This window comes from Esox lucius, chromosome 9 (assembly GCF_011004845.1).
Source record: "Esox lucius isolate fEsoLuc1 chromosome 9, fEsoLuc1.pri, whole genome shotgun sequence".
NCBI classification, from domain to species: domain Eukaryota; kingdom Metazoa; phylum Chordata; class Actinopteri; order Esociformes; family Esocidae; genus Esox; species Esox lucius.
The window spans coordinates 13,076,418-13,217,049 of NC_047577.1; the positions used below are offsets into that span (position 1 = coordinate 13,076,418).

The window sequence follows — 140,632 nt, forward strand, 5'->3', positions numbered from 1 at the left end:
TCCTCTTCTGGTAACAGCTGGGCTGGGTGGTACTGCCTTGTTGGGAGTGGGACTGGAGACTTGAATAAATACTATGTTACGGCTCATCAAAAGGACCGGCATAGAGGGAGGGCAACGTATGTCCTGAGTTAAGATCCAACTGATTATGTCTACAGGTCCAGATCATCCCAGCTATGCCAGCTAGGAACAGTGGGGTTTAGGTGTTATCCTATTGAGCTAAAGCCTGATCCTGAGTTCGAGACACTCTCAGACAGCTTGGGTGCCTACCAAGTTGAAACATGTGTTTGGATAAAAGGAGAATGGCTTTGTTCAAAGGCCCATGAGGAAGACTTGCTGTGGTCTTCATTTCTCCTGAATTCATTGGGATTTGTTGAGATTTGTGCAACAGAACCATTTAAATAAGATAGGTGGAAGGGATAAAAATGGGTTACAAAATGACTTTGTACAAATCATCCTGTCATTTGTAAATGGTTCATCCTACATGCATGAAAATGCCATGAAACTAAAGCTGACGGTCCGCACACACTTTCTCGCTGTGTGATTTCAACATGCTGGCATAAAAACATACCACTGTCCAAATAGTTTTTGAACTCACTGTATGCAGTTTCTCATAAAAGTGAGTGTACAGCTTGCATAACAGTGTACATTTGCTGTCCCCTCAAAATAACTCAACACACAGCCATTAATGTCTAAAAGTGAAAATGTCCAAATTGGGCCCAGTTAGCCATTTTCCATCCCTGGGGTCATGTGACTTGTTAGTGTTACAAGGTCTCAGGTGTGTATGGGGAGTAGGTGTGTTTAATTTGTTGTTATCGCTCTCTCATACTCCCTCATACTGGTCACCGGAAGTTCAACATGGCACCTCATGGCAAAGAACTCTCTGAGGATCTGAAAAAAATTATTGTTGATCTACATAAAGATGGCCTAGGCTATAAGAAGATTGCCAAGCCCCTGAAACTGAGCTTCAGCACGGTGGCCAAGACCATACAGGGGTTTAACAGGACAGGTTCCACTCACAACAGGCCTCACCATGCTGATCACCATTTGATCGACCAAAGAAGTTGAGTGCACATGTCCAGAGGTTGTCTTTGGGAAGTAGATGTATGAGTGCTGCCAGCATTGCTGCAGAAGTTGAAGGGGTGGGGGGTCAGCCTGTCAGTGCTCAGACCATACGCCGCACACTGCATCAAATTGGTCTGCATGGCTGTCATCCCAGAAGGAAGCCTCTTCTAAAGATGATTCACAAGAAAGCCCGCAAAAAGTTTGCTGAGGATAAGCAGACTAAGGATATGGATTACTGGAACCATGTCCTGTGGTCTGATGAGACCAAGATAAACTTATTTGGTTCAGATGGTGTCTTGCCTATAGTCAAGTATGGTGGTGGGAGTGTCATGGTCTGGGGTTGCATGAGTGCTGCCAGCACTGGGGAGCTACAGTTCATTGAGGGAACCATGAATGCCAACATGTACTATGACATACTAAAGCAGAGCATGATCCCTTCCCTTCGGAGACTGGGCCGCAGGGCAGTATTCCAACATGAAAACGACCCCAAACACACCTCCAAGACGACCACTGCCTTGCTAAAGAAGCTGAGGGTAAAGGTGATGGACTGGCCAAGCATGTCTCCAGACCTAAACCGTATTGAGCATCTGTGGGGCATCCTCAAACGGAAGGTGGCGAAGCACAAGGTCTCTAACATCCACCAGCTCCATGCCTAAGAGTGTTAAGGCAGTGCTGGAAAATAATGGTGGCCACACAAAATATTGACACTTTGGACATTTTCAACCAGGTGTGTACTCATTTTTGTTGCCAGTGGTTTAGACAAATGTTCTGGACGTTGATGGCAATAAGCCCTTCTAAAGGATAGTCCTTGGAACACATCACCAATGCATTCAGCAATTTCTATGAAGATATTCTATAGGTCAGTCTCCAACCCGCTTGTGATGACAATGCAAAATTAGCTCAGGTTTAACTATTTTCTTTCACAATTAAATTGCCCTCCACATGTGATAAATTACAGTGATTCACATGATTTCGGATGAAAATCAGCTGGTTTTGTAGGTTGGGTAGTGAATTGCAAAGAAAATGCTTAACTATGTGCACCAAGAAGCTTTGAAAATAACTTTAAACAAAATAAAGTTGTATAAAGACAAATCTACATATTTCAAAGGACTTGAATATCCTTTGCCTTCTCCATCCGAACTGAATTAAAAGAGAGCAAGAGTCTGATCAGAGAGGCTACCAAGACACCAATGGCAACTGACAGAGCTACAGGATTTTATGGCCAGGACTGGTTAAAGCGCATGTGACAACAATATCCCAAGCAAGTATTTTGCCTGTATGCCAATAATCAACAAAACCCACCTTGAAATATGAATTATGCCATAAAACATGTGGTATGACAAAACAAAAATATAACTATGTAGCATAAATGGGAAAGTCTCAGCCCCAAGGTCTTACACTGCTATATTATTGTGCTGGGAGAGTAGAGAAAGTTCTCCTTCTCCACTCTAAATCCTTGTAGATATAAGGAATGCATTTTCTACATTTTCCTTGTCTCCTGCCATTTTAAACTTAGGAGGACATGAAGTCCTGGTCCACACCCGAGGAGTACCTGTCTTGGGGGACCCGTTGCTGTCCCTGTCCAAAGTCCTCCTGGTTGTGTTGCAGATCCAGAGTTTATTTGGACTAAGTTTAAATAAACTCTGGAATCAGCCCACACGCATTTATTAATTATAACAATTTGTACTCCTAATATGTTCACCTGGCACAGCCAGAAGAGGACTGGTCACCCCTCTGAGCCTGGGTCCTCTCTAGGTTTCTTCCTATATTTCGGCCTTCTTAAGGAGTTTTTCCTAGCCATTGAAATTCAACACTACTGTTGTTTGCTCCTTGGGGTTTAAGGCCAGGTGTTTTGTAAAAGCACTTTTTGACAACTTCTGATGTAAAAAGGGCTTTATAAATACATTTGATTGATTGATTGAATGTGTTACACACAACCCAGCCCATCCCTGCAGTGAAGAATGTTGGTGGCAGGATCATGTTATCGGGATGTTTCTCATTGTCAGGAACTGCATTTGCATTTGTTTGTAAGCAAAAATGAAGTTATGTATAGAAAGGTCCCCGAGCAGCTGTCTGACCATCTGAAAAATGGTGAAAATGGAATTTGACATGTCTCGAACATTTCTGTCAAATTATCACAAATTCTGTCTGCATATGTAAGCGACAGCTTAGAGCACATCCACGTTTAAAAAAAATATGAATTCGATTCTAATCATAAACCTGATTTTGTGCATTGAGCCAAAATGCAGATAGTTATATAAAACACTTTCGTTCCCCGCGGAAGACTGAAAGTAGATGCTGTGCGCTGTCAGATGTACATGAGAGAGGAGGGTCTGCGCGTGCGGCTCCACCCACCGGATTTAAATGGTTAAGTGAGCTGTGATACCGGGGTAATTTGGACTGTTCGTCTTTGGAGTACCCCGTCAAACGCAGGACGCTCCAAACCCTAACTTTCCAAATCCAACTCCCCCGCGTATACGAAATCATCAATTCTGTAAGTATTTTATGTTTTCGAGCTACTGCCTGCTTTGACAAGTTGGAAGAAGTTCACTTTGCTGCCATGCCCTTTGGGGCACTTCATTACGCGCGTGAAACGACATTATCATGACTTTTTAATATGGCTCTGGCAACATTATTACTGAAAATTTACACACGTGCAGTTATGTGTATAATTGTTATTGGTTAATGTGTATTTGTGTATATATATGGCATACAAAAGGAAATCGCTTGGCATGTGGGAATGTGGCACAGTTTAAGCTAAAAAAACCTGTTATGAACTGATTATATTGGGAGGGGGGCTTCCTTAGTTTAAGGCACTATACAAACAAGCGATCTGATAAGCTGTGACAGTTCCCATGCTACTCTGACCCAGCTTTCACAATAGATTTCTGAGCAAAACTGATAATTTTCCATTATAATTGTCACAATTAATTTCTGTGACAATTAACAGCTGTATGCTGATGGAAGATATGTTTGTCTGAAGAGCAGTTACACAGGACACTGTCCTGTGAAGTCTTACTGATATAAACCGTCAGCCATCACCACATAATAGGCTACATCTACATCTGATGCAGTCATGACAGTGTGGTTAGAGTCTGTTATGTCTGACCTTTGCTATTGACCATCTTTATCAGAGATGATAATCCTTTTGCACATCATTGTCTAACTAATCAAGCATCTCTTAAACATGTGTTCTATTCAGTAAGCAGTTATGTTATCTATTGTCTTCTTTTGGTGGAATAACAGTTTGATTGAGTCATGCGCGTCACCAGAGCCATGCTATAGGAAGCTAAGGGGAAGTTGACTGTATCTGAAAGAAATAGCTGGCTGAACGCTAACCATGGAGTATCCTGTTCTCCTAATATGGTATTTGTTGCTGTCTGTCTGCGGCTGCTGAACGTTGTGGTGTGAAGTCTCTGTGTGATTGGTTATGGACTTGTGAGAGTTCTGTTCTCTTTAGTTTGCACTTTGCAGCGTCACACACCAGCATCAAACTGGAACGCGCCACTGAAAGACTAAAGTAGCATCGTCATAGTTACTGAAATCGGCCCGATGACCCTTGAATTGTGATGATTGACGTTATGATGTGTTTTCCCACATAAAGTGTATGTAATATTTGGAGAATAACATGGGAGCTTCAGCAACGGAAGCATGTGGTTTGTCTGACTGCTGTCTTTCAGGACTTGTCTCTGGCGGAGATCTGTTTCTAACATTTTCTGTTGAGCCACCACAGAGATTCTTGTAGCAACAACTGAATTTTTTATCTGTGTTACATACGATTGTTGGTGTTGCATTTGAGCGGAGGTTGAAAATAACACTGCCATCACGAGAATGTGTGCTTCAGTTAGAGAGGTGGGTAACTGGCTAGAAAAGGAGAGATGTTCGCAGTAAGAGTGGTGTTTGCCTCGAGCCACACAGGAGACAACGTAGTTGTAGGAACCAGGACTGAAATACATTGTGATAAGACTTTCTTTAGACCGGTAATAACATTAACCTTCATTCTGTTTAAATGGCCAAACACAGGAATACATAGAGTGAAGTCTGCCCGTACAGAAACATTTAGAATACCAGATTTTGCCATGAAACCAGGAATAAGTGAAGGGATGGGATGAGGAAGGAGAGGGGTAAAACCTTTCACAGGCCCAAGGGGTCACCATTCATCCTGTACTAATAGTATGGTCACATGGTCTCCTGGGCAACCAGCCCATTCATACGCATCCCAAATGGATCATCTTATGTTCTCATCCTTCTCTCATCCACCATTTATGTATTTGATGAAAACCAGGCATAGTAGCTGTTCTACATGGCCCCTTTCTCCCTGAATAGTGCACTACCTTTAAATACAGCACTTGTCTAAACTAGTGCACTACCTTTAAATACAGCCCTTGTCTAAACTAGTGCACTACCTTTAAATACAGCCCTTGTCTAAACTAGTGCACTACCTTTAAATACAGCCCTTGTCTAAACTAGTGCACTACCTTTAAATACAGCCCTTGTCTAAACTAGTGCACTACCTTTAAATACAGCCCTTGTCTAAACTAGTGCACTACAGTCTACAAGAAATAGGGTGCCATGTGCAACTAAGCCAAGATCCCCTATATTTAATACAGCTTCACAAACATGAATTCAGTATCCCCAACATTATATAGGGATTGAATTACACTGATTCAAAGTTTATTTCCACATTATTCTTAGGAAGATTTAAGGGACTGTATGGGATGTCTACTGACCGTTTGGAGACTTGTTATGAAAACAAAAATGGTAACTTAAACCTTGGGTGTTGTGGAACTTAGTAAGTCAGTGGATGTGCGTGCAAAGCTACAGGAAGTCCTGCTCCTTAATTGAAGTTGTTCCCACTCCCACTCAATGTTTAGAATTTAGTTAAGGGATCAGTTTAGTCATTGGATTTGTTGTTGTACAGTGGGGAGAACAAGTATTTGATACACTGCCAATTTTGCAGGTTTTCCCAAAACAAAGCATGTAGAAGTCTGTAATTTTTATCATAGGTACTCTTCAACGGTGAGTGACGGAATCTAAAACAAAAATCCTGAAAATCCGATTGTATGCATTACTTTGCATTTTATTGCATGACATAAGTATTTGATCACCTACCAACCAGTAAGAATTCCGGCTCTGACAGACCTATTTGTTTTTCTTTAAGAAGCCCTCCTGTAAGTAATTAATTTGCATTTTATTGCATGACATAAGTATTTGATACATCAGAAAAGCAGAACTTAATATTTGGTACAGCAACCTTTGTTTGCAATTACAGAGATCATACGTTTCCTGTAGTTATTGACCAGGTTTGCACTCCTCCATACAGACCTTCTCCAGATTTATCAGGTTTCGGGGCTGTCGCTGGGCAATACAGACTTTCTCCAAAGATTTTCTATTGGGTTCAGGTCTGGAGACTGGCTAGACCACTCCAGGACCTTGAGATGCTTCTTACGGAGCCACTCCTTAGTTGCCCTGGCTGTGTGTTTCGGGTCGCTGGAAGTCCCAGCCATGACCCATCTTCAATGCTCTTACTGAGGGAAGGAGGTTGTTGGCCAAGATCTCGCGATACATTGCCCCATCCATCCTCCCCTCAATACAGTGCAGTCATCCTTTCCCCTTTGCAGAAAAGCAACCCCAAAGAATGATGTTTCCACCTCCATGCTTCACGGTTGGGATGGTGTTCTTGGGGTTGTACTCATCTTTCTTCTTCCTCCAAACACGGCGAGTGGAGTTTAGACCAAAAAGCTCTATTTTTGTCTCATCAGACCACAGGATCTTCTCCCATTCCTCCTCTGGATCATCCAGATGGTCATTGGCAAACTTCAGACGGGCCTGGACATGCGCTGGCTTGAGCAGGGGGCCCTTGCGTGTGCTGCAGGATTTTAATCCATGACAGCGTAGTGTGTTACTAATGGTTTTCTTTGAGACTGTGGTCCCAGCTCTCTTCAGGTCATTGACCAGGTCCTGCCGTGTAGTTCTGGGCTGATCCCTCACCTTCCTCATGATCATTGATGCCCCACGAGGTGAGATCTTGCATGGAGCCCCAGACCAAGGGAGACTCACCGTCACCTTGAACTTCTTCCATTTTTCTAATAATTGCGCCAACAGTTGTTGCCTTCTCACCAAGCTGCTTGCCTATTTTCCTGTAGCCCATCCCAGCCTTGTGCAGGTCTACAATTTTATCCCTGATGTCCTTACACAGCTCTCTGGTCTTGGCCATTGTGGAGAGGTTGGAGTCTGTTTGATTGAGTGTGTGGACAGGTGTCTTTTATACAGGTAACAAGTTCAAACAGGTGCAGTTAATACAGGTAAAGAGTGGAGAACAGGACGGCTTCTTAAAGAAAAACTAACAGGTCTGTGAGAGCCGGAATTCTTACTGGTTGGTAGGTTATGAAATACTTATGTCATGCAATAAAAAGCAAATTAATTAAAAAAAAAATCATACAATGTGATTTTATGGATTTTTAAGTAGGAAAACCTGCAAAATTGGCAGTGTATCAAATAGTTGTTCTCCCCACTGTATATGAAGATAACCGTGGGACGTACCTTGTTTCAGACAATAGGTTAGATATGACAGTCAATACATTCTGACGTAATAATATGTTAAGGCTTTCCCTTTGATGTCCTGGTTTTACTTCTTATTGAGAATGTCACCAGAATGTCATGTCCTCCTCTTTCCCCTCACAGTGTTGACGGTCCTCTGAGGCACCTTTCCTCCTCCACTTTCTCTTCTTTTCCTCATTTTTATACTCTAAGCATGTCTCTAATCAGACTGAATTCCCGCCTTTCAGCAAACTGCCACCCTGTCAACCTCTTACTCAGACAGCTGTCCTTTGCACACTAAACGAGAGCTGAGGTGGACAAAGGTTAACACGCGTTGACACTTTAAGATGAAGAATGAGGGGGGGTTGAGAAACCACTGACCATGCGATGACAGAACAAGAAACAAGGGATGGTGTAGAAATGATAGTGAGAAAGATAAGTTATGAGAGATGAGGGACAGAAACTGGAGGGGGGGGGGGGTCAGGAGAAGTTCACTTTTCCTCAGAACAGGAATGATTGTAGGTAATCATTCTGTATCAGCTGTAGTGTACTGTGTTAGAACTGTACTGTTTTAGAGCACTTCTGGGTTAGAGCTCCTCTGTTTTAGATGTCTTTTGTGTTGGAACTGTACTGTTAGAACTGTTCTGAGCTGTATTGTTCTATATTCCATTAGGGGTCTAGTTTATTCTGTCACCTCAGTGCCTTGCAGACATTGCAAATAAGGAAAATGATATAGGATAATATACTGTATTACTTTCATTATTTAAAGGAACTCAATCTGGTTAAGTGGATGTTTATGCATGTTTTGTGGAATTGTATGGGTACTTGGCTCTCCTGGGTCCCAGGGGACCATGACAATGTTTCCCAGGAAGACAAGGGGTATGTTTACATAGTTCCCACTCTGAGTCCTAGAAAGAGCAGGCCAGTGTTCCAGGGCTGGGATTTGACAGGGACCGCACAAAACGATATCATCACTTGGGGCTGACACCATGTATTGTACTTCTCGTGGTTCTGCATGTTTTATACGTATGATGCTTCTCACAGTTCTGTATGTTCTATACGTATTGTCCTCGCGGTTCTGTATGTTCTATACGTATTGTGCTTCTCATGGTTCTGTGTGTATTGCAGTTGACTGTTCCATGTTGGGGCCATACTTGCTAACATTTGCTTAAAAAAAGTCTTAAACTATTGGTCTGAATTTGCTAGCTTTTCTCACATGCCAAACTATCACATGACAAAATGAGCCACAATGCTAGTGACCAACCTGCTGAGCAGATCATTATATCCTGTAATTAAATCCCAATAAAATCATTAACATCGTTGGACACAATTCAACACTCTCACTAAAGCATCCTTACCACTAGTCCATCTGTATTTTATGATAGTATTTATGAAAGTTTGAATCCCACATATTGCCATTCTTTTTCTTTTGAGATGTGGCCTCCTACAGAATTCATTGGGGTATTGTGCTAAGAAAAGAACAGTAGTCATCACCTCAAGATTAAGAATGAAGATTAAGAATGCATCTCGTAAGGATCTTGTGTCTTTTATTAGCCTAATTTACAAACACACTTTTGGAGACAATGATAACCATAACATTTGTAAAACTAACCCTTGAGTAACCAAAGATCTGACTGTGATTTTGTAGCAACAATAAATTACTTTCCAGAGGTCAATTATTATAGGTCGTAGAAAAGATATACCTTGTGCTTCAGTGTCATAGGAAACAAAGTTACATAGTATATAATTCTTCCGTTATCATTTTGTGATGATGGGTGTTAAGGGGCTTTGTGATGTACTGTCTGGGTCACAACTAAGAGCAGTCTGATTTTCTAGCCCAAAGGTCACCATCTGTCCTTACTTTGCTTTTGTGATGTCCACATAGTCTTAGTGGAATTGATTCATTTTCAAAGGGTTTAACTTAAATATATTAGTTACCCTGTAGGTCGAAATCATTTTCATTGATAAGATACAGGAGTTCCCAACAAAGAAAAAAACATGCACCTGCAATAGTTTTACCTCCACCTCCTTCATGTATGACTCAGTGTAGTAGAATAGCTGGTGAGCGTCCCTCATGTATTGTTCAACACGCTACAGCCACAGAGAGTACACGGCAGCGAGACCATACGGAGCACGAACCATTAACATAAAAAAACGCACCCAACCTTCGGCCCGTCTGTTGCTCAAAGTGAGCGTTCCCTCTCTTTCGGTGTTATCATTTTGAAGTAAACTCTTAGCTGCGAGGGCCAGCTGTAGACATACTCTTCCCTATAAGGGCTTTGTTTGGGAGTTGAACTTGCCTGGGTGTTTAGGTCTGTAAAAACAGGCCTCCTTCAGAGAAGCAGGCCAAATATGGGCATCACAGCACGGGACTGCAAGGTAGCGGACAGTGCTGCAAGGGAAATAGGCCGGGAGAAAGAAAAAAAACGTTGGAGCAATTATTTTCTGAATTTGGAATAGGTTCTTTTGTTACTCGTAACCACCTAGGGTTATGATTGTTGTACAGTGCAATTAAAATAGTTTTTATCAGACATGGTAACCGCTATATAAAAGTAATTTTCCGGAGTCATATCTAAACTGGGCACTGCAATGGCTGTAATCTCCCTTGTGGGGTATGTGAGAATGTAGGAAGTGAAACTTGGAAGAGGGGGTTCTGTGAGAATGACTGTAGTCTGGGAGTTTCTGGAAGGATAAAGAAGTTTATATTAACCCTTTGGTTTGCCGTGTCTTCTGTGAATGTATAGCCGGCAGGAAAGTGCATTTAGTGTGATTAACTGCTTGCTGACTGGCATTAGTTGGTTGTCGTGTGTGTTTTTCAAGTGCTGGACAGACATTTAGAGAGACTGCAAGGCGTTTAATTTATTCTATGCTTAATGAAGCTCCACCCTCCCCTTTTTAATATTTCTTTGATGTATTACACCACCACCCGTGTCCTGTATATGCTATGCAAAACCCCACAATCACAAACCCCTTTACTATAGATTCCTTGACTGCTACTAAACATGAATGATCCCAATGCTTTCAGATAACATTTTGAAATAGTTTTCTTTCTACCTCTGTCTGTCTCTCCATTCCCAGCTGCCCCTTCCCCCCCAAAACAACCTAACAGCTTAGGAGATCCAAGATCCTCCACCCACCACCAAGATGGCTAAAAAACAGTTGTCCGAGGACGAGAAGTTCCTCTTCCTGGACAAGGACTTCATCAACAGTCCCATGGCACAGGCTGACTGGTCGGCCAAGAAGCTGGTGTGGATCCCCTCGGAGAAGAATGGCTTTGAAGCGGCCAGCATCAAGGAGGAGCATGGGGAAGAGGTCTTAGTGGAGTTGGCTGACAACGGCAAGAAGGTGACGGTGAACAAGGACGACATCCAGAAGATGAACCCTCCCAAGTTCAGCAAGGTGGAGGACATGGCCGAGCTCACCTGCCTGAACGAGGCGTCCGTGTTGCATAACATTCGGGAGAGGTACTTCTCTGGGCTCATCTACGTAAGTTAAGGTTTAAACACCAGTAGATTCATTCACACACAGATACAGAGAATGTAATAACAGTCAGATTCAGGTAGGACTAATTCTCGTAGTCCCCAATGAACACATAGACAGAATGTTACATTTGACACTCTAGTGTCATTTCAATGACATCAATTAAAAACATTTGGAATCAATTGAATAACCATGTTGGCTAATTCTCAGTAGGAAAGTATTTGGGACTATAACCCTGATACCCTGGTTCCTCCTCTGCAGACGTACTCTGGACTGTTCTGTGTTGTGGTAAACCCATACAAGATGCTACCCATCTACTCCGAGAAGATCATTGAGATGTACAAAGGGAAGAAACGCCATGAAGTGCCTCCCCACATCTATGCCATCACTGACAATGCCTACAGAAACATGATGCAAGGTAGGGTCATAGTTCTTTGATTTATTTGCTGTAAAAAGAATTCTGGGGCTTCCTCTAAAATGCTTTCTTGAAGGTCGGGTAGGTTGGTTTCACCTAAAGGGAAATTTCATTACTGCTCTATTTACTTATGTTTGTCTGTTGATATGTTGTTAACACATTTGTTCTATCAAAATTGTAAATTTCCTCAAGCGGTGCATATTTCATTGTTTAGATAGATAAGGGCAATCTATATTTCCTGGTTGAAAGCAAACCACAATATCCAGAATTCATAGTGATGTCCATCTCTTCAGGTAATGAAGAATCATCAGAAGCAGCAATTTTGTCCGCAATCCACCATAGACTAACTAGCTAGAGAGCTCCCAATAATCTATAAAAATTACAACAAAAACAAGTGTTTTCCTGTTCTGGACACTTCAGAAGCTACAGTGTTTTATCGACTTCACACCCGCAAGTAGTTTGAAAATCAAGCTGTGTTAGGCCCAGCACTAGGCCATTTAAAGTGATTGTATTTTGATGAATAGCCTCTAACAGTTTTAACAGGATGTTTCTGCAAAGTCTATAAGTACTTTGCCCTGTCCTAGATATGAATTCTGTGTGGTAACCAATCACAGGTCTGACCTCAACAAGCTGATGATAGAGTCAAGCTGATGATAGTGTCAAGCCAGAATATGTGCAAAAGCTGTCAAAGAGGCTTGCTGCTGGTTGCATGCAGATGATCTGCACAATGCATTATATAGCCCTTTATACATCAGCATCAGCTATCACAAAGTGCTTGAACAGATACTCAGCGACTCCTTGTGGGGGTCTGCAACAAACCTTTTGGTTGTTGGTCATGGAATGCATTCCCCCAGCATGTGCCAGAAAATACTTCCTGGTTGAGCGGGCAGTGTGAAGAAGCTGAAAGGATTGGTGAGATGTGTATTGGTGACAGAATTAAAGGGAGTTTACTTAAAGGTGCACTATGCATGTTTTACACCACCTGTCAGCAGTGAGTTGAATGTTGGTTCTATAACTCCATTAGGATCTGACACTATCATTTCTAACTATGAGCATACTGACCGGTCGTAAGTAGTGTCACATGCAACCGTTGATGCTGGAGCAATGAACACAGACTTTCATTTTAAATGGGGTCGAAGTTGATGGTCCCTTTCCATAACCACGGAACAAGGAATAAACAAGGTAAACAGCTAAACCAATCAAAACATAATCTGGGCTATCTATTGGGTAAGATGCATTGCCATATTTCAGAGACTCGTTGATGGCTACCTAGTGAACATGAAATCATAATTGTGCTAGCTAGCGCGAGCTGGAACAATAATATGCAAGTTTTGACCAATTGGCACAATGCTAAGTCTAGCTAAAAGGCAATGTAATTTCTTCTTCCAAGCAATATTCGTTTATGTATTAGGTTTGGTCAAACAATGCATGTTCATTTTTCTTAATCTTTTGCAGAGACCACCAGGTTGTAACATTTTCCAACAGCAAATGAAATCAGTGAGTGTCTACACATAACATAGCTAGCTAACATCAGCTTATTGTCTTGACCAAAGACTTTGGAGAAACCTTCCAATAACGTATCTGCACTCATACAAATAAAATAAACAAGAACATTGAATGACTTTCTACGTCAATTCTTTCTCCATCATCATCAATTTAGTAACTTACACATAGCTTGTCCTTACCAACTAGCTAAATAGGGTATCTAATGTTACCTTACTTGTCAAGTAGAAAAGTAGCCAAATCTGCATCACTGTAGCACTCGGTGTAGGCCTACATGAACCCAAACAAAGTTTGTCATTGGCCTCAACTCTCTCTCCTTCAAGGAAGTGCACGCCTACGAACGTCACGGCCTTCTACGTTTTACTTCTAACTGTAGCAGTGGGGATAGTGTCAGTCCTGACACACTGCCAGACACCGTTTTTGAACGTTAACTGATGATATGTAAGGGTAGTTATCAGGTGTTTTTTACCTGATAACTACCGGACAGCAAATGAATCGGAAGAAATAACCCCAGACGGAAAAGACTGATCTAGACCTCTAGCACACTGACTATTGCAGCATAGAAATTGGGGTCTGAGACAAATGGTGTTGCGGGACACTTTGGCTCTAAATGTAGTATCATACAGTCTTAAGTCCAACAGTGTTGTACATGCAGCATCGTCTACACAAGTCACCTGGACAAGACAACTTGACATGTCGCTATTTGACTTGAAAACATTAAGCAAAACCTATATGGTACTACTTTCAGTGACCTCAACAAAATCTCCTTACTTCTTTGGGAAGGAGCCAAAGTACATTGAGCAGATATCTTCAATGACTCTACCACGTTGACTGTAGCAGATTCCTGACAACATTAAGGTGGCATGTTTGTTGTGATTGGAGCTTACATTGAAGTAGGTATGGAAAACCAATTCATAGAGAGATGGAGCTAATCCAGGTAATGCTTTTGGAAAAAAACTTGACATCAGCTCTACCCTCAACAGAAAGCTAGAAGCAAGCACTGAAGTAATATTGTACTTCTAGCATTTGTATTGTATACTTTTTTTTAATGCCTTATCTGGCTAGCCAGAAAGAGAGAGCGTTGCAGTAGTCTAATTAGTAGTCTGATATAACAAAACTGTTATTTGCTTGAAAGAAAAACCAGATTTTTCAAATGTTCCATATATGAGAGAAATGCTGTCCTGTAAATACTTTTGATATGTTTATCAAGAGTGCAAGATCATAGTCCAGGAAAAAGCTGAAGTCCTTCACAGTTGTATAAATATTAATTGTTGGATCCAACAGCAGATATTTGTTTCTTGCTACCTAGATGTAGCATGTCTGTATTGTGAATGTGTTTAAAAGTTCAAGAAACATGTGGACAGAGGAAACCGGTCTGACCCCATTTTAATTTGAATGGGGTGTAGGGTGTACTCAGAGGAGTAACTGATACATTTATATGAAGGACAGGAAGTTGGCAAACACCCCCCCCCCCCCCCCTTAATGTTTCACTCTTTCTGAACTCCTCCGTCGGAACCTTTAGGACCATAGAGAGAATCCCAAACATCCCAGCCCAAAAGTTGCACTGGTTATGGCATAGGGCAAACCTGAGTAGTGTGCCCTTGAAAGCATGACGATTAAGCAGGTATAAATGTATTCCAAGCTATTTTCCCAGGCTGACAGTCTGCTATTTCAGACCCAAGTTCTCCCTCACATTTTGCATTGACAGCCTCGGTACAGGGTAGGTTTGTCTGATTTGAAATGCATTACATAAATAGATATTTGTTTGAATAATAATGGGCACAATTTGAAGCGCATATCAAACAAATAGGGTTTGATAAGTTTTCTTTTGAAGACTGCACAAATCAACAGTTTGTAGATACAAGAACAAAAAAACTTTCCCCAAGGGGTTTGGAGATTCACCACAGAATGGCATCACGTTAGCGGCCATTTACCATGCTGTTTATCGTGTCAACAAATCCTGGATCTAAGTTAGTCATGCAGGCCAGTTTGCACCCCCTCCTGGGTGGAGTGTTTGACCCCCCCCCCCCCCCATGTCTCAGTCCCAAGGTCTTACGCTGCTATACTATTGTGCTGGGGGATTGGGTCAGTTCTCCTTCCCCACTAAATTCTCCTTCTCCACTATAAATCGTTGTTGATATGAGGAATGCATTTTCTGAATTTTCACTGTCTCCTCCCGTTTTAAACTTTAGGAGGACATGAGGTCCTGGTCCACACCTGCGGAGTACCTGGTTTGGGGGGCCCGTTGCTGTCCTTGTCCATCTGGTCATACTTCTGACCTAGTCTAAATTTAAATAGAGTCTGGATTTAGCCCACATGCATTTATTAATTATTCCAATTGGACACTTAATATCTCACCCGGCACAGCCAGAAGAGGACTGATCACCCCTCTGAGCCTGGGTCCTCTCTAGGTTTCTTCCTAAATTTCGGCCTTCTTAGGGAGTTTTTCCTAGCCACTGAAATTCAACACTACTGTTGTTTGCTCCTTGGGGTTTAAGGCCGGGTGTTTCTGTAAAAGCATTTTGTGACAACTGCTTTATAAATAAATGTGATTGATTGAACCTGTTCAAAAGGGCCTCAAAGTGATTAGAGAAGTTAGAATAAGTCCTGCCGTGCTTGATTACCTCAGTTCTGCTCAAGCTCTAGTTCCCTTCGATGTGTTACACTTCGTGAGCGCTATATGCGTTCATGTTCATACCTTACAAAATGGACTCCCAAACAATGTGATTTCCTTATCCTCCTCTGGTTTCAGTGGTCACTCAACTTCAAATTGAAACCTCAGTGTTTATAAATATTTGGATTTAGTTTCTGGCTTTCTATCTATTAGACTGTGTGTGTGTGTGTGTGTGTGTGTGTGTGTGTGTGTGTGTGTGTGTGTGTGTGTGTGTGTGTGTGTGTGTGTGTGTGTGTGTGTGTGTGTGTGTGTGTGTGTGTGTGTGTGTGTGTGTGTGTGTGTGTGTGTGTGTGTGTGTGTGTGTGTGTGTGTGTGTGTGTGTGTGTGTGTGTGTGTGTGTGTGTGTGTGTGTGTGTGTGTGTGTGTGTGTGTGTGTGTGTGTGTGTGTGTGTGTGTGTGTGTGTGTGTGTGTGTGTGTGTCAATGTTAACTGACGTGGCAGCAGGCAGCTCTTAAGGGGATCTGTGGTGTCTGTGTGTTTTTATGGGTTTGTGTGTGCGTGCGTGCGTGCGTGCATCTCCTGGGGGGATCCATCATGTGAACAGGAAACAAGTTGAGGTTAACTAAAACTACCAGAAGAATGTTAAAGCTGTTATCAGATACACTGACTGGAGAATTTAATGCCTCAAATAGAAAACGCATAGAATGTCAGTTCTTTTTGCGGGGTGTTTTGGTCAGGCATTGATATGCTTTATTTGAGAGGGAAGTAGGAGAAGATAGAGGAGAAAGTGTCTGCTGAAAGAGCAGTGGTCCAGAACCCATAGGCTACAGCAGCACAGACCACTTGGCCACCCTAGGGAACCCTGAACTACTGTTTCTACCAGCAGTTTGGTCTGTGTCTTGAAATCTGGTCCAACTTTGGCATTAGAAAATTCAGATGCCCCTCATCATTGATCAGCATCGATCAGCAACCAGATCTTTACATATTATATTTGAGCCAATGTATTTCAAAATACATTCCAATATTTATTTACTTACTGAACATTTTTGTGAATGTAATTTAGACATGTGAATGTATTCAAACTCCGATCTGCTGAGTTTGAATACATTGGCAAATTTCTAAAGAATTCCATGTATTTACATGTGAAGCAACGGTGTGTCTGGTGATTAAACATTATTTCCAGCCGATGGCTAGGGGTCTGTGGCTATGTTTAATGTTAGAGTTGCCATTGTTGACAGACTTTGGAAGTTTCCCACAACAGAGTAGACATGTATACTAATGGACTCATGGTACAGACCAATCCCTTTGGGGAAAGACTAATTGTACGGTCCAAACAAACCCTTCGGGGGGTTTTCCCTGTCACTGTGGTGATTTCTACATGGGTCAATATGAACTTTGAAGCTCTACATGTATTTAAGAAGTTGTACGTTGATATATGGTAAAAAATTGTATCCTGTATAGGAAGGGTGGCTTAAGTCTTAAGTCCACATATTATTAGACAGGAGCCTTAGATAATAGTTGTAAGTCACTTAAGATGCTGAATCTCCACTCTTTAGCACTCGTTATCTGCCATCAGTCCCAGGCAATTCTCCGAAATCTTGGCTCTCTTCTCTCCTGGGAAGATTCACATTCCTGACTAAGGCTTAAAAATTAGCCTTGCCATGCCCTTTGAAGTTTAAGGGAGTAGAAAGTAAAGACACTGAGTTCTCATGCGATTGGGAATGGTTTCAAAGTTTCAGCTGGTGCAGACGGAGATGATTGAAATGTTTTTCTCGGTACCATTACCATAAAGGGGAATTTTTACTCTGTAGATAGAGCATGTTTTTTTTTGTTGAAAAATTATGTTCAGTTTGGCATTGATTTGATGACCGCTGCATGCAGCGACAGGTGTGATGGCACCAGTAGGTAGCCTATAATGACTGATCTCTTTTGATATGACCTCACTCACAGAGGGTCGCTCAAGGATTGTGGGCCATGTCAAAATCTGAGCTCAACTTGGACTTTCATGTCAAAAGGTCTGAGTGACTTTCATGTCAAAAATCCGTCAGTCTCTCTCTCTGTCTCTCTCTCTCTCTCTCTCTCTCTCTCTCTCTCTCTCTCTCTGTCTGTCTGTCTCTGTCTCTCTCTCTGTCTCTCTCCTACTCTCCACTTCTTCCGATGCCCTGTCATTGAATTGCTGTAGTCTCCGCCTCAGAGTTGTGTTCAGTGTCAGGGCTTGGAGTGTCTGGATCGGTTTTGAAAGAGAAGAGTTTAGAAAGGCTCCACAACACTGGATGCCTCTCCTCCTCTGTGCCTTAATTAGGAAGAAAAAGGAACCGGCAGCATTTTGATGTCTGCAGAATGCAACCTACAACAGAGGCTACTGCCAAGTTTCGTCCAAAATGAGAAATGGCGTCCTTGCTGTTTACAGCTTGTGGAAAGCTATATAGGCTAGCAGAGGCTGTCTAGCATTGCAGCACCAAGGGCTGCCAGTGAGGAGCACTGGCAGCCCAGCAACACTGGAGACTGATTTTCCCATATGGACAACGCAGTGGGTTTATTAAGCAGCTTTATGTCCCTCTGTTTGGTCTTCAACTCTCATCCTCTGTCTTTCTCTTCTTTTCTCGCTATTTCTCTTTTTTTGTTCTCTCTTTGTTGTGTCTTTTTTTCTCCTACGGTCTTCCTCCTCTCTCCCTCCCTGTCCCTTTCTTTCTCCGTTCCATTGTTCCTCAGTGGTCATGTTTAGATTGGGCTGTGCTCCAAATTCTGTGTCTTGATAATTTAACTAATCAAATCCAAATGTCTTTCTCTTCTCAACAGCCGAGTATACCGGACTCAGTCACTTGCTATTATTCTCTCTCTCTCACACACACACACACACACTTATTTCTCACACACGTGCGCGCGCACACAGTCACACAGTCTAGCATTGATAGGGGGATGTAGTGTCATTTTAGCCTTACATGGTCTTCTTTTGTGGATTTTTTACGTTGTCTGTTTTCGGTGAGAACTTATCAAGAATTTATGGTTATCTCACTGCTTAACACATTAGGCGGACATATTCTTTTTTGGAAGGCCTTTGGAAAAATGGGTATACATAATAGTTAGACAAGGGAAGGCCCAACCATTTTATCACTCGAACCGATGTGTGAACTCATGTCCTGTTTTTCCAAAGGTTCACCGTTCGGTGGATTTCTCTTGGGAATGAAGTCTGTGTTTTCACAGGCTATGTGTGGGCTGGGTACCAAATGGTAGATCAAGACAGAAACCATTTGAGGTCGTCATGGCTACTAGGTTATTGCCCTGGCAGGGAGCACTTCTAGCTATGGTTTACTCAGATTTAGAGACATGTCCTGTAGGTAGCTATATCATGTCAAATGTCACTTGCAGCACAGTGTGTTCATTTTAGGCTATGGGATGCCCCCAGCTTGCATTTAACCAGGCACAGCCAGTTCCATGCTCTCACTGAGTGCACCACAAAACACCATGAAACCACATCCTCCCGATGAACAATGCCAATTAAGTGAATGTGTGAAACGCAGATACACATCTCGCTACTGTATATATATACACATGTGTGAGTAACTGTATATTTTAGCACCCATTGATGCACGCAGGCATTTTGAAATGGCTGAATTCCACGCGTACATGTGTGACGCCTGTCCACTCCGTGTGCCTGGTTTAGTCGGGTTGTAACGTTATTGTCATTTCTTTTGTTCCGCAGATCGTGAGGACCAGTCCATTCTTTGCACGTGAGTTTGAAAATTTAAATTTGAAGCTGTGTTTGTTTGATCCAAAAATGCACCTTGTTGGGTGTTTTGCACATTTGTTGTAGATGTCAGTTGGATGAGGTATGAGAGAGGGGGGGGGGGGGGCTAGGTTTCGAATCGGGCAATGTTGAACTGGGAAAAGTACCACTTATGTAACCCTTTATTGAAACATCCTGTGTCCAAAATAATTTATATTGCTATTCGTCAAACGTGTGCACTATGAATAGAGCTCTGGTTAAAAGGAGTGGACTACGTGCTTTTTTTTTTTACACGCTAACCGTCAAACAGACCAGATCCCTTTAACGTCAACATTACCTTGTTCCACCCTATCAGCATTTACTGCAATACACAGACAGAGGTGAGGTGAAACGGAAGGTTTAAAACCTGAGAATAAAGCAGAACATACCTATTGGGTATTTTACTGAAGCTTAGCTCACATGTCATATTCTGTGGGAATCACTCTCCAGGTAGTTTATGGAATTAGGGGGTTAGGAGTTGTTAGCCCTCTTCTTTCCTCTCTTCAACTCTTCTCTTCTCTCCCAGCATCTCTTCTCCTCTCCTTCTCTCTCTTCTCTCCTTCTCTTCTATTCTCCTTTCCCTACCCTCTCTTCTGCTTCTCCGCTCTTCTCCTTTGTTCTTGTCTGTCCTCTCTGAGAGACAGGAAATGTGCCAGGAGACCTAATTTGAAAGCCAGATTAGTTATTGTTTGGGCTCCATTTTGTTTGTTTACTTGATACAGAGCGATAATTAAAAATCTCTCAGTGCCTTCCTGAGAGGGAAATGGAATCTCATTTTATTGTAACCACCACCCGATCCCCTGACAAAAGACCGAGCTAGACCGTTAATCTGTCCACACAAAATGGCCATTTGACACTCTTCCTTCCTGTTTCACAGTCGGTCAAGACCGTCAAAACAGTACCCAAAACGATTGCATCATTTGTGACAGGAGATATAAAGGACAGTATAACCTGACCAAGAAAGACTGTTGGGCCTGGTTTACCTTGTTTTAATCGTTGCCCACGTCTCAATTTCGTGAAAATGTTTCTCTTGACCCAACCAAGGTGCTTAATCCTCTGTGCACGGCTATGGGCAGACCCAGTAGTCAGAGAACCTTTCCTGTCCAGCCTCCAGTGTACCCAGTAGGGAGGGTCCCTGTCTAATGTAGACTTTCCTCGAATGACCAAGCCCCTTCTATTCTCAACTGGTTGAAGCCAGGATGCAGCATTCTTTGATCACATCTGAGTCACTTCCTGAAGTTTTTGCTGAACGATTGTCCCTAAGATGGCCCGTTTGGTGTGAGTGGGCTTTAATTTTCCTGTTTGTTTGTTTAAGGCTGGGGAATAAGAGAATGTGATGCAGCTGGGTTATGGATGGAAACGGGCAAAGACATTTGAAAATGTTTTAGATTTTTGTAAAAGTATTTGATGGAATGTGAATTGGGGGTGGGCGAGCCATGGCCCACGGGGCGAGGCCATTCCATCCGCCACACGGTTTTGAGTTTTGAGGGGAAGTAAAAAAAAAATAAAAAAAACACTCACCAGCCCACTCTTATACATCAGGATCTGGATTGAAATTATTTGTATGAATGTTTTGATTACTGCCCTTTCCTGGCCCCAAATCATTCATGATTAACAAATAACAAAACAAATGTGTGGCCCTACATTTAATTTCAAGTTGGCCCTCCCCTAGTCAGACTGAATGCAATAGCTGTGATCCCAAATCTCTCAAACTAATCTGACCATTCGAGGGGAACCTAATTATGGGCTAGAACAATTCTTGGATAGATTCCATACTCAATGGCTCCTACTTCCAATTCCAGTGAGTTTCTTAATCATTAAAACCACAAAGGGATTATCAACTTCCTGGTCAATGCCAAATCACTGCTGAATACAACGGTTATTTTTATATCTGACTTTGGCCTTTTCTTCTTTGTAAGATTGGGTAACATCACACTGACCAGTGCCAGTTCTAGCCTTTTGGGGGCCCTAAGCAAATTTTTATTTAGGGCCCCCTCCCCCCTATTGGTTGGGGGCTCCCAAGTAGTTGGAGGCCCGCTAGTGTTCAGGGCCCTAAGCGACCACATATGTCGCTTATGCCTAGAACCAGCCCTGACACAGACTGAGAGGGTATGGATGTTTCAGTCTCCGCTCCAAACGGAACCTGCCTTCTGTTAATGTCTGAAAGCCCATATCCAATAAGAATTTAGAAACTTCCTTTCTAAAGGGTTGTATAATCACATTAAAAGCATCCTGGATGAAACGAAACGGGGAGGAATGACGGGAACGGCCGATTGAAAATGCTGAATAGTGAGAATGCTCATGTTACTACAGAGAAATGTTACAAAATGTCTGTACTGATTTTAATACAATTGAATTATCTTGGCAAACTGTGTAAATTGTTTCCCTACACAATAAATAAAGAGTTTCCTGACGCACCACTTCTATCTGGAATGAAATGACCCCAGTCTTTCCTGCTCCTGATAACGAGGAACCCCTGTTTGGCCCCTTCCATCTTAGATAATGCTTTTGATCCCTGGGGGGGAATGCCATAGCATAGCAATTCTATATCTAAAGGGGGGCTTTAACCCTTTTGAACAATGGACATAAAAAGGACAACGCACCCCTAGTTGGGACTGTGAGTTAGGTCAGCTAGGTAAAGTCTCTATCCCTATATGGGAGAAACTACACACAAATGGCATGTTTCATTACTGTATAAAATGAAATGACAACATATGAACCAGGGAGTATAGGGTTACAGTAGGTCTCCATTAAGAGGAGAGAGACCTGCTGACAACATTGTTTCTCTCGATTGATAAAGACCACATGACACATCTAGATGTAATGTACACTACGGTCATGGTTTAATGTCTGTCTAGTCTTGGATCCTTTAATAGTGGCTCTTCATTCCGATTAGTTTTTTATAGTCTAATACATTTGTAGGATAACACGTTTTTATTGGGGTTTTTTAGGCTATGCGACTGATTCATCTCATCACATTGGTTTTTTATTAGGTTTATTTCACAGTGTGAACTAATGGACTGCTTTCAGGGAGTGGTAGGTTGACAATAACGTGGTCTATACAGACACTGCAGTGTCCCATTCCATTGCTGAATATCTCCTCTAAATCCTCCGTTACAAAAACCAGTAGGGCATGGGAAGCTCATTAAATCCTTGCTTTGGGTCTTGACATCTAATTTTTACGGGGTCAACTTTTTCCCCGTGAAATAATTGAGATTTTGTAATAAGAGATCTACCAGCATTTCTAGAAATGAACCTGACTTGGGTTTAAATACTATCAGAACTCTATCCTGGCTAAAATACCTAGCCTGGCTAAAATACCAAATGGGGAGGTTCTCTTTACTATTTGAATGGTCCAACAAGGCAGACAAACTAAATCAAACAAAGACATAAAAGTGTTTTCCCGGTAGTAGCTGAACCCAGGTCCATAATAAAGTTGGCCGCTCCTTCAGATCCATGAGCTGGGATATTGACTGGGATCCCTGGTCTGGAGGATCACAAATGGCGACAGCCCAGGCTTTGAGCTTGGTGAAGGTTTAAATACGTCAACTGTATAAGGACAAATCCCCTCACTTATATGTACAGAACGTGAGGTCTCTCGGACCCTGGATGCAGGGATTACAAAGTGCTGTTATACTGCAGTCTGGTGAGGTCTTGCCTGTCTGTACCTGGTGTGAGGTGTGGTGTCATGGGAGGTGTGTTCATGCATAGAGTTGGTGTAATTAATAATTTTTTTTTTTATCAGGGTTAGTGTAGTGTATTTGTTTGTGGACGGGGGGGGGGGGTGGTACTTCCTATGTTTCTTAGTCATTTTACAGCTTGTATGAATTTTACTGCTGTCAGGCCAGGAGTGCCCCTCACACTGTGGTTTGAGAGTTTCTATGAATTCAGTCACGCCATAGTGACAGTGGAGATCCTGTGGGTGACCACGGGTGGGGGACTGGATAGATCCCTCACTGTGTCATCCAAGCCAGGCCCAAGCGGTCGTGTTAGCCCCTGGTGGATCCAACACACGTGTCCTTTTATGGAGTTGTTGCAGGGAGTCTGTCTGTAGAATGGGATGGGGCCGGGAGTCTGTCTGTAGAATGGGATGGGGCCGGGAGTCTGTCTGTAGAATGGGATGGGGTCGGGAGTCTGTCTGTAGAATGGGATGGGGTCGGGAGTCTGTCTGTAGAATGGGATGGGGTCTGGAGTCTGTCTGTAGAATGGGATGGGGCCAGGAGTCTGTCTGTAGAATGGGATGGGGCCAGGAGTCTGTCTGTAGAATGGGATGGGGCCAGGAGTCTGTCTGTAGAATGGGATGGGGTCGGGATTCTTCAGACAACATTGCGGTAGGCGTCTCTCTGCTATGTCAAAGAGGCTGTGACAAGTACAGACACCCCCCCCCCCCCCCCCCCCCCCACACACACACACACACACACACACTAATTTGTCTTTCAGCCAATCACAACAGGTCTTTTCACATCAGAGCTTTTTCAGAGCCAGGTTGGTTTTAGTTTCCCTTTGTCTGGAAAATAAGCCTATAAGGTAGGACTCATGCACACACAAACACACACAGGAATTAAACATGCGAGAAGGATTAAATGCATTGACTCCATGATAGAGACATCCTCAGCACAACATGTCTGCCCATGGCCACTGACACAGTCATATCTCACCAGCCTTTGAGGGTTTGTCTTGTGAGCCCGGAATGCAGAAGCCTATGTAGCTACAGGCTGCGTGGGCTAAACCACCTAACATCAGTTCTGCAACCGATGATGTTCAGGCGTCACACACTCGTCCACAGGAAGTGGTCGGATGTCGTTAGGTTCACACTGGACGCTAACAAAAAATATTTTCTCTTGGGCGTCGATGTTGTTGTTTTCGTCACATGCTTCGGTTTAATTAGAGTGAATTATTGGACTGTGAACGAGCTGTCAGAGCAGTTTTAACTCTCTCTCTCGCTCCCCCCCCCCCCCCGATACGCTTTATCTCTGTTAATTAAGGGCGATCCACTTTAACCCGGGTAACTGGTGTGATTGACTGGGTGCACGTGGTGTAGGGTAAAGGCAATGGGGTGGGTTGATAAAGGGAGAGTCATGTGTTCGTTTAAATTTTGTCAACGTGTTTTCAACGCGTTGAGAGCCTAAGTAGCGCAGTCCAGAGTATAATTACACTAATTGTTTCTAATGAACGTATCTATGCATGCGTTGCCTTATTAATGTCATGAAACATGTTCAGTATATTCACCTCTTATTTTAGTTTGTTCTTCACACTTGGCCTTCTCTGTTAGGTCATGTTTTAGGTTTTTTTCTGGACCCCAGGAAAAGGAGCTGCTCTTTGGCAGTAGTTAGTGTGAATCCTAATCCAATTCTACCTCCCATCTCTCCAGAGGGGAATCAGGTGCTGGTAAAACAGAAAACACCAAGAAGGTCATCCAGTACCTGGCTTTGGTGGCCTCCTCCCACAAAGGCAAGAAGGACACCAGTGCTGTAAGTATGCTGCAAGTCACAGCAGTTTTTGTACAGTGTGTTTATTTTTATATTTTTTTGCCATTGTGTGTCAATGCCGAGTGGCCATTGTGTGTCAAAAGTGGAGAGCTCCCAAGCTGGTTTCCTTGCTCAAGGGGAGACTCGACCAGTGTGTAAGGGAACTTCCCGGTTTAATGATAATCCTGTACCGCAATTTCCTCCAAATAGACCCAACCGGGAGCATTTGTCCACGTGAGTAACAAAGGGAATGCTCCAAGTGTGTTTTGCGTGTGGTGCTGTGTGTTTATTTCCTCCTAGAAATAAGGATTGCATGCGAGAGTGGATCACTGAGTTTCTTTGAATACGTTTCGGATAAGATCCCCTCCTGCCATGTTCCCATCTCATTTGTAATTCCACTCAAAACCGCGCTGTGAATTTTGAAGTGTCCCGGTACATGGTCCGTACCCTCCCAAATCTTCAGCGTCTACCAGAGTGCTCATATATATGTCCCTGATATGTTGTGGGCCTGACCACTGAAAACTGCATGACCGTGATGTTTACATGCAGCCACCCCTCTCATGGTAGATCATAAGTCCGATATTTCCCTTTGTGTCCCCCCCGAGACTGGTTGTTACTGTGACGCCGTGGATGGTTTTCCAGAAACACCCTTTCACTGCTGGGGGGCTGGAGCCTGACAGTGAAACGGTCACATACACTACAAATAGCACAGTGTGAGCATGCCCATCTGTCTTTTTTTTTTTCTTGTCACGGACTAGTGACGACATATCCTGTCATGGACTAGCTCATCCTACCGACACTCATCCTAACTCATCCACATCTTAACAACTGCTCTGATGAAGTAGCGGCGGTGTCTCGCTGCCTCGCACTCCGTAGCCTTACACAGTAGTTGTTACGCCACTTTTGATGATTTGCACCCGTGTGGAGTTTTTGAGACACCCATGTGACGTACTTCTGACCTTTGACCTCCCACCTTTTCACCACAACAACTAAAGGGCTTACATCTGAGAGTTCCTTGCTCTCTCTTTTAAGGCCACGATTTAGAAATGGGCCGTGTGTTTAGATGGCTCTCTCCTATCCTTAGTCACGCCTAAGATCAACAGTTAGGTTGGGGGCAGATCGGGTGGGTTCATAATAGGGGGTGGATGGGACAGGGAAGGTCATATTCAAAGTTCTACAACAATGGATGGATTAACTGCCAGGTCAATGGTCAGCGGCTGTGTTTTTCTATGCCATTACCCCACAAGACCTTCAGGAGTTGTTTCAGACGTCCAAACGTAAACGTGCAGATTAGTCTACTGCTTAGTCTGAAGCAATGCATCGGGCCTGATTTAATACATGTGTGGAGATTAAAATGTAATTCCAGCCACCAGTGGTTGACTTAGTAAGCCTGATTTAGTACTAGAACGTGTCTCTACTCTCCTTTCTCCTGTCTTTATCACTCCTTCTCCTTGAGTATTTCAACAGCCTATTAAAGACTGATCCTTCCTGTCATCTGTCATTTCTATGTGTGGTTTCTTTCTCTTTTCTTCTTTTTTTTCTGTCTGTTTCTCTCAGTGACTGAAGCGAGCAGGATCCTTCTTTTCTCTTCCAACGCTGAAATGTAAGGTATCCTCTGGATAATTACTTTTTACTCAAGCACCGGTAAATCTAACTGTTTAAAATAATATAATAATATTGGAATTGTTTGTGCTATCATCAGACAGCTTCCTCATAGACCTGAAAATCACTTGACTGACAAAGAGTTTCATAAACATCTTTGAATTCCAGTTAAATCAGTACCCTAAGGTGAAGACACATACGACAGTACACAGCTCAGCTAGTAGACATGGGAGAGGTTGATTAAATCACCCCCTATGTTATGTCACGCTAAAGCGGAGCTTTAAAACAACTGTGTGTGTGTGTGTGTTTTTGTGTGTTTGAGAGTTATGTCTGCCTCTGACTCCGCCTGTAAACGAACTCAGTACCTTGGATCAAACGGAATTACTGCAGTATAACAGTGGGAGGCCTGAATACACCACAGTGTTTATTTCATCTTGAGCGATGTACATCCAGGGCATTTGTCTGAAACCTGCACAGACTGAAAGGATCGTGGGCACCTTCTCACAGGCAGACACTTGCGAACATTGCCGTGGAGGGGCGGCAGAATCCTACACCGTTCCCGCACGGACGACCAGATCTTTACAAAGCCTGCAGTATGCCGTAGGCTTTGTAAATCCTGTAACCTTGTATTCGCACGCTGCCAACCTACCGGCCCGTGTCACTGTACTGCTTCCCAAAACCCTGGCCGCGCTCCAGATCCCCTGGGCGGCCCAAGCCCAGGCCGCCCACCTCTTCCCACTGGCCCCGACCAGGAACACTGTCCTCAGACCCATTTTAACGACCCGACCTCGGCTGTCTCGTTGTGAGGCAGATTAGTTGTGAAATAAGTCACGCTGTTAGGACATGTCTAAAACATGGAGACTAATGGGGGATTAGATGTTCTGAGGCAGCACATACTGTCCTCTCGGCTGTAGAGCTTTGAGCCTGAGTCACGGTGTTGTCTGTGTGTACATATAAACTGTGGGTTTTCAGTTTTAAGGAAGACACTGTACCCACGTTTCTACACAGAATGTTGCCCTGTGAGACCTATTGCTTTCATTACATATTTAGTTATGGGGCCCTTTTTGTAGATGGACTCTGACCTGGCTTTATGCTGTTGTTCTATGCTTTCTGGTGTTCATCTTCTCACTGAATATTAACATTATTTTAACATTCTTCATGACAATGTTACTGTCACCAGGGAGAACTGGAAAAGCAGCTTCTGCAGGCTAACCCCATCCTTGAGGCCTTTGGAAATGCCAAGACCATCAAGAACGACAACTCGTCACGATTTGTGAGTTTACCTTTCACGGATAAAGGATACTTTTACAGTGTCCAGCTGGGTTACAGAATCATATGGGAATTGTGTCCAAATTTGAACTGATCCTAAGAAATCCTATAATAGTGACCTTCCTGTGCATAATTGCATTGTAATTTAATGTAGACTGCATGCCTCATTGTTCTGTAATATCACATATCTCAAACCTGTCGTACTTGTTTGTTTTAGGGTAAATTCATCCGCATCAACTTCGACGTGACTGGCTACATCGTTGGCGCGAACATAGAAACCTGTATCCTGACTGTGTGTGACATACCGCTCAACTGTGTTCTGTGAGCTGTTTCCAGTACCCTGGGAAGAGTGTTCCACTACCCTACAATACATCTGTTTTTAACAGTAAAAATCTAAGACCCAAACCTTCAGTAGTGGACTGCTAACACACTCATGTGGGAAAGGTTATGGGCTCTCTTGTGACCAGTGGTAAACACAGTTACATGGTTAGCACTTGTATAGTGAAACTGTCCAACAAGAGTTCTCACTCCAGCAGCTCCAAGAATCCGTGGAATAAGAAATTTTCAGGGTGGAATTATTGATTTGGTTCAGAATTAAGATTGCTAAACCGTACAGGTTATAACATACCGAAAGGAACTGATTCCCTTTGCGAAACAGGAAGTCCACTAACTCAATGCAAAAAGGCATTGAGTTAATGGAATCTGCAAATATTTTGTAACTCTAGGAAATCTAGAGTTTACACGTTGTCATGTATGGTATATAGCAGGGGTACTTAAGTACAGTATATTAGAATGTCGATTTCCTAGGTGGCTAAGAATTAATGTTGTTTATTGGCATAGTAACAAACCCCAACCTCTCTACTCACGCAAAACGTTTCAAACTGTCAGAACAGCTCTCTTTCCCTGCAAATCTACTAAATTAAATCATGTCTGATGTGTGGAAATAGTCAAGGGGTCATATCCTGAATGTAGTTTTTTTTGTTTGCCACCAATGAAGTATAAGGGTATATAGTTGTCATGCATTTTCTGTAGTATTTTGTATAAAAACTGTCAGGGTGGTTGTATAAGTTGGGGAGAATAAGTCAGGGGTGAGGGTTAGAGTAAGAATGAAATGGGTGGAAAAAATCGGTGAATGTTTCCTAAACGTCAGGTCTCAGACCTGCTGGAGAAGTCTCGATGTATCAGACAGGCCAAGACAGAGAGAGCCTTTCACATCTTCTACTACATGGTGGCAGGTGTCAAGGACAAGCTACGCGGTAAGATCTTGTCCCATGTTCAGAGTAATCAAATGTATTTCTTAAAGCCCTTTTTACATAAGCATTTGTCACAAAGCGATAATACAGATACATAGCCTAAAGCTGCAAAGAGCATGCAACAATAAGAAATGTAAGCACAGGGGCTTGGAAAAATTCCCTAGTAGCGCTGAATCTATGAAGAAACCTAAAGAGGAGCTGGACTCTGGCTGTACTAAACTCGATTTAAAACTCTTATTCAAAATCTTTGTCTTCCAGAGAAGCTCCTGCACGTGATTGGAAAAATGTGTTAACCCTTCTAGAACTGAAAAAGGGTTAACCCTTCTAGAACTGAAAGAGTTAACACTCCTAGAACACCTGGTAATTTCCAGGGAAGCTCTTGTATATACTTGATCTCAAAGACAGAATACTGAAGCATTTTCATTCCAGAGGAGCTTCTGCTGGAGAACTTCAGCGCCTACCGTTTCCTGGTGGCGGGCCACGTGCAGATCCAGGGCCAGCAGGATGACGAGATGTATGAGGAGACCATGGAGGCCATGAATATCATGGGTCTATCTGATGACGAGAGGACAGGTGAGGTTACGGCACAAGGCTGTTTTAATCCATGAAGGCCATGTAACCTCTTCAAGGAGCAACTCAATAGGCTTGGGTTTGTTCCTGAACGTGGCCCTGCATCACCACATTAAATGCATAAAAAAAATAATTTTCTGGGGAATCTTAAGTACTGTAGATTACCATGACTGGCTTTTGGCTTGACTGACCATTCATTGAAAGTATGTTGTGTTATGTAACTAAAGTACATTTGAGAAATGTCTGTCTTTCTATTGCCTGGTATCTTAACTTTGATTGTGAAGCCTAAGTATTGACCGAACAAAGAGAATGTGTTTTATTGACATTGGACAGCATCTTACCACACCCCTTTTAACTGTAATAAATACGGACTGTTCATGCATCTACTTCAGACTCCTTGGATGATTATTCAGTAAGCGCGTCTCTCAATATGCAAATAAACTATTAAATTGTGCAAGATAATTTTGTCTCTGTACTTACTCCTTTAAATGTTCTGATTGATGAAATTGCCATCACAGTTGTTATGACGATGGCCATTTTGATTTGTACTTGCATTCTCTTGTTGTGTTTTAGGGATCCTGAAGGTGTGCTCCACAGTGCTTCAGCTGGGAAACATTGAGTTCAAGAAGGAGAGGAACCAGGAACAGGCCACCATGCCTGACAACACAGGTTAGAGAAGACAGAGTGGCAGACATGACTGCCTTTTGAAGAACCCTGTTTATTTCTGATTTGTTTGTTTTTTGCTTTTTAAGCCCTGTAGCTTCGCTGGGACCCAAAAAAGGATCATTCTGAACTCCTGACATGGTGTCAAGGTGTTGTGGTAGGTTCATTAAAATATATTTTAATGAACAAGATGTTTTTTCCAACCTTTCTAGCGGCACAGAAGGTGTGCCACCTCCAGGGCATCAATGTTGTAGACTTCACCCGAGCAATTCTCACACCTCGCATCAAAGTGGGCAGAGAGGTGGTGCAGAAGGCCCAAACCAAAGAGCAGGTACATGTTTAGTAGGCTGATGTTTAGGTGGCCTTTGTGGACTCAGCTTAAGACCCTTGAATTAAAAACATGTCAAAATATTATTTTAAGCTATGTGTGGTTATCCTTTTCATACACAATGTTACTGTCTTTCTGTTTGTGTCAGGCCGATTTTGCCATTGAAGCCTTGGCCAAGGCTATGTACGAGCGTCTGTTCCGCTGGCTGTTGGCTCGCGTCAATAAGGCCCTGGACAAGACCAAACGCCAGGGAGCATCGTTCCTGGGCATCCTGGACATTGCCGGCTTTGAGATATTTGAGGTAAGAAAGGATTTCGGTTATGTTTGTTTCTGGCCAAGCTGTTCTGGCAGCTGTTCCTCTGTTTCTTGGAGATGGGCAAAAGTGAAACTGATCTGACTCAGACACTTCTCCATTCTCACGCCCCCGTTCAGTTATCCCTTGTGGACCTAGCCTGCTACTCCAACTCGTTCTGTTCAAGTTATTTTCCATTCATGCACAAAGTTGGTTACATCGCTTATCTCCTACTCATGAATGTAGAGTGTGTGCCCAGTACTGTAGACATCCCATCTGTCTTATCTTGCATCCTTGCTTCTTTAACAATTGACCCTGCTCTAACCTCAACTCTGCGAAACTTTACAAAACTTTTCTCAGTTTCTCTTTTCTCACAACAGCACGTCTTATTATTTGAGGCTGCATTGGATACATCTATACACTAATAGTAATACATGAACACAATTTTTCTTCAACAATTTGTATAATATATATTTTTGAAGGTATATTTTTAGCATTTTTATGCTTCATTAAGACCCTGGGAAAAATAGAGAAGAGTGCGTGTTCCAATTGAGGTAGCATCTTAGACCATAAGACAGCCTCCATTGTGCATCAAATTGTAGAATTCAGAGAGACACCTATATATACCTGGAAATGACTACTAACAGAAGTGTTATTTTCTTGGCTTGCAGGATAACTCCTTTGAGCAGCTGTGCATCAACTACACCAACGAGAAGCTGCAGCAGCTGTTCAACCACACCATGTTCGTCCTGGAGCAGGAAGAGTACCAGAGGGAGGGCATCGAGTGGAGCTTCATCGACTTTGGCCTGGACTTGCAGCCCTGCATCGAGCTCATCGAGAGGCCGGTTAGTGGGGGAGAAAGACAGGATTGATACAGATTCAACTTGACAAAAAAGCATTCTCAGTTTTGATTCCGCATTTAAAGAGCTTTGTGTTTCTGGATTAGGCTTCATTTGTATCATTGAAACCTTCCCTGGATATATTAAGAAAGCAAGAAAATACAGTATTTCATACAGTATTTTCTCCACAGAACAATCCTCCTGGTATTCTGGCCCTGCTGGATGAGGAGTGCTGGTTCCCCAAAGCCACAGACGTCTCCTTTGTGGAAAAGCTCCTGAACACCCAGGCCACCCATGTCAAATTCAGCAAACCCAAACAGCTGAAAAGCAAGACTGAGTTCTCCGTTCTCCACTATGCTGGAAAGGTGTGTGTTTATCTTCTTTATGGTGATCGGAGGTTCAGTAAGAGGGACAAGATTCTGGGTTAAGTTCCCCACGAGGGCACATACAAATGCTGCAAATGTGTGTTGCTTTGCATTCAGGTGGACTATAACGCCGATAACTGGTTGACGAAGAACATGGACCCTCTGAATGACAATGTCACAGCACTGCTTAACAACTCGGCCAACCCGTTTATCCAGGACCTCTGGAAGGATGGTGAGTCTTCCTAGACATAGGGATGGATAGAGTGTTTATTTTCTGAAAATGAACACTTTGTTGCCTAAAGCACAGTAACCATATATATTCTAGAATCAGCCCAACTTTTTCATGTTTGTCATACAGGCTACTGGACTATGTGACTGCAAGTGTCCTAACCAAATCCTAAAATGCCCCTCCCCCCATCTCTATCTTAATGATCCTCAGCGGACCGCGTGGTGGGCCTGGAGACCATGGCCAAGATGTCAGACAGTTCGATGCCCAGTGGCTCCAAGACCAAAAAGGGCATGTTCCGGACTGTGGGTCAGCTGTACAAGGAGTCCTTGGCGAAGCTCATGACCACTCTGCACAACACCCAGCCCAACTTCGTCAGATGTATCATCCCTAACCACGAGAAGAGGGTAGGCACCAGGCATGGATCGTAGTTACGCTGTGGTACTTGTCCGTTAGTCGTCTATGGCACACAGTCAGGCTAGCAATAAGGTCTATTAAGCTGCCTTAAGGAAGGCTTCCCTTTTGATTACATTTCCATTAGATTTTAGTTCAGTTCGAGCCTGGTTCAGTTCATGTTTGTTGTTCCCCTTTGTAGGGACATTTCCCTTTGTAATGGATGTTTGATGATGTGGAGGAAGTGCAACATGGTAAATGTGAAGAACTGAAGTTATGTCCCATGATTCTATGTCCTCAGTCAGGGAAACTGGATGCTCATCTTGTCCTTGAGCAGTTGAGGTGCAATGGAGTGTTGGAGGGCATCCGTATCTGCCGGCAAGGATTCCCCAATCGAATCCTCTTCCAGGAGTTCCGTCAGCGGTAAGTAAATTTCAGTGCCTTAGTCTGGTTGAAATCGTCTTGTTGCTTACCTTGTTTTCAGCATTCAGTCTGGTTAACCAGGCTAATGTGTTGCCTTCTTTCTAGTGGATTCAAAATACTGTATATTAAATATAGCTTGTGGTAAACATACAGTATATCCCTGAATCAGACATTCTCTGTGTCTTAATTCTTCAACTCTACAGTTATGAGATCCTGGCGGCTAGCGCTATCCCCAAAGGATTTATGGATGGCAAACAGGCTTGCGGTCTTATGGTAAGAAAGTGCAGCCACTTCCTGAGCGCAGCATCATGACTTTTATCATTTATCAATTCCAACTCCAAACAGCATGACATATTATGGAATTCTACCAAGACTCCAAGTACTGAGTTTGAAACCAATATGGTAGAACAGCACTAACTCTGCCACAGACCAAGACAAGCTATAATCTCTTTACTCACACTCACATCCTGTCTTATTTCCTCGTTCTGTAGATCAAGCACCTGGATCTGGACCCTAACCTTTACCGAATTGGTCAGAGTAAGATCTTCTTCCGTACTGGTGTGTTGGCCCAACTGGAAGAGGAAAGAGACCTGAAGATCACTGTGGTCATCATCGCCTTCCAATCCCGTGCAAGAGGCTTCCTGGCCAGAAAGTGAGCATTGAAAAACACTTCAAACTAAATTCACCCTACTTTTGACCATACATTGAATACTCATTGACCACATCTTGAATGATTGTTCAGGCACTGCTGACAGACACAACAGTACTAAACGCTATCATTTTCAGACAGTCCAGGTCGTTGAAGTCGTCACTTTGTACACTGTAATTTGCCACAAACCACATTTAAAATGGAATCGGCGCAAACGGTCAAAGTTGGTTAAGTTACTGTGTTCCTCTAGGGCGTTTGCTAAGAGACAGCAGCAGCTGATGGCCATGAAGGTGATCCAGAGGAACTGTGCTGCGTACCTTAAGCTTAGGAACTGGCAGTGGTGGAGACTCTTCACCAAGGTAATGTTATACCTTACTCACCTCATGTGATCTCCTGGACTGTAGTTGCCGAAGGCACCTGGGATGGAGTGTTGATCAAGTCATCCCTTGTGACTTGCAGGTCAAGCCTCTGCTCCAAGTGACGCGCCAGGAGGAGGAGATGAGCATTAAGGAGGAGGAGCTACAGAAGGCTAAGGAGTCTGCTGTAAAGTATGAGTCAGAGCTGAAGGATATCACCCTGAAACACACGACGGTATGTATGAGAGACAGGAACACTCCCAGTAAAAAAAAGCATTTCTTTTAATCAAATGCATTCCTATGATAAACCTTAAACATAAGCCGTGATATTAAGATACGAGAAGTTATCAGTTCGCTATCATTTAGTACTTGAGAAAGTAAGGTGTAACACAGGGTTGTTGGCTGGGCCCCCTGTCTATTTCCCTTTATGAAGCTGAGTGGAGTCCAGATCAACAAACAGGAGTGTTTCAGCACTACAGACCGGAGTTGTCGACACCTGAGTGTTGATGAAGCATCTCCCTCTGCTTGATGTTCACAGATTTTGGAGGAGAGGAATGCGCTTCAGGAGCAGCTGCAGGCTGAGACAGAGTTGTATGCGGAGGCGGAGGAGATGAGGGTACGTCTGGCTGCCAAGAAGCAGGAGCTGGAGGAGATCCTCCATGAGATGGAGGCCAGACTGGAAGAGGAGGAGGACCGAGCTCAGGCCCTGCAGGTGGACAAGAAGAAGATGCAACAACAGATGCAGGTATGTTTGACTTTTCCTTCCACCTGTTTAACCTTGACATATCTTTGTTTCTTTTGGGGGGTTTGGTGATTTTAAAATAAATGTTTTTCTTTTATTTTTTTATTTACTTTTTCTCAAATAATTATAAAACACCAAAACAATGTATTATTACATGCATACCAATAGATGAACAATAAAAACTAAGTATAATAAAAATACAAATACTATAAACAAATACAACTATTAGAAATGTCATTTTATTGTGCCTTATGGGATGTTAATAATGTTATCATGTTAAATCATGGGAGTAACATAATGGTAAGAAGCAGGTCACTGACCGAAGGGTTGCTGGTTCAAATCCTACATCTAATGTTTTTTTTTGGTCCGTTTTAAGGATCTGGAGGAACACCTGGAGGAAGAGGAGGATGCCCGTCAGAAGCTGCAGCTAGAGAAGGTGGCCTGTGAAGGCAAGATTAAGAAGTTAGAGGATGACGTCCTGGTGATGGAGGACCAGAACAACAAACTATTGAAGGTTAATTACAGAACCATGTCTCAATCACATAAAGTGGTCAAGCATAGTTGTGGATGGTGAAGGTGACTGTTCTAATGGAGGGTGACAGTTTATCCTGTCTTCCCATTTACCCAACCTATCCCAGCGTTGGATGAAAGAAGCAATGTTGGGGCTTCACACTGTTTGTTTACCTCTTTATGTCCACCCTGTTTTAGGAGAGGAAATTGATGGAGGAGAGGCTAGCAGACTTCAGCTCCAACCTGGCTGAGGAAGAAGAGAAGTCCAAAAATCTGACCAAGCTCAAGAACAAACACGAGTCAATGATCTCTGAACTTGAGGGTTTGTATCCATCTTTTATTCGATCCAGACAAATGCAGACATATCTATAGGGTATTGTCCTTTATCATAGACCTTTATCTTTCTTCCATTAGTTCGTCTGAAGAAAGAAGAAAAGACTCGTCAGGAGCTGGACAAGGCCAAGCGTAAGCTGGAAGCGGAGTCCAACGACCTCCAGGAGCAGATAGCTGACCTGCAGGCCCAGATTGCTGAGCTCAAAGCCCAACTTGCTAAAAAGGAGGAGGAGCTACAGGCTGCTCTGACAAGGTGGGAAACTGACAATTAAATTCACTATTGACTTGTAATATTGGCATCAATTGATATCAGTATGTCCTTCAGTATCTCAATATGTCCTTCAGTGTCCTAATATCCTCTTCAATATACTCATATCATTTAGTATCTCAGTTTGTCCTTCCGTAACCCAATATTTCTTTTTGAATGTTTCTTCTTTTACTATATTATAATATAATAATGTATAATTATTTTATAATGATCCATTTATTAAATATCATACAAACAAAACATGACCAATGTTGAAAATGTATAAATAAGATACACTGCACCATATTCTGAAGGCTGGAGGATGAGATTGCCCAGAAGAACAACGCCCTGAAGAAGATCCGCGAGCTGGAGGGCCACATCTCAGACCTTCAAGAGGACCTGGACTCTGAGCGTCAGGCCAGGAACAAGACTGAGAAGGCCAGGAGAGACCTGGGAGAGGAGCTGGAGGCTCTGAAGTCTGAGCTGGAGGACACACTGGACAGCACTGCCACACAGCAAGAGCTCCGGTGGGCACATAGGCAGCAGTCCTGTTCAAATACATACTAGCAAGTAGTTTGAGGCCATTGTTGAAATGGAACATAGCCATGTGTACGTTTGTCTGTACATCTATACCGTCCATGGTAGTACTTGGTCTATTCAATTACCCTCTCTCCATCTCACTTTTGTGCAGGGCGAAGAGGGAGCAAGAGGTGACCCTTTTGAAGAAGGCCATGGAAGAGGAGGCGCGGACCCACGAGGCCCAGGTGCAGGAGATGAGACAGAAAAACACCCAGGCTATGGAGGAGCTCACTGAGCAACTGGAGCAGTCCAAACGGGTGGGTCACCTGTCAATCATCTAATAGCATATCACAAGTCACTACATGCAGCTGGAGGAGGCCAGTTTGGTGGGTCACCTGTCAGTCATCTAATAGCATATCATATGTCACTACATGCATCTGGAGGAGGCCAATCGGGTAAGGACATCTAGCTATACCACTCCTCAATGGCTCAATGCTCTGGGTTAGCACACTCAGTTCAAGTGCGTGAAAACGCTATGTAGTGGATGCAGAGTAGGCTTACATCATCTAGTACTGCAGTACATTATACAGGTGCTGGTCATAAAATTAGAATATCATCAAAAGGTTTATTTATTTCAGTAATTCCATTCAAAAAGTGAAACTTGTATAATTCATTCCACACAGACTGATATATTTCAAGTGTTTATTTCTTTTAATTTTAATGATTATAACTGACAACTAATGAAAAACCCAAATTCAGTATCTCAGAAAATTTGAATATTGTGAAAAGGTTCAATATTGAAGACACCTGGTGCCACACTCTAATCACCTAATTAACCCAAAACACCTGCAACGGCCTTTAAATGGTCTCTCAGTCTAGTTCTGTAGGCTACACAATCATGGGGAAGACTGCTGACTTGACAGCTGTCCAAAAGACGACCATTGACACCTTGCACAAGGAGGGCAAGACACAAAAGGTCATAGCTAAAGAGGCTGGCTGTTCACAGAGCTCTGTGTCCAAGCACATTAATAGAGAGGCAAAGGGAAGGAAAAGATGTGGTAGAAAAAAGTGTACAAGCAATAGGGATAACCGCACCCTGGAGAAGATTGTGAAACAAAACCCATTCAAAAATGTGGGGGAGATTCACAAAGAGTGGACTGCAGTTGGAGTCAGTGCTTCAAGAACCACCACGCACAGACGTATGCAAGACATGGGTTTCAGCTGTCGCATTCCTTGTGTCAAGCCACTCTTGAACAAGACACAGCATCAGAAGCGTCTCGCCTGGGCTAAAGACAAAAAGGACTGGAATGCTGCTGAGTTATTTTCTCTGATGAAAGTACATTTTGCATTTCCTTTGGAAATCAAGGTCCCAGAATCTGGAGGAAGAGAGGAGAGGCACAGAATCCACATTGCTTGAAGTCCAGTGTAAAGTTTCCACAGTCAGTGATGGTTTGGGTTGCCATGTCATCTGCTGGTGTTGGTCCACTGTGTTTTCTGAGGTCCAAGGTCAACGCAGCCATCTACCAGGAAGTTTTAGAGCACTTCATGCTTCATGCTGCTGACGAACTTTATTGAGATGCAGATTTCATTTTCCAACAGGACTTGGCACCTGCACACAGTGCCAAAGCTACCAGTACCTGGTTTAAGGGCCATGGTATCCCTCTTCTTAATTAGCCAGCAAACTCGCCTGACCTTAACCCTATAGAAAATCTATGGGGTATTGTGAAGAGGAAGATGCGATACGCCAGACCCAACAATGCAGAAGAGCTGAAGGCCACTATCTGAGCAACCTGGGCTCTCATAAGACCTGAGCAGTGCCACAGACTGATCGACTCCATGCCACGCCGCATTGCTGCAGTAATTCAGGCAAAAGGAGCCCCAACTAAGTATTGAGTGCTGTACATGCTCATACTTTTCATGCTCATACTTTTCAGTTGGCCAACATTTCTAAAAATATTTTTTTTGTATTCGTCTTTAAGTAATATTCTAATTTTCTGAGATACTGAATTTAGGATTTATTAGTTGTCAGTTATAATCATCACAATTAAAAGAAATAAACATTTGAAATATATCAGTCTGTGTGTAATGAATGAATATAAGATACAAGTTTCACTTTTTGAATGGAATTACTGAAATCAACTTTTTGATGATATTCTAATTATATGACAAGCACCTGTACTATTATCCTACATAAAGTATCATTCCAATGGCGCGTTGAACCTGTATCTTCTCGCTGTGTCCCTCAGGTGAAGTCCAACTTGGAAAAGGCCAAGCAGGCCCTGGAGAAGGAAACGTCTGAGCTCTCGGTGGAGGTGCGCACCCTTAACACGGCCAAGCAGGACATTGAGAACAAGAAGAGGAAGGTTGAAGGTCAGCTGAACGACCTGCAGGCTCGCTTCACTGACAGCGAGAAGCAGAAGACCGAGCTGGGAGAACGCTGCTCCAAGATCACTGTGAGTGGAAACTCATTCAGGAGGGTATCCCTGTGTGGCAATGAAACAGACCAGTTGATGTTGCATCTGTCGATGACCAGAGATCGAGAACCCATTTGATGCAATAGATTTTGTGGTGGGAACTTTCATCAGACAATTGTAAATGAAGTTATAGAAGATTGGCATTGTCCCATTGTCTCTAGTCAGTGCCTTATATCCCATCTCTTTCTCTAAAAAGATTGAACTCGAGAGTGTCACCAACCTTCTGAACGAAGCCGAGGGGAAGAACATTAAGCTAAGCAAAGACGTTTCCACCCTCAGTGCCCAAGCCCAAGACACACAGGTAAAGTATTGATCAAATGAAGTTACTCACCTGCCAGCACCGCACATTCAATGATAAATTATAACAGAAACCTATCTTCATCCTAAATGTATGCGTGCCTTGTAACTCATTGCTCATTGTTTGATGATAACTTCGCTTTTAACAACGAGCGTTGACCCTGACCCCTTTAGGAGCTGCTGGCTGAGGAGACCCGGCAAAAGCTGCAGTTATCCACAAAGCTTCGTCAGATGGAGGATGACCGTAATAGTCTGCAGGAGCAGCTGGAGGAGGAGGTGGAGGCCAAAAGGAATGTGGAGAGACACGTGTCCACCCTCACTATACAGGTGAGAGGTCACGCGCAGTGTCTGACCGAGGGTTCAAAGAGTGCGAACTCAGCGAGATGCATGCTGCCTGTCAAGGGATCCTCTTTGCCATCACAACATGACTGTAAATGTCAAGTTAGCGTCCACTTTGGATGAAGAGTCACTGTTAATGGGCAGGCGTTCTCATTCAGAATTTGAGTGGTCATGTGTCATAGGATGGTCTAGCGGTCTGCCTCCGGTACACGTGTACAGACGCAGCGTGGGTTTAAATCCCACCTACTGCGCTCCCAGCAAATAAACAAATCTATCTTCCTCCAGTTTCCTGTCCAATAAATAAGAAATATCTAACGTTTAGTCATTTTCCTATGTTACCAGCTGTCAGACTCTAAGAAAAAGCTGGAGGAGATGGCTGGTAACGTGGAGCTCCTAGAGGAGAGCAAGAAGCGTCTGCAAAGAGACCTGGAGGCATCAAACACCCAGTTTGAGGAGAAGGCCTCTGCCTATGACAAGCTGGAGAAGACCAAGAACCGCCTGCAGCAGGAGCTGGAGGACATTCTTATGGACCTGGACAACCAGAGGACCATTGTCTCCAACCTGGAGAAGAAGCAGAAGAAGTTTGACCAGGTTAGTGGTAGAATTAGGTAAAAGTAAATACGGAGAATAACAGGACTTTTTTCAAGTCATTCTGGTCAAGATTGCTGGAATAGGAAAAAAAAGAAAGAAATGACAACTAAATGTCATGTAAATTAAATATATTAGGCTTTGTCCCTTGTAGCTCAGTTGGTAGAGCATGGCACTTGTAACACTAGAGGTTGTGGGTTTGATTCCCACTGGGGACCAGTTAAAAAATGTATGTCTCTCTGGATAAGGGTGTCAGCTAAATGATTAAAATGTCAAAGTAAACTCATCAGAGCTTATTTTTTCCCCATTACTCTCTCTTCCAGATGTTGGCAGAAGAGAAGACCATCTCGATGAAGTACGCTGAGGAGAGGGACCGTGCTGAGGCTGAGGCCAGGGAGAAGGAGACCAAGGCCCTGTCTCTGGCCAGAGCTTTGGAGGAGGCCCAGGATGGCAGAGAAGAGCTAGAAAGAGCCAACAAAGCACTGAGGACCGAGATGGAAGACCTGGTCAGCTCTAAGGATGACGTGGGCAAGAGTGTGAGTTCGGACTCTAACGTACATAATGTCTAACTCTAACAGACTCTAACATATATAACGGACTCTAATGTACATAATGTCAAACTCTACCGTTATGAATACTGTTCATGAAGTCACATTTGATGGAGATCATTTCAATGGACTTTTTAATCCAGGTCTTGGGATAAACCTACAAACCTTTTGTAGCCAAGCATGTTTACAACCGTTTCTCATCCAGCCATCCACCATCCAACCCACTTGTAGGTCCATGAGCTGGAGAAGGGAAAGCGTGGTCTGGAGGCCCAGGTGGAGGAGATGAAGACCCAGCTGGAGGAGCTGGAAGATGAGCTGCAGGCCGCTGAGGATGCCAAGCTGCGTCTGGAGGTCAACATGCAGGCACTGAAGGCCCAGTTCGAAAGGGACCTGGCCGGACGCGATGAGATGGGCGAGGAAAAGAAAAGGCAGCTCATCAAGCAGGTAGGCAAAGCTGTAAATGGAGGAGGCAGTGGCCACGTTTAAGTTCAAAACATCCAGGATTTCAAAGGTGCTCCTTAACAAAAGAACACCTACTCATTACTGAAGTAATCTAGTCCAGCGTAGCTAATCGAAATCACCCACACTCGGCCTTGGATTTTATTCCAGTATGGAGTGTAGCGTTCCTAGCATTCTTCATTTGCTGTCGACAGGTGCGCGAGTTGGAGACCGAGTTGGAGGATGAGAGGAAGCAGAGGACCATAGCAGCAGCAGCCAAGAAGAAGCTGGAGGGAGACCTGAAGGACCTGGAGGGACAGATCGAGATGTCCAACAAGGGACGTGACGAGGCCATCAAACAGCTGCGCAAGATCCAGGTGAGGTGGCTGGGACAACGTCAAGTACTGTAGAACGTGAACTCGCCTCAATGACGCTACGGTCATTCCACCCCCTGGTTTCACGACAGCCTCTTTTGAACACCGTAATCGTTTTAGGTGCTTCTGCCGCCATTAACCCTCTATCGTCTGTCTCCAGGCCCAGATGAAGGACTTCCAGAGGGAGCTGGAGGATGCCCGTGCGGCCAGAGAGGAGGTGCTGGGTACGGCCAAGGAGAGCGAGAGGAAGGCCAAGAGTCTCGAGGCTGAGCTCATGCAGCTACAGGAGGTGCTGTTGGAGTTTCACCTAGTCATCCGGTCTAATTTATTAAGAATACGTGTTGACATTCTATTTGTATGGGAGGTACTAACCTGACCCACTGTGAGTACTGTGTGACAACAGGGCTGCTGAACTATGGCAGAAATTGCTTTGTTTTCTGTGCGTGTAGGAACTCGCTGCCGCTGAGAGGGCCAGGAAGCAGGCAGAAGCAGAAAGGGACGAACTGTCCGACGAACTGGCCAGCAACACCTCTGGAAAGTGAGCAGAACTCTCCCGACATCGGTGTCGCAATGGTGTTGTTCCTCAAAGTCCGCTGGGTGGAATAAATTAGGAAGCAGAGTGAACATTTGACAGTGGTGGTGTGATCGAAGCAGTGTGTGGTGGTGGGGCGCAGGGGGCAGTAAGTGATGAATTCCTGCTGTGTGTCCATTGAAGGTCAGCCCTGTCCGATGAGAAGCGTCGCCTGGAGGCTAAGATCTCACAGCTGGAAGAGGAGCTGGAGGAGGAGAGCAGCAACATGGAGATCTTGAATGACAGGCTGAGGAAGAGCACTCAACAGGTACAACAGACGGCCATTTTGTCTGTCAGCCTCTTACAGTGTAAAACAATGTATATTGTTATTACCCAGTCTGGTTCCATAAACAGGCAGTTTCCACACTTTGAACACTGCTTATCTGCCTCTCTCTGTCAGGTTTACCAGTAAACAAGTGTTAATTTACTACGTAGCTTAACCACTCATAGACCACAATGAGTGGTCAAGCTACGTCACTTGCAAAAGTGACTGTGTCGAAATGCTTTTTTGACTCGATTTTCACCTGGATTAACATTTGTCCTCTCCCGCCTCCTCAGGTGGATCAGCTGAACACAGAGCTGCAGTCAGAACGCACCACCTCCCAGAAGAATGAGAGTGCCAGGCAGCAGATGGAGAGGCAGAACAAGGACCTGAAGGCCAAGCTCCAGGAGATGGAGAACCAGGTCAGAGACAGAACACCACACTGGGAAAAGACTGACACTTTCCCCGCCATTGAGAAAAGCCTCCCTGGGTTGATACAGTGAAAAGACTGACACTTTCCCCTGTTGAGGAAAGCGTCCCTGGGTTGATGCGGTGAGTTGATGCTCTTATTCTGTTGGTCCCGACCAGGTCAAGTCCAAGTTCAAGTCGTCCATCACGGCTCTGGAGGCCAAGGTGGCTCAGATGGAGGAGCAACTGGAGCAGGAGAACAGGGAGAAGCAGGCCATGGCAAAGGGAGTGCGTCAGAAGGACAAGAAGCTGAAGGATTTGATGATCCAGGTGGAGGACGAGAGGAAGCAGGCAGAGCAGTACAAGGACCAGGTACACACACACCCTTTGTGTGATGTGAAGTTTGGTAAGGTGTCTATATTTGTAAGTCTTAATGTGGGTTGATTTGGGATCCTCTTCTTCTCCCCAGGCGGAAAAGGGCAATACGCGGATGAAGCAGTTGAAACGGCAGCTAGAGGAATCGGAGGAGGAGTCCCAGCGAATCACGGCTGCCCGAAGGAAGCTCCAGAGGGAGCTGGATGAGGCCACCGAGGCTAACGACGCCATGAGCCGCGAGGTCAACTCCCTCAAGAGCAAGCTCAGGTAGGGTTTGACCTAGGATTTATTAAACCAACTTCAGGGTAGTTGTGTTCCATGCCCGTCTCCTCGCATGTGTCCTGTAGTTTAGAGGTGTTCACATGAAATTACTCAAAATTCTCAACCACCAAATAAAAGCACTATGAAAATGTATTCACACTGATTAGCTTTCAGACTAATCACAGAAGTTTCACACAATGATCATTCCTCTGTCGAGTCCAGTCAAATCTTCCAGCCAAGGCTGGAGCATACCTTTAATTTGTTTATATTACCCTTTTTTGTTAGAATTGGGGTTGAGTCCAAAGTCCTTCATCAGAGTTTATTTCAGTCCAGCACCACTGGTTTTTCTCCCGGACATCAAAGCCTTTGTTGAATCTTTATTTCAGAGGCAACCCAAACCCAGAACCCAAGGAGTAACAGCAGGTATCTCTGCGTTCAGAAGTTACCCTATTTATCGCTGTTTCATTTTAACTTTCCATAACTTACCCCCATGCACTCTTGTACAACTGACTGTGCCAATTTCTTCGCCTCAGAGAGTGAAATATGGTTCACTGTTCAACAGAACTCCATTTGAGCTCATTTGAAAGAGCTCCTAGTCTGAAAAAGTGCAAGTCAAGTGTATTGCACTTCCTATTCCTTGCAGGTGACCATATTTTTCTCCATGCTTGGTTTAGTTGCCCTAAACCTAAACTCATTTTCCTGTGTCCATCCAACCTAGTTCCAGTTCTGTTTTTGCCAGCTTGACAAATGATATGGTCTCCGATGATAATACCGCACAAACAGGTCTGGGACCAGGCTAATGTCTTTTGAGACAGGAGTCAAATGAGTTAAAGATATAACCAGCCAGCGTGCTGCTGTACTGTTACCATAACATCTCACAACATATCCTGCCTTTCAGCGATCCCATCTCATCTTCCTCGTGTTCAACACAAGTGGTTTACTCTAACAAAACATAATAGACAAGTTACAGGAAACTGCTGCTATATCTTTGATCTTAATCTAATCCCGAGAACAATTTGACATGATCAAATAACATACTATGAACATTGATCTCAACTTGTCTGTGCGTGATGTTAGACCCCCATATGGCTATAAAGGAAAAGTGTGACCTAGGTAGAGGTTCGTCCTGGTATCAGTCTTCACTCCGACATGGTTGCCTGCCAAGCCCAGTTTTTCCCTCACCCGAGTGTGTGTTTTTGTGTTTGTGTATTTGTGTATGTTTCTGTGTGTCCTTTGTCTGGTTGGTTGGTTCAGGCGCGGGGCGGAGCCGTCCTTCGGCAGCGCGACACGCCGTGTTGGAGGCGGAGCCCGGAGAGGGGTCATCGATGACGCGTCAGAGGAGGAGGGGGACTCGCAGGGGGACTATAACGGAACCAAGTCTGTCGAGTAGAAGAGCCCCGAGCCAATCCGAATCAGATTTTCAATTATGAGCAGCCCACCATTCAGATTCAGTGTCACTGTATGCACCTATGCCAGACAGACCCGCTTTACCAAAGAACACACCCAAGTGACCTTTAACCTTACTGTTTAGTGTTGTATTAGGATTCCCCTTAGCTGTTGCTGTGGCAGCACCTGCTCTTCCTGGAGATGCCTTCATATCGCTTCCAAGTATACCAGTCACGTTGCAACCGTGTCCTTCCTCAGAGCACGTAAGGCTTTGTCACCATGCAACAAAGACTAGATTGAGGCCTTTGTAATAGCTTTTCTTCATTTTGGTGTCTGGGATGTTAGTGTGATTTGCTGTTCTTTTCTGACACTGTTTTGTACTGAACTAAATGACCGTACCTACGATCCTCCCTTGCCATAATTTTGTACCCGGCAAAGGGTACTTTACATGTTGCAATTTGTCACTTTCAATTCTAATTAGAGGCATCGCAATCTACAATGATATTTGTCAATGTATTCATGAAGAGGTTATGTATGTATAGAATTCTATTTCTATGACATGCGACTTGTCCTGTCTTCTACACTGCTGTTTTAAGATCATTATAGAAGGTCAATGCAACCCAATTAAATACTGTGACAAATGGTGTGCCCACCTAGCTAATTAACTTGTGATGTGCTCCAAATAATTAAAAATAATTGCCCTAACAACAACACACAGTTTCCACCTTAGCAACTGATGGGTTTTGTCTGTGGTTCGCACGGTGTATCCAGAATATACATTTCGTATTTTGAGTATTTATAGGACTGTCAAGTATGGACAGCAAAACACATTTCTACTTTTATAAACCAAACCAGTCACCCCTTTCCTCCTTGCATAGTCCTGACTATCCTTGTTCCTGAATTTTAATAAAGTATATATACGATCATTCAGATAGTTTTTAGGTCAGTGTACCTTGTCATTGACACCTTGGAAAGTAAAATATACCATCCATGTGTAGGTTATGTTGTGTATTCATGTCCTGGTGAATATTCAACAAAAATGTAATTTGTTTTCCTGCCACTGGTCACCTTAACAAAGAGGATTGTCTTGTTATTAAAATGGATGTTTACATGTCACTTATTGAATCTATAAATTGTGGAACCACCTGCACGAGAAATAAAAGACTAAAAAAGTAATGCTTCTTTCCTATATTTTCTCCTATGTATCAGCACACCACATTACAAAAAGGGGTTTAGAATGTTCTTTTTATGAGTTCATTTTGATACAAAAAGGACTGCAAACCAACAGGTCAACAGACTGAGCACCTCAGGCGCATACATTTCATTGTATAAGTCCAGACATCAAAGCAGAGGTTGAAAAAGTAGACACAAATGCGTCTCTGCCCCAGCCAGTCTGACACCTGACTCAAACTCCTCCTGACTTCAGACAACCCTGACTGCGCTGTGAGGTACGCAGGTTGCATCAGCCAAGCTACAACCCAGCCCAGCTTAAACAAGAAAGGGGAATAAGGTGCTCGACTAAGCATTCCTTGACCCCAGGACACTTCATGATAGAAGATAAGCTGGCAGAGATGTCATTATCACACACTGTTACCAATAGTTACCTGACTACAATAGTTTGAAGCTGCAAAATGGTACTTGGTGACAATTTCATCCCACAGGAGACAACCTAAATAAGACTACCTGCATATAACATAGAATGTTGTTGTGTAGACATCAAGTCTTAAATCTGCCTGTACTTTCCTAGCAAGCTACCACATATCACAAATGTGACCAGGGAATTGGCTAATGCACATACATATGTATGTAGGGAACCAGGCTAATTAAAAAACAAATACTATATTGTTGCTACGTGTAAACATATTTGTCGTTGAATAGTAACATCACCTACTGTCATACCTATTTTTGATAGGCTATTGCTCCTCATTGGAAAGACATAAGCTAAAACAAGCTCTTTTACAGTGCTTAAAGAATTCACATATCTCCCAGTAAACATCGGACCCTCACACCATAATCCAAGGCATCATTTTGGCGACTGAGTATAAACTGTGCTTTGCCTCTGAGCTCCATTCAGTGAAATCAATCTCTATCCCATCGAATCTATTGGTCTCTTATTGCTATTTCATATTCTTTAACATCTCCCTGATCTGATCTAAGGCCTTCTGAAAGGAAATCTGGCCTGACTGAACTGTTACAACTGAACCATGTTTGTCATTAAGGACCTATCTATTAGAAACACCTATAATCTAGATGATTTATACATTGTATATGTTCAGCAGTGCATTGCTCCTAACTCTATATTGAGCAGATAAAGAAAAAAAATAAAAAATTAAAATAGATCTAAAAAGAAACACTACATTATCAACAGTTGTTACAGAAAAGATTTGCCAACAACCTAGGCTGCATTTGATATGCTAGGAAGTTAACTGTACGTACACTACTCCTATATCTTGCCTGACTAATAAGAACATTCAGCAAATGCAAGACAGTGCTAGTCTTCCCATCTCTTACAGATAATATTTTCAAGTTAACATGTAGAAGACCTTTAAAAGGTGTGTGGTATATGGACAATATACCACAGCGCAAAGCTGTTCTTATGCACGACACATCACAGAGTGCCTGGATACAGCACTTAGCCGTTGTATATTGGCAATAAATCACCTACCCCAGAGATGCCTTATTGTGACTATAAAACGGTTAGCAACGCAATTAGAGCAGTAAAAGAGATGTGAAGTCCTACCCATGATACACCGTCTTTTTCAAACCACCCGATTCATAATCATCAGTAAACCATTACTTGTATCTCACTGACCTGTACATTTACATCCATAGTAATTTTAGTAACATATCCAGCAGATAACAGTAACACATAAAAATGGAAGGAATACACATTCCCCAAACATTAAAGCTCGTGTTACTCAGCGATTACGTCTCTGACAGTTCATGTGTACATCCCCAGCTTGGCTTCGAAATTAACATGCGCGACGATCAGAGGGGGTAAACATGCGGAACGAACCATGATGAGGCAAAACTTACACAAAGAGGCATTTTTACGTTGATAAAAAAAAGGCAGCAACGGCTAAATGCTAACGCCAAGTGTCGACCGACCTCACTCTGCTACTAAAAGTAACATAAAAGAATCCAAAACGGCAGCCGATACAACGTGGCTACAATGGTGTGGAGTCATGGGAATAGTGGCATTTCAGGTTTGGGGTCGTTACAGGGCAAGGGTCAGCAGAAGATCTGTCAGCAGGTCAGGGAATCCTCCATAACATGTTGCATTATCAAAAAATAAAAGGTGTAGCATTGTATCATCATGACGTGACAGTTCTCAGTACATGCGATTCTTAACATGTTCATAGTTGTGAGTTTGAGAGGGGCAACAGTTTAAAGCTCTACTGGGCAGAACTGGGGTAAGAGTGTGACGGTCGGGGTTGGGGGGGGGGGGGGGGGGGCAAGGAGTTTCATAGCAGGATCTTGACACCACCTGATGGTGACTGGGAGCCTTGGCAATGAGAGGAGACTCCCCTGGGAGGCGCAGGTCCAAACTCTAATCGCTTCACCAAACTGCAATAAACAATGTAACATGAGTAACATGAGCAGCAACAAATACCAGATACAATATAATTTTCTCAGGAAATGTACCAGCATCTCAGAACCGCACAAGTTAAAATTGATCCAAACAACCAAAAGGAAGTCATTTTCCGAAGAAAATATGCATTTCCCATCTTGACTAACTCACCTCTCGTACTGGGGAGGAGGACTGGTACTACTAGTCTGGATCTCTGTTCCCCCGTCTACAGCAGAGGGGGAACTGACGGGAACTGCCGGAAGAGCGGGTCTGTTTGAAGATGTGTCATATACGAAGTCTCGACAAGACGCTAATTTGGACTCCAGATTCTACAATGCCCCGGAGGAGAAAGAGGTTTCATTACGATTCATGGGAGAGTCGTGACACACCAAGTTCCTCAGGACAATGACAGAGGTCTCTTACCCCAACTTTTCGTAGGAGCTCACCAACAATGTTGAGTGCAGAAATGCGAGCCGATGTGGTCAGGGGAGTTCCAGCTAAATTATCCCCTTAATAGAAGCACATCACAGTTAAAATATGGCAACAACTACACAAGCAGACATCAGCAGATTTAAATCCAACCACAGCTACAAATCCTATGGCGTGACATCACCATCATTTTTCTAAATAGCAACCAAATATCAAATCCATAGAATAATATCAAACGAATTACATCGTTTTGAAAGTGAGGACATCAAGAGATGTGATTGTCAATTTAAGTGAAGTAACTATAGTTGCGTTTTTGTCATTCAGCAGAAGCTTTTATCCTGAAAGATTTACAGCCACAATATTGCTCAAAGATTTTTCACCTTGACTTTTGGTTACACGTCAGATTCTTAAACCCAGACCTTCTCCCCCCCGCCCAAACTATTTTACAGTTCAACCCACAACATAACTGCCGCTGGTCTGGCTTACTACCTCTGCGGATGCTGGACACGGGGGTTGATAGGAATGTACCAAGTGGTTTGGACGGGGTGGTGGCTATGCTGGAGCGTGAAGAGGGTTCCGTCCGGTCCGTCTCCTTTGAGAGGCTGCTGGTGGGCCTTCGCTCCTGGACCTGCTGAACGGCCAGCTCCTGTCTCAGGTCTACCCCAGGGAAGAGACCCAGATCAGTTCCCAGTAATGGCAGAATTTCACCTCAATAAAATAAAAAACCAAAATGAACGCTCACACAATCAACCCTTAAAGGGTCAGAATTGGAGGGTGTCAACACCGACATATAACTTGGTATATGACAGGACAGCTCACTTTTATTCCTTCATTCCTTACCCATACATTCCATATTACCCATCTTCAGCATCTTGTTCCCACAATAAGGCATCCTTAACCCATCCTTTACAGTGGCAAGCCTGTAAACGACACCCAGGACTACCCAGATGCAGTTTACTTGCTTGCCACTATGAAGGATGAAGGGTAAAAGATGCCTTATTCTGAGAACCCAGAACAAATTAGCTGTTACTGTGGTCCTGTGGTCTCAGCCACTGTCGTCTGTACACACGTAATGCTGCAGTGTGGGTAAGTCCGACCTACTGCTTTATCAGAAAATACACTTTCACCACTTTCCTGTCTGTTGAAGGATTAAATGCCTGAAGAAAATATATATGCATGTATACATCACTAGTACCAACTTAACAAGTCACCCCTCTACCTCAGATTACTCCTCCACATCTGCCATCCAATTGCAACCTGCGGGCTTACACCGGTCAATTCTAAATTCTACACTTCTTTTGGCCGAGGTTAATTTTAAAATGTTCCACCTCAAATTACTGGAATGAATTACAAAAGACAAAAACTTGACACTTCCATCACACCACACACATTCAAAATCAAACCAACCAAGTCCATCTGTATGTCTCAATATATCACGTTATGTAATGGTTATGTTCACTTGGTGTTCATTTTTATGTGTGTGTTAATTTGTACATATGGTCGTGCAATTTGTTGTTAAAAATGTTAATTGGTTTTCACTTTATTTTAACAACGGTGATTAGTATTTAAAATATTTATTGAATGTGTTATGCTGGATCCATGCTAAGCTGCCATTTAACAAATAGAAACAAGTCTAGATCTTATCGGCACAGAATCTGCAAAATATTGGCTAAAGAGCAGTATATGGCAAGCTGCTGCCCAGATAAGTGTACTTATGAAGTCTAGCTATTGCAAATGTTTATAGAGCTCCTTTGAACCTTTTGCATGTTCAGTAGGCAGATATGCACTCATAAGATTCATGTGATTCACCTTTTTACAGCATCAGTTATTCAACTGTTAAATTCCACACAGTTTATATACTGGCTATAAAGTTGCATCATTAGCGTTTTCTGTAAACATCATATGATCCTCTGAGTTTCACATTCTACGCACTCACCTCTGGCCTCGTCCTTAAGCCTCTGAACTGACTCCAAGAGATTTTCCTTCTCATCCAGCTCACTTTCCAGGAAAGCATTCCTCTCAATCACGTGGTTCATCCTCTGCTCGAAGTCCTCGAGAGACATGATAGTTGCCCTGGGAGACAAGGGGAAGAGATGAATTAACTATTAAAAGACATTTATTAGGATGCCCATTAATTGATGCCACAGTTACAGCAAGTTTTTCTGGGATCTGAAATCTAATCAAAAATGCATTACAGGCAAACTGTTGCAATTTTCATTAATGAAAACATTAACATTAATTTAATGAAAACATTTGGATTTAACACTTTACAGATAATAATATAAACAGTAGAAACAGCTGCAATATATTTATTTGAGGAGTGCATCAGCATATCTAGTGTGTGAGAATGAAAATCTTCAAAATCCCTGCCTTTCTGTAAGGTATTGTAATATCTAGGGACACATCAATCCCATACTGGCTAAAAATAGGGACTGGGAATCGAGACAAGTAAGTTTGTATTATTAACCAAAGCCATGAAACAGTTTGGTCTAACAATGTGCTGTAAACATTTAAGTTGTTAATGACAACTAGATTGGAAAATATGCAGACTATGCATAGTGAACTCAACATCAACCACAATAATGTCCGCAGTATGAAATTACATTGAACTTGAAAAAGCCACTAATAAAATTGGTAGAGAAGCTTAAGATAGCTAGTTACCACAGCTAACTATCGACAACTAACAAATCCCAGCTTACTCACCCCAGCTAACTAATGGCTCCAAGCGAAGTTAGCTAGCAAACATAGACTAATGGAGAATAAAATCACTTTCAACCATGGGACTTCTAATCTCAAAAAATCCATTGAGATTCAAAGCTAAATAAGTCTACTTGTTTTTTGCTATACAACCTGTCCATCAAGTTTAATCTTGAACTGAATAGCCAGATAAGCAATCTCCTGAAGTGCCTAAAGTTAATCTAGTCCACCTTGATCAAGTGCCTGGACAGGGAAGTGTTTTGGCTAGGCTAAGCGGGTTCTCCCCATCCTTAGGGCTGGGTCAGCCCAGAGACCAGAGGATGAGTTGCAGGGGTTTAAGGTCTCAAGCATGGAGCCCTACCAACATTGAGTCACAGCAGGAACATGGTAGGTTCCTGGATTAGTACCAGCGCCGCTTTCTGTGTAAGATAAGGTCATACTGCACAAGGTTGTAGATCACGACCCTGCAGGAGCGAGCTACTGCCTGTATATCTGCCAAGGGTCATGCCAAGGTCCTTTGCACTCTGGGAGGGGGAAACCATAATAGAGAAGTATTATAGTGGACATGTCTTCCACTAGAGGAAGAGCAGCTTTGTTTAGTCATAGTTGTGCTTGAGATGGTGGACCGACATCCAAGCAGAGAAGTCTACCAGGGAAGCAGAGAAGTCTACCAGGGAAGCAGAGAAGTCTACCAGGGAAGCAGAGAGGTCTACCAGGGAAGCAGAGAGGTCTACCAGGGAAGCAGAGAGGTCTACCAGGGAAGCAGAAAAGTCTACCAGGGAAGCAGAAAAGTCTACCAGGGAAGCAGAGAAGTCTACCAGGGAAGCAGAGAAGTCTACCAGGGAAGCAGAGAAGTCTACCAGGGAAGCAGAGAAGTCTACCAGGGAAGCAGACAGACTTCTCTGCTTGAGTGTCATTGCCATTGCAATATTAGGAGAGACCATGGGAAGATATGAAGGGGTCAAGTGACTTGTGTATGGAGTGTATACAGAGCCTGAAATCCATCCATATCCATAGTACTGGCCCACAGAGCAGACCCTGAGAGCGGGCAGAAAAGGGTTAAAATGTTCACTGTGTCTAAGGGAGGGGATAGATCTGGAAAGATGAGAACAGTTGAGTGTCCATTCGAGTAGTTCGAAGAAGGCATTCTGTGATTTACAGGAGAGGGGTCACAGTCGAATGACCCATCTTGGAAGCCAAACTGGTTGAGTAGAATTTTGTCAGAGAATCCACACTTAAGTGTTTTACAAAGGAAGGACTGAAGTAACACTTGGCTGAAGTCATACATATCAAGTGTGGGTTTCTTCAGGTATGCAACCCTAGCCATCATAAGCAGTGGTCAGGGTTGAATTGAATGAGAGAAGAGAAGCGATCTCCTGAGATGGTCTGGAGAAAGGAGGGGTTGGGGTCGAGGAGGGTAGGAGGGAAAACGCACTTACTGAAGATTCTCAAGTTCAGCACGTTGGAGAACACGCCCGTACCACATCTGGCAGACGAGTACTAAGTGCCACAAAGACACAGGTGAAGGCAGTCGGACAGAAGAAAGCCACTGGATTTTGAGCTTACTATATTAAGCTATAACCTTCAATAATACATTTACATTTGGGATATACATCTTCAATCTAGCTTCAAGTCTGGTGTATAAGTGATTATACACCACAGGACTATGCTTATATTTGACTACAAGACGCTGGTAAGAAGTTTCAAAACTAGACCTAGCAAAGCCAAAGCCCAAGCTTTGCGCACAAACAATCTCAAACAGGGCTACTGCCAAATGTAAAAAACCTATTTGCTCCCCACATTATTAGGTTTTTTGGACACCTAAAATTAAGAGCAAATGATACAAATCAACAATTAAATTGTGCTTAATGAAAATAAAATTACCAGAATTGTGCTTAAGTTCAAGTGCCGTCTGCAAAAATAAAAAGGGGTGTTTGGCATTGGGCTAGGCTGAATTATAATATCAATACGGAAAACGGGTCTGATGAAATTATATTTATAGTAGTGTCGCACCATCAGTCTTAAACAATATTACCAATATTAGGCTACAATTTCAGTAGCATGTACACAACCACGTGACTCACAGCAAAGGGCTCTGCAATGGAATAGGCAGGCATCAGACAGGTGTTTGGTGTGGCCATGCCAATGCTCGGCTAAAATAAATCTTAGTCTACAAACTGACCTGTCAACTGAAGGTCGACTCTATGGGTCAGCCCTTAGCCAAATGTCAAAGTGTCCAGACTGACTGACCTCTTGGCCCTCTCCAGGTCGTCATTGGACTGCTCCAGCTCTCTAATGTATTTCTGTAGGTGGTCTTTGACAGCTGTCGTCTCTGCCAAGTCTCCTTCTAGAGTTGAAATCTGTCGGAAGGCTTCTGAGTGCTGGGCCTCATACTTCTCCTGCAAGCCAAGAGAACAGCCAGCAGTCAAAACACGAGAGAACGACACGGGGACTGTGAAAATATCAAGACATTTTGTATAACTTTACGCCAAAACAAAAAAGGTTGTCACAACTGTTCATCAACATTGTTGGGTAATGCTGAGTGTTTTCCTTTTTCACAAATAAACATGACAGTTAGAAAAATTAAAGGTCTAGCTTGTCACATGAAATCAGACTTTTATAAATGTGATAGCTGTCTTGCTTATCAACTCTAGTCTCCGATCATTTGCTTTCAACTTCTGTGCAGTCGTTTTCTCCTCCTGGCCCCAACAATTAAGCCCTTCAGCAAAATCCAGTATTAACTGACTCTGTCATTTCTCTTTTCCCTTTGGACTGCTGTATAAATAGCTACCCAGAAGTCAGCTGCTCCATGGTATTGGACACAGAGAGCCTCTAGTGATGGTGGCTATGATTTTGTGATGCTAGCGTAACTGTGAGTGTTTTGTGTGTGTACAGTATGTGTATATACAACTAAATAACAGAACACAAGAGGTGAAACTGAAAATGTACATGAGAGATCCCAATCGTTATTGGCAGGGATGCTGTTGAAACACAAGAATACTACATGCAGAGATTAAAGACTACAGAATATGATCAGTGTTTCTCTTAAAAACACAGGGATGCCACATTAACCTGGAGGTTCTCCAGTTCCATGTGCAGCCGGTTGTTGTTAGACAGTAGTTCTCTGTTTCGTGCTTCACACTGCTTCAGTTCTGTCTCCAGTTCCGCTTCATAGTCCCTACTCATCTGCTGGAACTCCTGCAACTCCTCCTGTGCCTGCTCCGCCCTGGTTACAGAAACAGATGTAAAAAACAAGTCTAAGCTTTGACAGTATGAAGTCACCTATGGCTGAACGCTGATCTAGGGACATTTGGATCTAGACGACTTATTATAACCTCTGTATGGTGAGGTTAGATCTGATCTAGATTTAATTTTAAACCCTTTATATGGTGAGGTTAGTCTTGATGTTTAGTAAACTGTTCCTATATCTGCAGTTTAGGGACACCAGATGTGGCTACTACTAGTAACTAACCGATGGTAATCCTTACCGTAGTTGGTGTTGGGCTGACTGCTCTTTCCAGAAACTCAGCTCTTCTTCTAAGGACGCAAACTTGAGCGTCTTGGGCTCTCCCATGGCTGTCCAGTTGACTATGGTCTTACAGCACCCACTAGCTAAGAAAACAAGTAGCTAATGAATTAACAGTGCACTGGATATACAAGAAAGACTTTAGATGTGTTATGATTTCTTTCAGTTAAAGCAACGGTAGCTAACGTCATGCAACTGCAATTGGGGAATCCGTAACGTTAGTGTGTTCACACGTCAAATTTACTGGCTAGCCAGCTAACATTAAGTAGCACATCTGATTGCTCCACATGCTTCCATATAATTATAAACGTACAGGTTGACCAGATATATAGATTATATATCACACCACAGTAGCAATTTGCTAACATTAGCTTGTCAACCGGGTCAAATCGTATATTTCTGCCAGCTAAACAACACCCCACACCAATAGTGTTTATGAATCTGCTTTTAATTTCGCTTTCCAAACAGTGATATGTAGTTATCGAGTGTTGATTCTTACCTATATGTTGATGATAACTTTGAATATTAGCCAGTTCATGTAGCCAACGCTAGTAAGACCCCAGTATCGGAAATAAACTGTCCTCCTAACCAAATCCAAACGATTACATCCCCCGCGTTTACAGCTCCCCATTGGTGGATTGAAAGGATGACGCAAAAATGTACTTGTATTTTATCCAATCATTTTTGTGAACGGACAACATAGTGCGCAAATTTAGCAATTTAAGGATTTAAATAAAACATTTACAAATTCAATCTGTGCACAAATATGTCTATATTTGGAATACTTTTTTCACAGGTTATCACTCAAATGGAGGGCGTGGAGTCGCGATTTTAATTTAATATTGGCCGGAACATTCCAGAACATAAATATCAGCATGTGCATTACAAACTACCTTACTGCTGCCTGACTGGATTTTTTTCTGTTTAATTGACATTCACCAGTTGGATAATAAAATTGTTGCAGTTATGGCACATCGTCACATCGTTTAGAATCATTTGATACACAGGGTCAAGGGGAACGATGGGCTGTTATTGTATACATTTGCGACAGTTGTACGTTTGTTTGTGGCAAATGTAGGTTAGAAAAAGGCTGTGGTTGCTAGGTAGACAGAGAAAGGAAAAATAAGTCATCGGACGGAGATGTGAAGAAAGAAAGCAGACCAGAAAGAAAGAAAGAAAGAAAGGAATGAAGGCGGGTAGCTAGCTAGTTTCTCAGGTAGGAAATAACTACTTGAGAATGCATAGGTTTAGATTTCCCATTCAAATGTATGCACTTACTACTGGCATAGTAAACGTTAGTTGGTCTCACAACTTTGGCATAGCTAGCATGCACACATTGCCTAGCCACTACCTCATTGGCGACGTTAGGCTAACTAGCTATCTATATATCAACAAACAATAGTATTAGGGTCGTTGTGTTAATTATTAGGCTAGCTTTGCTAACTGAACTAGGCTATGTAGGTAGCTACTTCACGCTTGGTTTATGTATTTCAACGTAACGTTGTGCTTTGAGCAAGTACCATAACAATACTCCATTAAATAAGTACGTTAATAGTAAGAAAATGTGTTTTGTAGCTACGTGCCATTTTAGCTAAACAATGTTAGCTGCGAACCAAACAGGTCGTTGGTTTACGCCAGCCGTACTGTCTACAAACTTAGCACATTATACGTTAACCGCTTATTGGACGGATACGTTTTAGAACTACACTTGCTAGTGTTACAGCTTTGCAGTTCACTACGTGAATGGTACACTTCTTACCAGTGGAAACGTATGACGACTAATTTATAGGAACACTGGTCATTAAAAGAGAGACCCCCCCCCCCTTTCATTTCTCTTCAGGGAAGCATGAGAAGGAAGAGAGATGAAAGAATGGTGATAGGCTGTGCTAGGTTCTATAATGGAAGGACTGGGAAAGGAGACATCAATATGCAGTTCTAGGCCCATCCCATGGCTCAGTCACCCCGAAAAAGAGGCCTCGACCAGGCTCTGGAAACTCACCGACTGCTTCTCAGCCTGCGAGCAGCCAAACACCCCCAGTTACAACACAAACAGACAAAAAGTAGGTAACTTGCCAGGTTTCATTAATTGTAAATATTTGTAAGACCAGTCACAGGAGGGGGAAGAAGTATTTACAAAGGGACATTTTGTAAAAAATTTAATTGTAATTATGACCGCACATTTTCTATCCCAAAAAACATTTTAGTACTGGATCCAGATAAGTAGATTACATAATTTTCAGACACAGGAGGCTTTACAAGCTGGGGATTGTTAGTCTTGTAATTTGTTGATTCTGGGAGGACTTTTAATGCCTCCATGCCTCTTGTGTCTGGTAATGGATGTACCAAAATAGCTTCTTGTTTTGTCACTCTTGTTTTGTGTTTCTGCTATAACTGTTGAGATTTGATAGGTCTTGGTGACTTGGCCAGATATTCCTTTGCATTGTTTTACATACATGTTCTCCAAATGTTGTCTTAACCAAATTGTAGCTGGAACCACTTCTTATTTTACTCCTAGGAAGCTGTTCAACTGCCTGCTCAACAACAGGGGGGCTAAATGTGCTCAAACCCATTTGACGGAGTTGCTAGAGTGTAGGGCTATCTTGGTTGTATTTTTCCATGTAGACATACACTTCTACTTAACTTTAAGGTCTTCTCCTCACAGACCTTCAGAGTGCTCTAGAAAACAGGAAAATAAGCCTGGGCTGAACACCTTCCCTAGTCAATATAATGTGATTGAGATGTTTTAGCTTTGACCTGCAGGTTCTTGGGCACCAGCTTGGTTACATTTTTGCATTTGAGAGCGTGTGGTTTGGTGGATGGATGACATTTTGTATATAGCAGCTGGTCTATAAATATAGAACTTAAAAACTACCACCCCAGTCAATATTTCTAGCCTTACACATGTTTGTCACCTTTTTCAAGTGGTGTGGATCAGATGGTTTTTGGTAGAATGACTATCATACCTTACTTGGCATGAAATCCTACGTTTGAAATGCTGTGTTTTTGAGACTGTGGGACATATCAACCTACATGACAATACACTATTTACAGGGATCCGTTTTGGTTCAAAAGCACCACTTACAACCAGTGCACAGAAATCCTGGAATGCCTCTTTGAATGTGTTATTTTGAGCCAGAAAATGGGAAATTAAGCAACGTAAATCGTAAAAACTAACTTTTATAGTATACTAGCTTAAAATTATCATGGTTAGACAATTCTTTGACGGTATGATTCCTGCCGTTTTCAGATCGAATACATGGAGAGCCGAAAGCCAATATTGGAGCTGAAAGATGTTCCGCCTCCTCCCCTTCACACCGCTGCCTCTCAGTTCTTCCCTCTTGCCCCCCTCCCTCTGCTGCCCCCTCCATGTCCGCCGGCTCCCCCGCCAGAGTCCCTCCAGCCGCTGACTCAACCGGAGGGTAGCCCCGACGTAAGCGTGTGCTCTCGTCACTGTGAGCACTGTTGCACAGACCCGCTCGGTTCTTACGGGCTTCTTAGCGGTGGCGGTAGCACTAGTGTCAACAGCCGTGTCCCAGTCTACCTTCCGACTTCTCAGGAGGCCTCCGTCAGCAGGTTAGGCTCCAGTCAAATAGCGGCTACACTTCTCCGGCCAAACCCACCCTTTCCCAGCTCTGGTGGTGGTGGCGGCGATGCTCAGGGGATGTTGCTTCCGTCCGGAGGCTACAATCTCCCCTATTCCTCCTGTGTAGCCAGCACCTCCCAGCCTCTGCCCGCACCGCAACACTCCCACCTCCCATGCTCCTGCTGTAAAGGTGGCCTCCTCGGGCCCCTCTCTTTTACATCGGTTCCTTTACCCCACAATGAGTGTAAATTTATCACCCCCTCCGCCCCGCTTTCTGCCCCCCAACATGGGGCCTGTAACCGGGGTACTGCCCCGAGGTATTTCCCAAGTGGTGTGGACTACACCCCTGTCACCCGAGGGGGCCTTGGAGCCCCGGCACTAATTAGTGACCCTCAAAGCCCCAACGTGGGACACGTCTGTTCCTCTAATCACTCGGTGCACTTCAATCTCGAGCACACGGTTTGTCGCACGGGGGCACACTACTGCCGGGACTGTTTCACAAAGGTTGGTGAATTTCTGTTTGTTCACTATGGTGGCCCTGTTGGATGTTACCTTTATGCACGCACAGGCAGTGTTTCTATAACTTACCTGTACGTTGTTACCCCTCAGGGGTCTGGGTCAGTTTGCCGTGTGCGCATCTATGTATTCTTTTTTATTATAAATATTTTCATGCAAATTGTTTCCAAGGCCTTATTGATTTGCCTACCCACTGCAATATAAAGTAACAATTTGTAGAATTCGGCCATTGTTTAGAAACTGTCCTTTGCACAATTCCCAACTACATTAGCATTTGGTGACTCGTGCTCTCTCTTGTGTATTTTTATTTCTGTGACAACCTTGGTGTTGGTACATGTTCAGCCTGGAGATAAAGCGTGGCCTAACCTCCCCCTGCCCTCGTCCCAGTCAGCCCCCACACCCGTCCCCATGTGTAACGGCTGTGGGACGGCCTCAGATGGCCTGCTCCTACTGGGTTCCGGCCTTGTGTCCGGAACCAAGTATGGTATGTACCCCTATAGTGCTGTGAGCTGTGGCCACAACAATCTTAAAAACATCACGCAGGCGCGGTAAAGCGGTGCCCAGTATTTCGCTCATTTGTTTTGAAAACCTTTCGGTGTTTTCGTTTTACCCCCAGGCTCCCCAGAAGGTCCAGAGAACATCCCTCCAGTCGGCGTGTTCTGGGACATAGAGAACTGCTGCGTGCCCAGCAACCGCTCTGCCGCGGCCGTCGTCCAGCGCCTCCGCAGCCGCTTCTTCCAGGGCCACCGGGAGGCGGAGTTCATCTGCGTCTGTGACATCAGCAAGGAGAACAAGGCCGTCATTCAGGAGCTGAACAACTGCCAGGTAACGGGAATGACAGCCGTGAAGAGTCTGTGCCCGGGCAAAGAGCTCGATTGTGTGTCCCCCCCCCCCCCGTCTGTCTTCGTGTGATCTGAAGTGGTGTCGTCTTCCAGGTTACTGTTGCACACATCAACGCTACGGCCAAGAACGCCGCTGACGACAAACTTCGCCAGAGCCTACGGCGCTTTGCGGAAACGCACACCGCCCCGGCCCAGGTGGTGTTAGTCTCCTGTGAGTCCGCTACGGTCATCCATTTAGAAAACACAAATATGTATTCGGTCCTTTCACTCCGTACCTCTTCAGCCGGGCCAGTACGGATGCCCGTTTTCTATATCCTCCACGGTTGTTAATTGACCTGCGACTCGTCTGTGCTATTACAGCGGATGTGAACTTTGCCAGCGAGTTGAGTGATCTCCGACATCGCCATGGTTTCCGGGTGATCCTGGTCCATAAGAGCGGCCAGACGTCAGACGCTCTGCTCCAGCACGCCACCTGTCATGTGGCCTTCGAAGAGATTGTCGCTGACCTGCCGCCCAGACAGGCTGTCAAACCACAGGTAGCAATTGGCTCTATTTATTTTTGTTGATGTGTGCTGTTAATTGTTACCTTTTCAAGTGGAACTGACAGCATTTTAACTGCTTTCCTGATATGAAACAGAGTTTTTTTTTTAAAGTAGTCTGTTTAAATTAATATTTCATGATGTAACAAGGTATTGCTGGCTTAAGAAATAATTGTAGTTCAATACATGATTCCAATAATAATCTTTATTTACTCAAGCACCATTACTCGGCATCATTCCCAAACAGTCTATTAAAGTGTGCTTGCTTAGTAAAAAAGAGAAATTATTACTAATGGCCTGTGATGTTTTCCAGTTGCTAACATGCTGTCAGTGCTACTTCCAGTAAACATAGCGATATCTCTGGACAGTCGGATCTTCTCTCGTTCAATTGTGCAGCGGACGTTGGATCCCTCTAATGTCTTTTAAGCCTGCCAAGTTGGGCCCCCCCCTCTGTATAATGCGGTCTCCTGGAGCCCATTCTTTCAAGACCTACCGTTCACGTTTAAAGAATCCAAACCCAGAGCGGCCCGTTCTTCTCTCTCTCCCCTCCCCTCCTCCCAGCTTGGTTTCAGCCTGCTCTATGTGTACAACCTGCCGCCTGGCCGCGACACCAAGAGCGTTAGCGGCCGCCTGCGTCGCCTGTCGGACAACTGTGGCGGCAAGGTGCTTGGCGTCTCCATGGCCAACGGCACCGCCGTCCTCCGCTTCGGCTCGCAGGAGGCAGCGGAGCGGGCCCGCAAGCGCATGGAGAACGAGGACGTGTTCGGCCGGCGCATCACCCTCTCGTTCTCCCCGACCCCGCCGCCACCCTCCTCTAAGACCCCTCCTTCCCCGTCACCGGCTCACCCTACTCCCTCTTTCCCTCCCCTCGCCTCCTCTTTTCTTCCTCTGGAGAAGCCGCGCTCCCCTAGGAGGAACAGGCGTGCCCGACGGGATGGTCAGAGAGAGAGGGAGGCCTCGCTCCCTGACCCGGTGCCCGAGAGGCCCTACAGCCCCAGGAGGGGGAGCGAGGAGGCGCCTTACCCCGGTTCGCCCCGAAACCCAACCCTTCCTCAGGTCAGCGGCCTGCCGCCCTGCCCCCGTCCCCCGCTAACCCTGCCAATGTCCCCAGCTCTGCCTGCGCTGCCCGTTAGCGTGTAGCCTTTAGCCATCCTTCAAGACGCTTCATGTTGTTCTGTTGCTTTGTTTGTGTGCTTTGTTCAGTGTTTTGTTCATTGTCATCTAACACTACTTGGTCCATTTAATGTCTGCCTTAATCGTTTTGTGCTTCAGTGTTGGGTCCAGTCCAATGCTCCCGCCCTGCTCTCGTGTCTGTAATTGGGAACGCCGGCGTCTTCAGTGTCCTCTTGCATTGTTCCTTGAATGATAACATTGAGGTGAGCGGGAAGACTGGAGATTGGTGGTCATGAGTCAGTTTGGTCAAATTTGTTAAATGTTCAAAGAAATAAGTAGCACATTTAAAAATAAGAAATACGTAACGCTGTTAAAGAAATGGTATGACCACCACTCCCCAATACTACTTCCCCTCAGCTCTTTAATTTCCTCTCCTTTTTTCTGCCGCTATGCTCTTACTGTTCCATCTGTAATTACATATTGATGTCCCTTTGCCTTCCATCTTTCCAACGCTACATATGGAGTAATACATCCACTCTGACTGGTTCTCCAGGAGCTAGGCAGTCTGGAGAACAAGCCCAAGATGGGTGTGTTCCCCCTGGAGAAAGGCCTGCGCAACGCCTCCTCTTCCCCCCAGAGTAACGGAGATGGCCCATCCCGGCAGGGGCCCGTCAAGGCCGGCCTCATAGGAGAGTCTATGTTCCGTAGTGGAAGAAGGTACCAGGTGGAGGACAGGCATCCTCTTTAAGTCATTTTGTCTGGTCATTGTTTACACCATGGCTGGTTACCACGGACCTGTATGTGCTTTCACCTTCACTGTGGGTAAAAAACGAGGAACCGGGCCAGCGTATTTCTGCCGGCCCGCGATCAGAAGGGATGAATGTTGTTGTCCTGGTTGGTTTAAATGGCGAGTGTTGTTGCATGTGATGCGTGTGTGGAGATGTGTTGTGTCTATTCTGCATTGTTAAAATAGTCGAGACTCTGTGGATATCAAACTACACTATCTACACTGTAGCTATAATGAAAACAGTGACTGCAATCACTCAATGGCTGACCAATGGCTAAGAGACATTTGCTCTTCTTGGCCGGCTCCGCGTACGCAGTCCGGGCAAAAAGTTGTGTAGTTTCTGTCAAGCAAGTTGACAGAGCAGATTATATTAGGTGGAACTACTGGCACTGAGGTGCTGCCTAAAACTTGTTGTAGTTGTCAGTTGGGTCCTTGTCAGTAGTTCCAACGTCCTCCTCTCTCCTCCTGACCAGGAGGGACCTCTCCTCTCCCCGCAGTGTGTCAGACTCTGAGCACCATGTGGAGCGAGGCTCTGGGGAGTTCCAGGTCAGCACCCCTTCTGCCTTCAGCAAGCTCACCATCCACAGGACCTTCAGCCCCCTGGTCCTGTCCCACGCACAAGGCCTCTCCCAGGGCTCCTGGTCCTCACGGTAAGGCCGTCAGACGCCCTGAACGTGCTGTTTAGATGAGGAGACGGCAGTCCATGTGCTGGTTTTACCTTTAACGTCGTACAAAACCCGTGAGCTACGCACTTTCTCTCCCTGCTCCAGGAGTGCGTCCCCATGCGCGTCGAGCCGCTCGTCCCCGCTGATTGGCCCCCCTCCTCGGGGTGCCAGCAGCAGCCCATGCCGCCCCGAGGGCTCTCCGGCCCTGGAGCCCTTCTCTGACGGAGTGGATCTACAGGTGGCCAACCTGGACTACAGGATGTCCCGCAAGGAGCTTCAGCAGTGCCTGTATGAGGCCTTCTCCCGACATGGAAGGGTGGGTCCTTCACAGACATCAGCCTTCTGCTCGCATTCCTTATTGACGTGGAAAACTTGAGTTTCTTGTTTCATTTTAAAATGCAAGGCGTCAGGAGGAAATCAGCAAATGTCTGTGTTTAGCAGATAAACAGTCTGTCTGAAGGAACTGTTTTGTCCTTCCGTGGCCACAACACCCCAGAGTATAAACTTGTGAGGCATTGTAAAGTCAATTGGTTTCATTGGTCTGTTCCAATGGGGAAAGCCCAAGAAGTTCAACATTCCTTTAGGCTTTTTTATTTTATTTAGCTTATATGAGAACGACAGCAACAATGCCCAATAATCTGAGGGGGTTCGTAGCCTGCACTCTAATGGAGTGTGTTTTTTCAGGTGAAAGGTGTGGAGCTGAGTCCCCACACAGATTACCAGCTTAAGGCCACAGTCCAGATGACCTCCCTCCAGCAAGCCATCAGTGCTGTCAGCGGGCTGCACCGCTACAAGATAGGAGGGAAACGCATCCATGTCTCCCTCGTCACCGGGGCCGGCAACAAGTCTCTAGCCATGCTCACGTGCGTACCCTTCATTCAGCGATTCCTCGTCAGGCCGCCAAAATGATGCCGGCTTCCTTCGGTGTGATCATCGCGTGCGCGACTCTCGCCTGGCTTGAAACGGATTAGGATGACACGAGAATGTTTCCTGTCTTTTTTTCCCACAGCTCTGAAATCATCCAGATTCTCCAGGACGCCCCTGCCAACTGCCTTCCCCTGTTCAAGTTCACCGAGATCTACGAGAAGAAGTGAGCGCGCCCCGTCGGTCTCCCTGACTCCCCGTGACTAACCAGAGACCACGCGCATGCCCCTCCCTTCCCACCCGCTCACCTGCCCCTCTCCCCCAGGTTTGGCCGGAAGCTGGCGGCGAGTGACCTGTACAGACTACCGGAGGTCGTGGCGGTGAGGGAGCAAGGCGGCGGCAGGCTGGTGTGCCTCCTCCCCGTCGGCCAGGCCCGGCAGAGCCCCCTGGGGTCCTCCCAGTCTCAGGACGGCTCCTCGGCTAGCGGCAGTCCGGTGGTGTTCGAGGAGCTGGAGTACCACGAGCCGGTCTGTCGGCTTCACTACCCCCAGCCGAATTTCAGGTAGGGATAGGCGGCGCGGCGCGCTCGGCCCAGCGGGACGTGGTTTTGTCTGGAGACCGTCTCATGCGTCTTCTCTCTCCGCGTCTCTGTAGCGAGGCCGATTTTGACCCGGACTCCTATAAGATCCCCTTTGTGGTGATGTCTCTGAAGGGCTTGGCCTCGCATGTCCACTGTCTGCTGCAGTCCCACGAGGGAAGCCTGCCCCTGCTCAGGTAACCTGGTCCTCTGTCGCTGATCACTGGTTTCATTCGTGTGTGGGTTATGTTGTTTATTAATCAATTGGGTTGAACTCTGTTGTTTGTGTTTTGGAATGTGTCCTGCACACATGGTCTTCATGTACCTGTTGTCAGTTAAAATGTTTAAATGAGCTGGAAATGTTACTCTTATGATTGTGTTGCAAAGCTGTCATAATTGAAGGAATCTGGGCAGCTCTACTCCAGTACCTGCCACGTTAAAGCTGGGCAATGGGACTGCTATAATGGACGATCTATGATCTTGGACATCTATTGATGTTAATGTTTTACTGCATGTTGAACTTGAGTCAGCTGTCTGTGTTGAACTTGAGCCAGCTGTCTGTGTCCACTGGTCTACAACCTTGTGGTGTCTGGCAGGGCGACATGCCAACTGGTCTATTCCCTGGTTTTTCTATTTGCCTTAGACTACATCCTTCATGTTTAATACATTCAGTATCTGGAAGTTAGACTATTAACTTAATGCAGGATCACAAAACCGATTGAGCAAGAGCTGAGAGCAACGCGGAATGTCTATTTGGGTAAATTGTTTTTTTTCTTCCCTTTTGAGTGAATTGGTCTGAAAATAGCCTGAAGGAAAAAACTTCTCATAGGTAGTTTACATATGAAATTCCAAAATAATTTATAATGCTACTAACTAGCCCTATTCCTTTTTAAAGGTTAAGCCCACAGTATCTGTCAAAAGTTTGACACATTTGCCCATTAACTTGAATGACTGGTATTGCGTATAATTTGTCTGATTTGCTTTCAAAATCCTTCTATAGTTCAAAACAAATAGTAGTAAGGCCTATTCATGTTTATTAAAAAAAATAGAATTTTCTTTTATACAAATAGGTTTCTTTTTTTTGTTATTGTCATTTAGTTATTCCTGCCAGTTTACCCTGTGCCCATACACCACTTCCATGGAATAACACAGTTTGTGACGTTGTCAATCTGCATTGTTTGGACAGGTCGTTGGCACACCCATGGCCCGGCCGTTTGTCCGAAGATAAATCTGTTGGATGTCTGACTCCTGCCAAACATTCTGCAACCGTTGGAGCACTTACTTATTAGAAGTAACTCTGTCGCCCGTTTCCCAGTTTCCCAGAGTGCTATGAGTCAGAGTTTGGCTCCCTGGCGATATCTGAGGAGGGGACGGTGGACGGGGGCGTTCCCCTGGAGCATCTCATCACCTGCATCCCCGGCATCAACATTGTCACGGCTCAGAACGGCTTCAAGGTCATAAAGTGGATCCACAACAAGCCGCCGGCGCCCAACACAGGTACCGAGCTGACCTAACCCCTCGAAAGGAGAATAAAAGTATTTATTTACATTGAAAATGTTTATTTAGACCAGCATGAGAGAGTGCCCTGGGCCCTGTTAAATATATTTAAAAAAGGAATGAATTGAAAGGCTTTTATTAAAAATTCAACCGCTGTCACACGGCGATCCTCAAGGCTCTCGGGGGCAGTACAAGGACTACTAATTTCCTGCCGTTTTTAGTAGCTGGATGTGTACTGCTAATCCAGATCCCAAGAAAGAGACACATTCTGAAAACTGTGCTATCGTAGGCCCACGGGTGGTGCCGCAACCATTGGCTAGCGCTCCCACTTTAGACGCTATAGCATAAAGGAAGCGGTTATAACTGTCTGTCTGTCCGTCCCAGATGCGTGGCTGCAGCGCTGCAAGTCCCCGGTGGGCAACCCGCAGCTGATCCAGTTCAGCCGGGAGATCATCGACCTGGTGAAGAACCAGCCCCGCAGCCTGATGCCCCTGGGCAAGTTCATCCCGGCCTACCACCACCACTACGCCAAGCAGTGCCGGGTGTCTGACTACGGTTACTCCAAGCTGCTGGAGCTGCTGGAGGCCGTGCCGCATGTCCTGCAGGTAGGGGGCCCGCGGGCGTTATCGCTAGGCAGCCGCACGGCTCTGACCACGGCACGTCAGAGCCATGACCTTCCTCGTTCAGGGACTTTCTGGGGTCAAACGCGCGGGATTGGAACGCGGCCGGTGGATGTTAGATCCCTGACTGACTCGTGTTCGAGCCAGTTCACCAGTAGACCAGCTGATGGCCAAATGCCGCTGTAATTGCCGGCGTACGCACAGTGGTGTTGGAATAAACCCAGCGCGATGGTAGCGGGTGGATGTTACTAAACGATGGCGGTTTGTTGGGTTGCCTCGGTCTACTACAGATCCTTGGAATGGGCAACAAGCGTATGCTGACCCTCACCCATCGGGCCCAGGTGAAGCGCTTCACCCAGGACCTCCTCAAGCTTCTCAAGTTCCAGGCCAGCAAACAGGTGGAGGTCAAGGACTTCATGCAGGCCTATCACTGGTCAGTATCTCAACCGATCACGTCCTTTGTCGCAACGCAGTCTTAATGCGTTCTCGTCAGCCGTTGTTGATGCACAAATGAGTGTTTTATGTCGTGGTGTAAAACGCCAAGAACTGTCCGCTTGGGGTATTTGACTGGTATATTTCAGCGTTAAGGCATGAGGGGTTGTGGTATATGGCCAATATACTGTACCACAGCTAGGTACTGTGTCCAGGTATTCCTCAATGTTTTGTGCCTAAGAACAGCTCTCATACCCCACACATTTCATAAACCATGGCTATCAGCCAGTCAGCATTCAGGTTTGAACCACCTCGTTTATAATGGCTCATTTGGTGTGTTTTTTAAGTGACTGCTTGGGTACCTAAACTTTCGTCTGTTTGTGAAGGTGCTTTTCCAGGGACTGGCAGGTGCTGGACTATGGGATGTGTGACCTTATGGACCTGCTAGCTGAGATCCCTGACACCACCATCACAATCACACAGCAGGATGTGGACACAGTGATCTCTGTCCCCAAGAGAGGTACTGACAGGTCCAATTGTACCGGGTTTCAGACTGCCAAATCATGTTCATATCAGATATCCAGAAAGGAAATGTTGGGGAAAGGAATAGAATTTTATGGGGGGACACCTATGAGCCATGGTGATCAGTTTATTTAATCCTTTAAATATATTTTTATTGTATTTAGAAAGCATTACATATTGATATTGGTATTGGTGATTTTTTTTTAATCACATTTAAGTTTAGAATCTCCTTGCCATGGGAGCATGGAATAATCAGTGTATTCAAACACACATCAGCGCCATCTCCTGGACGTGTCCCAGTAGTATCCCTTTTCTCCTGAGCTGTTCAGTTGTACACTACTCTCCTACCAGGGACTTCCCTGGAACCTCACATAATGTTGGAGGAGGCACGGCTTAGCGGGAAGCTTCCACCATATTTCTTCCACCATTGATTATCTTTCAAATGTTTCAAAGCAGTTTTGTTGGCAGGCCAGAATCGCGGCACAAACGCTGTCTTAATCTCCGACCTGTCTTGTGTCCCCGGCAGAGCGCACCACCGACGAGATTGAGCGGACCCGGCAGTTTGCCAAAGAGGTGGTGGACCTGCTCCGGCACCAGCCCCATTGTCGCATGGCCTTCAGCAAGTTCATCCCCACGTACCACCACCACTTCGGGAGACAGTGCAAGCTCACCTACTACGGCTTCACCAAGCTCATTGAGCTCTTCGAGGCCATCCCTGATGTTCTCACGGTAGGTGGAGGGGGTGAGGCGGGGGTCATTTCTCCAGTCTACCGCGCGGTTTGTATAATCTCCAACAGGAGAAGCCGTCGGTAGTTGGCCATCTTATTCTGGGCTGTTGACATGCCACCGTGTAAGGCTTATTCCCCCCCCCCCTCCCTCAGGTGCTGGAGTGCGGTGAGGAGAAGGTGCTGACGCTCACGGAGATGGAGCGGGTCAAGGCCCTGGCCGCCCAACTAGTCAAGCTGCTGCGCTCCCAGAGGGACTCCAGCCTGCCCGCCGCCCAGCTGCTCTCGGAGTACAGCAAGACCTTCGGCTACGGCCTCAGGCTCCAAGACTACGACGTGTCCTCCCTCCCCGCCCTGCTTGTCAAACTCTGTCACGTGGTCAAGGTGTGTTTGGGCGACAGTCCGTGTGGTCGAATCCACAATAGGCTGGCTCTTTTCCATGCTGATTATGTGGTTTTGTGACATGGCATCGTTTGAGGGTTGTTGGTGAACAACAACACTGAATAGTAACATCCTTGTACCCCAGGAGGCTGGGTGTAAAAAAAACTAGTGTCTTTGGCATTTTAGTTGGTGCTGAAGAGGCTGTGAATGTGCCTGCCCCCTGCTGGTGACTGTGTTCCTCACAACATCTAAATACTGTATGTGGAACACAGCCATGTTTTCTAAACACAAAATTCCACCTCACAAATCCCTCAGATCTGGGATCAAATGTTAAATGAATGACATTGCGCCGATGGTCTGCTCAAGTTCAGCGTGTAACTAGCTACGTGACACGTGGGTGAGCAGAATGGCGGAGGGTAGAAACAGCACATAAATGCTGTGCAGAGAACTGATCCAAGACAAGTCTATGGCGCCCCTCCTGGTTAATTCCGCTGTGGGTTTCCGTGAACTAGAGAATTAAATGAAATTATTAATCTAGGGTATTCTCCCATGAATTTCAGCGTATTGAGTGATGTTACCTGGCTTCGATGTTCTGCAGTGTAACGTCTGCTTCACCACTTCAGTCACATACTACAGTTAACTGCAGAATATTCATACAATGTCCAAGAAATAACTCCTATCAGGATATGGCACGTTGTCCGCGCCTAACCTTCACCCCTACATCTTTCCACCATTTCCCCATCAGGTGGTGGATGGCGCCAATGGACGCGAAGTCCAGCTGATCAACAGGAAGTCCCTGCGCTCGCTGACCTGCCAGCTCCTGGCTCTGCTGATGGGCTTGGGGCAGCACGAGGGGGACGGCTCAGTGAGCGTGGAGGGACTGAGTCTGCTCTACCAGTCGGTACATGGGTTACAGCTGAACCCCTGTGAATACGGCTTCCTCTCCCTCAGTGAGCTGCTCAAAAGCCTGCCTTACCTGGTGGAGGTGTGTACGACCGTCCGGTTTCTCTCGCAATGAAACGTTTCCCGATGTCCGTCTGCAAAGACCGGCGGCTTTCTAATGTGTCGGCCCCCGACAACTCCGTTAAAATCAGCACTCGTCAATTTCTGCCGGGCCTCGCGTTCAGTGGATGACAGGGATTTGAAATCGTAGTCCTTTCATTTAGGCCGACCGCTAATCTGTTATTTGTGGGGTTTTATCTGAATGCGGTATTGAAATGGGCTGATTGTGAGAGACTGCCGTTTTCTTCACCCAGCTGTTCTACGACAAGGGTGAGGAAGAGGGTGAGCGTGGCGAGGAAAGGGTGCGTCTGACCCGTCTGTACCAGTTTGCCCGCAGCGTGCGTGCCCTGCTCCACACCTACCACTACCACCAGATCTTCCTGACCGAGTTCCCCGGGGCCTACGCCAAGTTCACCGGACGCAGCCTCCAGCCTCGCTCATACGGCTACGCCACCGTGGACGACCTGCTCAACGCCATACCACAAGTAATGGCCACATTAAGCTGGGATTTCCCTGAGAACTAAATATGGTGCTTTAGTCATTTCCCAAGCTGAAAATGTTTATACCTGGGAAGAAACCCAGTCAGGTAAATAAATGAAACGCAGTGAACAGATTGCAGTGCCTAATGAGTGTCCTTCAGCAGATGCCAGCATTGTTTAGCCCCCCCCCCCCCCCCCCCCCCCCCCCCCCATTTCCCAGTATCTGCCGGGTATACCCGTAGCCGCACAGCAAACCGTTTCAGCAGGCCCTGGTGAGGGATGGGAGGGGGTTTGTGGTAATTAAAGATGTGGCTTCTGCTTGAACAGGTTGTGTGGATCAAAGGGCACGGCCACAAGAGGATTATCGTTTTGAAGAACGATATGAAAGGTAAAGAGACGTTTGTCTGAGGTGTCTTAGTGTGACCTGACCTTTGAACTGATAAAACCCTGTGTGCATGCTGTTTCTTGTGGGGGTCTGTATCTCCGGGGGGAATTTGGTGTGTTTTTCCTATAGATGTACTAAACTTAATCTTTCAAAGGTATGAGAAATTGCGATTATATTCCAAATAACTAATGAATATGAAATCTTGCTATAGTAATTGCATTTGTCTTCACACACAGGGGTTAATACTTGGTGACAGCTCCTCTTGCAGACATAAGCATTAATTATTTTAAATAATATTCTGACAACTTTGCACAACTCCTGAGGCGATATCTATTGTTTTAATAAAGAAATGCTCCAGCTCAGTAAATTCGGTTGGGAGTCTTTAATCAACAACAGTATTTGAGCCGTGACTGATTTGTTAAGCAGATTTAAATCAGGACTGAGACTGGATGCCTCAGGGACACAAGACATTCTGGTGTGACTTCAGTATGGAAATGTGTCCAATTGTAGCAAATCAGTTTTTTCGTATCTAGTGCTGTAATGGTACTCTTATTTATAACTGCACACGGGAGGGGAAAACTGTGCTTTACCTTCCCTGTATGTTCCTTTGTTAATGATAGTCTGTGGATTGGTTGGTTCTCCTCAGCAGTACGGGCCACTGGATCCAGCCCTGCAGCCTCCGAAGACCCAGAGGATGGTAACAGAGATGGCACTGGTACCAACCCAGAGGCTGGACCTCTCATCCAAGGTGAATGTCCGCCCTCCTTTTCCCCACTTTGGCGCCGTTATCCACTGAAATGTATGGCGGTGTATAACAAACTGATCAATGCGCCATCATGCAGCATGGTTTATAGTTTCTACTGCTGTGTTGATGCACCTCCTGGTCACTCTTGCTCATTCCAGGCGGAGGAGCTGTGGAGGCAGAGCTCCTGTGCCTGTCCTCTCCGCTGGACCTGCTGTGTGGGCCGGTGCCATCCTGCCTGCCCTCTCCCCAGCTGCACCCCGACCCCATCCTGTTAGAACCGGCAGACCTCATCCGCTTCGAACAGACCCCGTCACCAGCAGGTGAGTGGGACCGGTTGCCCAGGTTCAGCCCATGTCAGCATGCCCGTGCGTTAGCCTTCTTGTCATGCTGCCCTTCACACGAAGCCGACCATATTCCCCTGGGCTGACCTCATTGTTTCCACCGTGCTTTTCAGAGAGCAATACACAGGTGGAAGAAGCTGTAGCAGAAATGGCAGCCCCAACGGTCTGCTCCGATGGGCCCAAAGAGGGCCCACTAACTGTTGACCATCAGAACCGGGTTCCCCTGGTCTCTGCGGCAACCAAGTCTCCACACAGCGCAGGCCTTAAAATGGAGACTGCCGAGAACAGCCCGGGTAGGAGGGCTCCACGCAATAAAGTCAAACTAGCGGCAAACTTCTCTTTCACAGCCAGCCACTGACACACACACACACACGCACGCACGCACACACACACACAAGCACTGACGTGCACATGCTGGAATATACACCTCCAACACACAGCTCAGAGTTTCTTGGCTCAACTGGAAATGAACCCCAAAAAATTATGGTTGTGATGTCCCCTCATCTTGCAAATGATCTATTTTTTATTATTTTGTTTTGGTCTTTCCTCAAGCATTTCACTGTGCATTCCCCCTGTCTTTTTTTCAAAGTCAACGTGTCATTTTGATGTAGGTGTCTGAAAAGGCCATGGGTTTCTCTGTTGCAGTTTTACCTGCAGCAGCTCTTTTTCTTTCAAAGCTCTGTAACTTAAGTCGAGTTAGTGGACATCCAAAGTTATTGTAGTCATGAATTGTGTACTACTAATATTAGTGTGTTTAAAGCTGTGTTTCTCTGTGGGGAAAAAAAGGGGAAAAAACACTGCCCAGTTGGACAATCTAGCAACAACCAATACTGAGTGAGTTGCCACTGTAGCCATGAGTTGACACTGAGTTTGTCTCTAGACATTTTTACCAATGAAGTCTTTTTCAAAACACTATCCCCCCCCTCTGAAATACTAACTTGTGTTTAAAATTCTTATACAGGAATTTTGTACAAATCTTAATTATTGAAAAATCCAGGAAATGTTGAAATGAAGAAGCTATAGGTTTATCTGAGAAAATGCTTTATGAATTGTAAGATTAACATTATTTTGATACTGCTTGACTAAGTTTCAAGAGAGGATGTCGTGAAGTGTCAAGGCCCTCATTCCTCTGTCTCTTGTCGCAGTAGGAGGCACTTTTCACAACTAAGTAAACCTGGTTTTAGTGTAGACTAGTTTTGCCTTCGAGGCAGTTTTGAAGATGGTATTGACAGAACTATAGTGGAGTTACCATGCCCATCTCATTCTTTAACTCTTCTCTTGGGCAACGTTTAGATTTAAATGTTTACTCTCGAACACTGTAGTGTTCATTATAGACCTGAGACATCTTTTCCCCTGAACTCTGTTCATTGATAAATTGAAGACCATGTTTTTTTTGTTATTTTTTCTCAGTCCAATATAGTAGTTGATGACAGGAGTGAACCAACAGCTGTTCAAGTGTTCAAGTAACTTACCTTGATGGCAGTCTCTGGTCTCTGTAAAAACTAACTATGCTCTTAGCTAGGTGTTCTCCTGGGTTGTTTCAGTCATCACGTTCTCTGCAACAAGGAGGGTAGTATGAATGAGGAATTCTGATTCCAGAGCAAGTGTTTGAAACGAGCTCTTGGCGACGCAGATGGCCGTATATATCCAGGGCAGAATTCTATAGACCCGCGATACTCAAGAACGAGTGTTGCGCGGCTTGAAGGCGGCACGGACAGAGATGTTGTGGCACTGCTGCCGCAAGCAGAGTTAAATTCAGATGTAGAAATGGGTGGAGATTTTTAGTTGTGTTTTTAGAGGTTATATGTAGGCATGAGGTTTACACTTGAATAAATATAAGCTGGTGTGTAATATGCATGTTGTGCATAAATAATAGCTTTTATGCATGGTGTAAACCCAGGGTGAAGGAAACTTTAAGGCTGTTAGCCAGTGGTGTTTTTCCTCTTTTAAAGAAATGAGTTGAAGTAATCTCTTGTTTTCCACCTACTGCGTAGAGGGATGCTTCACAGCGCAGATACCCCTCCCAATTACCATGGAAACCTCCACGGTTGTTTTCGTTAAACCCTGCTGCCTCTGTTGTCGTTTTCTTCAGTGTTGTCTGAGGAGCTACCGCCGCATAGGTTTTATTTGTAACCTTTTTTTTTTTTTTTTTAAAGAACGACATCACTTGGTGTTTTTAGTAAAATATTTGAGGAGAGGAGATCGGGGGTGATGTTGACTCCGGCTGAACCAGTGACAGGGGGCCCTTTTGGGGACCCATCAGAGGGTCCCCCCCGACGCGGTTCTCTGGCCACCACCTGGCTTTTACAATGGCTTGTATCTGCCACGGCGCATAGTGAAGGTTACTGAACGGACTGAAGCCATACCACACCCGATCTCCCTCTCCAGGCATCAAACGATTTTTACTTGTGATTTGTCTTTACGATTTAGTTCTCTGTTGCATTGCCTTCTAAAAAGCCGAGAAACTATCCTTCGTGTTGCTGAGTGCGCTTGTTCTGTCATCCCTAAATTCAAACATTGAGTTCCTACTGCAGTGCAATGTGGTTTGGAATGAAGGAAGTATTAAAGTAACCAAGTTGAAAAACTGCATCCCTGTGAGCCACATAGGCCTATAAACTGATGAACTATGTTTCTGCTCATTGGCTACTCACAGTAACTTTTGGAGATGCAGACAGAGACCAGAGAGTTGGGCATTAACCTATGATGGTGTTGACCCCTTACGGTCCAAATTGTTGGTATTGATCTCCTTGCCAAGATGACTGGTCAGATTCCTGTCCTCATTGTTTTTCCTGTCAACTGTTTAAAATTAGCATCTCTTTTGGATTATCCTTGTTAGTTGTTAGTTGGACCTGTGTTTTGAAGCCCAACACTGACTTCCTTCCTTGTTTCAAATAAGATGAGTCACTTAGAAAAGGGGCGGCAGATTTTCCAGAATCCCAAGCAATTTCCAATCGAAGTATTAGACCCAGTTTTAGTGAGCAGAATTGGATTTCTCTCTTAACCAAGGCACAAAAGTTGCTTTAAAATTGTGCTGTTAACTCGTGTGCTACAGTGTCCGCAAGCTCAGGGCGAAGAGTCAAATAAGAGGCGCAATTCTCTTAAGTCAGCTTGCATCTGTAAAAGGCAAATGTGTTAGTAATGCGGTCAGTATGCACATTTGCATATTTTTGGTTGAAAAAGAGATGTATTATGGGTTTGTGAGGTAAGAGAAACTAGTTTCCCTATGTAGTGTACTATCTGATAGGTCCCTGGTCAAATGAAGTGTGATACGTGGGCCCTCTCGCACACGGCCGTGTTGTTTTTAAGTGTGGAACGCACCCGCCTCTCGTGCACTTGTTGTCAAGGTTCTCCTCGTGATGATTTTTGTTCTGCTGTTCTGTATCTAACTGGTGTGTTCTGTCCCATCCTCACCCTCTGTTCTCGCACCACACGTACACACACAAGATGTTGCTGTAAGAGTTTCATTTCATGTTGAAGGGACCAGATTATTTCTGTTGAATAAACCACACAAGCATTACTCTTCTGGCCTCTTGTTTTTGCCATATGTTCCTTTTTTAAAGGGGTAGGTTAGGGTTCAGATTTTTTTAAATAATTTGCTAGCTGGTAATTTAGCAGTGTCACTACAGTTTCAAAGTGAACCATCCATTCGTTTGAGTCTACCCAAATAAATGACTGTGAATTCCTGAAAGATGCTGTTTATTTAAATATATATGTACAGGTAGTTTCAGATAATGTATGCATATTGTTCCATTTGGGCATTAGGACCTTCATAAATCATCACTAATATACTACACAATAAAGTTCATAGTTGGGTGTCAAGTGTCTTTCTGAATTCTTTGCATCTGTTCATCCCTGCTTCTCAAAATCTTGGAAGGAAAAGGATTTGAGGAATCAAGGAAAATACTCTGATACCTAGCTGTTGGGAGGTGTCGGGTTGGGCGGGGCTTAATAGAGAGGAACTTTGTTCAACAGGACTCCATCTGCTACAAACAGTCCCAACAGCACTTCTTTTCACTATATGGAGGAATGTACACATATTTGGAGTCTCAACCCCTCTTGTTTTTGTCATGTTGTTTTTAAGACTTGTAATTCTGAATAATGTATTGGTACGGTGCTATGACCCCAGTCAAGGTGATGATTGAAATGACCTGCCTTGGAAACAAAAGCACTGATGTTGGCTGGTTAATGATCCACTGAAAATAAGACTACGCATAATTGAAAAAACAGAACATACGTGACTCATGATAGTTGCAGCTGGCCAACGTACAAAGTATCCTAGTAACGTACAAAGTAATGATCATGTGTGTTCAGTAAGGTGTGAAGGGAGTGTACCTTTATGGTAAAGGGAGAACTGTTGACCGCAGGTGGGGGTGCTTTTATCTACAGTTCCGAAGCAAGCATTAGTTCCAATTCAAATCTGGCAATTCAGTAAGTCGTGCGCTGAATTGAATTGGTATCGAACCGAGCCCAACAAAAAAATGCACATATAAAAATAAAAAGTACATATAAAACTGACGGTGCATAATAAAAGGTAATGAACTCAGTTCCTAGTGGGCAGAGAACCCTGAGGTATGATGAATCTGTGTTTTGTCACGGGATGTGCTCTTACATTTGAGGTCATCATTATACATTGTTCTTATTGTTTCAGGTGAATATCTAGTGAAGGAATGAGTCCCTTAGTCAACAATTAAAATGTCTACTGCAAATTTTGCCATCTAATAGGTGCCATAATGTATTAGGGCATAATGACATTCCCATTTACTGTGTGTTACCCTACAGTTAATGTGTGTCTATCCTGAACCCTAGCCCTTTTTCCATTTTAACTTCAGTGGGGTGATATCAGATTGGGATGCCCTAAGGACCCCGTTTCCATTATAATACTGTAGCGTGGAGTCACAGGGTTCTCTGGGTCACAGGAAGTGATGTAACATTATTAGACGAGACACCAGGGTCAGATGATATGAGACCGTGGAGATAGAATGTGGGGGGGGGGGGGGGGGGGGTCTCATTTTGTATCCTTATCCATTATTGCTTCTGTTCTGGAATGGGTAGCACCATTGAGGCCATCTCCATGTTTAACTATTTTATTTAATTTTAATTATTTGGGGGATCATTCCCGATAACCCAACTGGGGTTGTGATCACCCGATTCCAGTCGGGTTGTTGGGAGGGATCGGCCAACAAAGTCGGATGTTGACCATTAAAATGGTGGTCGCCTACAGTGGTGGTGTCCATGCTAGAACACGTTTTCTCAGAGTTTTCTCCAACCATCTCTATGTGTGGGTCCAGAGTGCTGCTAACTGATGTGGTGTCATTGGCCAAGTGTCCCCAGTGGTCTCCAACCATCTCTATATGTAGGACCAGAGTGCTGTTAACTGATGTGGTGTTTGTTGGCCAAGTGTCCTCGGTTGGTTACATGATACAGCACTGTGTGGCGCCACAGCAGTCCTTGATGATGGTGATGGATTTGGTGATGGATGGCTTGCCTGGAGGCGGTTCAGGGACTTGCCTCTTGGGTTTTGGGGCATCTAGGGTTAGAGAGAGAGAGAGAGAGAGAGAAAGTAACCGCTTGAATATCAAAATAATAACTTAAACTATCAGTTTGTCAAATCAGTATTCAAAAATGACTACTTTCAATTCCATGCAGGGACTTGTACAGAGTTTGAACAAGAACAACTGACAAGTATCTATTTCTTGGTTGTGTGGTTGACCCACTGATCTATTTAAAGATGAAGGGACTAATGTCTACTGAATGACCACAATATGGCATGGACACTTATCTGGCTGGTATTAAATCATATCCACTTGTCTTTACAATATCCGTTTTTTATAGTGGTTTGCTTTTAGTTATGCACTTATGTTTTTCTACATTTGTGACAATGTTTCCGAAACAGTATGTGGATTGTGTGCCGTTTTGATTTATATGAAGGCCACCACTCACTCAGGGCTGCTTCTCTGGCCAGCTTCTCCAGGGGCATCAGCTTCAGTCTCAGGAACTCGGCCATCTCCTTGTCCTCCTCCTGTTCCCTGTAGTGGAGGTTATAGTTGGTTAGAGCAGTAGTAATTGATGGAAACATGCTGACAAACGTCGCCATGTCCTGGTGAGATTTACGGGGGTTGTCAAAAGACACAGCCGGGGTGAGCCTAAACGAAACACTGACCTTAGCTGAAGTAAATCTAAAATTCCCTTATGAGATTAACGAACGGTGCGACAGCAAAAAGACAGCTTTCAGATTTTTCCCTCTGTGTCGTTGGGATCATGACACGTCTACTGTTCCTCTACACAGGGACTCAGCCACGAGTTGAGAGTACGGAGTTACAAATACAGCTTCTCACAGCGTGGAAAATCCCCACACTAACAAGTTCCCACAGCAGACATTTTATATTATCAGTCACATCATCCGCTGAATGAAAAAAGACCCTAAACCGTATCCTGTCTGTCTCAGTGCACTGAATGATCTCAATGGTGTATGCCAGCGCGCCGGACAAGAGCTGCTAAATGAGGAAAAAAAAAAACCCTGATGATTAAATGGGAGGAAAAGAGGAGGAAGAGAGCTGGAAGTGAGATGATAATGACAGAGTAGTGAGCCGCAGTCATCCGTCATGTCCCTCAGACAGCAGTAATACCTTAATCTCTCCACCTCGGCATCATCCACCAGGAAGTCCCTCTTCTGAACCAGTTTATGGATCTTCAGGATCAATTCCTCCTCCCTCTGCCTCTGCTTCTTGGTCTTCTCTTTCTCTGAAGGAGAGAGGAAGGAGAGGAAAAAAAACTCTTATTACGTGGAGTATGTACAGACTAATGTAATATTAGTTTGATTCTGATCAACAGGGAGAACTTTAAACTTGATGGGCAAGGCCGGCTCCCCAATAGTGACTCGCAAATGGTAGATCTCTCAGATTGCAAAATAGCCCCCATCTTTAATTCATTAGACTTACAGGAGGATACGCAAATGCTCTTGGATGATGCAGCGGCCTGTCTGGATGTGGGAATATGCATATGCAGTCATACAGGCCCGCCTCCCAAATGCTCCCCTTTTGCCTAGTGGCCGGAGGCCGTGGTAAGGTCAACGGTAGAACCCCACAGGGAATACATTCCCGTCGGGGTGGGCTTGTAAACTGTACATCCATTCCCCCAGAAAGCATTTATGCTTTGTTTCTCTGCCGTTGACCTTCACCGTCCGACACACTCAACATAACAGACAGGAAACGACATTATCGACACTAGTAAAAGCACGTGGCAATGCTAAGGCAGCAGGCTAAAGTGCAGCCTCAGCTCTAGCCCTCGCCCCCGGGGACAGAACTGGATAGGTACAGACATTTCCCTGGGGGCACAGAGTCACCATAGACCAGTTGATACATTGGAGTGTCACGTGGATAAGGCAAGAGCAACCGGTTCCGGGCATGTCTTTGCCCTGCGGTCGGTGTAAATACAGCTTGTCGGGTAAGATAGTGATATACTACTTCATACGCAGTGACTCCTTATGGGCTGGGATGGGTTGGACTTGGAGTGTGCATGACGCTATACAGTATGCCAATGAATGTCATGGATAATGTATGTATCCGTCTAAGAGATTTGATTCATGCCGTTTATAAGCTTTATGTGTTATGGATGCACAAATTCATTATATTGTTCTTTGTCACTGTTCCAGATTACGACTAATCTAGATTACTCATGCATTCACATGTTCAACCGCTCAAGAAGAAATCGGTCTTCCCCCTCATTTCTTTGTGCTGTCTGGAAAGTGGCCAGAAAAATCTACAGCAGGGTGGTTGAAATCCCTATGTAGTGCAGTATCTGATGGATCTTATTTGAGGTCCAGATGGCCGAATTCCTAGCGTCAAAGTTTGCAAAGATGATATTCTAATTGTTTTAGGATTGTTTTTATTCTCCTTGACACTTCTTTTTGGAGAAGTGTCAACCTTTCCAAATAACATTTCATTATATATATTTCGACCACCAAGTCAGATTGGACCCCATAACGAGCTTTACTCTGGCCATGTGCTTAACACCTGTGATCTAGAGACCTAGAGGTTGTTCAGTTGTAGAGCTGAAGTGGCAGCTGGAGTCCATCATCGGCTGGCTGACACTGTGGCCACAAATGGACCCAAAATTATTTTTGCAGCCGGAGAAAAATCCCACATTCCCACGAAATGTTACCATTGGCTCATGTATAATATGGTGTAATGTAGGCACATACACTTTCACACATCTAACCATAATGGCTATAAATATGTGTGTGAATCGGTGTGTGTGTATATAGCCATTACAGTTAGGTGTGGGAAAGTGTGAGTGTGCCTACCTTACACTAAGGAGAACAAGCCTACCACCTATTACTCCCCCCATGTCCCTGAGAGTTCTATTCAGTTGCGCACCCAGTTTAACTGCCGTGCACCTACCCATTAATCACTTCACCGGGAAGTGGCGGCTGGTGCGCTGCATGCTGTGGCAGTTTATCCCCTCAGAACAGACCATTTCAGATTCTATGCTAACTCCGCAAGCATGAGCAAATTGGCTTAGGCTACATTGAGGATTCAGTTGGATATGCTTGGTCTATTCCCTGAAGGGATAGACAGGATTGTAAATGTTTTCACCTGGGTAAAAAAACTAAACTACTGGAACAATAATCTCCAATAAAAACGTGTTAAAGGTGGACTTGTTTGGCTGCAATGCCAGGCACCATGTTTGGAAAAAGACGCAACACTACCTATTAACAGAAGAAACTCATACCAGCCATATAACATAGTGGTGGCAGCATAATGGTTTGGGGCTGTTTTGCTGCCTCAGGGCCTGGCCAACTTGCCATCACACCCATGAATTCAGTATTGTACCACAGAATTCGTGAGGAGAATGTGAGGCCACACACACAGCTAAAACAGACTGGCTCAGAAAAAAAGGCATATTCAAAGCCCAGATCTCCATCCAATCAAAATGCTGTGGGGGGGACATGAAGCTGTCCATCTATGCAAGGCATCCCTTGAACATTGGCAACAAAATCCTCCAAGCTGATGTAATGTAATGACTAATATATAGTTATTTAAGCAAATTGGGGAAACACCTGCTGTTGAAGCTAGGGTGTGCTTATTTTTTCTGTACTGTAAAAATGCATTACTATTGAAATGTTTGATTAATAAATGATGGTAAAGCAAACTTGTTTGTGTCAGTTAATAACTGAAGTTACCTTGACCTGTCAGTACTGTTTAAGAGAAGACTACATGTCAGATTATGGAAGAAAAAACTACTTTCCAGGAGGCATACATACTTTTTCACATGACTGTATAGAAAGTGTCAGATATAGAGTATACTTGATCTATTGTTCATATGTCCTCTTGATCTATTGTTCATATGTCCAGTGAATGATGTGTTGTGATGATGTGTTTGTTACCTGGTACAGTCACCACCTTCCGCAGCTCCTGTTTCAAATTCATGATATCTCTGCACAGCTGGATATCGTCCATCCTGGAAAATATATTAATTCCAATTAGAAAAGCTTAGAACATAACATTTACAGTGAAATAATAATCAATTTGAATATACATCACTCAATAATAGTCAATTAAATGATCTTAAAATCCTTAATGTCTTTTACATATACCACATACACAGCTCTACTTTGGTTCTGCTTACTGCATGCTTATTGATATCATTTGCCAAGGGGATAGGAAGTGAAATGTCATTGGGCCTCCTGTCCGATCAATCTAGTTCATCAAGCAAGAACTCCTCTGCTGCCCATCGATTCTGCTTAGGTACACAATCAACACAAAGCAAAGCTGTCCGCACATTCTGGCAGACATAATGTAAAGGATTTTACATAAGGTGTTGTACGGTAATATAAAGTGAAAAGACATCGCCATAAAAATAATGGGGGAATATATCGTGTTTTTATTATAATAGATGTCTGTTACACACCCTTTGGGAAAGGCAAATAAAATATTGAATGAACTATCAGTCACCCCTCTAACTAGATGCCTGACCCTAAAAAGCCAACCAAAGGACCACTCTAGTACCCACTCTGTCAGGTCATTCTCCTCTACTAGACACCTGTCCCTAAAGAGACAACCAAAGGACCCATCCGATACCCACTCTGTAAGGCAGTTCTCCTCTACTACACGCCTGTCCCTAAAGAGACAACCAAAGGACCCATCCGATACCCACTCTGTAAGGCAGTTCTCCTCTACTACACGCCTGTCCCTAAAGAGACAACCAAAGGACCCATCCGATACCCACTCTGTAAGGCAGTTCTCCTCTACTACACGCCTGTCCCTAAAGAGACAACCAAAGGACCCATCCGATACCCACTCTGTAAGGCAGTTCTCCTCTACCCCTCTTCCTCAAACATCTTCCCCTCTTATTCGCTCTACCTCTCCAACCCATACCCGTCACACTCTCTCCTCATCTACCTCTCTTTCTGTTCCTCTTCTCCCCTTCCTTCCTCCCTCCATCCACCCACCTCCTACTCCAGCCATGTCTCTTTCTTCCCTCGCTCCCTTCCTCTACCCAACCCTCCTGTTGTCTGCGCTGCACTGTGACAGCTACCATGGATAAGTCTCTATGCAGTTAATCAGACCGATGACTCATCCACTGGCTCCCAATGCTTCACCCTCCATCCACCCCTCTATTTTTCTCAGTCCCTCTTTCTCCTTCCCCTCCCTTCCCCACATCACTCCCTCCTCCAGAATCTCCCCTCTCCCTCTTATACATCTCTCTCCTTTCCCTCCCTCCCTGGCCCTCTTCCTCCATCTCTTCTTTCACTCATCCCTTCCTTTGACTTTCTCCTCCCCCTTTCTCCCCAACATCCCTGTAATTTTATCACCCATTTGTTTGTTCCTGTCTTTCAAACTCTACCCTCCCCCCCACGTCTCCCTCCGTATTTTGTTGTTTTCCATCTCAGTAGACCCCAACGCTGGGTTCCAGTAGACTGCACTCTGACACTCCATCTGCTAGAGAATGTGTGAGTCACACAAAACAAGGGGTATCTGTGTGGCGGCAGTTCAGTAATGAAGCTGTTCAAGCTAATCTGCGGAGCCACATTTCCCTGCTGTCGCTGACAAGTTTCCATTGACTGTCTGCCATCTCGTTATTGAGAAACTAGAAACATTAACAAAGGTTGAGGTAAAATTCTTACTTTGCCAATACAGTTTAAGTACATTTAAATACAAATTAACTATTGTGCATGAAAGAGTAGAGCCGCTGCTCCTCCACATCGAGAGGGGTCAGCTGAGGTGGCTTGGGCATCTGTTCCGGATGCCTCCTGAACGCCTTCCCGGGAAGGTGTTCCGGGCCCGTCCCACCGGGAGGAGACCCCAGGGAAGACCTAGGATACATCCCCCCGGAAGAGGAAGTGTCTGTGGAGAGGGAAGTCTGGGCATCTCTGCTTAGACTGCTGCCCCCGCGACCCAGCCCCGGATAAGCGGAAGAAGATGGATGGATGGATGGATGCATGAAAGGCCAAATACCTTTTTTTCCATTCCACAGGTTGCTTAGTTAACTTGTTTTGCCTGCAATATTCAATCAAACAAGCCACAGCTCACTGTAGGAGCCATCAATTAACTTGTTGGTGTACCCAATACACCTGGCCACTGAGTAACAGACTCAATAGTGCCACAATACAGTCAACCAAGCCCCCAAAGAATCTAACATCCACCTGGTCATCTAACCCTCTGATTACCTGGTCCCATGATCATGTGTTCTAATCAATACAGGTTTGGAAAACAATCATCATGGACTCCCACACATCAATTAGTGTACCTTTGGAGCCAAACCCTAATCAATGACAATGTCATTGTGGGGTGGATCAGTCCATAGCTGTCTCAGCTGACCAACACCATTGGCATACAAGAGCCATTTAGAATCAACGGACAAATGAACAGCCATTGGGAAACTAATTGGCGTTAAATTAGCCATTCACAAGTTCATGTGTTTCACTGCATGAAAACCCTAACGACATTCCATGTAGCTCTTTCTTTATAATTGCATAGACTATGAATGGGATGGATGCCAATTTGTTTCTGCTTTAGCCAGCTACTTTCTGTTTTGGCATCTAATGGGCTTGAGTTACCCAATAAAACATGCTTCATTACAATATTACCAGGCTCAATTAACCTACTTGACTTACGCTCTATTATTTGAGGTGCCCACCATTTTACAACCAGCTTTTTAATCTACATCATATACTCATCCCCCCCAGACAACAAAGGCTATTCCGAAGCGATTTTAACAAAAATCCGGTTACAGAATTTAGGCTGCAGTGATTTTTACAGGTTGGTGAAGATATCCGTACTTACATGAAGCGCAGTTCAGACTCCCTCCTTACCAGTACCTCCCTGAGGCGCTGGATACGAGCCATCTCCACCTCGATTTCGTCTGGAGACATGGTGCTCTCTGCCATGGACACGTCGGCCTGACCTGGAGACCGGAGACAGGAGGAAGTGATGGAACTGAGCCGTCACCCATACATACATACAGACTTATATAAATACATACTGACATACATGCTGTACAGAAAGAGGCGGGATGTGTCCCTTATGTAGATAAATCATATGTTACTACAAGGCAAAGGGCCTATTCTCTTCCTGACACCCTCAGAGTCGGTGCAGCATGATTCCCTATTCATTCCTTACTCAGCCTTTAAGGACAGTACACAGAGTAGTAGGTAGAGAAGAAATGTAACAACATAGGGATGTAACTCTATGCACTTAGTCCTGTCGGGAAATACTGTTTCGACAATTTCCCTGCCTTTATCCAGTGCAGTGCCCGAGGCTTGTTTGGCAGCTCCATTTTACAGTATTACAACCCTACTCTGTCAAACGTCATATCCTAGAGGATGCTCTAGTAAACATTGGGGAGAGCTATGCATACCAAATGATCTGAAATGTAAATTACGGTAGGAAGTTCTCGTTTTGACTAAAATGTTTCGTGTCTTGCCTGTGTTCGTAATTAAAAATCATCTCATACGCTGTCATAAGTGTTTTTACCTCCTTTTACCTCCAGCCAAGATAATAGCGACTCTCCCTGTCATCTTGTCTTACAGTAACTGCCTAAAAGGAATAGAGGTTTCTGGTAAGACGGCTGATGACGAAGAAAGATAACTCACCACCATCAATTCGATGCCCCAGGCTAAAGCACTGTAGTATAATGCTTGGGCTTAGTGAATGTAAAATAACCTAACAAATGGAGTCATGGGCATTGAGTATTATTCATCTTTTGGTGGGGCTGATGGGTTCAGGTTGATGGGTTCAGTGAAGAAGGCCCTTGAGCTAAAGAGAACTGATACTGGTACTGACACAGATCAATGAGAAAGATTCGATTCTCACCGTTTGGGCTGATCCACCCAAAGCCAGGTCCAATGACCTCACAAAGCCACCAATTTAGCCCGTAGCCACCAGAGACTGGACATAGCTACACAATGTAGCCAATGAAGCATATAATAAATTGATATTCCTGATCACTAAGGAACTCAACCATTTGAACCCCTACTAGCAATAATCCAAGGATATTCCACTCTATATGTCAGATTGATCATCAAGCAAATTAACAAGAATCTCATACCCATTGTCACCAGTGATTCAGGTCTGGGGGTGACATCTGAAGTCACAGCTTTGACAAAACATCTGAGTTCACAGCTTCGACAGAACATCTGAGGTCACAGCTTTGACAGAGCCTCTCAGATCACAGTTTTGACAGAAACTCTCAGGTCACAGCAATGAAAGCGAATCTCAGGTCACAGCTTTGAAAGAACATCTAAGATCACAGCTCTGACAAAACATTAGAGATCAAAGCTTTGACAGAACAACTGAGATCACAACTTTGGCAGAACATCTGAGATCACAGCTTTGACAGCCACTGTAAACATTAGCCTTCCATCCCCCACAAGGCAGGACATAAGTATTTCACAGAGGGCCTGTTTTAAAAGACACGCTGGCTGTAGTGTTGGGTGACAGGCCTTTCACTCCCAGAAAACAACAAGTTTAGTGGCCAGAGAGATGGAAGTGATTCTTCTTAACCAATAACAGCTTATTTATCAATCAACAGACTTTTTTAAGGTGAATGGCAAACACTTATCCAAATCTTGGAAATAAAGAACAAAAACAACATCACCTTATTCCAGTTCATTCTTATGTTTCAATTTTTGTTGGCAGGCCGAGCTTTTGACATTTGAGTAAATGTTTTTGTTTGACACATCTGACAAATCAAAAATGCATCCTATGACTGTTCATAGCTGATGCTGATTAAATAGCTTAGCTTGATGTTGAGTCCTTGAATAAAGGTGGAGGCCTAATGCTTTCCATGCTGATGTAACTACAGCTGGAAAACACAGCTGGTACCAATGCTGTCTTAGCTGCAGTCAATAATGCAGAGTGATGAACTGCATACCCGTGGCTAACTGCATACAGTCTCTCTAACTGTCTCCCCTCCATCTCTCTTCTATCTCGCTCACTCACTTTCCCCCCTGTATCTCTCCCTCTTCCCTCTATCTCTCCCTTTTAGCTCGATCTCTCACTTTTCCCCCTTTATCTCTCCTGCTCCCTCCCTCGCCCTCCCTCGTTGTACCTCAGACACACTGAAAACACAAACACACGCGCACACGCGCACAATGCACTGCTGAGCGTCAATACAACGTAGCCTCAGAATTCCTGACTGGTCCATTATGGTGGCAGGGAGCCAGATCTATAATGAATAACTCTGAGTGGCTCTGAACTGCAGACTCTTCTGAGGTGGGGGAAGTTACCTAACGCGAGATCTACTCTGTAAGACCGGTCAGACCAGTCAGCAGGATCGGAGGGTGTGAGAGTGGACTCTGACCCACTCAGGGTGAATGTTTAATACCAGTTGAAGCTGGCCGGTAGAAGACAGTGAAACCCGATCAGAGTACACCCGGGGCTGCGCGAACAGCATTCCTGGATGGCCCAGACAATTCTGTTCATCCTTCCCTTTCAAACAGGCCCTGATTCAATCTACTCCACGATCTACGAACAGACGTGTTGGTAATCCTGGGTCTCAAACCGACGGGTCGTCACTGTCAACCACAGGCGGTACCAAACCGGGCAGACCTTTAAACGAACCTCGTCTTATTACACAAAACTACGTGGCAACAAATCGCCTCGTCGATACCCTGAACATCACTTAATAAATCAAGCGATCAACGTAATAAGAGCCTTGAACCATATGGAGCAGGCCAGACATGAACATTGGCTTGCTGAGGGGAAACAGATTGCGGTTATCTGCAGAGGATTCATTCCAGGATTTCTTTTTCATTAGGGCCCACAATGGAAAAGATTCTAAACCTTTTTTTGCTATGCAAAAATGACAATAAGCTCATTGAACAATGTCTTGTAGTCCCTCTGTGTTTCAGTCTGTTTCTGTCCACTGGATGTCAAATTAACAGGATCCATCGCAGAAGTACAGATTGCAATGTCCCCCGCTGTGTTTTTGTATTCGGATATGCTTCTGGACTTCACTGTCAAAACAGATGGAAGATCGAAGTTGTAACACAAGGGGGAATCAGGGAAGAAGAACGATGAATATCACTGTCTGTCTGTGTGTGTGTGTGTGTGTGTATGTGTGTGTGCGCGTGTGCGTGCGTCCAATCTCTGAGTCTGTACCAGATGGGAAAGGAAAATGGGGACAGAGAATTTATATCTAAAAATAGCTACTGCCTTTTCACATTCAGAAGCTGAAGACTTAAAAGTGTCTGCACCCGACATTCCTCTCATCTCCCTCACTCCTGTTCTTAATGATGACATCAATGGGAAGGTCACTTAAAGGATATACAGTGCAACAGAAGGATTTATGTTGAATGGGTGATAAAAGCTAGTATGGTTCAACAAAGCTGTCAAATGCTTCTCAGTCTGAGTTGAAGTTGAGCCTACACAAACATCCCACAGGCAGCCTCAAAAGCGCATATTGAATGTACGTGAGTGTGGGTCATAATAATACAAATGTTGTGTGCTTTGGCTCTCCAGGGTGATAGCCCTCCCTGCTCTGCCAAATATGTTTTTTGTATCTTTACTATTGCAGCAAGATGGAGGGCGGGGCTTGGATGGTGGGCAGGGCTTACAGGGCTGTCCATACTGATTGGAGGTGTGTACACCTGGTTGCAGTATGAAGGTGGCCTGGTCCCATTCAGCACTCTCTCCTCTCCCCATCGTACATCTTTAATTTTTATTCATAAAACTATAATTTTTTCCCTTTATCCACATGCCGTTTCCCTACGATATTAATTATTTGTTATGACTCAGTCGTCCCTATCTGAGCATGGCGGAAATATGATTACCAGTGTATCACGTACAGTTCTGATGACAACTTGATGCCGTCACCAGCCTATTTTTAACACCACAATTAAAATCAAGTGTTAAAACAACCATGTGACCCCCATCTACTGGCACTGTTAGTCAGCCATTGAGTCTAATGTTTGTGATGGAATCCAAGGCATTGTTTTTGCATTATTTTACCATGGGAAAACATGTCAGTGAGCCACTCTCACATGGCTGAGGTAATGACACAGTCAGCTGGCCGACACGTTTCCTTAAATCTAGGGGGTTTATTTCAATAAAAGCATATACAACTGACACATCAGAATAGAGAGGGTAGATACCAGTAGATTCAAGTCATTAACAATATTAATAAGTAGGGTTCATTAGCCACCCTCCTCCTCAGGAGTTATATTATTCTGTGGTATTTTTGAGGTGATTTGTTTATTTGTTTTTCTCATTATTTCGCTTTGGCCATACATTGTATTATACTCTATAAAAAGTCAAATACATTATATAATCAGTTAACCAAATATTATTAAATTAGTATTAGTATTATTATTTACTGGACAGTTAATTTAAAGTATTTTATTAAATTTTTTGTTCTAGTTTCTTCATTATTGTATCGGTTGCGCTGAAAAGGAAAATCAATCTCCCTTGCCTCTCTCCGCCGTTTGTTTATATAAACGCTGCTGCTCAGAATGCAGGTGCTGGTTTTGACTCACACACTGACAGCCCAGCAGGTCGCCCTCTAGCCTGCTCCTCTTTGACTGCATCCGCTGATGCCTTTCAATCCATGGAATCAAAGAGGCGGGATATTGTCCAAAACTGAACCCTATTTTCTAAACAGCGCTCCAATAAGCCTTGGTTAAGAGTAAGAGTAGTGCGCTAAATAGGGAACGAAGTGTAATTTGGCATTCAGTCCTGGCCAGACAACTTTGGGATGAGTAGTCCTTAGATGAACGTGTAAAACCTTCCAGGGCTCATCTAATATAAATATAGGAAAAGGGCTATATATTTAGTGTTTTAGTGTCCCGTGTGGTATTTAAATAGATGCTGTATGAGGGGAAGCAATCTGGAATAAAAAATCGACATATGTTTATGTATTATGCCTTTATGAAAATCTCCTAATATCAATAAAAGATTACTTCAGCAAATCATTTTTCAAATGCACCTTCAAAATGCATTCAAAGCAAAGCACATGTAATGGTGTTATCTGAAATGACAAGGTACTGAAATGACAACGCAATAGGTACAACACCACATAGAAATCAAGGATTTTTGCTTTGCATTTCTTCACAATACAACATTTCCTAACTAAAACCGTATTCTGCAAAGAGCAATAACTGATAAAAACGGCGAAAACGTTACTTGGCAATGAAAGCGCTCACCTTTGTCTTTTGTCCATTCCGTTTCCGATACAGCGCCGTAGCTTTTCAATGAGCGTTCGGTATCAGAAATTGATTTCTTCAATTCCATCGCTCAAATCCGTGAACACTATGAAAGGATTTGGGAAAGCTATTTTAAAATCGTATATTGATTCCTCCGCGTCTATTTTTCTTTCAGGATAAATCAGTGTCGCCCGATTCGAAGGCTCCACGGACCCGAGACATTGAGCATCTTTATCCAAGCTTACAAATCCCTTGACTTAGGATAAAGAGCGCATGCGCAGTCGGTTCCGGAGGACGGGGTAAAATCGATACCCAGGTTGCATGGAAACGCATCTTGAAAAATATGTAAAATACATTTTTGTAAAAAAAATTCTGTGTACTTTTTTCCCGACGATTATTTCTTAGATAAAATAGCCTAAATCCGCCATTAAGTAGCAACAAAGTTCTAATATGGCTTTTTTCATACATGCTGAAAAGGTTTCGTACAGAAGTAGGCAGTATAATCTGAGTAGATTAATAGCTATAGCTGCTTTTGTCACTCTCTAAATAACAATAATTAAAACGGGTGAGTTTCAAATGCCCTGTAGCTATGCATTGAAACTGAGAATAGCAAGCGCAGGTGGTCCACAGCCTGTTTTGTGTGGCTTTGAAGTGATGACTCATTAGCGAGTGGTTGAGCTATAGGCCGTTGCTAGGATGTCCGTGTATCCCAGATAATGAACCAGTATAATGAGCTTCACCAGAAATTGTATTATAATCACCTTCACTAGAAAATGTTTTGATGTACATAATATAGACTGCGTACAAAGATTAAAAGGTGAATACTAGCTTGTATTATTATTTTATTTTTTCACATTTAACTGGATTCGATCCCAGGCAGTGTTAGTAAAACCATCAAATTAGAATGACTTTGTGTGCAACAATATATTCATATAATTTAGTAAGATTTTAATATCATGCCTTATCATTACCATTTTCTATATCCATCTTTTCCACCTGTTGTTTAGCGGTCTGGACACCTGTACTGCCATCCCAATGCAATATTAAGCTGATCACAAACGATAATCATGCTTACCGACTTCAGGGTAGAAAATGTCAACTACGCAACACACTACTTTTACAATATCTTTGATAGTAACTGTTTACTGCTCAACAAAAGCCACAAGTTTCAAAAACTAAAATGTTTAAAGCACATATCAAAAAAAGAGAGGGGGAGAGAGAGAGGAGAGATTATTACGAATTTTAAGACAGGGTCATGACCTCACACTAGATCAACATTCATTCTTAAATGTCATGATATAGGGTGCAATGTGATTTAATAACACACACTCCTGACAGGCCGTGTGTGCCGGTTGACGCAAAACCCTCCTGAAAAGATTCAAACAACCCATTGCAGAACCAGCCCCACCCCAGCCCCACAGTACATCCCCAGAGGGAGGAGGGCAGACAGGAAGACAAAAAAGATCAATAAGTACAAGCACTTCAAGTATGGTTAGTTAACAAGGCTGGACCCAATGGAGATCAATTACAGTTGAATTAATATAAAGCAACTTTGTAACAATACCATACCACACCTTGTGTATTAGATGACATCAAAATGTCATTGATACATTTCAAGACAAGACAATTTAAAATAGTATTAAATATTCATAAATAAATGTTACCAAAACACAGTTCCATAATGGAATCTCTATCTGATGATTACATACTAGGACCTAAAAACAAAATCTACCAGAGTTTCATTTTGAGTAAGCGCTTATCTGTGCTTTTTGTTTGGAGTTTGTTTATATGAGCATTGAAATGATCGGCTGTTGCCTCTGTGTGCGCCTGGCTGCGCTGCTTAACAGCGGATGTGCGGGTCTCCCCTTTGGCATCACTTTTGCTGTCGCTACGGGTCTCCTCCCGGCTTGGCGTCTACTTTGGGTGCCAGTGTCCCTTCTTCTGTCCCCGTAGCGTCCTGTTTGGGGGTTAACATCCATGCGAGGGCGGCGGAGGCGGTGCCGTCCCCACTTTGCCGTGAGAAGCAGAGGAAGGTGGCCCAGACGAAGGCACAACACCCAGTGAAGGTGGTCCGCAAATACAGGGGTACCAGGGAGAAGTTCAGGAACTGAGGGGAGGGAAGGAGGGCTAGAGTGAGTGGGAAAAGTTGACAGTTGCACTGGATGATGGACCAAAATGTCTGATGTAATGTACACGTCATAATAATGATGACCCACTGGGTGTTTAGAGTTGTTCAAGTGTCACATAATGAATAAAATAGAGTAGTGGTACACAAAGACATTCAACTTACCTGCATGAAAGGCCAGAACATCAGTCCTGTCTGAATAAAATGAAGGTAAATTACAACATGTTATATGTGAGATATTTGGATCCCTCCATGTCTGTGCGCTGCAGATCAAAGCAAATATATGTTTAGGGACAACATTGGACAAAACATAAAAATAATAGCTTTAAACTGCATAACTGATCAATGCACCATTATACTGTATAACAGATATTTGGCTACAGAAGTGCAGTTTCCTACAAAGCTTTATAGCTTCAGTCCCAAACAGAGAGTATTCGAAAATGACATATACTAGTACTGAAGGAGGATGAGTCTGAACAACACAGTGAAGATTAGCATGGCCTCAGCACAGGGCTTCTTACTGTTAGGTATTTTGGTTAGGGTTAGGTATTAAGGTTAGGGTTAGGTATTAAGGTTAGGGTTAGGTATTAAGGTTAGGGTTAGGTATTAGTTCCAAAACCATTGGACCTGTAACTGAAGGGTTGCTTCTTTGAATCCCAAAGCTGAAAAAGTGCTCCCATAAGTCAACTGATATGAGCATATGCCAAAATGTAAGACTGGTGTTAGGAATTAATACTGAATGGTTAACGTTAGCTGTAATGCATTCATTTTTAAAGGTTATGGAAAGATTTATGGTTTGGGAAATGTTTTTTAAAAATGTCTCCACGTGGATGTCACAACATTTCGTTTCAAGTCAGCGGCGTCGCGCATTCACCCGTCCACGACGTCCCAACAAACTCCCTGTCACCCCCGGCCCCCGGAGGCCTGTTTTCTGGTAATGTGTAGACACTGTTTTCTACAAAACCCACATTGAAACAAACTGCTGAACTGGCCGAGGTAGCAGGATAAACTGCCTCGCAATAAAGCATTATGTTATGATGGTCTCCTGTATACCCACCCTACCTTGTAACAACACATTTGATTGTCTCAAACGCATTGAGATGGAAAGCAAATTAACTTTCAACAAGGCACACCTGTTAGTTGAAATGAATTCCAGTTGCCTACCTCATGAAAGTGGTTGAGAGAATGTCAAGAGTGTGCAAAGCTACCATCAAGGAAACAGGTGGCAACTTTTTGATCTACAATATGAAATGTATTTTGATCTGCTTTACACTTTTTGGGTTGCTATGGGATTCCATTTGTGTTATTTCATTTAATTTTTTGTCTGCAAAAGGGGGGCCTACACAATATTAGGCAGGTGGTCATAATGTTTGGCTGATCTATGTATATATATTATTGGTTTTATTATACTGAGTAGGTCTGTCCAAACCACATCACCTGACCATTACTACAGTATAAGGGCATATTTAAAAGTGTCTTTACGAGGTAGACTTACCTTATATGTATTCAAGAATTTCTCCCTCCAGTCCTGAAAAATGTCCTCCTTGCCCTCCAATAAACTCACCCCTTGGAATTGAAATGTCAGTGTCAAATCAAATATGTAATGCATTTAGTAAGATCAACTTACATGAATGGCTACTTTATTTGGCCACAACAAACGTTTGAAAACTGTTCTTCGTGTAATATTTGCTATAGAATACTTTACATTATTTTTAATCCAGGATTTCAGTCTTTCATGTAACCACAAATAAAGACACAAAAAGTGGCTAGATCATCAGTCAATAAATTGTGAATTAACAACATTGCGAAATAACAGATCAGCTCTAGTCCAGGAATTTTACAATGAACTGCCAAGACATGCTATGTGGAACAAACGATGTCAATTATTCTTTTCGGTAGCCGTTATACCGACCTGTGTAAAATACACTGGTGGCCAGCGGAGCCGCGGCGGTCTGATCCAGGGAAAGTTTACGTACAACCATACCCACAGTATTACCGGGAAATCTCCGCTCCAAAAACCTCATCCAGAAGAAGTTAAAGTTGCCATGGAAACTGAAAGCGACCACAGCTACATTCCTTGTCTGACTCCAGTCCATTTCTCCTTCTCGAGTCAATTGGTGAACCAAATCTCCACCAGCGAACAAGCATCCATAAAGGGTTACATTGGTAACCCACGGAAATCTTTTCACTTGTTTTATAAACGCTGTTCGCATGTTGTATTCATGACATATAGCCACCTTAAATCGAAAATGATTAGGAAGGTCGACGTGGAGCAATCAATGTATAGGCTCTTCCGTCTTCTTTCTGAAAAACCTATTTCGATATAATCTTTCACTCACATATTTCGCCTACTATGCATCAGAACAGATATTTCCGATTCAATTTCGACTGAATAAAAACGAATCGAGCATATTAAACAAGTAATATTAAATAAGTCCAAACTAACGTTAATCAAAATAAAAATGCATCTCACAGTGAAATCAACCGACGGTTCATGTGTTTTAAATGAAACCAACTGTGTTAGTGCGTACAATCCCGATGTAGTACGGTAAGTGAACACGCCCTCGTGTGACGTAAAATCAAGCATAAAATGAAGTGAGAAAACGATTATCGCTGCAGTCATGCGAAACGTAAGGATTATGATATAAGGTTCATGATAACTACGGAATCGTCTCCTTACTAGTTATTGGATATTCAATTGCCGTCCCCGCGCATACGTCCTATGCACTGGATATAAAAAACACAACAAAATGTATGCGGGCTTGCGAAAGTTTTGCGTCCACAAAGGCATGTGGATAATCTATGGACTCTGCTCAGCTTGCGTGGCTTTGTATGTGTCCCTTACTATCCAACAAACTTAAAAATATAGTTTTCCCAAATGAAGTTGCACTCAAACGGGTTCAAATCGGTTCAAATAATGACATTTATTTCCCTGCTATGGTGGCAATACTCAATCCAGTGCGTTAAAAAAAGAAATCCTGACCACGGTGGCAGCACTGAGGTCTTTCTATAGCCACTGATTTATTGGGGAGGCACTGCCAAGGAAATACACTATATGCATGGCAATGTACAGTAGTGTCATTATACCTGCATAAAAATATAACAATAATATAAAAATGTTCCTGTTATATCCTTTTAAAGACGAATGCAATTCCTTGAATCTTGAAGGATGAGTTTCTACCCTGTTCTTTTTACAGATTTGAACAAATACTGTAACATAATATAAACATTAATATTAAAACAATTTTGACATTACAATTACTGAGGAGACTTCTATATGAGGAATTGTTTTTTTATTTATTTAATAAATAACAGAATTAAAAAAACATTCCCTCTGGGGCTGTTAATAATGGTGATTTCTCGATAGAGTATTTAAAACATAAATTGGGGGAGAGGGGCAGGTTAAGGTAGGCCTTCAGATGAGTTATTTCTCCCCCACCATGAGGTCACAGAGCAGCAGACAGCTGGTCTGGTTGCAGTTGGGCTTTCAATTCTCCATGGACCTTGACGACATTCAGGTATTTCGTTCCAAATGAATAACAGCAGTTAAAGACAAAGCGGCTCATCTTCCATGGATCCTCTTCAAGATTCTTCAGAGTGGATTTGAACACTCTGTGGTCCTTGTACTTAGTGCCTCCATCTGATTCTTGATGTGGATGTGATCAACCATATCATTACAAATACCACTGTCATGCGGCACATATCGCATGGACAAGAATGCGCCATTAAAGACGTTCCAGACTAGAACCAGAGGAACAATAATAATCTTGGGTTTGTTTCTCTCTGTCTCTCTCAGAGCCTGGTCAAATGGGTTACTATTAGCCTGATCAGAGTTTTCTTTTAAAACCCCTGATTGCACTTTGACGATGACTGGCACATATCTAGGGGTTGATTTGCAGTCAATGAAGTCTGAGTGGAAACTCTTAAAAAAGCTGCCTCTCTTTTGGAGAGAGACGGAGTAACACTCCGGATGTACTCAAACTTGTCATGGCTAGTCAGAGGTGGAAAAGCTTTCTGGAAAAGTGGCAGTTTCCCGACCCGGGACCCATAATGATGGTAGATAGTCTTTTTCAGGTCCTCGGGTAGAGTTACTGCAAACAACTTTGTCTCCATAGCCTTTTCATAGCTCTTGGCCATTGGACGCTGTGGGCCGGGGACTTGAAGTGGATGGGTTACAGAGATGCCCTTGTATACAGTCAAGATTCCCTCACATATGGCCTGGGGTATGGTGGAAATAACCAGCGAGTGACGATGTGCTTGATGGTGGAACCAAGTACTACTAGCTGCTTTGGCATGACCTTGGTCTTCTTTCTGGAGTTCACCATGGCCTCAATGTTTCTGAGGGCCTTTTGGATCCTTGGAGAAATGCTCTGGTCCAGAACCTCAACCGTCTTCTCCTTAATGTGGAGAAGAAAAGGGCTTAGTAATGTTAGCTCTGTTAACCCCTCAAAGGACTTTACTACAGTTTAAAGCACTCAGTATCAATGTTTTGGGCTTGTTGGTCAGAAGCTGCTGCCCCTCCGTGCCTTGGAATGGAAGAAATGAATGAGACATTAGTTGATAGAGTTCCTTATGAACTACAGGTGTAATAACAATCCTAATCATAATAACAAGTTCATAAACAGTCTGTGTGGTAACAGTGGTGTACTGTATTATAGGAAATTATAACATGTGATTATACCTCTACTGCTCAGCTCTCTACGAACTCCTTCCTCGATCTCAAGAAGTCTATTGTGAGCTTTCACCTTCAACATTTGTACACACAGGGAGAGTTTGACGTGAACATTTGCATCACCAAGTTTAAGTTTTTTATACATTTCAACACATGGATTTAGCCAGCTGCGCTATAGCAGAGCATTCATTGAATCTTGAAGGAGACCTTCAAAATGGATCATTAGTCACATTAGTTGCACTACTGGATAATGGCAAACTTACCTTCTCATCAAAGTAACTCTCTACGCAAGATCTTTGGATGGACGTTGAGTCATCCATATTTACTCTAATTTGCTACAGTACACCAATAAAACATCACGATTTCTGTACAAAAAGCAAAACTAAAACAACACAATAATACAACACTATAATACACAAATAAGAGCTATATAATTGATAAATACAAGCAAAACGAGCGGTGGAATGTGAGTGTGAATGCAAAATGTAATTGTAACTCACATTTGAGGTCCAATTAGACGTTCTAATAATTGATTTAACCATCGCCATTGACGATGTGTTTTATGACACAACCGCTAGATGGCGCTCATTGATAAGATACATTCAGTGTTGAAGGACAGCGCTGATGTACACTCACCTAAAGGATTATTAGGAACACCTGTTCAATTTCTCATTAATGCAATTATCTAATCAACCAATCACATGGCAGTTGCTTCAATGCATTTAGGGGTGTGGTCCTGGTCAAGACAATCTCCTGAACTCCAAACTGAATGTCAGAATGGGAAAGAAAGGTGATTTAAGCAATTTTGAGCGTGGCATGGTTGTTGGTGCCAGACGGGCCGGTCTGACTATTTCACAATCTGCTCAGTTACTGGGATTTTCACACACAACCATTTCTAGGGTTTACAAAGAATGGTGTGAAAAGGGAAAAACATCCAGAATGCAGCAGTCTTGTGGGCGAAAATGCCTTGTTGATGCTAGAGGTCAGAGGAGAATGGGCCGACTGATTCAAGCTGATAGAAGAGCAACTTTGACTGAAATAACCACTTGTTACAACCGAGGTATGCAGCAAAGCATTTGTGAAGCCACAACACGCACAACCTTGAGGCGGATGGGCTACAACAGCAGAAGACCCCACCGGGTACCACTCATCTCCACCACAAATAGGAAAAAGAGGCTACAATTTGCACAAGCTCACCAAAATTGGACAGTTGAAGACTGGAAGAATGTTGCCTGGTCTGATGAGTCTCGATGTCTGTTGAGACATTCAGATGGTAGAGTCAGAATTTGGCGTAAACAGAATGAGAACATGGATCCATCATGCCTTGTTACCACTGTGCAGGCTGGTGGTGTAATGGTGTGGGGGATGTTTTCTTGGCACACTTTAGGCCCCTTAGTGCCAATTGGGCATCGTTTAAATGCCACGACCAACCTGAGAATTGTTTCTGACCATGTCCATCCCTTTATGACCACCATGTACCCATCCTCTGATGGCTACTTCCAGCAGGATAATGCACCATGTCACAAAGCTCGAATCATTTCAAATTGGTTTCTTGAACATGACAATGAGTTCACTGTACTGAAATGGCCCCCACAGTCACCAGATCTCAACCCAATAGAGCATCTTTGGGATGCGGTGGAACGGGAGCTTCGTGCCCTGGATGTACATCCCACAAATCTCCATCAACTGCAAGATGCTATCAATGCCAAGTAGAATTAAGGCAGTTCTGAAGGCGAAAGGGGGTCAAACACAGTATTAGTATGGTGTTCCTAACAATCCTTTAGGTGAGTGTAATCTCAAGTAGTGCGTTCCTCATGACTACCGTGGATATATTGAGCGACAGAAGTACCAATGTCCAGCATATTTGAAACCCTATCTTAATAAAAAAAAATACTACAAAGAAACAAAGTACGAAATAAGTTATTTTTTTGTTCTTTCTGGTACTTGTTTTTTTAGCTTATGTCAATAAACCCTTACCTATGATCATAAAGAAATGAAACATTGATTTTGTTGATTAGTCAGTTGTCAGTTGTGTATTCCTAGTTTTCAACATCTCTGCTAACTATTTTCACTCTTTACCTAGAGATTTAAACTATTCAAAGAGACCCCATCATCACACTGACTTGAACTTCATTCATCTTTTACCACAGAACTGGTTTTAATCAGCACAAAAACCCAGACCATTAAAAGTGGATAGTTATGCATGATGTTCCAGTTCATTCTATACAACCAATATGTTTCTTAACTTTACCTGTTCAGCTCTAATTTCATGGGTTCACCGTCTTTAGTTGAGGCTGCATAGTACATAATATTATGCCCTGAATGCAATGATACACAAACAGTGGGTTTTTAACCGTTGTTTATACATTTTAATGATTGCTATTTGTATTTGTAATGTGGACTTCTGAATGAATTATACATACACATAGTTCAATCAATCAATCGATTACTACAGTAGGGAAAACAAGTATTTGATACACTGCTGATTTGCAGGTTTTCCCACTTACAAAGCATGTAGAAGTCTGTAATTTTTATCATATATACTCTTCAACTGTGAGTGACAGAATCTAAAACAAAATTCCAGTACATCACATTGTATAATTTCTAAGTAATTAATTAGCATTTTATTGCATGACATAAGTATTTGATACATCAGAAAAGCAGGTTTGCACACACTGCAGCAGGGATTTTGGCCCACTCCTCCATACAGACCTTCTCCAGATCCTTCAGGTTTCTTTTGGACATGCGCTGGCTTGAGCAGGGGGACCTTGCATGCACTGCATGATTTTAATCCATGACTGTGGTCTCAGCTCTCTTCAGGTCATTGACCAGGTCCTGCCGTGTAGTTTTGGGCTGATCCCTCACCTTCCTCATGATCATTGATGCCCCACGAGGTGAGATCTTGCATGGAGACCCAAACCGAGGGAGATTGAACTTCCATTTTCTAATAATTGCGCCAACAGTTGTTGCCTTCTCACCAAGCTGCTTGCCTATTGTCCTGTAGCCCATCCCAGCCTTGTGCAGGTCTACAATTTTATCCCTGATGTCCTTACACAGCTCTCTGGTCTTGGCCATTGTGAAGAGGTTGGAGTCTGTTTGATTGAATGTGTGGACAGGTGTCTTTATACAGGTAACAAGTTCAAACAGGTGCAGTTAATACAGGTAATGAGTGGAGAACAGGAGGGCTTCTTAAAGAAAAAAAAAAACAGGTCTGTGAGAGCCGGAATTCTTACTGGTTGGTAGGTGATCAAATACTTATGTCATGCAATAAAATGCAAAGTAATTATTTAAAAATCATACAATGTTATTTTCTGGATTTTTGTTTTAGATTCCGTCTCTCACAGTAGAAGTGTACCTATGATAACAATTACAGACCTCTACATGCTTTGTAAGTAAACCTGCAAAATCGGCAGTGTATCACATACTTGTTCCGCCCACTGTATGTTTATTGTAACAGTTTGGAAAGTGTGTTGTGCAAACAGGGACCAACAGTAAAAACATGGAACAACAGCATTTAAAATAGAGACACAATGAAACATACAAACCAGATATCAAATTTTATCGGCTGCAGTCTAAGAATTCAACTGGACAGTCGTTGTGCTAATGTACAAAGTATGCATTATATAATTCAATGTACAGATTTCCTCTCGCATTTTGTTTATTTTTTGCTCTTAACCAAATTATAACACTGGAATTTACCTCTACATTGGATGACTGAAGAATGCTCGCCATGATTAAGAAAGAAAACAATCAGACAGATCAGGAACCCCCTCCGGGAGGGGGCTTACATGTGTCAGCTACTATCATAGAGATTAGCAAGACTTCATTAGGTTAACTACAGAGGCCACGCTGCAAGGTGCTAACCACTAGTTAGCTTTAAAAGCACAATGGGCATATTACAGTACATATAAGAGCCCACAAAGCTATTGTGGACAGACAAAAATGCGTTATAATATGGAAAGAGACAAGTTTGGAAGAGAAAGGGCTCTCAGTATACCAGCTGGCTGACGATGTAAATGCTGACGCCGCCATTCATTTCTAAATTTACAGAAACATTGTGTCTGCTAAAGCACAATAAAATGCCTCCAAACTCATTGGATGGCGCTAAATCATACAACAAGAAAAATTATCAAAAGTATACAGCTGTAGCTGCTAAGGACTTTGGACCTACAAGTGGACCGGCCAGGTTTATCTCTAGATTAAAATCCAATTATACGAGTCTTTAACGCTGCGCTAGGAAGGATTTTTCCTCAGTAAAATAAACTACATTTGTATAAACATGTTGTGTAAGCTAATGAGAATCTAATTGTTTAGCAATATCAAATCATCAGGATTGATGGGTTATGTAGGTTGTTTTAAATGTGTTGGAGTTGTTAAGTGTATACACTTAAATCTAACAGAACATTGCAGTTATGTCATCTCTTATACTTTCCAAAATAGGAAAGACAAACTACACTGTCCCAATGCCTGGAGAGGACAATGTATAAATATATTAAAACATTTATCAATATTTCAGAGTGAAATTAACCATAATCATTTGAATGGGCACAAACTAGTTTTGCATTTCAGCTGTGGGTATTTCAGCAAGGTCACTCTGGTTACAGAGAGAAATCCTCCACAGCTCCAAATGCACTTTTCACTGAATCCTTAATGTCAGATAACACAGTAACACCTGAATAGTACTAGTCTACAAGTTTCTACAGTCTGTAGCATGTTTGCTTTAGCAACAATAGAGAGAGAAATATGAAAAACCTGTTACCTCACAAAAGGATAGAAAGAGTGCAGGTGCCTTCGGAGGGAGGGGCCTAGCTCATGACAAGATTTGGTCCTGATTGTCCCATCTACAAAACCACACATTCACTCACGGGGGGTTCGAGAAGGTTTGAAGGAGCACTGGAATCAACACCTATTGAAAGACTATGTCAAGCCTCATCTTCATTTCAGATAATTGATCCTGGACATGATTTAATTGAAGTGGGCCTGCCCTAAAGAGGAGAGTTTGGTAAAGCTGGAGTGTATTAAGAGAACCTGAGGTGATAGTTGTTCTCAAATAATTGACATCATTTATCAAAAAGCAGGAGACAAGCAATTCTCACGTAAGTAAGACTTCTTCAAATACACTACTAAGATAATTAATTTCTTACTGTCTGTTCTGTTGAATCTTGAGGCACTTAATTGACTCTTCACTGTGAAGAAACTGAACATTGATTTACCAGTTTAAAATAAATGGTTTCTTTAAAACCTTTTTTATTAATTGTTAGTCTTTCAGACCTTCAAACATTTGACTTATCATATACACTAAATAATGTGAAAGTCTTTTAAATTAAATCCATTTTGATTTCATGTCGTAACACAATACATTCTGGAAAAGTCCAAGGGGGTGAATACTTTTGAACACCACTGTATTACATAGCAATGAAATATTGATGTAATGGTTAGTTCCGTACTACTAGTAAAACAATGGCTTCAAGAATGTCTTTGTCTCCATTATGGGCACAGTAAATGTTTTCAGACACAACAATCGCATGAGTACAAGATGTCTCTCACATTCCTAGACAGAGTCCAGTTCATATTTTGACCCCAGTATTTCTTACTTCAGCTCCACAAAATTCCTTAAAGAGGAGCCACCATCCTGTTAAATTCGAACATCTTCATCCATCTTGATCCACAGATTGTATTCCATTTAAAGAGGTCCCAGCCGGAGGACATTTAAGATGGATAAGTTCCGTATGATGTTCCAGTTCCTCCAATCCAACCAGGAGTCTTTTATGAATGGTATCTGTGGCATCATGGCTCTCGCCAGCGCCCAGCTCTACTCTGCCTTTGAGTTCAGCTGCCCATGCATCCCAGAGTACAATTATTCCTATGGGATCGGCCTACTGGTTGTCCCGCCTATATGGTTTTTCCTGTTAGGATTTGTGCTAAACAACAACGTCTCAATGTTAGCTGAGGAGTGGAAGAGGCCAACAGGGAAGCGGGTGAAAGATCCGACTGTCCTCCGCTACATGTTTGTTTCCATCACCCAACGGTCCTTAATTGCGCCCATGGTGTGGATATCTGTGACTCTTATGGACGGGAAGAGTTTCCTGTGTGCGTTCAGTGTCGACTTGGACATTCATCAGTTTGGGAATTCTACCCTTATTGAGGGAATGTCAGAAGTAGAGATCATCACATTGTTAGCGAAGATTCCGTGCAAGAACATCTTCGATCAGCCCAATGTTATATCAAGAGAAGCGGCGTCTAGGTACATCAAGTGTATCTCCCAGGTGAGTTGACAGTGGTCCTTACAATACTGGCCAAGTTTGCTATAAGAAACAAACTGTTAACAAACTATTATGATATCTGTTGTATCATAATGGTTTATCTCCTGGACATTTTTTGTATACGTGTGAACCAGGCCATTGGTTCAAACTAGGTTTATTGTGGTGGCAAAGCATGGTCTTTGTTCATGAGTCATGCACTGTCATTATGTATTTCTTAGGCGTTTGGCTGGTTCTTCCTGCTGTTGATGACCTCCGCGGCCTTCATGATACGAGCGATCCGGCCCTGCTTCACTCAAGCTGCCTTTCTGAAGACCAAGTACTGGTCTCACTACATTGACATTGAGCGCAAGCTCTTCGACGAGACGTGCAAGGAACATGCCAAGACCTTCGCCAAGGTCTGCATCCAGCAGTACTTCGAAAGTGTCAGCGGCGAGATGCGTAGCCTCCACAAGAACCGTTCAAGTGAAGACGACAGCGACAATGACGATGACGATAAAAAGAAAGGCGATAAGGATAAACTGCTTGGGATCCATGCCCAGGACGACATGAATAAAGTGTTGTGGAACTGGCATACATGTAAGCCGCCTCTTGCCCTCAGGAAGGAACAGCCGGAAGGAGAGTCCCGCGAAGGGCTTGGCCCAACTGGAGCCGACAGTGGTCCAAATGGACTTGCCAACGGCCATGCTCACAATGACCCTAAAAGGGAATGGGCTGTGTACTACAGCAAGGTTTGAACATTTCGTAAAAGAACAAAAGAGCGTTCACCGTGGCCTGAATGTTACTGAATATATAGACCGATAAGACTGGTTAAGCTCAGCTTTACATATGATCCTTCTTGTGGTTATTTATTATTTATGTTTTACCATATTGATCCCCCCACTGTGGAATTAAGTGGGGGACTATAAAGTGGTTTTGGTCTGTATGCTAGTTTCTTAGACAGTCACATGGAATATCTCAGATACCAATGGCCCGATTTTGATGACACTTGGGTGAAAGATGCATCTCACCATGGCAGCAATTGGCCCAGAGAAAACATGTTTACTTTACCTTGTTTCTGTTTAGACGGAACGGCCAGATAGGGGGAATGTCTTTGTCCTGCCACATCAGAAACGGTCATTTGTGGTTTCTTGATTTCAGTTAGTAAACTGTTACGCACAAGGAGGAACATGACTTGAGTTTTATGTGTCAGTATGATGTAAAATGTGTCTGTTGTTTTCACTGCTGAATGGAGACATTTGTGCATGATTTATAGATGAACCCAGGCACCTAAGATGTCTCCCTGTTGAATGTTGATTAAATGTTTTCTGTTGTTTCGGCTTGGGCCCTTTAGCCTCTCTGTATCATGGAAAGCCAGCCCAAAGAAAGAAGCTTACGCTTAGGAATAATTCAGAGATCAACCAGGAAGTATCCATAAAGTGACATTATGTTCGGCTTGCCTAGCTCCAATCCATTTCATTTCCAGTCAGTGGCCCTGGCTAACGAAATAGACTTTGCCAACCTCAGCGTTGATGTATTTCTGTTCAATCCAGGTTAAAGCTAAAAAACAGCAATCACAATGCAGTATTTCAAAACGGTTGCCGCAGATTTTTATTCAGTGGAATTCTGTAGACAATCATATATTTATGCTGCAGTGAAATACTCTGTACAGTATAGTTTGTGAAAATGTCAATGGCCTTCTCAGAAATGACTGATATTCATGTTGATCCAATTTATCGACTCTCAGTAGTTAGCATATGCAAACAGGACAGGTACACTAGCACACACGCACAGAAATGCACACAGTCACACACAAACTCACAAACCACAACAATTTACATGATGGAAAGAAACAAGGTCAGCATTTGCGTGCCTCTCTCGTACTTTACCTTTGCCAAGCTTTTGTGTAAAGTTCTTTTCCATCAGTCAGGTGGCCTTTTGGCCATTTATGGTTGATTGACTTCATATGTCATAATGCTTTTAAAAGGACATATTTCTAACCATGCCATTTATTTATTTAATGTGCATTGCAATAATGGCAGGAACACTGCTGTCCCATTGCAAACCACTAGAGGGTGTATAAACTACCAAATCACATATCTAAGAGCAACGCTTGTAAACATCCTGCCCATTCAAGATCCCAGGACACCCAATACCAGGATCTCAATAATGCCTAGCACAGCGCAATATACCAAAGCCATCTTTGATTCCAACCCACAATGCCTTGTCGACTGATAGCCATGTTAGTTTGTGTTAGTGAACAACTGGTGAACACCTCAGGCCAAGCAACTGATTCGGTTCCTCGTCTTGAGATTTAAATACACACAGACAGAAAAGACAGGCCAGATAATGATGATGTCGTGATTACAGGACGATGAGAATGTAATTCATCCCCCGGATCTCAGAGAAGCCCCGCCCCCTCCTCACACGCAGCCTATCCCAGAAGCGTTTGGGCAAAACAGCCGACGCCACGGGATCATAGGACTTGTCTGTGGAGCAGTTCTGGAAACAGGGTAAGCTCCCACACACTGAGAGTTGGGCTGGAAAATTAACATTTCCTATTGGCCAACTTCCCTTAGCCCCTACCTGTTTTTTTCTACACTGGTGGCAAGGGTACTAGTTGCCTGAACAAAACCCAGGGAATCAGGAGAGCACATTTCTCCCTTCCACCAGAATTCAGATCCTGCAGCTGTTGTTTCTGAGGGCTGTTGGTCTGGCAAGGGTACTGGTGTGGGGGCGGGTCGATGGATGTCTTTGTCCCGGCAATCTTTCTCTTTACCCTTCAGTCATATTGGAAGCTCTTTCTCTGCTGGATCTCTTGATTTCTCAGGCAGCCCAGTTCTGTTTTGTTGTCTTTCAAACCAATCAGATGAGCTCTGATGTGATATGTCTCCCATTCTCTTTTACTGTCATTTTGATATTCCTTCCATTACTCATCTATCGGTCTCTGTCAATCCTCTTTTTTTTTGTCTCTCCCTGACTCTCTTTCATGTGGCTCTTGCCTCTCTACCAACAAAATAGCATATATCAATTGTTGAAAAGAAAGGAACCCGGAAAATAATCAGGGCTTCAACTAACAGAGCTAGCTTCAATAGGCTTTGTCTCTGGCAGCCATGTTGTGTTATAGCCCAATGATATTTCTGTTGTTTTGACTCAGAGGGCTTGCTGCTGGCCTTTCTTTCACCCTGCTTGGCTTTGTTTTGGTTGTTGGGACAGCAGCTGGGCATATGTCACTGACTGGGCCCTTCCTGTCTTTGCTGCAAGGCTCTCTCTCACACACACATATACACACAGAGGGAGAAAGACGAACGCATGTACGCGTACACACACACAAACAAACAAACACACTCACTATATCCAGCCATTTCATTTGTCTGGCCTCTGCCTCCCTCCTGTGCCTGTTGTCGTCTCTCAGGGAGAGAGAGAGAGAGAGAGAGAGAGAGAGGGGACAGGGATTGGAGGAGGGAAGGTGAGAGGGAGACCGGGATTGGAGGAGGGATGGTGAGAGGGAGGGCCCAGAGGAGAGGCAGTGGGAGGAGGGAAACAAGAGTTGCGAGGCAAACGACTAGTCACATGATCAACAGCCAAAGATCTGTTTACAAACCAGAAAGAGAGAAAGAAAGAGAGAAAGAAAAAAGAGTGAGAGAGGCAGGAATAGCAGCAGCAATAGCAGAAGCAGCAGTGGAGGATAGAAGCCGATTTCTAGTCCACCATTATGGATTGACAACGAAGAGGGAACCCTAGAACCATGACAAGGCCAGCTGGAGGTGGGAGACACATCGACACATACATAAACACACACACACACTGTCTTTGTCTCCGATTTTCTCAATCGAAGCAGCAGATGGTTAGAGGGAGAGTAGGAACTCCCCCCTCCTAAACACAGGCACACACACGCACACACACACACACACTGACAAAATATGACAGCTAGAGAGCTGCTCTCCTCAGTGGTCCAGCTCTTTGTTAGTGTTTTGGGGAATTGTATTTCACTGCTGTGAGGAGTACTCTGGTAGATCACAGGATCGAATCAGTAGCGGAGGAGATAGAGGACAGACAGAGGGGAGAAGGCTGCTGAAATCCCTCCGTTCAAAAGGCTTTGGATGGGAACAAAGCAGGACCTAATGCCTGAAAATTGCCCTCATGGATTGAGAGCAGGGACGGTCATTTGGACTGGTTTTCTGTCAGTGAGATGAACTGGTTTCTGTTTACTGGTCCCCAGGCTTATTGCGCACATTTGGGTGGAAGTGTCTGGAAACGAGAATAACTGGATAGCAACTGTTTTGTTTTTTTTCTCTGTTGTTTGTATTGTTAGCAAAGACCAACTGCTTTGCACAGTGCTTAAGGTCAGATTTCAGCCTTGAGTAAACTTACAGTATATAGTGATTAATAAATGACATTTTCATCAATAAACCTTCAAATGAGGTGAGAGGCATTCCACTAAACAGATTTTTTAAATCTCTTTTGGCAGTTACCATGAAGATGACATTGTCAATGTTGACAGAGGAGAAGCACACATGAGTACTGCAGCACTCCCAATACCAAATCTCCCAATCCTAACTCCGGGAGCTAATCCAGATTGGGATATGTTGCACGTGGACTGCTGAGTGGACACAACCGCACGGCCAGGATTTGCAGAATCTCCTTCTCGGATCGGATTGAATCTTCATGCTTATATCTCCTGACGATCCACCACAACCTCCAACCGCTCCGCCGTCTCCACTTAGCCCAAGCTGTGACTGATTTTTGGGGGGGTTTACAATCTCTGGGCGTCAGGTTCGCCCGGTGGCTTGGTCCCGATCCCAGGTCCGGCCTTCTCTCAACAGGGCCTGGATTTACTGGTGCAGCCCATGGGAGTTCCGATTTCATGCAACCATTCCAATGGTGTAACGGTAAGTGACTTCTGACCAAGTCAAGATGTTTGGTTGGCCGGAGCCTCAGCCTACGAATCCGCCTCTCACCGCTAACGGACTCTGTGATTGATGTGCCTAGAACCCGCTAAACAGCATAAGAGCCCGTGCGGTTAGTCGGGTTACGGGATGTGGTGTCACATGGAGACCTGTCGTGTGTCATGTTTATACACAATGTGTTAGCTAGTAGGAGCCAACATGAAACGGTGACTTGTGGCGCCGCTGAAGGTTTTGTGTCTCTATTCAATCGATAGCCGCTGTCCGCATATGGTCCCCCCCCCCCCCCCCCCCACACACACACACACATACACACACACACCCCACCCACCTGTGTCGCTGAAGCCCGAACCCATTCATTCACTTTATGAAGTGACACGTTCACGGCTGTTACGACTGGTCAAGAAGTGTGTGTATATTGGCAAAAGCGTCCGTCCGTGTGTGTGTGTGTGTGTGTGTGTGCGCACAGCAGGGTGGAGGGCAGTGGGGGTCATCCGTGTTGGGGCAAATTAATAAGACGTGAACTTGCGGGGGCGTATAGGGTGGAAGTGGGGCTTCCCATCTACCATTGTCTTGCCAAATGGTGCCTGCTCCCCTGGAGTGGCAGTGTGTCTGTTCAGGAACAGGATGAAGCCCCCAACTTCCCCCACCCGTGATACACACACACACCAGATTAAGGACCACATGTGGCACACACACGCACACACACAAACCCCTTCACGACAGAGAGGCACGACAGCCAGGCAGCCACGTAGCCCGCGAAGGGGAGTCAGAACAGATGGCGCGCTGGCGGAAGTGGTGCCACCGTCCTCCATGTTGCTTTTGTTCACGGCCAATTGCACGCCACGGCTCCAGTCAGAGGAGGGAGCGGTGAGGGTGGAACGGGAGCCAAACTCCAGGCGGACACTCCCCCTCTCTGCTCACCAAATATTGACCCTGTCAACATTCACCAGACTCTCTGACATGGAGTTCTGGATAAATAAAACATGTCTGTCCCCCTTGAGCTGAGGCGTACGGGATGATATAAAAGGGATTGTTGTCCGTGGGAGGGATGATGACATGAGGTATAATGCAGTTAGAAAACACAGTTCTCTATTCAGGTGTAATTATACGTCCTTACAAATACACAGATCTGAACACCTTTGGTGATGAGGTAAGCGGTGAGAAAATCTGGCCTGTTAAGTGTTGCTGTCTTTTTTTAAAGGTGTTTATAAGCCGCTGGCTCGTTTGTTCTGAAAACCACAAAAGACTAGTACTTATAACACTTTCATGGTATGAAAAGTGGTGTGACACGTCACAAGACGCGATGGTCTGGCTTTAACGCGGCCTCTGACATGACGAGATGTTTCCAAATCTGTTAGACATATCTAAAGTATGTCTCTTGATCTTCTTTTTCTACTACAACTACCAACGCTACTACTACAAAAACCTCTACTAATACGACTACTACTGCTAAGAAAACTACTACTCCAACTGATATTACTTCCCCGACTACCCATAAAACTACAGTTTCGACCGCAAATGCTGCTACTACTATTAACGTGTATACTTCCACTACCGCCTCTCAGTATGTTTAGGTCTCCGGCACTCTGATCAGTACTGCGGACTTAGCACCGATGACATCACCGATGGACACCACGTACCGCCTGCCGCTCAACGTCTACGTCATAGTGCTGGGCATCGGCCTGTTCGTCTTCATGCTCAGCCTCATCTTCTGCTGCTACCTCTTCAGGTAGGTGGTGGGGGGGCACCCAAACAAACATGGCCGCTGGCTGGCGGTACCTCAATCTGCTGTCGTTCCCCCGCATCAGTCGATCCTCGTTCTGTTTGTGCGATTTTAGCACAACAGCATTCAAGTCGAAGAAGAAATGTGCTTTACAATTGAGCCATATGAGATAGGCCCAGATTTATGTTGCCTGCGTTTTGAACTGTCGTTTCTGTATCAATTCCCTGTACTTTGAACACGGCAGTTTCGATTTCATGTTAATTGTCTGTATTTGAACATGGCAGTTTCGATTTCATGTTATTTGTCTGTATTTTGAATACTTTCTTTTGTAGGTTGAAACAGCAAGGCACAAGGGAGCAGTTCAGCTACAATGAGGTTCGTCTCTGGCCATTCATTCCTGGAGCCTTCTGTAATGGGTTCATGTGGTAGCTAATCAATCGGGTCAGGAAGCAGGAACAGGTTAAAAAAGTTATTAGCTTGATTATCACTGCAAGAGGCCTCTGAATTGGGTTAACAATTCTACTGTAGTACTCACAGTCTTCTGAGCTGGATTAACAATATTACTGTAGTATTCACTGTTTTACGAACAGAATAACATTACTGTAGTATTCACTGTTTTCTGAGCCAGATTAACAATATTACTGTCCTATTCACTGTCTTCTGAACTGGATTAACAATATTCCTGTAGTATTCACTGTCTTCTGAACCAGATTAACAATATTACTGTAGTATTCACTGTCTTCTGAACAGGATTAACAATATTACTGCAGTATTCACTGTTTTATGAACAGGATTAACAATATTACTGTAGTATTCACAGTCTTCTGAACCAGATTAACAATATGAATATTATTCAATGTCTTCTGGACTGGATTAACAATACTACTGTATAATTATACTGTTGAACAGACTTACCAGTACTATTATACTATTCACTAGCTGAAAGGATTAAAAATACAACTGTAGTTTTTCCTATTTGTTGTCTGAAACCCACAATCCTTTATAGTAAACCTTCATTATATCAACACTAAATACAGTGAATTGGTGTTAGTCTATGTCAAATAGTCTAAACAGCTCTGTCTCCACGCTGTTGATATACAAACCTGTTGTCACAAACTCTGTTTGCTCTTCATCCTTCTGCATAGGTCGTTCTTAAAGGGGCAAGCAAGAAGCTGAGCCTTCTAGGAGTAAGTCATGTCATTCTTATGTTTTAATTTGAAAGCGGTTTAATTTTGAGAAGCTTATGTCAAAGATACAGGGCCCTTCAGTATTACCCAGATAGCACACCGATGTGCCCTCCAGAAATACCCAGATAGCCTTGCCGCTGTTGACCCAGACAAATCTGCCTTATGTAGTATGGAGATCTTTGGCTCATTGGGAAGAAGTCGCCAAGACATCGGCACTTTATCTAATTTTCCTTTCAGCTAATGTTTGAATGAAGCATGTCTGAAAAAAGGCATCACAGCCTTTTTAGTTCATATTTACCTTGGGTGCCAATATGCATTGTTGTTAATCAGCTTGATTTTAGACTCAAAATCAAATACACCTCTTACAGAATGAAAACTAAGACCTTTCTTGAAATCAATCAATCAATAATTATTTTATTAAAAACAATCATTGGCACCTCTAGAAAATCCTAAGAACAAAATCTAATGGGTATATATTCCAATTAAGATTTTACATTTTAAAGTTATTCTGAGGCTTTGGGAAGTCTGAAGTGCTCATCCATTACATCCTGTTTAAATGGGGTATACATATAAGGTGACACACAGGCTGGGGTATACATATAAGGTGACACATAGGCTAAACTCCCTTAGTCATCAGGGTGATTCAGTGGCACATTTTATTTCCAAGGACCACATTTAAAGAATTGCGAAGGTTGGGGTTGCAAAGTCACTAAGTGTCTAAGACTACAATTAATTAATTCTGGAGGGCACTGTATAATTTTTCATCTTATCTGATGATGGATCCTTGTCTTAAATGTCTGAATATCAAATGGAAATGTTTAACATCCACTTAGTCATTTATCCTGTCGAAAAGTACTGTACATATGCCTACAAGCCAACATTCACATACGCACACTAACATGCACAAACTAACCCATACTTTTCTTCTTGCCCCCATAGCAAACATGTGCAGTATGTCTGGAAGAGTTTCGGACCAGAGATGAGCTAGCCGTGTGTCCGTGTTCGCATGCATTTCACAAGAAGTGAGTTAACAATCCTGCTTTCTTTAAGACAGCTTTACAAAGAATGTAACCACATCTTTGATCTCAGTCATGTCCAAGAAGCCCTATTAAGATCTTAAAATAGCCCCTCTCATTTCCATCCTCCCTTCCTGGAAGTAGCCATCCTCGTCAGATCAGCGATTACCTCATGAAAGGAATTAAGGAAGAAAGCCTTGCCAGTGTTTCAACAGGTTACATGTTTTTTGGGGGGGATCTTACAGCCTCTTTCTTTGGGTGTCCCATCCAGGTGCCTGCTAAAGTGGCTGGAGATCCGAAGCGTGTGCCCAATGTGCAACAAGCCCATTCTGAGGCTCCACCCGGACCCCACGCCGGGAGCAGAGGGGCCACAGGACCCAGAGGAGGTGTGATGGGCCGGAGATACCGGGACACCCACGTGTAAATGTACTTGGCAAATAGAGGTGATTCTGACACACACATTTACACACAATGGAATGGATGATGGTCATCTTATGGACACGACGGTCATCTTATAGACATCACAAAAGGGTTGATCGTATTCTCAAAGTGGCTCCTTTGGTACTGGTCTTTCACTGAGCATTGGCAATATGGTTGGGTTTGTGGGACTGTACATCGATGCTGATTATACCGATCCAGGCCTTTCAGATCGTCAAAACTAAGTCATTGATGACTGAGGGACAGGACACATAGGAATGCCTTAGGATTGGACACAACTGGTTTGGCAGTGGCTCTTAAGAAAGAAAAAAAGATGACCCTGTGAGATAGTGTAAGGGTCTGGAATTTAGCCCTATTAGCACAGCAATGGGGCTCCCTCTAAATAATGACATGGGGGGGATCATTTTGGTCTCTCTTGGGTTAGTAGCGGGGCTTTATATTGGCCCCGGTAGATCATTCAGAATGGGAAAGGGTGCCACTTTAGAATACAGAGTTCTGCCCGTCATTGGACAACGCCTGGTACAACACTGCCAGATAGAGCCAATCACAAGCTACACGTCAGGCATTCTGAGGTTGTCATTGGTGAAAAATCAGGATCGATATGAATGGATACCTCTCACATCTCAGGGGTGTTACAATACAAGCCAGCACAAACACAACATGGGAAGAAAAAAAAAAACACATGCCAGACATAGAACCTGTCCAATACTGCCAACTCCAACATATGTAATATTATATACCAAGGTAGTGAAAACATTGGATACGTTCCAGGCCGACTACATTGCACCGCATTGCATCAGTGGTATGTGCAGCGTATATAAGCTGTATCATAACTATTTATGTATAGTGTATATATATATATAAAAATGATCCAGACGTTGCACAAGTAGGCATGCATTGGCTATGTAGTCGGGCCGGAAATCAACAATTGCTTTTATTAAATTATGTGGTTGCTGGTATGTAAAAACATTCTCTAGTCATTGTAAGATATTGGCTGGCGACTGCAATGTGGTCGGGCTGGAACGCAGCTAAAGGTTGAAATCGCCACAAGACCAGTCCAATGTCAAGAACACAGCAGCTCTCTGATGTACAAAACTATATATCCAGGGCTGGATTTTAATTGCTAAGTAGACAGCCCCTCTAAGCATTTGCCCTGGCCACTTTCCCTTGGTGGAATACTAATCGAAACCAGATGCAGTTTTGACCAGGTGACACTTTTAGCACCAGTCTAATCTACAAAAGCTTCCCCTTGATTTAGCTTGAGGGGCTAGGTGACCAACTTCACTCATGTCTAATTGAATCAAGCAACCTCATTCGCCAGTCCTCTAGGGTTGTGTGGCCAGTCAGTGAACGCCGTAGCGGTTTAACTGACTCCGGTCATCGCCCTAACTTGCTTGGACAAGCGCACTTGCAAGTACACTCGAATGTGACAATGTGAAACGTCCTTTCAGGGTTGTAGGGTTTCGGGGCTGTCTACTTTGAGATTGGAGTTCAGGGCTGGTATGTCTGAAATGGCATCCTGTTCCCTTTAAAGTGCACTCTCTTTCTTTCTACTGAAGGGCACTATATAAGGAACAGGGTGCCCTTAGGGACGTACCCAGCGCCATAAACTTAGACTGATAAACTACTAGCCTCGCCTGTATCTACGTACCGTTGTGATCCCTATCCTGTCATTTTGTATTGTTTGTTGCTTTTAAATAAAATGTCACGTAATGTATCATTTCTGTGGTGCGTCTTATGTCAATATGTTAGCGGATTTGTCTTGATCATTTTATATCATCGATTTTATTCAATTATTTTCATTCAGTTCAGATAGAAACGCATTTTTTAACCACACATTCGCGCATTTTACAAATGAGCAATTTATATAAAAAAAATGTGCAAACATTCAGGCAGAATGACACCTCCTTAGTAAATTGTTTTACATACACGAGCTATTGACAAATAAGATGAAGAATCTAACAAATCCACCCGGTTTATAGAATTCTGGATCATGTCAACACACGTTGGCTCACAAGAAACTATCCTGAAGGGAATTCAACCTGTGTCTTTCACTGTTTGTTCAAAGTATGCATGTCTCCATCTGCCTATAGCGCTCTGTGTGTGTGGGTGGCAGTATCTGTCCCCTTAGACTGCTTGTATTCTAGGGCCATTTCCTTGACAGTCAGATTGTCTGGTGTGTCGTTCTTCGAAGTGTGCGTGCCTAGCTAGCGGCCTCGGTCCCCTTTGACTCCACATATTCCAAGGCTTTTTCCTTGACTGCCAGGATGCTTTCTGGTGTGCCGTGGTTCTTCTCATACTCCAGGTAGCGTTTGAAGAAGAACTTGATCCTCTTCACTGCCACGCTCAGGTGGATGACACGGTCAAAGAGAGCCCTGCACATAGGAAACACAAAGTCAGACTTGCCTCCAAAATGTGGTCACAGGCTCTGTCACTAGCCTATGTCACCATTATAATGGTTATGGTACCAAAGTCAAATGAGTGAAACAAGTTTCCCAGTAGCTTAAAGAAGGATGCATGTTCAATTACTGAATTTGATTGAACTTAAAAATATTTATTTCACCATATTCCTCCTCCCCGTCTTGTTCACACGGCCACTGTCCAATTCACTACTGTGGCCTTGCCTCGCAAAAACCTTCCACTGGGTTTGAGAGAATCGAAGATGCAGAACAGTGTAACCTTGTGCCATTTTTTATGACGTGCTCAACTAGGACATAGCACATACATGCTGGAGGAGAGTGCATTTCCCTCCCCACAACCATAAGAGCTCACAAGTGCCCAGTTTCAATGAGTCATGATATTTTCACAAATTCAATTTTACAAAGAAACTTCATTTTTGCTGTCCAGTCAACTGTAATTGTCCTGGTCACGCCAAATAGACCTGGTATCAGGTTAGTCCAAAGTAACGTCACAAATCCAGCCACTCACCGGACTTCTTTCTGGGAGCCGTGTTTAATCATGAGGTCAATGAACACTGACCACAGGTCAGTGCGTTTGGGGTAGCTGGTCACGATCTTGTCAAACATGGTCTTCCCACGCTCCAGATCACCATAGCGAAACTCCAGCTGGGCAAACTTAGCTATAAGGTCCACACCTGGGGAGGGATGGCAGTCAACATGTAAAGGTCTCAAAATACCAACAAAAGACATCCAAACTTTAAAAAAATAAATGTATATAGCATGTGCTGTCTGAAGCTCTAGGTATGTAGATCTGAACTGATAAGGTAGGTCAGAAACTGATAAAGTTTCCACTAGATGGAGCCGTTACACATACAATGTTATGGGTATCTAGGTATAATTTAGGTGTTGGCTCCGAGCAGATTCAGAAATCATGCGAGTCTCACTAGGCTCAAGTTGCTTCCCTCCCAGACAATGTTGTTAGGCAACCCCTGTGTACTTTTCCATGGCAAACCTACTCCCACCACTCCCTAAAGCCAGTGAGACACGCTAACAAAACATCTGGGATAGCAAACTAAATGAATAATAAAATGTGACGTGCAAAAACTTTTTTTAGTGTAGTTGGACAAAGCCAGGAAAGTGAACCTTATACCACGTCGTTGTTTGGTTGGAATTCACAGAGGTTGTTGCTAAGTTATGTCAGGAGCTGAGGAAAAGTGCAGCAGAGCACTGCATGCTGTGATAGTGGTCAAAGGCTCCTTTTCCTCCTCCATTAAGGGGCTAGACTTACTGTCTTTGCTAGGCAGGCTCTTGATTGCCCTCTGTAGCAGAGCGTTGGCGGCGTCGCTCTGACCCTGCTGGAGCAAGAAGGTCCCGTAGCTCAGCCAAACAGCACTCTCCTTACGGAAGCGCTTCACCATGGTCTTATAAAGGCCCTCAGCTTCCTACAAACACAAAAGTTCACCGTTGAGAATATACCAAACCAGTGAAAAGAGCACGAGAACAGAAAACCTGGCTGTAGCTACCTTAGTCTTCTGGCTCTTGGCGTAGATGTCGGCCAGCTGCTGGTACACAGGCATGGGTTCACAGTACTGGAGGGCCCGCTCAAACACCTTTTGGAGGCTCTCCTCGGTCCCGTAAAGATTCTCCAGGTTCAGCAGGGCGACCCACACGTTGAGCTTCTCCTGTTCCTCCCTGCGGGAGTACACGGGAGGGTTACCGACCCAACGTACCGAACAGAGCGAATACATAACCGACCGCACGGGCGGGACAAGAATCTCAGACACTATCGCCACGTGACACTAACCTGAAGGAGATGGTCTTGAGGGCCCTCTCGGCCACCGTCCTAGCCTGCTCGATCTGTGTGGCCTGCAGGTGGAAGGCCATGAACTGTAGCCAGAGGAGGGAACTGTCGGGCGACGCCAGCAGCAGGCGCTCGAAGCTCGACGCGGACTGGGGCCGGAGACCCGGGTCCATGAGCTCCGTCTCCAGCTTGGTCAGGGCCTTCTCAGTCTCCCGCTTCTCCAGCTCCTGCTCGTGGCGGGACTTCTTCCGGGGCTAGGTCAAAGGGCGAGGCGGTGTGAGAAACAACTTGGACCCCTGACGCAAAGCACTATTCCGGGTGATTTACTTGAGTATACACTGCTAACGGCTGAAAAGGTCGGCGTCGCTCACCTTCGTCGTCTCCTTGTCCTCATCACCGTCGTCGCTGGACTCTCCTCCCCCCCGAGCGCTGGAGGCTGGTTTTAGAGCGCTCAGCGTTGCATCCCAGGAGAACCCTGCGGTCACCTGCAGTCTGGCCGGTTTCACTACCTTAGCTGGCTTCTCCTCTCTCTCCTCCTCCTCCTCCTCCACCACTTCTCTGAAGTACACCTCCACTCCACTGTCGTTGTCATCCGTTTTGGCCGTCTTCTTTTTCTTCTTCTTCTTCTTCGCAGGTGTCTCTTTAGGTCCCTACAAGACAGGCGGAGATCAGGAAGGTGATGAGTTAGTATAATTCTAATTGCACCTTGCCCCTTTCATTTCAGTGACAGAAATACTTGCACTTCACATGCACACTAGATCTCGTAACGGACAAAGAGAGCGACTCACATCCTTGCTTTCTGACACTGTGCCCTTCCTCTTCTTCGTTGCGCTACGCTCCTTCTTGGCCTCTCCCGCTGGACGCGGACGCGAACCCAGTAGTTCGGAGAGCAAATCGGGCTTCCCCGTGTCCTCTTGGAGCAGAGACAGCTCAACCTCCTGGGTCTTTCTGTTGATGCTGGAGAAATGACAAAATGGCGCCAAACGTTTAAATCATGGCACGGGCTCACTTAAAAGTTGTGAGCTCAGAGGTGTTGGGAGACCGTCAGGCGACGGGACGTGGTACCTGAGGATCTTGGCTGTTAGTAGGGTGTTCTGAGGGACGTGCTTGGCATAGACCTCGTGGTCAGACACGTGTTTGGTGGCGTTCTGGTACTGGACTCTGGCCGTTATGGATCTAGACAAACTGAAACAGAAGACCGGTCCATGGTCATTAATAGGTACGGGGGAAGTGAGACACTCCGTGTTAACTGAACTGCAGATGCATTTTGGACCAAACGACTTCCACACCGAGGAAGATCATGTAAAATGTCTTGTAATAGTCTCCTCTAGCTGGTTGGCAGTCTCCCCACCAGCTCCACAGTGGTGACTGCAACATGATGGGAAAAGCTGTCGGACGGTTTCAGATTGTCCCTGTCCGTGGTAAATATTGGTACCATTAAGACGATCATCAATGCCTTATGCATGCAGAGAAATGCAGGAATACACCTGCTGGATCTTTCCGGGTCATTGCACAATGGAAATCATTCTTGGGAACAGCAATACCTGATGAAGACTCCCTGCGCCGTGACGCTCTTCACATAGCCTCGGATGATCTGGCCCACGGTCAGCTTGTGTACGGACTCAACCTCTGGATCCTTTACTGCTGACACTATATGTGGGTTTGTCCTGAAAGTGAAATAATGAAACAAGTCACTTCACTGGTGCTCAAACCCCTTTACAGTGAATAGGATTATAGTTTGGATTGATAGGTAAAAAGAAGAGTAAAACACAAGACATGTGGGGTAATACAAGTTAACATTGCTTGGCAAGACATTTCCTAATACACTTGATCTTTCAGAAGAGATGGAGTGGGTATTTCACCTCGATGACCGGAGAGACAATTGCCATTTGCCCTCCTCCAATTTTACAAGGTAGCACCTAGAGAAAGAAAGCACAATTTTTTTTATTTGTTTTACCACAGCCACAAAATGTATTGAAGAACAGGGTGAACAGAGTTCAATACAGTTAATACTGTTAACTGGATTTAGCCAGTTTTTGAAGTCAAGTTTAAAGAGTCACACTGACCTGACCAGCTGGTTCTTGCTGAATACCTCCAAAGGTTTCTGCCTGAAGCAATCTGATAGGTCCGTCAGGGCAACTGATCCCACGGCTTTGAACGGCAGCTTCACCAGTAGGCCCTGGTCAGCGTCCATGCTCTGCACAAACCCCAGGACTGTCATGTCCTTCTCCAACCGGTCGAAATCTGACCATGATGGACAACCAACATTAAATACAACTACAAAATGGCCAGCACGTTATACATGGTGTGGCTTTTATCACATAAACATGGCGGTTAGAAAGGTCATTCTATCAACGTACTGATGAAAAATAATAAATAAAATACAAAAATCGACATTATGTTAAATGTACTGGTGGCGGTTAGAAGGGTCCAGGTCATGTTAAATGTACTGGTGGCGGTTAGAAGGATCCAGGTCATGTTAAATGTACTGGTGGCGGTTAGAAGGGTCCAGGTCATGTTAAATGTACTGGTGGCGGTTAGAAGGATTCAGGTCATGTTAAATGTACTGGTGGCGGTTAGAAGGGTCCAGGTCATGTTAAATGTACTGGTGGCGGTTAGAAGGATCCAGGTCATGTTAAATGTACTGGTGGCGGTTAGAAGGGTCCAAGTCATGTTAAATGTACTGGTGGCGGTTAGAAGGGTCCAGGTCATGTTAAATGTACTGGTGGCGGTTAGAAGGATCCAGGTCATGTTAAATGTACTGGTGGCGGTTAGAAGGGTCCAGGTCATGTTAAATGTACTGGTGGCGGTTAGAAGGGTCCAGGTCATGTTAAATGTACTGGTGGCGGTTAGAAGGGTCCAGGTCATGTTAAATGTACTGGTGGCGGTTAGAAGGATCCAGGTCATGTTAAATGTACTGGTGGCGGTTAGAAGGGTTCAGGTCATGTTAAATGTACTGGTGGCGGTTAGAAGGGTCCAGGTCATGTTAAATGTACTGGTGGCGGTTAGAAGGGTCCAGGTCATGTTAAATGTACTGGTGGCGGTTAGAAGGAGAGATATAATTTGAGGGTTTTGTTCTTACCAATAAAAGATAATGACATGTATGACGGCTTGGATGAGCTGACTTTCAGCACCTTAGCCATGACTGCCTGGCCCAGCTTGAAGGTTTTCTCTGGGTGCCGGGCTTCCTGCAGTCAGGCAAACATACTGGTTAGGCTGGACTTAACACTGAATTTAATTTGTTTTAAAAAGCACATATTTCAAAGACAGTATTTGTTATACAATTGCTTGATATAAGGTAGAGACAGACTAAATTTGTACTGAAGTAATTTACTAGTAAACAATGCATTTTCCTATGCTTACTTTAAGGTCAGTAGTCATGGACAAGAAGTCCACAGTCCCAGAAACGGTGTGATCTATGGTCACCTCCAAACACTTGCTTCCTGGAACAATCTAGGGAAGAAACATACAAGCATACATGATCACCACTACTAGTGCTACTAACAGGTTGGAATGCTAAGATAATAAATATGTTTCACACATAAATGACATATTTAACTTGGCTTTTTTCAAACTAACCCTTGACACAAAGCACATAACTTTGTCCCCAACTTGATAACTCCTTTCCTTGGTCTTGACCGGCGTAATATCGGCATCTTTTAACTTACTGTGTTGGAGAGAGATAACAGGAAATCAAAACACGATAATTTGTATGTGATAAATTGAAATAACACATCCATAAACACATACCTGGGGAGAAGTGTGAGTTCAGGCAAGAAGTAGGTGAAGTTACGATGGGAGAAGGGCAGGAATCTAAAACCAAAGACAACAATACATTATTTTACTCAAAGACGCTGTAAAAACAAGTCCTATCAAGAATTCGACAAGAGCCAAACAATCCTTTTAATTAGCAAAGGATCTACTTTATGTTACACACACACACCATACCTGGACCCTTATTTCCTATCCTTTCCTCATCCTTAACCCCAAGTCCCCAGTCCCTAATTTAAAGTTTGGAACTCCTGTCCCTTGGTATTACACCAAACCCTAACCTGGACCTTGGTTTTTAACCATAACCTATTATTCTTTTGCCCAATTTTTACCCTAAACTTGGACCTCACAAAATCAAACCCCAACTTTCATTTCACTGGAGGCAATCTTTAATCTGCATTTCTCTTTGGGAAAAAAAGCCCACTACTTTTCCTTTTTGGGGAGCGTGCTCCCTCTTTTCTCTGATTTTGTAAGTCACTAAAATATTGTATATATAGTTTTACCATTTATTTTAAAGTTGTTTGCCTGTGCTAGTGCAAATCAGAGTCGTCCGTCTGTTACTTAACCCTAAACGTTACCAACAACGCCTGGACCTTAAAGAACTCCCAATTCTAACCAAAATGTATTCTAAGTTTGACCCTAAACCTAAACACTGAGCCAGAAGTGTACTTTTACCTCATGGGGCCCTCAAAAAAGTTCCCCACGAGGCGTGTTTTTCAGGTTTTATTATACTTATGGGGACATTTTGTCCCCACGAGGATTTAAAAACAAACGCGCACACACGGGAACGCACACACAGGCACACCTCACCTGTGACTGCGGCCCTCACGTCCTCCGATGACCCGGGCTGTGACCTCACTACCTATCTTCAGGAGGGACGTGGGGAAAGTCCCCGGACGTACCACCTCCTGACACTCGGACACGTGCACGCTCCCCGTGACCCCGTCCTCCAGTGTCACCAGCACCCACGCGGGCTTGACCGACTTCACCTTGGCCTGGACAATGTCGCCGTAGCGGTAACAGCCCTTGGACTCCTCTGAGGTGGACGTGAACCTTTGGCGGCTGGGTTCGCCGAGCTCCCAGGCCACTAAGGGGAAACCGTCCAGTTTTCCGCAGCTAGGTTCCTGCACAGTGACCGTCAACGTTCTCCCGGCAGTCAGTTTCTCCGAGTCGAAGCGGAACGTCTCGTTGAGGTGATGGGTGTTCTGGATGACGGTCAGGTGAGCTGTGGCGCCCAATGAGATGACGGCAAAGTCTGGTTCGACATGCTGCACTGTGGCAACGTGGTTCGAACCCGCCTTCAGCTGGAAAGTACAGGAAGAAAACCATTTAGGACTTTCTGAACCGTGGAGCGTTAACCACAGGAAAATACCAGATAGACCACAAGGTGGCAGAGAATTACAAAAGGAAATATATAGCTCTGTTAAATTGCCCATTTAATAAAACAATATAGATGACAATAAAAGACATCCCTTTTATACACCAAAGACTCCAGCCGCACAAACATAAGATACTGGATCCAGCAAGGCAGCCCCCCGACCAGGTTCTACATAGTGTGTTACTTAGACCAGAGCCCAGTGGGATGTCACCACAACTGCCCCCTCATACTCACCGCAGTCTTCTTGCCAGTTAGACTGGACAAGAGGGATACGTAGACCTGAGAGTTCACAAGGTCGACATGGAGGATGACCGGCTTGCAATTCTGGTTTGTCACCATCGTACCTGTGGAATGACACAAATATAGTGCATCCTTATGACTATGGGGTCACTGTCAAAACATTCCCTGTGCGCCGCAGGCTAAATATTCCCAGTGCTGTGTCTGTTAGGGAAGTGCAAAACCATTATTATTGGGTTCAGTCAATACGCCCCGTGTTGTCTGGTAAAAGGGTAATGAGTTCATGTTTTATTGGGCGCAGGGTTGATGAATTTGTCATAGTCACATCCTGTCTCACGGGAGTCAACAACCCCGATTGGTTGGATGAGGGACACTCACCCGGCACATGTTCCTTGGTAGCCAGTACGGTGGCTGAACTGAGCTCATCAGACTTGAAGGTGACGCTCCCATCCTCCTTCACCTCATCCACGCTCATCTTCATCTTCTGGCCTACGGTCACTGCGGACAGCTGCTTGAGGAGGTCAGAGTCTCCTGGGAGAAGCAGACGGGGAGGAGAGTTCAAGGTAACTGGTGGCATTCCAATTCTGATCCGACTCCTAGTCAACGTATTGGAAGTGATGTTGTCACTAGGAATCCAGGAGTCAAGGAACTAAGGAGATGATCCCAGAGTGGTTAATGGTACCTCTGCAGGCCATCATCTCCAGTGCGGTCTTCCGCTCCTGAAAGCCTCTGACCAGCCTGGCCTGGGCCTCTTCCTTGGAGTAGCTGACCTCAGACATCCGAAGGCTGACCAAGAACCTTTGCTTCTCCTCGTCCATGTTGATCACCTTGGCCACCACGGTCTGGCCTAGCTGGAAGAGAGCTGCCGTGTCGCTGACAAACTTGTCACTCATTTCCTAAAGGATGAATAGCATTGTCAATCCATCGGCCCGTTCTACCAACTTATTCACTTTTTAAACAAATTTAAATCTTTCCAATCCAGCTATTCCAGCTACTGACAAACACCTAGTGATTCATCCCGAACTTCACTAGATCCATTCCAAAAACTCACCGATTTAGGGGCCAGGCCAACCAAGTTGCAGGGAAACTGCACGAACAAGCCATAGGGCATGATGCTCTTGACCCAGCCAATCAGCTGCATGCCCACTGTGATGTCAGAGAACTCCTTGGCCACCACGCCCCAATCCTCCAGGGAAGACTTCACTGCGGGCTTCTTGGTCAGAGTCTATACAAAGCAAGGGTTAAGGAGCGAGGCGCTCTAATGTCTGTCGTACCTGTAAGATGCTGAAGATGCACATGTGTGCGTGGATAGGAGTGGGGGGGGGGGGGGGGCGCAAAAAGGATACAATAAGCTTTTTGTTCAGGCTGACGCAGACAATGTCTGGGATGATATCACCCTCCTGGATCCCCTCCCAGAGCAGTGGGCAGTTGGACACGTGGTCAGAGAGGTGCACTGTGGGTAGGAAGGCTGTGATGTTCCCGGGCAGAATGGACACTTCCAGACCACTGGGGACTTTACTCACCACCTTAGTTTTCAATATCTTAATGTAGAAGATAAATGAGAAAATAAAACAGAATGCAAAAAGTTCAATTCTGACTATGCTGAGAAGAAACTTCAAAACATGTAACACCACCGCAGTGAGAACAGAACATTTTAGACCACTTAAAATCCTAAAAATACAAAATTACGTTTACGGCATGAAAGGGTGTGCTGCATTTTTCTTACCTGTCCAACATTAAAATCGAACTTTGGTTCCACAGTGTCTCCCCCAGACACAGCCCGGAAGGACAAGAGCAGCTTGTCCTTCTCCACATCACAGTTGAGCACTTTAGCTTTTACCACCTGAACAGAACAGAGAAGCAATTAAGACTAACCTGTATTGATACAGAAGTGGATGAACCTTTCTAGGAGTCACAGTGTCTGTTCAAGAACTGTAAATAGGCTACTTCAAACATCATGCATGCATACATAATATTGAAAATAAAAACAAAGCTACAACACATGAAAATGTCTCGGTTCAGAACCGTTCCAGGCAGCCATTTAGTTTGCCCTCACCTGTCCGACATAGAATGTATGCTGAGGAATTATCATGGGTTCTGCGCCGAGCTCATTCTTGGGCACCAGCCCCTTGACTTCGCCATAGAAACGGACATGGCAGCCAAAGTCCTTGATGGAAACTATGAATCCGTGGGATATTCGGCCTCGCTGCGCGTCTTCGTATGTCCGGAACAGGGGCAGGGTGGAATCCAACAGGGCCCTCTTCCTGGTTAAGAGCAACTTCTTCTTCTGCGGGTCAACCAACAACACCTGGGAACAGAAAAACATCAAATGACAGATCACAAACCAGAAGTGACAAAAAATGCACAAGGCTGCTGCCTGCGCACAATGGCTCTTTATTCGCCAGTGGTTCCCAAAGGTCTCCGTCGTTGACCCCGACCTTCCTCTAGAAGAGGAACAGTGCCCCACTTACCCGGCACTTGACTGTCATGCCCACGCTGTACTGCTTCTCAGGGTTCTTGAGGATGATGTCAGAGAGGTGTATCCGTGGCACCAGGCCTCTGACGTAGTCCGTCACCTTCACCATCATGCCGTAGGCTGCCAGCGATGTCACCGTGCCCTGGGAGAGACCGGGGAAACACACACCACACACACGTTATCCAGAACCCTCAAGCCAGAATCGGTCAGAATTGATTTTTTGCTGGAAAAAGGAGCGAGCGCAAACGAAAGGAAAATTATTCATAAGATTGTGATTTTTACCTCAATGAACTGTCCAGGTTGGATGTCATGGTATCTTCTGAAGAAGGGGGCATTAATAATACTCCTATAACCGAGATAGCAGGGTTAGACAAAGGAAACAGAACACGCAAACTAAAAAGGCTGTTTGGCATTGGAGAGTGTGGCAAAATACATTTTAACATCCATTATTTTGTATTTGTCATCTGAACGGCTGCTGCAAAAGAAAGGAGTACACAAAACGCAGCCAAGTTTATATTAAAGTGAAAAGTGCCAGCAACAGCAGGTCATCTCAATGTCTGTGAACGTTCCATATACGCTTGATGTCGCGACACTGATATAGATGATCCCCATTCCATTCGGCCTGGATGTTGTCAACATGTCGGGAGGGATTCTCACCCGCGGACGGTTTTGTATGCAGGTAAGAACTAAACCTTTCCATGGCGGTGTCAACACACACACACACACACACGCACAAGTTTGTGCAGCTACCCTCATGGGGACCAGAAAATAGAAATTGCATGCTCCCTTGCCCTAAACTTAACCCTAAACCTAACTCTTAACCTAACCCTAATGTAACCATAAACCTAACCCTAACCTCAATTAAGTAACATGTATGCCTAAACTTTACCCAGATGTAATGCCTAACCTTAACCCTAAACTTAAACAACAACGCCTGGACCTTAAAGAAACCCCAATTCTAACTATAAAATCAATTGTAAGTTTGACCCTAAACCTAAACCCTGAGCCGGAAATTGACTTTTGCCTCACGGGGACCAGCAAAAGGTCCCAATTAGGTAAATGTTTTTCTGGTTTTACTATACTCATGGGGACATTTGGTCCACATTCATTCAGTAAGACCTAACCCACACCCACACACACACACTTACTTACTGGCGTAGGCTGACTACATGCATCTGCTCCAGAGGGCTGAAGTCCATGACCCGACAGCTGTGTTCGGGCTTGGCCATGACACGGTTCAGGTTGAACTCCTCCTTGGGCTCCTTCATGTGGTTCCTCTGAAGAGGGAATAAACAAAACAGACAATCAAAAACGGACAAAACAGAAACAGACAGTCACCGAGCCAGATGTGTGGGCAAAGTGTTTGAGCCCTCGGAAGATGCGAAATCATCTGTGCCCACCGCAATTCCGAATGTAATGCTTTTACTTGACTCGTCCAACAGAGTCGCAACGTGTTCAACGACAATTTGCTCAAGAATTGCCCCCCCCCCCCCCCCCGACTCACGTGCACAAAGGCCACCGTCCGGTCTGGCAGCTCCAGAATGGCCCCCGACAGGTGATGGAGCGCGGTCATCTTGCAGCCGTGGGCCACCTCCCCTATCCTCTCGGTGGCCACCAGCTCCACGTCCGAGCACGGGAGCAGGAGGTGGCTGCGGAGGGAAAGACCCACCAGGTGGGTGGAGGGCTCCACGTAGAGCACACAGGCCTTCACCTGCGTTTGGAGAGAGGGAGGAGGAGGCACTCAGGTCAACAAAACGGGCCAGGGTTCAATCTGTAATTTGTTTCAAGGTCGATCATAACAACAGCCCCCCCCCCCCACCCTTTACGGTCAACAGGTTGATATTTTTTTGGGGTATTTCATTTTTTATTTATAGACCTTGTATGCATGAGGTGAATTCTTACATAATCTCCCTCTTTTAATTTGGAGGCATGGCTGGCTTCCAGGTGCATGAAGTCGATCAGGCCGTTGAATGAGGAAAGGAAACTCACGATGAGACCATGTAGGGTCACCTGGAAACAGAGGGTTAACACTCAGCGAGACAGGATAGTTCCTTTATTTTAAAACATTTAAATAAAAAAGGAAATAACTACTGAGCTAGCTGTATTAGCTACATTTAAATGCTCACAAGTTTACATGAAAGCCGTAACAACAAAGCGATAATATAACACTGGTGTAGTGGTTCTGCATGCCTTTTTGATCTGGGCTTTGACTAGTAGACCCGGTAGCAGGTTGTTGAGCGTCCAGCCGTGCTCGGCGTTTGCCATGCCCTGACCCAGTGCCGCGGGGCCATAGGACAGCCGTACCACACCCCCTTCGTTCTTCACCTCATCCAGCCGGCAGGTCACATACTGGCCCACCATTAGCTCTGGAAACCAGGAGAAAAACACGTTATCCCTGGCCGTGAACCCGCTCTCCAAATGGGAGGGGCAACAAGTAACCCAACGGTTTTAGGGTTGCTACAGCTACCGTCATATTAGTGCATCTCACAGGAGCAGGGTCTTTCACTTCACATGCCACTCATGGATAGATTCCAAACTAATACGGAGCTCTACAAAAAGCAGACATTTGTTTTAGACTAGGCTACAGTAAAGAGGAATGCAGTCTCCTATCTATCTTTCAATGCATTTTCTATATACGTCTCACTTTAGACCTAAACAATTGATAAGGAAACTCATTGCAAACCATTTTTATTGTTGTGTACTTTTTATCAATTTTAAATCGATTAGTTGTTGCAGCCCTAATTGCTACTCATACTGAACATAAACTGGAATGTATGTAAAATGTGACTCAAAGTACCTTTAGGATTATTGGTGTGGTCTCTGGCCGCCTGTTTGGGTAGAAATGCCTTGGTTCCTTTGATGCCGAGGTCAACCAGGTAGCCATGATCCTCAACGCTCTCCACACAACCACTTAAGATCTGAAACGATACAGTACGTGACCCATTACTTTACGCCTAGGACATAATCCCAAACTTCACTGCTTTGGGGAACGTAATCTAGAGTCACAGAATATGATCCTGACCATGGGACCCTGAGAGAGACTTCGTAGCACCACCGAAGACGCTGTAAGATTTCAGTTCAAACGTCTTTTCGAATCTACATTAGGATTTATAAGGACGTGTAGTCAGACCTAAGAGGGTTTCATCCTCTTACACATATGATGCCTTACCATGCCAGGTTTCAGAGACGCGGTACTCAAGCTTTTGTTGACTTCCTTGGGATTGACTGATAGCTGGATGCTGACCATTCCTCGCTTGGTGTTCTCCAACCGGGCTACTGTACACCTAACCAGCATCCCAGGTGAGAAGAGCCTACAGAGATCAAAGATCTTCAGGGGAAACAGAACCGAACGGATCAATTACAGTGGCAGCAGATAACCTAGGGATTACAGCACTGTAAACTAAAGTATTGGGTATTTTAGACCAAATTCAACTAGCCAAATTGCAACAAGGGACACCCTACGCACCAAACAACAGTTAAAGCACCACATGTAATAAAGGCAACAATCCCCTCTGCAGAAGCTACATTGACAGTGACAGTCATACCTCTGCGTCTTGGTAGTCCAGCTGGTCACTGAGGACTTTGGTATATGAGTCGGAGATGTTGGCTATGTTCAGGTACCCCAGAAGGCCACCGGGCAGGTTGACCATCACCTCGAAGTCAGTCACCTCCTTCACACAGCCCAGGAGCAGGAGACCCACCTTCAGGTTCTGAGGGCAAAACACAACAGTTGTTCATTGGGACCCAAATATAACTGACACAGGGAGAGACTGACTAGACTTGGTGAAAAAAACAATAATAATAAGTGTTTTATAACATTTTCCTACATTGTGTCATAGTGAACATGACCCAGGTTCCTATCCACATTGAATGGGTGGGGGATAGATATGCCAGAGAAATATCAAATTGTGTGTTAATTGCACTTACCTTTAACTGTAGGATATCTATAGTGGTTGCTGTATTGAGCTTCAAATCCTCCTCTTTGTTTGTGTTTGGCTTCTTAACTTTTTTCCAAGCATCTTCTTTCTGACCCTTCCTTTTCTTAGTTTTTTCTGGATCGTGTGTCTGAAAGATAGGCAGCACAGTATGCTTGATACACATGAGCTAAACCACACGAAGATGAATAATAGCTATGAGTTAAAACAATGTCTTACCTCGAACAGATTGTCCACTTTGGTCTGTTGTCTCACGGGTTTCACTGTTCCCTCATTGGTCTTTTTGGCCTTCCCTCCCCGAGGGAAGTCATCCTCAGTTGATGCCATGGTTGTCTACAAAATGTAATATCTACAGACAAATCAATGTTAAAAAGTAGTTGGGTTGACTAGGTCACTTAAAAAAACATACATCCTAACATTCTCACACACAAATGGATTCCGTGTTTTGTTAGCAAACTAATACATCCCATCCCAAACATGCGCAACACAGTAGTAGTAGCTAGCCTTTCATGCATGCAAACCAGCCAATCAGTAAAATCTTCCAAAGACAAAAACCAGCAAGTACCAACGCTTTACACGGAACACCCAAAACAACGGTACCTTTTTATTTTTAATGTCCAGAAAATGTGTATGCAAGTTCACACGTGCAGTTCCGAAAAAGCACGACACGTTTTCAGACAGGAAACTATCATTGATGGATATTCTTCGTTTTCTTCTGTAGTTTGTTGCGTGGTTTGGATCCAATAATATTGGTGCATTACCGCCACCTACTGTTTCGGAACATGGCCGTTTCCCAAATTGTCCATTCATGTTTAACCAACAATTGATTGACGTTATAACAAACCTATCACTTCTTGTTTCCACTAAAAAGTAGGGGTCAATAGTTGATTGACGTTAATTTCGTCCGCACGTATTGGATTAATGCGTCTAACCCCAACCCTAACTATTGCGTCGTTAGGAGTGGGCGGGATTTCCTGCTGAATTTAGCATTTTGGCCTCTGTTGAAGGGCACTTGTTCTATTCCGTTCATAAGGGTGGTGTGTTTAAGGTAAGAACAGGAAAATACATTGTCTAGTTTTAGTCACGTTACCATGTCTTATAATAATGTTGTCGAGGCGGTGTCCCGCTTGGGGTTGATCAAATACATGTTTTGGTGGAGGTGGTCAAACTAGCTAGCTAATCAGCTAGCTATCTTAATATTCGTTAGCTCCACATAGTGGCATGGTAATGGACTTCTTGCTAACCTCTACATTAGCTATTGGCTAACCAGCGGACTAGTTAATGTCTGTGAATGAAATTCATCCGGGTGAACAAAATCATACATTTATCCACAAACGTATGAAGCCTAAATAATAGAACACCAATGCATCTAAAATCAATTACAGTAATTTTATGCACAAACCGATTGTGGCGGTGGATACAGTGGCTTGCGGGCCGGCGTAATGTTCAAGCCTCATCAAACAAGGTGCAATATTTGTCTGGTTTGTTTTCAGAAAACAAATATTATTTTATAGTTACCATCAACCATCAAGTTTCCTGCAATATTTTTTTATTGGGGGGGGGGGGGCTACTGCTGCACACCTCTTGTCCTTCAGCATGCAGTTAAATGTAATATAATTTACAGATATTATTCTAAATCTATCGCTTTCAGGACCAGCAAATTTCAAACATGGGCGGACACGACTCCGGAACTCAACATCAGTTTACTGGCTTTGCCAAGTACTTCAATGCGTACACGATCACAGGCAGGAGGAACGTAAGTTCATACACCTATGACAATTTCTAATGTCGAGTTTGACCATTGTTTCAAGTGTGTGCAAAGTCCCACGAGGGTCACTAATGTGCCAACCTGTTCTCAGTGCGTCTTGCTGACATACGGCTGCATAGCTGGCATGGTCCTCCTCTTCAAGTTGAGGCCCAAAAAACAGGCTGCGGTCACGTCGCATTGATATGTCGTGAGTAGAATAACTGATGCTTTCCTGTGTTCACTGTTCTAAGGGAACTTTGTAAATTAACTTTCCCATTTGTAACGGAAGATTCTGACCAAGGTGACATTCTTGGTCGGCAAGCTATCTAAATGGACATTTCTCCTGTTCTTCCCCTGCAGGTCTCCTGACTGTTCTGTAGTACAGTGGCTGAGGTTTAGCGGCAGCTGGATGTGCTCATAATAACACCATATTGTTTGGTATCACAGTGTATTTAACAATAAAAATGTAACTCACCAGGTCATAGAAAACATGTTTTATTTACAATATGCACTGGTATAAAAGGCTCTATGCAGCACGGCCGCTACATCATAATGCTGTTTGTGGCAGTGGCAATAAAAACATATACTGTATGCACAACATCCCCCTAATCCCTTATAGTGCACGGCGTTTGACTGACCAACCACGTGCACCACGTAAGTAATAAGGCGCCGTTCCCTTTCGGGTGTTCTCTGCTGCACTTAAACAGGCGGACTTGACTGTCTCGACCAATCGGGCGTCTGTCTAAATGCAGCTTAACAGGCTAGTAATGGCAGTCAGTGTAGGCAGGGACACGTTGGGTCAGAACTAAAATTACAGGTCGGATGGATGGATCTTGGGTCTTCAGAAGAGCAGGGTGGTCTACAACGGTCCTCCGCTTCGACAGCGTTAACGCACCTAACCGTTGAGGTCGCCCGCGGGGCACGCGCCGGTCAATATGGGAAGCTCGTTTGTTTTGCGGAATCCGTTTTTAAATGAGCGGTTGTCCGACCGCCCTCAGGGGTTGTAGGCCCCCGCTGCCAGCAGTAGGTTCCTGCGTGTGAAGTGCAGGTGTATGACGGGGGTGGACTTGGTGGTGTAGGAGCCCAGCAGCAGCTCCTGGGAGTTCTCCGGTAGATGGATGTGACCCGTCGCCGCGGTGAAGTCGTCCAACTCCACGTCATCGAAGGCCTTCAGGGTGTCCCACAGCTTCACTGTGTTGTCCATGGAGCCTGGAGGAGGACGAGGGTTGTCGGTTACTATGAGCGGGGGAGAGAAGCACCCCCCAAACACTTCTACTACTGGATGGGACCTCCGTTTTTTTTTATTAGTCAAGCCTTGTTTGACATCATATTACTTTGAGACGCGGGGGGGGGGGTGTTTAGCTATGCGGTATCAGAATATTAGGTTTGTAAGGGCTGATTCTACATTGTGGTATAAAGAGTGGTTGGCGCCACACCCACCTGAGGCCAGGATCTCGCCATCCCTGCTGAACCTGAGGGCGTATATGGTGTCCGTGTGTCCCTTCAGCTCGCCAATCATCAGGCCGTGACCGATGTCCCACAGCAGAACCCTCCCGTCGGTTGCGCCCGACGCCATGAACTTCCCATTGGGGGAGAAGGCCAGGGAATGGATGGGACCCTGGTGATGAATAGTATATGCAGAATGTACATGTAAAGGCTCATGTTCAGTAATAAGCCCTTATAAAGTGTCTGAGCCTGAGCCCTACGGTACCTTGTGACCGGTGAGGATGCGGACACAGTTTCCGTTCAGGACGTCCCAGAGGCGTATGGTACGGTCGGCCGAGCCGGTGGCCACGTAGTTCGAGTTGGGGTGGAAGCGCGTGCAGGTGACGTCAGCCAGGTGGCCGGCGAACATTCGAAGGGGCTGGTAGTGGTCTGTAGCCCACAGACTGTACCGGAAAACACCCGGAACCAGGGATTACCGATCAAAAATAGAGATGTTAAGTTTTCATATCGGCAAACACCGCTGTTGTCAAAGTCGCGGCCAAATAAATTAATTTGAGTCGGTACTAATTGAGTCAGTAAAAAGTGACGTGTGATTCACTCTGCTCTTAAACAGGTGTTCCCGGAACCGGTATGATGTTGAGATCTTGTAGGGTGGGTCTCTTACCGAGCCACTCTGTCGTGTCCCCCAGACACAAAGTAGTATCCGTAAGGGGAGAACTGGGTGTCCCAAACGGGGTAGTTGTGTCCTTTATACCCAACAAGGCAGGTGAATGTCTGCAGACTCCATAGTCTCACTGTACCGTCCTCAGAACTAGACAGCAGATAGTTCCTAGGAGACGTGATGACAGGAGAAATGAGACTGGGTTATACACAAGACATGTCTATAGGTCCATCGCTGCCTTACAATATGAGTGAAATAGTAAATAAATACAAGGATAAAACCTCTTCTGTCTATTGACTGTGTGTACACTATATATGCATGTTTCATTCATTTAAGCCAGGGAGAGACGAGGCCATATATAAAAAAAATTAAATAATGGTTTTAGATTTTCTATCTTCCTCTTAAGACTACATGGATTTATAGGGCCTTCCTTCACATATGTAACCATGTTGCCATCCCACCTGTCAGGGCTGAAGCTGATGCCATAAACTGGTCCGCTGTGTCCATACAGGATCTTAGATTCACTCGCCGTCTTCTCGTCCATGATCCTCTCCAACACGTCGTCGGACTCTTTATCTATGTTGCTCAGGTCTGCACAGACCGAGAGCGAGAGACAGCGAGTTAGAGAGCTGGCGAGTGTACCCAACGCCACCGTCGCCACAGGTTCCAAAAACGCTGTCACATTCAACGACGGCAATAGAAGACTCCCAGAATGCCACAGTCACCGCACGTTTCGTGGCGTGCCCTTGTCGGACATTTAACCACACGGCTACTCCGGCCTGTCACGTGGGGTTGACCTACACATGTAAGGTCACTGATGAGTTACCTGCGGCGGATTTGACCCGGCGTAGTTTCTTAGGAGTGACGCTCCACACCCTCACGGTGGAGTCGGCGAAGCCCCCCGCGATCAGACTGGAGTCGTCCGTGATGTCTACCGCCGTCAGGCCCTGCATTTCCAGGGCCACAACAAAACATGTCACCTCTTTGTTTTGTGTTTCATTCACAGCGTCACACTTGGCGTCTGAACGCTTCATTTCTCATTATCGGCTCAACATCGAAATAAGATTAGATTCTTCAGGGACACATCTTCCACCGCGGGCTAACCTGGTAGGCGTTGAGGAAGGTGTAGAAGCAGATGGAGGGCAGGTTATCTGAACCCAGGCGAATCTTCTTGGCGGCCTCCTTCATGTTCATGATCTTGTCCAGCTTGTCGGAGTCCTTCAGCTCTGGGAGAGGGATTCTAGGATGTGAGAAGTAACACGGCCCATTTATTCATCATTCATAACTCCAGTTGTTTCAACCGGGTAGGGGACTGCAAATGCTAGGAAACCGCATTGCTTCATAGCGTCTCATACAGGTCAAATGTGGGTTTGAGTAAAACGGACAATCTGAAATTGTCTAATAACAAATGCAAACGCACATTTTCAACAGCAAACAGTTGGGTAACGGTAAGCACTAACAAAGCACTAACAAACACTCATTGAGACATACAGTAAGGCTCATGCGGTAACCTGGTCTGCTGTGGTGCGTTGGGGTCCTGTTTCTTGCTCTTGGAACCCATGCTGTCCTTCTTGGGCTTCTTCTTCTTGGGTTTGCCCTCCTCATTTTCAGCCTCCTCATCTTCATCGTCCAGGGGCACTTCGATCTCGGGCTCCTTCAGTAGGCCGTAGAACACCTGCGAGAGAAACAACACTCAGTCCAGATAGTATAAATCTGCAATACATTAATGCCAGTGTCAAACATTTTTAAGACTATGTTGATACCCTTTCCACTTCAAAACAAACCGGCCGTTACTAAATTGTTATTTTGCACCACTCACACCAACAAGACACGCACTCACTTTGGTTTTGTTGGCGTCCCTCTTGGCCTCTCCCGCCAGACTTCCAGACATGGCATCAATCTGACTTTTACTTCGTGGCATTCCATCAAAGATGTCAATATAGAGATGTTCCTGTATGATGTTCCAGATCTGGTTGTTCTGACGTTCCTGAAGATGCCTCTTCAGCAGCTGAAAAGACGGCGCGTGCCATTGTCATGTGAGACATCGGTGGTGTACTTTTACAGGTTTTATAACTCCCTAGGTAGTGCGGGGATTCGAACTGGAAACCCTTTTCCTTCTTGGCCAAGCCAAGCCGGCCACCTACCTGGTAGGAGTCTCGGGAGATACGCAGGACAAACTTGCTGGTCCTGAAGTCCAGCATGGTCTCGTTGCCCTTCATGTGTTCCTTCTTGGTCATGCCTGAAAGGATGCGCAGATCCTCTGCATAGTAACACTCCTGGTCCCCGCTGAACCTACAGCACGGAGAGACCCAGGAGAAGAGGGGAGTGGTGGGCTTTAGCGGTGGAATACAAATACGCAAACAGAGAGACTGAATGTTATTGGCAACGGTTGTGTCCTATTTCACAATGGAACAATAAAAGCCCCAAACAAAGCAGAGCACAAGTCAGAAACAACATCAGTAAAGACATGCACTTTGGTGGGCAGGCGTTTTGGGGCTTGAGGGATCCTTAACAATAACAGTCCACATACTTTTCAAAAAACTGCTTGGCCTCCACCTCGTGGTTGTTGTAGACGAGCTCTAGGTACATGTGCACAAACAGCGGGTAGAAGACCTGGGACAGCTCGGCTCTGTGACAGTCCAGGACAGACTCGATAAACTTCTTCAGGCCGTTGTAGTACAGCGGGTACAGATCAGGATCTCCCTGCTGGCTATAGGCCGACAGGACAACGTTGACGTCCGGCTGATCCTCCCCACCCGATGCTGTCACTGTTGTAAACAAAACACAAAACCAGGCACGCTCGTACAAATGTAACTAATTGTGTGGAATGTTATCACATCAGGCGCAATAATATGACATGAGAAACAAAAACACCAGTTTCAAGATTGCCTTTCATTAACTATCATTCGTTCAGTAAATAGCGAACTATGCAAACCAACAATATATATTTTTTAATATGCAAGTTGTAATCACGCTGGATTTAATCACAATTGATTAAAACAATCAATTGTTGTTTAAGCAGGGTAAAAAACGAGTCAAATAAATGTAAAAATGTGATCGCACCAGACCTTTTGGTGGAACGGGGGCAGCGGTGACCGCGGGCGCAGCAGGGATGGCGATGGAAACTCGACTGAGGAGAGAGTTGGTATCCCCTCCATCTACCGTGGAATTTGAGGCACCACCAGATCCAGCTCCTCCCGATGCGGATCCGGGGGAATCATCTATTTCGACCGATAAGCCCGCTTCTCGCCGTAGAATGTCTACTGACTCATTCAATTTATTCCTCTTGAGAAATTGCAGCACTGCAAGAAGTGTCTGTTGATCCTCTGCCGGTCCCGTCGGTGATTTTGATGTAGCACCTAAAGACGTAGAACCAGGTGACGAAGAGTTTGCATTGTTATTTCCAGACCCATCATTTGAAGTTTCTGTTTTTATTTCTTTTTTTTCGACCTCCAGATCAACCTGTCCATCTTGCACAGCCGCCATTTTCGAAATGAAGTGCGCATGTACAAGCAAAATAAAGAGACGGCTACTGCGCAATATCAGGTATTGTGATTGGTCCTTCCAAACAACATGTTGTAGTTTCGTTTAATCTCATTGGTGTAGGTGGGTGTCTAGAGCTTAATCACAGCCAATCAAAACTCAAATGTATAACAAATCTTATCATTTAAATGATAACTCATACTTTTTTGCTTGAAAGAATGGTATCCAATTCCTTAAAACTTTTTTTTACATCGAATTATATTTTATTTCGTCACATAACAAAATGAAGAAAACACTGTCGTTAAGTAGTGAAATGGTTATGGGCTCTTTTCCAACAAATCAGTGAGAGAAAGAGAATCGACCATACGAATAATTAATACAAATATAAAATTACATATAGAATAATGTTATAAAAAACGAATACAGAATTACAATATTGTTGTATTGATTTTTGTTTGAGGTACAATTAGCTTTTTCCCATCCGTGGCACGTCCGTGTCAGTTTTCCACTAGGGGGCCCTTTTGTCTCACGTTGCTTTTCTATGAGGTTTATGTGTGATAAAATATACCAGGCACCTGGCAATACCTGATTATTTATTTATTGCTGATGTTATCATTGAAATTGAAAAATAATAAAAACTACATAAAAATAATCCTAGTGATCCTTCAACCATGCTGTGCTGAAAAAAATGAAATAGATGTTATGTGAACAGGATCTATCTCTCTCTCTGCCTCTCTTGGTCTAAAACCACAGTATTTCATGCTGTTTCACCTTTCTGTCCAATCATTCTCCTAGCAAAATGTCTGATGGATATCTCTATCCTTCACTAATCCTCTTATATTTTACCGTGCCTATCTTACTTTGCCTTTAACCAGACAACTCATTTTGCCTGAGAACATAGAGTATAATAAGATTTCAAATATCTTTAAGGTAAACTTCAATACCTGTATTTACATGTGAACCTGGCACATCAGAACATGGATGGAGATTGATTTCTGTCTGGAATGGCGCCCTATCAGCCCTAATTTAGTTCACTACTTTTGACCACTAGCCAGGTGGAAACAAGTCCACTACATATGGGATATATGCTATGAGGACTTGTGGACTGTGTTGAGTAAGGTGATTTATTGTGTTCATGTGTTGAGGAGAGGAAAGAGGTGGTTATGAGGTCTCCCCGGTACAGTGCAGATGCTGAGCACGCACCTCTAGTCCTTTTGCGCCCCCCAGACTGCTTAGAAAGGGTTATACACCCGGTCACATCACGGATGACATGGATACAGAGCAGGCAGCGAAACCACAGAGTCGCTTGAAGGTCGAGCGAGTATGTTTCATATCGTGTCAGGAAGTGTTGTCAGCATAAAACGTGAATTTGATCGTTTTCTGTAACAACGTCTAGAGGAAATAATACTTTCTGGTGACTGTTATCATACAGACAAACAACTCAACTCGCGCAAACACACACCCACACATTCACTGCTCAACCGTATATTATAAACACTGGTCACTTTTATGTTATTTGTATACATTTTGTATCTTGTTCACTTGACTTAACTTGATTAAATTTCTCATTGTGCTACCGTGAACTTTCACTTTGTATTCTTGATTCAGTTTTTCATTACTTTATTTTACTGAATGTGGATGGGACAGTTGGATGACATCAGTCCCGGATATAAATGGGCCTCCTGACAGGGTGAGAATCACCATGCGATCTTCCTGTGCGCAGCCGCTATACACGACAAAGGAACGGAGTGGTTTAGTGTCTGCGGCACCACAACGCAGTGAGGCCCCACCCAGGGCTTCTGGGTAATGCTACCCCCCCCCACCCCTCCCTTGCCCCACACTGCTGCAGCCGAGAAGCAGGGCTACACCTCCCGTAAGACCTGGTGCTGTGACATCAGCGGAATAGCAGCCTGTAGATATGAGGGGGCAGAGGTTGACACAGAGCGTCAGCAGTTTCCTGGATACGAGGAGACGCTTGTCAGCAACAGAAATTAGCCACACCTCCTTAAATGAGTTGAGTTTGCTGGGGAATTTGTGCTTCTCGTTCTCGCTCAAAACGAAACCCAGATGTTTTGGATTGGTTACCCTACCTAAGAGACACGTATAGCTGACCTGCCCCTGCTGATGCTGGTTCAAGAACGAGCACACACAGAAACGGGCCCACTGGTTTAGTTTATTGATTTAAGATCAATGGCTGTTTGGCCCTTTCATCCTTCAGCAATTACCAATGACTTGGCCAGCGACGTGTTGCCTTTATTAATGCATACTCTGACACCTGCCTGCTCCTCTTGAACGATGCACAGGCTCTGCTGACATCGCATCGATGTTCAGACAGCGGCTTCAACCCGCCTGAGTCTCCATGTTTCTGACTGTGTCCGATCTGTGTGGTGGGTAGGGGTCTGTGTGTGTCACTTGACATTAAAAGAATAGGCTGACCGATGGCTGTGAGCTAGGATGTTTGGAATGGGAAATAAAAACAGGAGTTGCGTTTGGTTGAGAACAAATGACGGATGTCGCCCGAGGGGAATGAGCCAGATCCTTATGTGTGGGCTTGTCAAGTATCTTGACAGTTGGCACTGCCGCTGCCAGATATTTGAAATAAAACAGAGCCATTACATTTTCCGTCTGAACAATGTCAGATTGATTTGCATGATGAATCCACATATGCCAATAAAAAAATGTTTAAACTACGGGCTACATATTGTAAAACAATTCAGGCCGTTCGGTTTTTGAGGCTACTGGCGATTTTGTACCTTGCATTCCAGCCTCTGTAGTTTGGCTGGTAAAGTCTTCTGCAGATGGGAAGAAGCATCCACGACGCATCCTTCTGGGGTGTGCATGCCTGAAACCCCCCCAGCCATTGTATCAAATCCTAAGAGCTAGAAAACAGAGCCAAAAACAATGAATGTCTTTGTAGTTCATTGCATGATGTTGTGTGGTCAGAATCTTCAGTAATGGTAGGTGTGTGTGTGTTTGTCCACTTTAAATGCGTCCACGCTCTCCCGTGTGCGGCGCTGTGTCGGTTCAGTCCCATCCTCCCTCACAGCAGAACAAAACCACACATTCCCGACTCACACGCTGGGTGTCAGAACAAGCCTGTGCTCCTCTTCCCTCAGCCCATCCTCAGCCCCCCTCCCTCCCCCTCCCTCCCTCCCGCATGTAGCCAGCTCACACCCACTGTGACTTTGTGAAAACAGGGTGTGGCACCACCAATGTCACACCGCATGACACACACACACACACACACACACACAGGCAGGCAGGCCTTCCAGGACATGAACACATCTAAACCTGCTGTAATAACCACAGTGTGATGCCAAAGCAACACTGAATTGTAATTACACGGTAAACGATCAATCAATCAGTTGAATTAAAGGGCCCCCAGTGATAAATCTGATAAAACTATATTTATTTATTATTTTCATATACATTCATGTCAGTCCTTTCAAAGCCCAGTCTGATCATTAGTGTTTATTATTAAATTAAATTGTGTGACATGCATGTGCATGTTCCCCTTTGTAGAGGAGAGCGATGTCGTCCCGTGCTGTTTCAGTAGAGGACTGATGTACTGTAGGGAGTGGCGTGGGCCCATCGTCCCCAAACCCCCCTCGATAAGGCAGAGCAGACGACTCCAAACACCAGCAGCTGACAAGGATCCTGTCGTGACAAGATTATGATTCCTTAAAAACGATTAGATTTTTACACTGCTGTACATTTTAACACTGCTGTACATTTTAACACTGCTGTACATTTTTAACACTGCTGTACATTTGCATGTACTGGGGGAGGACGATAGATGACAGCAAAATAATTTCTTTTTACAGAATATGTTTTTTTAGACATTGACTTTGAGACATTGATAATGTTTGTGGTTATGAGCTGTTTGTTCTAGCCTGTAATTAAGAAACACTTTATATTCCAGTAATAGCGACCCAGCTAAATTAATGATGACACACTGTAATGAAGAGAACACGGCCACTCACCACCCTCTCAGTCTTTTGTCCCTATCTTTAAAAGGATTCCTTTGCTTTGCTAACATTAATAGCATTCAATCTGAGCTGTGTTCTGTCTGAGCTGTGTTCTGTCTGAGCTGTGTTCTGTCTGAGCTGTGTTCTGTCTGAGCTGTGTTCTGTCTGAGCTGTGTTCTGTCTGTAATGTGTTCTGTCTGTAATGTGTTCTGTCTGTAATGTGTTCTTTCTGTAATGTGTTCTGTCTGTAATGTGGTCTGTGTGCTGGTTGTAAACTCTGAAATGTTTCAGAAGATGGGAGTTGATATCTCCTCTGTGCCAGAACCAGTTGGGGCAGGCATCTGATTTCCACAATTTCCAAAATGCTTGTTATGGTTAAAGGCATGTAATTTAACTGTGAATAAAGTCTGACTGTCAAACACATTTCTTACAAAATGTGGTTACCCTCCACATTCTACCATACAAATCCAACATCCAAACAGTGCGCTGTGCACGCCCCAACTTCACGGAGAATGACGTGCTATAGTCTTTACACAGACAGAGGCTACACATACCTAGACAGAGTTATTTATGTGTTTTCCTTTCAGCATGCCAAAGTCAAATAAATGATCTACATTTTGGTATTTTATTTGGTGGGCACGAAGGTGGGGTGGGCCAGGTCCAATAAGAATTGGGTTGGTGTTTTGGTAAATCTAGCGTAGCATGCGTAAAAAGAACACCTGAGCGGAGATTCAACGTCTCGTTTCCAGTAGAACTAGCTGGTGGAAAATGATTGTATCCCTGTAAACCGGATGGTGGTTTTGCAGGGACTCTGCAGAGGGTAGTTTGCTAGGAATTACACAAGCTGTCATTGCATGTCGATATTTATGGTGTTTATTATTATTATTTTAAAAAAATGCTTTACTTGTGACTAAAGCAGTGACATCCATGAAGCTAATTGAATGTATTTAGAGGTTAATGAGAGTCCATGCATTGGCAGTTTGAAGGTACTGTCGTTTATTACTCTGCTGAGATGAGGTGAACGATTGCGTGTGTGTTTGTGTGTGTGTGGTGATGGGTGTGCGTGTGCGTGTGTGCACCCACATTTGAATAAATGGTGAAACAGCCACTCCTTACCCCCTGCTGTGTTGCACAATCAATAATTCATGAGGCGTGACTCACAGATGAAGCAAAACAAACCCCAAGTGAGAGGCAAGAGTGGGAGGAAGGAGAAGGAGGGCTGAAAGGAGGGGGTGGGGAGATGGAGAGGAGCGTTAAGGGGAGTAGAGGTCAGCGACATGGTAGAGAGGAGAGTCAGGGAGACATTCAGGGAGACGTGTTGAGAACAGTGGACAGGTTTGGGGTTAAAGGTGTAGACACAGAGGTTTGGAAATAATGGTTTAGAAGTAAAGGTGTGCATATAAATGTTTAGAAAGAAAGGTACAGAGGTCTCCTTCTGTGTCTGGGTGGGGTCCTCTTTTATTGCAGCCCACATCAACCCGGATGAAAGGCTGCTCCGGAAGGGTGGGGCTGTCCCTACCAGCTGCCTGTAGAACCTTCCAGAAGGCTTCTCTCCCCGGTGCGTGCTCTCCAGGGTCCTGAACACCTCTGGCCGATGTGCCCCCCCGCTCGGCGGGAGCGAGACGCAAGCCCGGTTCGGTGATTTAACGATTGGTGTGCGGCGAGGGAGAGGGAAAGGGTGGCGACTGGGCATATTTTCGAGTGTGTCCTGTGTTTTATTTCTGAGTCTGTTTCTATGTAAACACAAATATCGCTGAAGTGTTCCTTTGTACGAGTTAACCCTTCTTCACACA

The 140,632-nt window shown here is 44.3% G+C and overlaps 10 protein-coding genes across 18 annotated transcripts; 5 read left to right on the plus strand and 5 right to left on the minus strand.

Annotated features, from left to right (window-relative positions):
• The first annotated feature begins 3,436 nt into the window (after positions 1–3,436).
• On the plus strand, positions 3,437–45,924 carry myh11a (myosin, heavy chain 11a, smooth muscle). Of its 4 annotated transcripts, none has more exons than XM_010872904.5 (42): positions 3,437–3,556; positions 10,681–11,088; positions 11,344–11,500; positions 19,318–19,345; positions 24,752–24,851; positions 25,059–25,082; positions 27,631–27,723; positions 27,937–28,000; positions 28,877–28,975; positions 29,402–29,545; positions 30,116–30,211; positions 30,418–30,536; positions 30,682–30,834; positions 31,497–31,670; positions 31,856–32,029; positions 32,147–32,261; positions 32,469–32,662; positions 32,950–33,071; positions 33,275–33,344; positions 33,563–33,723; positions 33,971–34,079; positions 34,180–34,311; positions 34,615–34,821; positions 35,195–35,332; positions 35,527–35,650; positions 35,743–35,914; positions 36,223–36,435; positions 36,600–36,744; positions 38,674–38,880; positions 39,098–39,202; positions 39,373–39,525; positions 39,880–40,128; positions 40,449–40,661; positions 40,905–41,117; positions 41,327–41,488; positions 41,646–41,774; positions 41,935–42,023; positions 42,201–42,324; positions 42,615–42,740; positions 42,907–43,098; positions 43,196–43,368; positions 44,617–44,752. In XM_010872904.5, the coding sequence occupies exons 2-42, from the start codon at positions 10,747–10,749 to the stop codon at positions 44,750–44,752; spliced, it is 5,940 nt and encodes a 1,979-aa protein (XP_010871206.1). In that variant the 5' UTR covers positions 3,437–3,556; positions 10,681–10,746. The 4 variants fall into 4 exon arrangements, with proteins under 4 accessions (XP_010871206.1, XP_012990739.1, XP_028978385.1 ...); XM_013135285.2 differs by lacking the exon at positions 3,437–3,556 and adding an exon at positions 43,749–43,785 and having other exon boundaries at positions 10,747–11,088; positions 44,617–44,704; XM_029122552.2 differs by lacking the exon at positions 3,437–3,556 and having other exon boundaries at positions 10,747–11,088; positions 44,617–45,924.
• Positions 45,925–48,199: 2,275 nt separating this feature from the next.
• Positions 48,200–55,555, minus strand: LOC105012247 (nuclear distribution protein nudE homolog 1). The gene is made up of 9 exons (XM_029122554.1): positions 55,471–55,555; positions 54,934–55,057; positions 54,518–54,671; positions 53,696–53,844; positions 50,685–50,821; positions 49,238–49,405; positions 48,743–48,828; positions 48,491–48,648; positions 48,200–48,315 (listed from the first exon to the last, which is right to left on the minus strand). Exons 2-9 carry the CDS (start codon positions 55,017–55,019, stop codon positions 48,213–48,215), a joined length of 1,041 nt encoding a protein of 346 aa, XP_028978387.1. The 5' UTR covers positions 55,020–55,057; positions 55,471–55,555; the 3' UTR covers positions 48,200–48,212.
• A 298-nt stretch (positions 55,556–55,853) lies between these two features.
• Positions 55,854–75,103, plus strand: marf1 (meiosis regulator and mRNA stability factor 1). Of its 6 annotated transcripts, none has more exons than XM_020049787.3 (27): positions 55,854–56,187; positions 56,812–57,031; positions 58,219–59,058; positions 59,413–59,554; positions 59,687–59,895; positions 60,006–60,123; positions 60,273–60,448; positions 61,013–61,507; positions 62,118–62,281; positions 62,825–63,001; positions 63,122–63,332; positions 63,701–63,879; positions 64,026–64,106; positions 64,206–64,442; positions 64,535–64,654; positions 65,773–65,954; positions 66,339–66,559; positions 66,865–67,007; positions 67,393–67,526; positions 68,055–68,257; positions 68,410–68,637; positions 69,380–69,619; positions 69,891–70,121; positions 70,443–70,503; positions 71,147–71,248; positions 71,404–71,565; positions 71,700–75,103. In XM_020049787.3, the coding sequence occupies exons 2-27, from the start codon at positions 56,870–56,872 to the stop codon at positions 71,942–71,944; spliced, it is 5,463 nt and encodes a 1,820-aa protein (XP_019905346.2). In that variant the 5' UTR covers positions 55,854–56,187; positions 56,812–56,869; the 3' UTR covers positions 71,945–75,103. The 6 variants fall into 6 exon arrangements, with proteins under 6 accessions (XP_019905346.2, XP_019905347.2, XP_019905348.2 ...); XM_020049788.3 differs by having other exon boundaries at positions 71,150–71,248; XM_020049789.3 differs by having other exon boundaries at positions 62,849–63,001.
• Positions 75,104–75,265: 162 nt separating this feature from the next.
• bmerb1 (bMERB domain containing 1) lies at positions 75,266–89,462 on the minus strand. The gene is made up of 6 exons (XM_010872907.5): positions 89,228–89,462; positions 83,871–83,991; positions 80,972–81,045; positions 78,213–78,327; positions 77,527–77,612; positions 75,266–77,113 (listed from the first exon to the last, which is right to left on the minus strand). The coding sequence occupies exons 1-6, from the start codon at positions 89,313–89,315 to the stop codon at positions 76,998–77,000; spliced, it is 600 nt and encodes a 199-aa protein (XP_010871209.1). The 5' UTR covers positions 89,316–89,462; the 3' UTR covers positions 75,266–76,997.
• Positions 89,463–89,572: 110 nt separating this feature from the next.
• Positions 89,573–93,852, minus strand: LOC105012226 (mpv17-like protein). The gene is made up of 4 exons (XM_010872909.3): positions 93,265–93,852; positions 92,848–92,918; positions 91,518–91,547; positions 89,573–91,334 (listed from the first exon to the last, which is right to left on the minus strand). Exons 1-4 carry the CDS (start codon positions 93,563–93,565, stop codon positions 91,116–91,118), a joined length of 621 nt encoding a protein of 206 aa, XP_010871211.1. The 5' UTR covers positions 93,566–93,852; the 3' UTR covers positions 89,573–91,115.
• Positions 93,853–101,051: 7,199 nt separating this feature from the next.
• LOC105012248 (calcium homeostasis modulator protein 1) lies at positions 101,052–103,021 on the plus strand. The gene is made up of 3 exons (XM_010872939.2): positions 101,052–101,120; positions 101,696–102,290; positions 102,506–103,021. The coding sequence occupies exons 2-3, from the start codon at positions 101,739–101,741 to the stop codon at positions 103,019–103,021; spliced, it is 1,068 nt and encodes a 355-aa protein (XP_010871241.1). The 5' UTR covers positions 101,052–101,120; positions 101,696–101,738.
• A 2,786-nt stretch (positions 103,022–105,807) lies between these two features.
• On the plus strand, positions 105,808–112,216 carry zgc:175214 (uncharacterized protein LOC557610 homolog). Its single transcript, XM_034294123.1, is given in 8 exon segments — positions 105,808–106,030; positions 106,735–107,155; positions 108,739–108,794; positions 108,796–108,902; positions 109,229–109,271; positions 110,042–110,083; positions 111,023–111,105; positions 111,371–112,216. Coding segments are annotated over 7 exon segments (477 nt in total). The 5' UTR covers positions 105,808–106,030; positions 106,735–107,130; the 3' UTR covers positions 111,492–112,216.
• Positions 112,217–113,303: 1,087 nt separating this feature from the next.
• Positions 113,304–128,252, minus strand: pdcd11 (programmed cell death 11). The gene is made up of 35 exons (XM_013135305.3): positions 128,135–128,252; positions 127,754–127,883; positions 127,527–127,664; positions 127,145–127,309; positions 126,769–126,927; positions 126,397–126,517; positions 125,790–125,965; positions 125,502–125,609; positions 125,104–125,310; positions 124,752–124,876; positions 123,882–123,945; positions 123,595–123,741; positions 123,180–123,431; positions 122,850–122,966; positions 122,470–122,664; positions 122,175–122,348; positions 121,806–122,019; positions 121,502–121,654; positions 121,121–121,230; positions 120,319–120,812; positions 119,488–119,550; positions 119,317–119,404; positions 119,101–119,190; positions 118,820–118,925; positions 117,804–117,981; positions 117,600–117,656; positions 117,282–117,404; positions 116,803–116,922; positions 116,526–116,694; positions 116,109–116,387; positions 115,741–115,991; positions 115,460–115,628; positions 115,225–115,378; positions 114,466–114,631; positions 113,304–113,912 (listed from the first exon to the last, which is right to left on the minus strand). Exons 2-35 carry the CDS (start codon positions 127,859–127,861, stop codon positions 113,741–113,743), a joined length of 5,412 nt encoding a protein of 1,803 aa, XP_012990759.2. The 5' UTR covers positions 127,862–127,883; positions 128,135–128,252; the 3' UTR covers positions 113,304–113,740.
• A 208-nt stretch (positions 128,253–128,460) lies between these two features.
• atp5md (ATP synthase membrane subunit DAPIT) lies at positions 128,461–129,758 on the plus strand. Its single transcript, XM_010872910.4, has 4 exons — positions 128,461–128,582; positions 129,186–129,290; positions 129,394–129,489; positions 129,642–129,758. The coding sequence occupies exons 2-3, from the start codon at positions 129,204–129,206 to the stop codon at positions 129,481–129,483; spliced, it is 177 nt and encodes a 58-aa protein (XP_010871212.1). The 5' UTR covers positions 128,461–128,582; positions 129,186–129,203; the 3' UTR covers positions 129,484–129,489; positions 129,642–129,758.
• A 2-nt stretch (positions 129,759–129,760) lies between these two features.
• Positions 129,761–134,875, minus strand: taf5 (TAF5 RNA polymerase II, TATA box binding protein (TBP)-associated factor). Its single transcript, XM_010872911.4, has 12 exons — positions 134,457–134,875; positions 133,919–134,156; positions 133,533–133,680; positions 133,229–133,396; positions 132,900–133,063; positions 132,493–132,628; positions 132,215–132,335; positions 131,850–131,979; positions 131,392–131,556; positions 130,993–131,170; positions 130,722–130,899; positions 129,761–130,490 (listed from the first exon to the last, which is right to left on the minus strand). Exons 1-12 carry the CDS (start codon positions 134,872–134,874, stop codon positions 130,276–130,278), a joined length of 2,259 nt encoding a protein of 752 aa, XP_010871213.2. The 5' UTR covers position 134,875; the 3' UTR covers positions 129,761–130,275.
• Between the last annotated feature and the right edge of the window lie 5,757 nt (positions 134,876–140,632).

Bases quoted from the DNA above. Each gene is read 5' to 3' on its own strand.
- myh11a (XM_010872904.5), top strand. From the start codon at position 10,747: ATGGCTAAAAAACAGTTGTCCGAGGACGAGAAGTTCCTCTTCCTGGAC. The intron at 28,976-29,401 runs GTAAGATCTTGT...TTTTCATTCCAG, and splicing joins TGTCAAGGACAAGCTACGCG to AGGAGCTTCTGCTGGAGAAC. The intron at 30,835-31,496 runs GTAAGAAAGGAT...CTTGGCTTGCAG, and splicing joins CCGGCTTTGAGATATTTGAG to GATAACTCCTTTGAGCAGCT.
- LOC105012247 (XM_029122554.1), bottom strand. From the start codon at position 55,019: ATGGGAGAGCCCAAGACGCTCAAGTTTGCGTCCTTAGAAGAAGAGCTG. The intron at 54,672-54,933 runs GTAAGGATTACC...TTCTGTAACCAG, and splicing joins TCAGCCCAACACCAACTACG to GGCGGAGCAGGCACAGGAGG. The intron at 48,829-49,237 runs GTAGTAAGCCAG...GCTTCTATTAAG, and splicing joins CGTGTCCAGCATCCGCAGAG to GGGATAATTTAGCTGGAACT.
- marf1 (XM_020049787.3), top strand. From the start codon at position 56,870: ATGGAAGGACTGGGAAAGGAGACATCAATATGCAGTTCTAGGCCCATC. The intron at 63,333-63,700 runs GTGGGTCCTTCA...GTGTTTTTTCAG, and splicing joins CCTTCTCCCGACATGGAAGG to GTGAAAGGTGTGGAGCTGAG. The intron at 68,258-68,409 runs GTAGGTGGAGGG...CCCCTCCCTCAG, and splicing joins CCATCCCTGATGTTCTCACG to GTGCTGGAGTGCGGTGAGGA.
- bmerb1 (XM_010872907.5), bottom strand. From the start codon at position 89,315: ATGGAATTGAAGAAATCAATTTCTGATACCGAACGCTCATTGAAAAGC. The intron at 78,328-80,971 runs GTAACAAACACA...TCTCTCCTTCAG, and splicing joins GAAGGTGGTGACTGTACCAG to AGAAAGAGAAGACCAAGAAG. The intron at 77,114-77,526 runs GTGAGTGGTGGC...CTCTAACCCTAG, and splicing joins GGCCAGAGAAGCAGCCCTGA to ATGCCCCAAAACCCAAGAGG.
- LOC105012226 (XM_010872909.3), bottom strand. From the start codon at position 93,565: ATGCGAACAGCGTTTATAAAACAAGTGAAAAGATTTCCGTGGGTTACC. The intron at 91,548-92,847 runs GTAAGTCTACCT...CATTTTATTCAG, and splicing joins AATTCTTGAATACATATAAG to ACAGGACTGATGTTCTGGCC. The intron at 91,335-91,517 runs GTAAGTTGAATG...CCCTCCCCTCAG, and splicing joins TGTTCTGGCCTTTCATGCAG to TTCCTGAACTTCTCCCTGGT.
- LOC105012248 (XM_010872939.2), top strand. From the start codon at position 101,739: ATGGATAAGTTCCGTATGATGTTCCAGTTCCTCCAATCCAACCAGGAG. The intron at 102,291-102,505 runs GTGAGTTGACAG...TGTATTTCTTAG, and splicing joins ACATCAAGTGTATCTCCCAG to GCGTTTGGCTGGTTCTTCCT.
- pdcd11 (XM_013135305.3), bottom strand. From the start codon at position 127,861: ATGGCATCAACTGAGGATGACTTCCCTCGGGGAGGGAAGGCCAAAAAG. The intron at 117,657-117,803 runs GTCAGTGTGACT...TTCTTTCTCTAG, and splicing joins AGCAAGAACCAGCTGGTCAG to GTGCTACCTTGTAAAATTGG. The intron at 113,913-114,465 runs GTGAGTGGCTGG...TCCTATGTGCAG, and splicing joins GGCTCCCAGAAAGAAGTCCG to GGCTCTCTTTGACCGTGTCA.
- atp5md (XM_010872910.4), top strand. From the start codon at position 129,204: ATGGGCGGACACGACTCCGGAACTCAACATCAGTTTACTGGCTTTGCC. The intron at 129,291-129,393 runs GTAAGTTCATAC...ACCTGTTCTCAG, and splicing joins CGATCACAGGCAGGAGGAAC to TGCGTCTTGCTGACATACGG.
- taf5 (XM_010872911.4), bottom strand. From the start codon at position 134,874: ATGGCGGCTGTGCAAGATGGACAGGTTGATCTGGAGGTCGAAAAAAAA. The intron at 133,397-133,532 runs GTAGGTGGCCGG...CCGTCTTTTCAG, and splicing joins TCTCCCGAGACTCCTACCAG to CTGCTGAAGAGGCATCTTCA. The intron at 131,557-131,849 runs GTGGGATGGCAA...CACGTCTCCTAG, and splicing joins ATCAGCTTCAGCCCTGACAG to GAACTATCTGCTGTCTAGTT.